This window comes from Tenrec ecaudatus, chromosome 16 (assembly GCF_050624435.1).
Source record: "Tenrec ecaudatus isolate mTenEca1 chromosome 16, mTenEca1.hap1, whole genome shotgun sequence".
NCBI lineage: Eukaryota > Metazoa > Chordata > Mammalia > Afrosoricida > Tenrecidae > Tenrec > Tenrec ecaudatus.
The window spans coordinates 59,863,593-60,007,771 of record NC_134545.1 but is presented as its reverse complement, the minus strand read 5'-3'; the positions used below and the strand labels follow the sequence as shown (position 1 = coordinate 60,007,771).

Below are 144,179 nucleotides of genomic sequence, written 5' to 3'. Positions count from 1 at the left end.
CGAACTTTATGTACAGAGGTGCCCAAATCATTCAAACACAAAAATGAATGGGAAAATCAGAGTGATGGACCATAAAGGTAGGGAAGGCGATAACATTAGGGAGGACGTCATTTGGTGGTGACTGAAATAGAATGAAGAGGAATGTAGGGGTGTAGTGAAGGGTCGGATTGGCCAGGATACAAAGGGGTTGAAGCTTGGTGCAGGCAGGTGTATGCACACACCCTGCACACTTAATAAAGTAGTAACTCAGAATGCAGGAGATGCCTTTCCATACGCATCGCATAGAGGGACTTCGATTACTCTGTTCTCCTGGGACAAAGTGAGGAGGAGGGGTTGTGGAGCAGGGACTCACCATGAAGTGCTAGAGTAAACACTTCAGAATTTAATTCTGGGGAGAAAGCATCTCCCGGCAGGAGAGCTTACAAAACGTGCACAGTGAGTGGCGGGTCAACCAGGGCCTGTCTGTGGCTCCATCAGGGTCCCCATTTCCTGGCTCATATATTGGAGCCGTAAAAACGTGCTTCTGACTGACGGCTGGTGTGCAAGGTGACAGGGAAAAAGTGGTTTCCTTTGGGTGCATATATGCATCCCAATGCACAGCTCCTTTGGAATTAGCAAAGGCAGATGATGCCACGGCTATTTGGTAACTATAAACTCCTAATGGCTTATTTGTGGAGAAGAATATTTGATTTCCAGAAGAATATTGTGGTAAATTCCATTTTAAAAGCCCTGCTCTTTTTTATTGTTATTTTTGAATAATAATAACATTGTTTCTGGGAAATTCAATGGAATTTCTACCCAGATTTGCATGTGCAAATGTCACTTGGGACACGCCCACAGGATGTGAACATTTTAGGCCAGAGTTTCATCTCTTGCCAACCATGTTGTCTTGTCGCATCCTGACATTACCAGCAGATGGAAAAATGGAGACTTAGTCAAGGTCATATCCCTTTTACAAGGCCTTCTAGTTGCTTAAGTTCTTTAAATGAGACAATAGCCACTAAAAGAAACCCTGGCAATGCAACATTTAAGTGCACAGCTGCTAACTGAAAGGTTGGTAGTTCGAACCCCAATGGCTCTGCAAGAAGAAGACCTGGCCTCCTGCTTTCATGAAGATTTCAGCCAAGAAAATCCGACGGGGCAGTTGCGCTCTGCTCCATAGAGCCTCTACGCATCCAATTTGGCTCTACAACACCCTATAGCAATGGCGAAACAACAGCTAGCCCAGTGCCTGGCCCTGGGAGCAGTTATTTTCCTACCTCTTGCTGGCCTTTCCCCTACATTTCTACTAAAAGAGACCCCCGTGGTTTGAAGGATCCGATTGCAGTTGCTTACATGTTCCGAAGCTGCAATTTTACTGTTTCCAATTATCTACTTGTCCAAGGCCCATGGAATTTCTCTAACCGTCTCACCTTCATAAAGTGTCCCATAATTAACTTGGATCATGGTGGATTGTTTCAGCCTCAAATCTACATAGCTTGTGTTAGACACTCCTCTTAGCTTTCTGATCTAGGTTTGGTACTGACTCTAACTCCCGATCATGCCCCTCTCTTCTGCACAGCACTCCCATTGTGTGAGCGCTCACATCTGAATGGAGGCAATCTCCAGGGCTGTCAGACAAGATGGAGTGTCCACAAGAAGAACAGAGATGGAGGATGCAGCCACGCATACAGACCATACCCTTCAAATCCTGGTGGGAATATTAGGGAAGAATGAAATGCATAAATTCTCCGACAATCAGATCAAGGAAACAATTTCTTCATATGGCAATAAAGGGCGTTGAATTTATTAGTATGTTTATAGTAGATTTGGGTGTGTACCCTTTTTGAGCTTAGATTGGGATTCATCTCTATTTCCTTTCTTGAGGCCTATCATTTAGAAATCATTTGTAGGGTTGAAAAGACATTTTGATTTAAAAAAACACACACACACACACACGCATACATATATACATACTTGAGGGGATACCCTCCTCCCCGAAAAAGACAGAAAAGCTCCACTGGGTGGAGCTTTTGTAGTACATATTTTTCCCACTAAGTGAGCATCAAGCAACTCACTCTGAGTTAGTGCACTCAGTGCCATCACCTGGGAAGGTTCTCTCTGGTCACAGTGAGTATTTTGTAAAAGTAGCTTCCCTCAAACCTCACTTTTTGTGATGACCAATTTAAGAGAACAGCATGTAACTGTGAAATTTTGTTTCCTGTTTGGGGAAAAATGGCACAGAAAGTGCTGTGATGTTGAACACAGCTTACAAAGATAGCACTATGGTAAAAACTCAAGTGTATGAGTGGCTTTTTCCTTTCAAGATAGGTGAAATGTCAACTGATAATAAACCTTGTTCTGGACGTATATCAATGGAGGAAAATGTTGACAAAATTTGTGTACTTGTGCTTGGAGACCAATGGTGGACCACTAAAGAGATGGAGGAGTGATCTGGACTATCTTGGAGCTCTGTTCAGTGAATTTTAACAGAAGATTTTGGAATAAGAAGGGTCGCTGTGAAATTTGTGCCTCGGGTTCTGAATGACTGGGAAAAAAGAGCTTCAAGTGGACACATGCCATGCTTTGAAAGAACAGCTCCAAAGTGACTCAGACTTTTTCCAAGGTCATTACTGGTGAGGAGGCATGGTGCTATTCTTACAACCCCAAAAGCAAACATCAATCAAGCCAGTGGAGGACACCATCGTCACCTCACCCAAAAAAACGCTCAACAAATGAAATCAAAGATCAAGACAATACTCATTTATTTTTTTATATGAGTGGGATAGTGCATTTTGAGTTCTTTCCACCAGGCCAGACTGTTAAGCCATCTTTCTGTTTAGAGGTTCTGAAAAGAATGCTTAGCAGTGTTCAACAAAAAAGGCCTGATTTGTGCCAGCTGGGGCACTGTTTTTGCCACGATGGCAATGCACCTGCTCATGCAGTTATCCCGGTCTGCCAGTTTGGGGCAAAAAACATGCCCCACCCACGCACGTGACTCACCAGACCCTACTCCATGTGACTTTTTTTTGTTATTGAGAATGAAGAGGAACATGAAAGGACAGTGATTGGATGACATAGAAGAGGTGAAGAAAAAACTAGGGAGGTGCTGTCAGTCATCCAAATAGATGAGTTTAAAAAATGATTTCAAGAATGGAATCACAGATTTGGTAAATGTACTATGTATAATGGAAAGTACTTGGAAGGTGATAAGGTTGTTTTGTAAAAACATTTAAATGTCTATCTTTGAAAAAAAAGTGTTTAGGTGGGGTACCTCCTTGTGTGTGTATCATTTTTACCAACGGTGTCAATTTAGCATACTCTGATCATTTGCCCATTGCTGTAATATTAGAAGCCATGCCTCTGGTATTTGAAATGCTAGTAGAGTTCTCTATTGTGGCCAGGATTTAATGAACCTTCCAGCCAAAATCAGACAGGAAATAAAGGCCTGGCAGTGAAGTTCCAAAAATTAGTCAATGAAAACCCCATGGAATATTGTACAAGACTACAACTCCTTTACTTTGGATGCAGCACCAGGAAGGACTAACTATCCATGTTCGGTCATTCAGAGGCCCAGTGAAGGCGAAGGAATCCCTCAATGGAATGGATTGACCTAATAGGCCCAAGAATGGGTTCAGACACACCAAGCATCATGATGGCATAGGACCCAGCAATGTTTTGAGCTATGATCCATGGGTAATCATGAGTTGTAACTTACGTCACAGCAACTAATAACAAAAGATCCATTTGTTTTAGGTGTTATTTGTAGGGGAAATGGAATGCACACATTTGCCACCACTGATTCTATTGAGGGTATTTCTCTAAGCAAATGTCTCTGTTGAATAGGCAGGTCCACCTGTTGAATAGACAGGCATTGCTCAGGAGAGTTGCCTGGTGCTATGGATGACATATATTTATAGTTATTCCTTGTAGCAGAAGGAAGATATAAATTATCTATAGGGTACTTCAAGACAAACAGCAGGGAGAAATAAATGCAAATTGATCAGTGCTCCAAGTGCAAGATACTTTTCAAAGACAATAAGCATCAAGGATTGGAACAAAGAAAGCTTGGTCTTACAGCAACCAGAACATTCTAGTCACCAGATTAGGCATTGCCTGACATTTCCCTAGTTGTAGCGTCTGGTGTCTAAGTCTTCATTCAGCCAGCAAATTCCCCATCTATGATTACCTCCAATACATGAGCTCATTTCTCTGCACTTACTCCCAAATGGTCGACATCGATTTGCAATGTTAATGAAGTAAGGGCCCAACTAGCCTTGTTCATGAGCTATTACCTCGGCATTGATTGTAGCCTTAATTGACAATTACTTGAATGGACCCAGCTACACTGAGCTTTTATTAATTTTCCATTGTGATGCTCATTACTAAACTTCATCACAGTTGTGTAACAATGTAGACTCCCCACTGTGGCAACATTAAATGGAAAATTCCACTGGCCGTTTCCCAAACCTATTTATCCTAGAAAATAAAGAATTTGGTCTTATTCATTTGATATCAAGATTCTAGGCCATGATTCCTGTGAAAAGAGAATAGTGACTTTGGTTGTGAAAATAAGAGAATTTGCTAAATTATTTTTTCTTCGCTATGATTTCAGAGGAAGTTTGTTAAGCAAACACTTGACTGGCCCCTACCCTGCTTAGAGAAACAGTAAATTTCATGCTACTAGAAAATTCTATCCTTTCTTCTAGCTCATTTTTTTTTTACTTTTTAAATTAAGGACGAGGAAGAAGCAGTATTAGAAAAGGAGATTATGTGGTTTCAGAAACTTGCATTTCCTTCAGCTGAACCCTGTAAATATGTTTTATTTTCCCCACTCTCTTGAACAAAAACCCCTCAGATTTCATACCTTCCTCAAATACTAATCAAAACACAACTAGTGGAAATGAACGTGAGAGCTTCATCACAGAAGTGCTATTAAGAAAGAGGGGGACATGCTCCATTGACTGTTCTCTGGGGGCCACCTTTGGATATGGACCTTACAAATCAGAAGCAACTGGAGCATCCTCTCTTAGAGAGCCTCAGAGGGACCTCCCTTCACCACCCAACTATGCTCTTGATGGTTTCCAATGATGTAGTGGCTGTAACCACGCATGTTGGGTTGGATTACAACCATACTTGGAAAATGGGAAAATATAATGGTAGGGACAATTCTTTCTGGCCTGTGTGGTTGTGACCAGATGAGTTTGGAGGACATGATGGGAGAAGGTAAATTGGAAATGTGACTTAGGATATGTGGATGGGCCACAGCAATGGCTTTAACATGACATTCACACTGACTAGAGGTGGATTGCACTTTGATACTTTCTGTTAAAGTGGAGCCGCTCCCATGGACTTCTGGGAAAACTACTGCTAGAGCAGCAAGCCAGAAAATTCAAAAGCCTATCTATAAAAGCCTTTGAAGTTTTGCTGCTCCAGAAATATAACCAGTGGAATTATTCCTTGGAACCAAATGAATTCAGCTTTTATTTAAACAGATGGATAGTGTTTTTATTTATTTTATTCATTCTTATACACCCATCAGAAGTCAATGATTTTTTTTTAATGGGATCCTACTAGAGAAGATGCAACAAAGAAACAAAGCCAAACAAACAGGATAAGGTGACTTTAAGCATAGTCATCTGTCTCTTGTCTGGAAGTTAAAGTAATGGAGTAGAAAATGCTCTGAACTGAGAACCCCAAACCTCCACTTCTGATAGTTTAATGTCTCCACCCCTCATTGTTGTCATTTGGAAAACGAGAAGTTTGGGCCAAACAGCCTCCTAGGGACTTCATGTGCTCTAAAGTGCTCTGATTTTGTTCCCTAGGCATTGAAATGCTCAAACATACAATAGTGGAACGAAGGCTGCGCAGGGCTGCAGTTTGTTGTACTGTCGTGGCTTGGATATTGCTATGATGCTCAAAGCTAGGCCAGAAGTATTCCAAATACCAGCAGGGTTGCAACTATAGCTTTTAGCCGAGCTTCCAGACTAAGATGAACTAGGAAAAACGCCTGGCCATCTAATTGCAAAATTATCCCATGAAAATTCTATGGACGACAACAGAATAGTGTTCAATAAAGTAGATAAGACAATCCCTTACATTGAGAGGCATTCAAAATACATATTGGCCACACAGTGGACATTATACCAGACATCATGAAAACAGACTGGCAATGTTTCTTTCTGTTTTACCACGGGTCGCTATGAGTCAGAGCCAACTCAACATTAACTAGCAACAGCACTGTGGTGGGGGGTCCAAGCGTGACAATGGAATGTTTGCTCCCTGACAGCTGGGTGACCTTAGATAAAGCACTTGGCTTCACTGGCCCTCACTGTCCTCTGTATCCTAGGGAGGCAGGAAGCCGACGAATCCGCAAGATACCTTCCACTCAATGTGTTGAGTCGTGGATCTTAAGGTGAGAGGGCAAGGACTGAGGTCACCAAAAGGAGATGACTGATGTTTCTTCTACTCCAGCAGGAGTGGGGATGGGGGCCTTTTAAAGCAAGGGCATTAGGTCAGTGACGATAATCAGTCCCTGCACACATTTTACTTGGGCTACACAATTTGTTTTTAATTAGCCAATGACATTTAAAACTAAGGAGATAGCACTAAACGTGTGAATTTCCACTCCTCTTAAATAATTGGAGATCTAGCAACCCGAGGCCTGTATTCCTGCAAAGAAACAATCAGCTTGAATTGAATCTTCAAACTGGGTTACTTATAAGCCTGCAGGTATTCAAAGGCTTTCCAAGGAGTATCAATTTCCAGACCCTCAGCTTCCATATGCTCGCTTTTCTGAAGCAGTGTACCTGCCAACCTACTGCCCTCTGTGCCTCCCGTTTGCCCTCCTCTCTTGGGACCCATCTACTATCACCCTTTTCCTACTTTGTAAAATATGGTGCGTACGGATGTGGGTGACCTAGACAGGACTTGCTGCCTACATTGAGTCCATCCTAGAAGATACACCCACCTAGAGTGTCAAAAGGTTACTTTATTTGGAATAAGGGTCAGTGCTGATATAATTAAGGTAGGGATCTCAAGATGCGATCATCCTGGATTTAAGTAGTATTAAATCTAATGATGTGCCTCCTTATTAGATAAAGAAGAAAATACGCAGACATATTGAGAAGACCATGTGAAGATGGAAAGAGTTTGGAATGATGGGTCTATAAGCTAAGAAATACCTAGAACTCCACTGAATGGCATGATAAGCTCAAAGAAAAGCATGTAATAAATTCTCCTTTAGAGCACCTTCCAAGGAAGAAACCTGCTTGCACATTGATTGCTTCAGACTTCTAGCTATTACAATGGTGAGAGAATAAAGTTCTGTTAGCTGAAGTCACCAAGTCTGTGGTAATCTATTATAGCAGCTGCAGGAGATTAATACACTCAGGATACAATGGCAAGCAGATAGCCTCCAATGGTCCTTCAGGGTCTACCTCAACTTCAATGACCCACCCGGTCTATGGTCACACTTTTCCAGACCAAGGGATTGAGAGGGTGGGTATATAAAGGTCTGCCATTGCAAACTGTCATGGTGCAAACCTAGTGGGCCATAGTAACTCCAGAGCTCCTGGCTGGTTCGCCAGTCAATTCCTGTGGAGTTGATATTGACTCATGGCAGCCTCAGATGTTTCTGAGTAAAACTGTGGATCAAAGAAATCTGGCGACTGTGACCTTTTGGAAGCAGATTGCCAGACCTTTCTCTAAGACACTTCTGGGCAAGTTGAACCAAAAACCTTCTGGTTAGGAGTCAGCACTTACTGTCTTGCGCCCTCGGGGACTCCAATTTCTTCTCTACATAGGTTGGCTTCCTCCCCTTTGATAGACGATCCACAAGAAACATTTCACACACCCCTCTGAGGAAATGGTGTGGGGCCATGTAGGGGTAAGGAGAATCCAACTCTATACCTGCTTACTCTATTGTAATAACCACAAAGAACTCACAAACAACACTGTCAATTATGGAGCTCTATTAGGAAAATGATAAGTCAGCTCAGCACCATTAAATGTTGTTTTGTCTGCAGTGCATGTCTTGCCTGCTATGCCTTTTGGGACATTTCTCCCTGGTCCTCTGCATCAGCCACTAGGCTGCTGATAAATGCCCAAGGAAACTCCATTCTGCAAGCCAAACTCCTCTGCAGAAGCACTCAGCTTTATTCAATCTGTGGGCTAGGAAGTCCATTGCTCTGTCCGGGGGTCTCAGTGCTGCCGCCTCAGCTGCCACTGCTGCTTCTCCACACAGGGATCTCAGATACACTCAGGGAGAGCAGATGCACTCTACTCGTGGCTCTTTTTTGATGGCCATGGGGTTTCTGCCCTTATTTCTGAGATGACTCAGTTTTATACCCAGCACAATAGCAAAACTGCCCATTCCCCATAATGAAGTTTTACACACCCTATTTGCATGCTCTCACATTGTCCTTTGGTGGAGGTGATAAAGACTGAACAGGAGAGCTATATCAAGTAATTTAATTTATCTGCAACCCCATTCGGTCTCTACTACTATCTTGAAAAAGAAACACACACTTTTCATCCATCTCATATCTTACTATGGGGCATTTCTCAGATGTTACAATGTTCTAGGGAATGAGACCATTCAAAATGTTGATGCTGACATTGCTTTATCAAAACTGTTTCTATTTCCATTTACTTCTCCTTTTAAGCCAGTTTCTCAGTCTTTATATGTATGTGTCCACATATAAACTGGGAACAGATTTGGAGCTGGACTCTTTCATTCTCATGTTCAATAATATTTGCTTGTGCACAAATTGGAAAAAAAAATAAAACCCTGTCCATATTATTCAGGTATGTGTTTTTAATTAAACGTCAGTTTTGTGTTTAATAATTACTCATCAAAATGTGTACAATCTATCTAGGTTGTTTCGATCCACTATATGATCACTGAAGACAAACGCATGCATAAGCAAATGTAGTGAAGTAAGCTGATGGTGCCCAGCTATCAAAAGATATAGCATCTGGGGTCTTAAAGACTTGCAGGCAAACAAGCAGCCATCTAGTTCAGAAGAAACAAAGCCCACATGGAAGAAGTACACCAGCCTGTGTGACCACGAGGTGTCAAAGGGATCAGGTACTAGGCATCAAAGACAAAAATCATATCATTGTAAATGCGGGTGAGTGCAGAATGGAGACCCAAAGCCCTTCTGTAGGCAACTGGACATCCCCTTACAGAAAAGTCACAGGGAGGAGATGAGCCAGTCAGGGTGCAGTGTAGCAATGATGAAACATACAACTTTTCTATAGTTCTTAAATATTTACTCCTCCCACTATCACAATCCCAATTCTACCTTACAATTTCTGGCTAGACCAGAGGATGTCCATTGGTACAGATAGAAACTGGAAACACGGGAAATTTGGGGTGGATGATCCCTTCAGGGCCGTGGTGAGAGTGGTGATACCTGGAGGGCGGAGGGAAGGTGGGTTAGAAAGAGGGAACAGATTACAAGGATCTACATATAACCTCCTCCCTGGGAGATGGACAATAGAAAAGTGGGTGAAGGGAGATGTCATACAGTGTAAGATATGACAAAATAATAATAATTTATATATTATCAAGGGTTCATGAGGGAGGGGAAATTAGGAGCTGATATTAAGGGCTTAAGTAGAAAACAAATGTTATGAGAATGATGATGGCAACAAATGTACAAATGTGCTTGACACAATGGATGGATGGATAGATGGGTTGTGATAAGAATTGTACTAGCCCCCAATAAAATGCTTTTTTTAAAAGAATTTTTAAAAAGAAGAACATTTTGAGCACTTAGGGTAACAGCAAAATAAGAGCTGTCTGTGTATTTTTATGGTTGATGGCAGTATCAAACTGTTATAGGATTTAAATTCTATTGGAGTGTGTGTGTTAATCTGGGTAGACTAGAGAAACAAATTCACAGACACTCATATGTGCATAAGAAAGTTTTATATACAAGAGCAATTGAATATTGAGAAAACACTCCAGCCCAGTCCAGATCAAGTCCATAAGTCCGATATTAGCCCATACGTCCAATACCAATCTGTAAATTCCTCTTCAGACTCACAAAACACATAACATGACACCGAAGGCAGGAAGATCACAGGCCAGTGGGTGGAAAGTCTTGTGGATCCAGTGGCAGTAGAAGCATCTCAGTGCTGGTGTGGGTCTCCACGTGGCACCTTCAGCTGCTTCAGCTTAGCTCCATCAGGCTCACCACAGGATGTGCCTGTCAGTAATGTCTCACAGGGAGTGAGTGTATGTCTAGCGAGCTATTTATCTCCTTTTCGCCTCCAAATGAGATCATCCACTGGTGACCTGATTGACAGGCTGAACTCCACCCCTTCACTCATAAGTCTCAAATTGACAACAGATTATGTAACTACCACAGAGTGATAAAAATTTATTTTAAAAGATCACTCTTCACAGTGATATTTTATACGTAGTAAATGGATGATTACAAATTTTAGATATGATCCCTTCAGGACCAGTTGTGAGAGTAGTGATACTGGGAGGAGGGAGGGAGGGTGGGGTGGAAAGGGGGACCAATTACAAGGATCTACTTATAACCTCCTCCCTGGGGGGCAGAAAACAAAAAATTGGGCGAAGGAAGACGCCAGACAGTGCAAGATATGACAAAATAGTAATTTATAAATTATCAAGGGTTCAGGAGGGAGGAGAGAGAGGGGAGGGAGGGGAAAATCAGGAGCTGATGCCAGGGGCTTAGGTGGAGAACAAATGTTATGAGAATGATGAGGACAATGAATGTACAAATGTGCTTTACAAAATTGAAATATATATGGATTGTGATAAGAGTTGTATAGCGACTAATAAAACAATATTAAAAAGAAAGAAAGAAAAACTCAAAAAAATTTAGACAGTGATGTTAAAATATACTTTAGGAGGTTTGTAAGCGAAAGGTTTGATGAGCACCGTTTGCATTGCTGTTGGCCTAAATCTTTGACCTTGAATTCATTATTATCTGGACAACCAGTACCTGGGTTTTGTACTTGCATAAAGAATTACAATCTCTAAACTCCCAGAGGCAGTTCTACCCAGTCCTGTATGGTTGCGATGAATTGGCAATAATTCAATGGCAATGAATGTGATCTTGGTTTTGGCTGCTAACAGAAAGGTTGGAGGTTTGAATCTACTAAAAACAAATAATAGTTTATCTTCTGTAGTAACAAATGCCTGCAGCATTATGCTCTTTGGGGCACTATGAATATGAGAGCAAGTTGACAACAGCAACTTGGAAGATTAAATAGGAGCCGTGGAGGGTGGGGGAATAAGAATAACCCAGAGAAGGAGAGTGAGGATGGTTGGACAACTGCAAGAGCGTAGTCAGTGGCACTGAGTTGTTCGTGCAGAAACTGTTGAACAGGTGTATGTTTGCTGGCACACTCTCAGCAACAATCCCCCAATAAGTAAAGTGGCAAGAAAGAAAGACAACCTCTGGAGCACAGCTATATTCTGCCACTCATGGGGTCACCATGAGTCGGACTCAACCCCACAACGCCAGTTCCTGAAGAAAGCAGTTCAGTTGCCCCTATGTATTTCCAGGGAGCATTGTCTTCCTCTAATCTCTAGGCATCATCAAACCTGACCCGGGGAGACGGGGGAGGGTGGGGTGCACGAAAGACAAAGTCGATTTTTCTAGTTTCCATCACAACTCTAACAAAGGTAAGAGCCAGAGGAGGCTGCAGGGAGGGCAAGAGAGATGTGAAAATGACCTTTAACGTTCTTCTAAAGACCTTAGAGAAATAGCGTCATCCTACTCTATCCCCTTGCCTTTCCTCTTTCTTCTCACTCCACGGTTTGAGGCCCTGATAGAGATGGAGGACATTGGGGAAGAAGGTATTAACTTTATATGCTTGTCGCTCTTTCAGAAAGAATTATTATGACTATGATGATGACTGCCGGTTGTTGAGCACCTACTCCTGCCAGGAGCTACCTGTCAGGGGATAAAGGATCCGCTTAACAGCTGGCGTCACAAAACCTCATAGGAAGGGACCTGTCTATGAGGACTCCCTTGATAAACCCTCTCAAAGACAAATTCTCTCATTCACCCAGAGGAGGTGAGAGGAAAGCAAGCAGTTTGGAGGAGGGGAACATTGCTACCAAAAATAGCAACCAACACCTTTTTAGGTGCTGACCAGCAGGCAACATTTTAAGCGCTTAACCTAGGTGGTGGATGGGCAGTCCAAGGTTTGAACTGTGCGTCTCAGCACTAGCCTCTGCAAGCGTTGCCTGGCTTCGGTGTCTGTGCTTATTTCTACGCTGCATGTACGCCTCACTCTATTGGGACTTTCCATACAATGAGAGTAATTTAACCAGTGTGGTGCCATAGCACAGAGTAAGGAAACAGAACCGAGTCCAGAAACAGGCTCATGTAGTCAAAATTAGCATATGATAATCCAGGCATTTCGAACCAATGGCAAAAATAAAACTAAATCTCTCCTTCACACCTAAACTGAAATATAGCCCAGATGGATTGAAAATGTAAATATGTCAAAAATTTAAATTCTTAAGGGAAATATTGAGATCTTTTTATAATCTTGGAAAAGCTTTTCATTTTAGGCACTTAGAGTGCACATTTATATGTTGATTTTAAAAAATATATACCCCCTTCCCTGCGAAAACTTTCATGTGGAAAAAATGCACGATAATTCAAGACAGAAGATGACCGATAGGCTGAGGCAGTGGGACTGACTGACAAGTAGATGATCAACAAAGAGACCCATTCACTTCCACTGAGTCTGTCTCACGCTTAGAACCCTCTGTAGGCTTTTCAGAACTGTCCATCTTTAAGGAGCAGACAGCCCCATCTTTCTTCCACGGGGCAGCTGGTGGTTCCATAAGTTAGCAAGAAAAACCCTCCAACTATCCACTAGGCTAAGACAACAAAGAGGTAACTCCCAAAGAGCCTCACTGCCCTCCAGTCAATCCGAGTTCTCTGGACCCTGCAGGACAATGTACTGTGCCACTGGGTCTCCAATGGTGTAATGTTTATACAAGTGCAAACTCACTGCCACTGAGTCATTTCTGACTCACAGGGACCTTCGAAGGGCAAGGTAGATCTAACTGCCCTCGAGGCTTTCCAAGGATGTAACGTTTTTCCAGAGTAGAAAGTCTCATCTTTCTCCCGAGGAGACGCAGGTGGTTTCGAAGTGGAACCCTCCTAGCTAGTAGCCCAACACTGTACCCACTACCCACCCTCCCAGCAGCGGTCCTCTGCACGAAGAGGCCAACCACACCTTTTTCTGGTGGTGCAGCCGATGAGTTCTCAGTCTATTAGCAACCAAGTGATTTAACGACTGCGCCACCAGGAGTCCTTAAAGAGATAGAAATAGGCAATCCACACAAAAAGGAATACAAATGAGCTAGAAACATACAAATCGATGCACAATCATACAAAAAACAAAAGTCATGTAAATTTTAAACTTTTAAAAGTATGAACAAATATTAAAATGTTTCAAACAGTGCCCGGCGTGCATTTTTCTTCATCTTCTTGTTTGTTCTCTTAATTTCGTTTACAATTATATTTATTTTACAACTTGCATTCCCACCTCAGCCTTTTGTTTGTTTTCCAAATTGGATTGCAGTGTATTTTTTCCACATGAAAGTTTTAGTAGCTAAAGGTATACAAATTAAAAAAAAAACTCAGTTCAAACTCAAATTCTGCCATCAAATCCTTTCTGACTTCTAGTAACCTTGGATGGGACCTGGCATAGCTGTCCTGTGAGTTCCCGAAACTGTAACTCTTTATGGGAGTAGAAAATCTCTTCTCTCGCCTATTGAGTGTCTGGTGGCTTTGAACTGCTGACCACTACACCACCCGCCAAAGAATCTATCTTGATTCAGATTCTAGGAAACCTTGTCTTTCAGAGCAGAAATTAAGAATCCGCTACTCCATGGTAGAGTCTAGGCTTTAAAAGGCTTTTCTCTAAACAAGCAGCCCCCTAAGTGAGAGGTCAGCGAAGTCCACATGGAAGAAGCACACCAGCATCCGTCACCGAAGGATTGTAAACCAGATTGTCTGAAGTCGAAGGAGGTATCAGAGTATCAGAGACTAAATTATAAGAATATAATTTGCAGAGACTCTGGATGGCAGTGGGAGTCCAAGATACATTAGTGGGAACTACATAGGAAATAAACCTCCTGGGATCTCCCTCTCTCCGTAACTGAGGGATGGGGGCAAGTGGTTAAAAAACATAGTGCATTGGAGAGATGACGGTGCAGGATCAAAATGATAGACCTGACTTGAACGGATACAACCACGTCAACTGATCCCCACTCTCTTCCACGTTAGGCCTGCTTTGGTTTTCAGCATTTTCTGTTATTTTTGTTTTAGTTTGTTCATATTGGGGTTTATATTGGATGTGTTATATCATTGGGGGTCATCATCTTTAATGTTTTATATATATATTTCTGTTTTTCAATATATGAAACCCAGGATAGGGACATCAAGTGGAATAAGGGTTTCTGGGGGTACAGAGTGGTGGGGTGTATATAAAAGGGAGCTGGTGTCAAGGAGTTCAGGAGGGAAAAGAATGTTTGAAATGGATTGTGGTAGCGATTGTACAATACGGCTTGATGTGATTGCGCTATGGAATTACATGATATCGGTATTAACTCCCAATAAAATGTTTTTGGAAAAACAGAAAAGTAAATTAAAGTATTAAATTACCAACAACAACAAAACCCCACAAAAAACCTTCTCAATACTAGAAAGAGCATGAATTTCAGCAAATGACTTCCTAAGAGATATTGATTCATGCCAAAAACATTTAAATAATATGGAAAACAAGAGGATTTTTATGTGGAAGTCCTATCTTGACAGTGAAGTAGATGTGCACTTAAGAAAAAACATATTTATACAGAAAACCTATATCCTATTCAAGAGAGAAAATAGATTCTGATGTAGTCACAAGACCACGTATGTAGTGATTCTCACGGGCTGTTGCATAAGTAACGATTGCTGAACTGTGTGGATGTTATCATGTGAAAACCGCCTTTGTGAACTTTCGTAAGAATTTGGCTTTGTGATTCCATCAACGGCTGCATTTGTGCTTGCAAACGAGGCATTGGGAAGACATTTCCCAATGTAAGCATTATAAGGAGAAGCACATTTTCTCAGAAGATGTGCTTGGGAGATGTTTGAATGTCTTAATGGCCTGAATCTCTTGCAAAGGGTTTTCTTGTCCAGCATCTGGCCTCCCAAGGACTCTCGGACATCAGCAACAGGGGGAGGGACGCCAACCCCCCTGTGACATATTTGTGCGACAACTTTTGGCTGCCTTCACTGCCTAAAGCAAATGTTTGTTTGCTGCAGTACACGAATCAAATGCCTTTGTGTGAAAACACTTGCTAGAGAAACAAATGTTTGTTTTGGTAATCGACATTTGGACTGTTGGAACATTACCGCATAAGATATTGGTTTTAGAAATATACATTTCATTTGGAAAGCACAAGTGAGGATCAAGCACATGACACAGTGGAGGTTGTAAAGAAACGAGCTTGAGACAGGACGCCAGCTTTTCATGTCCCTGTCACATCTGACTAGGGGAAAAAAGGCCCCTTATTTTACATGCTGCCTCATAAAGTTACTGAGCAACTGCGTTAAAAAAAAAAGTGATTTACTTCCTCCAAGAAGGGTATGGCTTATAAATTATCAAGGATAGAAGCAAGACTGTATTTATCTAGTATTAATATTTAAATGCCATTTTCCTATTGAATGTACCACATGCTCCGTATTCATCTTTTAGATTAGATTTAGTGCAAACTGATGTTTCCTAAATGGAAGCGTTCTCCTTGCAGTTCACTTTGATTACCAATGTGAACTGGCAAGAGGAAAAGTACAGAGACTACAAAGCAGCAGGTGATACAGAAATAAGCTTTGGCTTTGGAAAGTATTACATGTTTTAGCAACTGAAAGAAGCTAATTATATTGTAAGAGAGAAAAATGTTCAGAAGGGTGCTTGGGTGGCCAGGGAGTATTAAGCATGTTGTTTGGTCATGGCTAACCCATAATTAGAACCTTGTACTATATTGTACTGAGGTGAAACTGAAGGCTATTGCAAAAACAATAATAATTTTTCAATTTTGTTACTTTTTTTTGTAAAATTACAATGATATATTTTTTTATTAAAGCCAGGGGTAAATATAGATGCATCTGAATTTTACTCATCATGTTCAAGTTTTTCTGTTTTGTGTGTGAAAATAAATCACAGAGACCTACATTCATCTAAAAATTTATGAGCTGAAACCCATAATCAAATCAATATGTCCTTAATAAGAGAATAACTATAGCCCAAGTTCTTTGCTGTTGGCCTGAGCTCGATTTGATTGTTAGCTGAAAAAGAAATCTATTTTGAAACAGAACGCGAAGCCAGCGTCAGCTCAGAAGAGCCAAATGGAAGGATTATTCATCAGAACGCCGAGAAGCATGACTTCATATCCTGAGCCCACCCTTTACTGTTTCCATTGGTAAATCTCATCCTACTGTTGAAAAAGATAAGTGATATAATGCATGCGGATTTGAAATTCTTTGAGCTCCCCAGAACTTAATAATTCAGAGTATTACCGTAAATTCCCATTTATTCCGAATCCAAACTCCCAGAAAGCTGAAATAATGAGAATATTTTTTGTGTGCAATTTAAAGGATACGAATGCCCCTGGAGCATCACAAGACCCTGGCTTCTTTGGAATCATCATAGAAAGATTAAATTTTGTTCAGCATAATTTGTGTTAAGAATGTCTGATAGAGTTCTAATTCTTTGAAGATAGTAATTAATCCATGTGTCGCCTATGGTAATTCTTCTTAACTTCAGTATAGAAATAGCATCTTGGCATTTCCAGGAAGCTCTGGCTCTGTAGGACTAGCATAATCACGCCCTCAAAATGTATAGCACATCATAAACTGTACCAAGTCTGACAACAGATCTCCTGTGTCCTACTTTATTAGGCATGAATGATTCATGTGGTTGCGAGAAAGAGCAATCCACTCAAGCTAGCGAAAGGAAAATATGATAGGCGCGCTATGATACTAAGCTCTTTCGTGGATCTCCAGCCCAGACTCAGCTATAAACTGGAACCAAGGAAAACAGTCTGTGGGCAAGTCTGGGTATCTATGCATCTCTAAATCTCCTTTTACATCGACCTCAATCTCTCCTCAGTCTGTGCCCTTTTTCTCCCCACCAGATAGAAAGCTGGGAGCATCGTGGTGACAAACACCACATATTGTTGGGTCAGGCCTTGGAAATTCACTGAACATTGTTTGGGTCCTATTTAAATGATTGGTTCCTAGAAGAGGAGAGAAATCCATGATCACGATATTCTGTTTCTCTGTGGATTTTTTGAAGCTCCCTCATATATTAAAATCAATGGCATGTTAAATTGAAAACAACTTTTTAATTTTCCTCAACAAAAAGAACTTCGTGAGAAAAAAGGCATTGTTATACATTTTTTGCAAATCTCTTTAAGATCTAGCTTAATAAAAGACATCTGGATTTTCATATTTGCTCTTGTATTTCATGTGCTATACTTTTTGGAGAGAGTATAAATAGAAAATATGGACTCCCCGAGATATGTATTTCAGAAAGGAAGAAATATTTTAGTACCTTTTTTATACAGTAAAATGAATATTCCTTCCTGATGGTATTTCAAAATTTGTCAAGTGATAGTTGTAATGGGGAATCTGAAAGCATATGAATGACCATTTTGTATTCAGTCACAATAGTATTCATTGGTTTTTCTCACAGTTTTAGTCATATCTGATTTTGCAATATCATGCAGTGGCCTCTTGGAACATACTCATTCACAGAATGAGCCATGCCGAGTTTCCAAATGTTGCTACATTTCATTATCTAATATAAAATGTTCAAGCACACTTTCTAATATCACTACTAGTCTCACCAGAAATGCTTATTTAAGCCTTGGGAAGCTGTCATGTTTAGCTTAACAGATAACAGTTTTCCAGAATTCTAGTTTTCCCTCAAAAGTTACATCCTAAAGCATTCCCCAATAACACTGTTAATTGTATTTTGTGTATTAACAGGTTGACATTGTTCATTTTTTTAAATGTCTGCCAAATAGCCACATAAAAACAACCCTCATCTGTCTATCTGTCCCTTTTTTTTTCTTTTTGAGTGAAAATAATGTTCCACTTAAAACTAGAAGAAGGGGAGGTTAGTGCACAACCCAAGGATCACACAAGTGTTGTTCCTTGAGACTACCATCGCAGTTCGGTATGCGGAAGAAGTGCTCGGTACTTAACTTCCCATTTCATCCGACAGAACATTGAAAACACATGGAATCAAGGGTCAATGTTTAATTAAATTAATATGTGTTTAACTGCTCCATCAAGGACATTACATTAAACTGTCTTTTTGTTTCTTTGGTGAATTCCTGGCAATAGAGAATACAATGACTGTTACTGTAGCCTGGTGCATCTGCTTCGGTTCATGCAGTGTGCCAGCAATTTTATTCATCATTGCTTTTTTATTAGTGCAATGTCAACCAAGTGAAGAAAGCAAATATTCTCTTTGTGTTACTGTGAAAATAGTTTTAGCTTATTTTGCCAAAGGGATCTCAGAGACACACCCTCTCACCACCCCTCTCACCAGCGAGCTATAGATCATATTTTTATAAGTACTGTTATAGTTTAACATTTCCTGGAATCACCCAACGCCCTCTGCCTCGTAACTACCCGGAGCCCCGATAGTGTAGTGGATTACACAATGGGTTGCTAACGGAAACACTAGCAGTATGAAACTCCCCACGGCTTCTTGGGAGAAAGATGAGGCTTTCTAATCCTATAGAGTATCTGAATCAAAGAACAAACAACAACAAAAACCCCATCATTGTGTGCTCACCTCCCTGATACAACCTCTAAAGACAAATGGGTGCATAAGCAAATGTGGCAAAGAAAGCTGATGGTGCCCGGCTATCAAAAAGTATAGCATCTGGGGTCTTAAAGGGTTGAAGGTAAACAAGCGGCCATCTAGCTCAGAAACAACAAAGCCCACATGGAAGCACACCAGCCTGTGCGATCACAAGGTGTCAAGGGATCAGGTAGCAGGCATCATCAGAACAAAAAAATCTTACCATAGTGAATGAGTGGGGAAGTGCGGAGTGGAGACCCAAAACCCATTTGTAGGCCACTGGACATCCCCTTAGAGAAGGGTCTTGGGGAGGAGACAAGACAGTCAGGGTGTGATGTAGCAACGATGAAAAATACAACTTTCCTCTAGATTCTAAAAACTTCCTCCCGCCCCCCCCCACCCTAGTGTCATGATCCGAATCCTAGCTTGCAAGTCTGGCTAGACCAGAGGATGTACACTGGTACAAATGGGAACTGGAAACACAGGGGATCCAGGGCGGATGATGCCCTCAGGACCAGTGGTGTGAGTGATGATACTGGGAGGGAATAGTGAGGGTGAGTTGGAAAGGGAGAACCAATTTCAAGGATCCACATGTGACCTCCTCCCTGGGGGACATACAACAGAAAAGTGGGGGAAGGGAGAGGTGGGACAGAGCAAGATATGACAAAATAATAATTTATAAATTATCAAGGGTTCATGAGGGAGGAGGGAGTGGGGAGGGAGGGGAACAAAAGAGGACCTGATGCCAGGGGCTTGGGTGGAGAGCAAAAGTTTTGAGAATGATGAGGGCAACGAATGCACAAATGTGCTTTATACAATTGATGTATGTATGTATTTTGATAGGAGTTGTATGAGCCCCGAATGAAATGATTTTTTTAAAATGAGGAGCTGGTACCAAGGGCTCAAGTAGAAAGCAAATGTTTTGAGAATGATGATGGCAACAAATGTGCTTGATACATGGATGTATAAGTTGATTGTATAAGAGTTGTACGAGTCCCCAGTAAAATGATTGAAAAAAAAAGAGAGAGAGAGTATCAGAAGCCCACAATTCTCCTCTGCCCTCTCGGGTTGCTATGTGTTGGAATCGACTCAATGGCAAAAGTGTGTTTCTGTTCTTTTGAGTAATCCAAACAATAGGCACCATGTTTCCACAGAGGTTCCAAGCCAACCAGAATGACGGCCGAACACGATGGTGGGACAAGAGGAAAGTCAGAGGAAATAGAGGAAAGAACTCGGAGGCAAAGGACATTGATAGAGGTCTAAATACAGGCATGCACATATGTAAATATATTGATATATAACAATAGGGAAATCAATCTATGTATTTATATTTATATGTTAAGTATTAAGGTAGCAGATGGACATTGGGCCTCAACTCAAGCACAACACAATAAGACTTTGTACCAATAATCCGGCATTCTGTGATATTCACCTTCCCGACATGATCTCTGAAGACAAAATGAATGCATAAGCAAATGTGGTGAAGAAAGCTGATGGTGCCTGGCTATGCAAAGATATAGCATCTGGGGTTTTAAAGGCTTGAAGATCAACAAGCAGCCATCTAGCTGAGAAGCAAGAAAACCCACATGGAAGAAGCACACCAGCCTGTGTGATCACAAGGTGTCGATGGGATCAGTTATCAGGCATCAAAGACCCAGAACAAAAATCATACCAATGTGATTGGGGGTTGGTGGATGGCACGGAGTGGAGACCCAAAGCCCATCTGTAGACAAGAAGGTATCCACTTACAGAAGGGTCACAAGGATGAGATGAGCCACTCAGGGTGCAGTACAGTATGGATGAAACATACAACTCTCCTCTAGTTCTTTAATGCTTTCTCTCCCCTCCCCCACGCTGTCATGACCTCAATTCTACCTTACACATTTGATTAGACCAGAGCATGTACACTGATACAGATAAGAGCCCGAAACATAGGGAATCCAGAACAGATAAACCCCTCAAGACCAATAATGAGAATAGAGATACCAGGAGTGGAATGGGAAGGTGGGGGAAAGCAAGGGGAATCAAATAGAAGGATCAGTATATAACCCCCTCCCAGGGGGACGAAGAACAGAAAAGTGGGCTAAGGGAGACAGCAGACGATGTAAGAGATGAAAATAACAATTTATAATTTATGAAGGATTTATGAGAGGGGGTAGGGAAAAAATAAGGAGCTGATATCAAGGGCTCAAGTAGAAATAAATTGCTTTGAAAATGATGATGGCAACATGTGTACAAATGTGTTTAACACAATGGATGAATGTATGGATTGTGATTAGAGCTCTATGAGTCTCCAATAAGATGCTTTTTTTTAAGTGGGGAAAAAAGAGCTGTAAGAGCCCTCAATAAAAGTATTTAATAAAAATAAATAAATGAATAAATGTTCCATTCATGTATCTTTTTTTTAAAAAAAGGATTCCAGCCAAGAAAATGCTAGGGTGCTTTCTATTTTGCAGCGCATGGGGTCACTGCAGGTCAGAATTGACTTAATGACAATGTATTTAGTTGGGTTTCTTGGGGAGGAGGGGCTCACACTTCAGTCTGCTAAACTGGGATTCATATTAACTGGAAAATTAAATCTTTTTCACAGAATAACTTTTAATAAGAAGAAAAAAATGTCTATCCTTGTTGAATTGGAAAATTCCATCTTAGAACTAATTTAAACTTTTTATCTCCATTCTGGAAAGATTTTTAAAACTTGGGCTGGTGAAGTTGGTAAAGATGATGGAGTTCCGCATAGCACTCAGTGGGAGACTCTGCAGAACCACAAATGCTGTGTTTTTTAGTTGATGGATTGCTTTCCAAAACTAACAGGGCCACACCAGGAGGAGTCATGTGCATGGCACCGTTCCAAATCACACGAAAGGAAAAATACAAGGAAATGCTTAATGCTTAAGCTACCACAAACCAGTGTGTGAATTAAAACAACAATGAAAGTAAACAGTCAAAGGAGGTAGTCACACACATAGATCACCACTGTTACTTTACTAAGCCTCCCATCCAAAGCTAAGGAAAGAGTAAGTGAATCCATGCTCGACACTCAACTCGCTGTTACAACATTTTGTAGGGTTCATTTTTCACATGGGTAAAGTGGCAATAAGAGTTCATACCCCACAGTATTATTCTATCAAGTGAGCTAATATATTCAAAGTGCTGAACAGTGCCTGGCACGTACTAGCTCAAAGAAACAAGGGAGACTCACTGCCTTTGAGGTGATTCTGACCTGTCGCAACCCCACAGGACAGAGGAGAGCGCCCCTTTGTGTTTCCAAGACTTAATCTTTACCGGAGCAGACAGCCTCGTCTTTCCCCCTCACAGCAACTGGTGGGTTCAAGGAAACGATGAGCTCCTTTTTTGCTGTTCTGTTTAAGCTGTTGACCATGTTTCTGTACTGCTTTATGCTTGAAAACACAAATGTGATGCTAAAAGATTGATTGAAAGTCTCAAATTTTTAAAAAATGGAAATTGTGCCCGTGTAACTGCTTTTGCTGTCTCAATGCTCGCACCTTTTGCATCCTGGCCAGCCCAGGACGCCAGCCCGCCAGGAGCTTGTTCATGCCAGCAGTCTCTTTTCACAGTGCCACATAGCCTATCCTCCATGACATTGAAAAGAAGCATGGGACCACCAGTAAAGTCCTCTTCATTAGGGTCTGTCTCTCTTTCCTTCTACAGTCAGTCATTCACTCAAAGGTGGTTCCCCAAAGTCCACCTGTGCCAGGCACTACCCTAGGCCCTGGGGATATATCAGTGACCCAAACCCACATCATTCCTTGTCCTTGTAGCGTTTCCTTTCTAGTGCGACAATATTTCAATTATCGCTTGCTGCTTAACAAACTACTTCAAAACAGAGTGTCGTCAAATAGCAAATCTATTTCCTCACAAGTCTATCGACCAGGATTTCAAGGAGGGTCTGGCAGGAAATGTATCTGTTTCGTACAGTGTGACGTGGATTAGTTGCTTGAGTCCATTCAGGTAGGGGCGGGGATGGACTGCAAAGCTCAAGAAAACGTTCCATGTCAGGAGCCTTGCGTTGGAACCATCATCTGCAGGAACACTTTCCACCTGCAGAGCTGGCCTCCCTTGTAGCTCTCATCTAGCCTCCCTTGTAGTCTGTTTCCGTTGCGCTGGCTTCCGCGGGGCAGCGCTCAAAGCACTAAAAGCAGCAGGTGCATCTCTTAAGGCACATACTTGGAAGTCACTCGGCCCCACTCTCTCAGGTCAAAACCATATGCAAGTGCAGAAGAACAACGCTCTAACTCAAGGTGATATTAGAACAGAACATGTGGGCTAAGAGCCGTCTTTATAGCCAACACTGGAAAGAAAATGTGTCCCAGAAATGCAGATAAAAAATAAAACGAAAAGTGAACATGAATTGTGAAGACAAAAGTGTTCTGAACTAAGGAGGAAAATTAAATCAGAGGAGGATATAACAAACATGAAGTTTGGAATGGCGTTATGGTTTAAAGTAGAGAGAGCAGGGAAGAGTTTACGGAGAAAATTATTTAAGACTTAAAGAGTTAAGCTTGGGAAGGAATTAATAAATTAAAGCATAACCTCAAATAATATTAATACACTTTCTCACCAAAATAGAAAAGAAGACTATTAAGATCAAATACATCCTAAAACAACATCATATTTAAAAATCCATAAAGAACTCAATGCAGAAAATTACGTGGAACAAAGAAGTCAGCAGCACCACACACGCAAACACACATAGCAAAATGACAGGAATAAATTCATGCCTATCAATAATTGTACTAAAAGTAAATTGATTGAATGTACCACTCAGGACACAGAGAGTAGAACTGTAGAGGAAACAGGAAACATAAATATGCTGTCTATAAGAGACACACCTGACACACTAAGACAAAAATAAAACTGAAAATCACAGAATGCAAAAAGATATCAAGCTAATGTCAATCACAAAAACAGGAATGGTGGTACTGATTTTTATTAGAAGAGACTTTAAGCCAAAACTTAGCTAAAGAGACAGGGAAAAACATTATATATGATTAAAGGCTCAAGTAAACAAGAGGACATAGACATAATAATTATCAATGCACCCAATGAATAGATAACTATTGTGTCAATCTGGGTGTACTAGAGAAACAAATTCATAGACACTCATATGTGTATAAGAAAGAGCCTTATAAACAAGAGTAATTGTATATTAAGAAACTATCCCAGCTTAGTCCAGATCAAGTCCATAAGTCTGATATTAACCTATATGTCCAATAACACTCTAAATTCCTCTTCAGGCTCACACAATACATGTAATGACACTGAGTGCAGGAAGATCACAGGTCAGTGGGTGGAAAGTCTTGTGGTTCCAGTGGCAACAGAAGCATCTTAGCACTGGCGTGGGTCTCCGTGTGGCTCCTCCCACTCCAAGGCTCTGGCTGCCATCAGAATAGCCCCTTGTGGCTTGTCAACAGGAATGTCTCATGGGGAGCAAGTGAGTTTCTGGCCTCCAGTAAGCTATTTATCTCCATAGTGCCTCCGAATGAGGTCTTCAAGGTGCGACCTGATCGACAGGCTACACCCCATCCCTTCATCTTAATAGTCTGAAGTTGACACCAGATTATGTAACTACCACACTATGCAATAATTGTAGGAAACTTTAATACAAGACTTCCAATAAAAGGTGAAACAATGTAGAAGAAACGCAGCAAAGGCGCAGAAGAACTGAACACTATCAACCCACTTGACCTCATAGATATATAGAACACTCCCCCTAATAACAATACACTGTACATATTTTCCAGCATACACGAGGGATTTTAAAAAGTAGACCAGATGCTTCTTGGGGATATGGCAGAGGAGACTGGAGGGAAAATGGGGAGCAAGTAATAATGAGTACAAGAGGGAAGAATATGTTTTAAAATTGATTGTGGTGATGATTGTATACCCTCAATGAGATTGAATCATTGAACTGTATGATATGTGAATTATATGCCAATAAAACTGTTGGGGGGAAAAATAAAGAAAATAGACCATATGCTAGGCCACAAAACATGCCTCAATAAGTGTAAAACACCGAGATATTACAAAGCATCTTCTCAAGTCTCAATGCTGTAAATTAGAAATCAACAAGAGGAAGGTTGGGAAAAAAACTCAAATACATGGAAACTGAATAAGTATCTGCTTTAAAACTACTGGGTAACAGGAGAAATAAAAATTAATTAAAAAATAACTAACTCAAACAAGAATAAGACCACAACATAACAAAACGTTTTGAGATACAGCAAAAGCAGTGTTCAGAAGACAATTTTATAGCAAAACAACCCACCAATCAAAAGAAAGAGAGCATGCAAGTTAAAATTGTAAGTCAATACTTTCAGTAATTAGAAAAAGGGCAGCAAAATAAGTTTATAGTCACCAGAAAAAAAGAGTTGTGTAGAAACAGCAGGACAAGAAATTAGTTCTTTGAAAAGATCAATAAAAATAACAAACACTAGAAGACCTAACAAAGTAAAAGAAGGAAAAAATGCAAAGAACACAAATAAACAAAATAGGTCACAGCACATCAGAACTAACTAAAGTAAAAATGGTCATAACAGAATACTGTTAAAAAGCTGTACTCCAACCAATCTGAAAACCTAGAAACACACTATCTTAGTTACTTACACATTATCTATCTTATTAAGTTACTATCTAACTTACTCAGATTGAAGTAGAATTTTTGAACAGATTCCTAACAAAAGAAGAAATTGATTAGGTCATTTAAAAAGTCCCAACAGAAAAAAAAAACCTGGGATCAGAGGGCTTCACTGGTGAATTTTACCAAAACCAGGCAAAAACAACACTAAAAAGGGAAAATTATAAACCAATATCCCTCACAAACATAGGCAAAAAATATTCAACAAAAGTCTAGCCAATAGAATTCAATGGCATACATAGTGGGATTCATACCAGGTATGCAAAGATGGTTCAACATAAGGAAAACAATCCATGCAATCTTTTATACAAATAAAACAAAGGATCATATTAATTTATCCAACAAAGGCATTTGGCAAATCCATTACCTATATCTGATAAAAATAGTTAATAAAATTGGAAGAGAAGGGAATTCTTCAACATACTAAAAAGCCAAAGGCTAACAGTCTCAATGGGAAAGTGAAAGCACTCCTCTTGTGGATAAAAGCAGACAAAGATGCCCCTTTCACCACTTCTATTCAGTAGTGTGTTGGAAATCTTCATCAGAGTTATATGGCAAGGAAGGAAAATTCAAGGTGTCCAAATTAGCAGCCAAGAATTTGTTTGCAGATGACATGACCCTATACAGAGAAAATTTAAAAGACTCAGCATGGAAATTATTGGAACTAACTGCAAGATTCAGCAAATTGTCCTGGCATAAGATCAACATAGAAAAATCAATTGTATTCCTTTACACTGAGAAAGGGAATGCTGCAAAGGAAATCAGGAGGTGGATGGGGAGGGGAGCAGGGATACACAATGGCCACCCAAATGATGAAATACTTAGAAAGAAATATTACCAGAGATAGGTCTATACAAAGCAAATTACACATGATGACGACTGCTACAAGAAACTAGGATACCTACAGACATTTTATACTCATGGATAGGAATATCTATACATAATATAAGTCAAAAACAACTCAATGACAGTGAGTTTTGAGAGTGCTCAAAGTGATGTACAGATATAACGTAATTCCCATCAAGATTCCAGCATAATTCTTTAAAGAAATCAAAATTAATCACCCACTATATATGGAAAGGAAAAGGACCTTGGATAGGGGACCATTACTAAAGAGTAAAATTGAAGGCCTCTCACTTCCTACTCTCCAAAGCTCCTGTACTACAGCCATCGCAATGAAAACAGCTAGACACTGGTACAAGAAATGGTAACATAGACCAATGTATCAGAATTGAGAACCTGAAATCAAATTCACCCACCTATGGACAGCTGTTGTTAGCAAAGGGCCAAAACACGTTGGATGGGGAAAAAGAACATCTCTTTAACTAATGGTTCTGGGCAAAAAAGAAAAATGGATACTTATTTGCAAAGAAGTGGAAAAGATACCCATGTCTCATACCATACACCGAAACAAATTCAAGATAGATCACGGATCTAATTGTGAAAACTAGCATTATAAAAGTAATCAATGAAAAAATAGACACATTTAGGGGGTTCTAATCCAACATAACTGAAAGCACTCCAACAAAAATATAAACTAGATGACTAATTCCCAAATATTAGATATTTATGTGCATAACGATTTTTCCAAAAGAGTAAAAGGAGATCCCCATACCAGCTACAAGGACAACTGCCCCTCCCCCCAGAAGAATTCACTTCAGAGGACAGCACTGAAGCTGCAGCTAGCGGGAGAGGGGAATGTCTGATCAGAGCACATAGGAGCAAATGAAGGGGGAGGAAAAGAGAGTGGCGCACACCCTGGCCCGTCAGGCCTGGAGGATGATGTCCCCACTCTGAACAGCCAATGCAGAGTGGACCATATGGCTGATCCCACTACGAGACACGCCGTCCCTTGCTGGCCCAGGGCCCTAAGGGGGACAACACTGGAGACTCAGTGTCGGGACTAGCCTGGACTGACCCTGTGACACCGAGGCAAACCACTAAAGGCGTGCTGCAGAGCAACTGTGGGAGCAGAGCACGGAGCCCCCCCCCCCCAAGGGAGTACAAAGGACAGACTCTGGGGCCAGAGTGTGGCACCCATCAGACCTGACTGAAGGACACGCTTAGAGGTCAAAAACAGACCTTGATCTATTTACAGGTTTTTCTTTCTTTAAAAAATTTTTTTCTTTTAATTAATCTATTCTTTTGTGGGTCATTGGTTTTGTTGTTGTTGTTGTTGTCATCACTGTGTTCTCATTCGTTGCCTATCTTGCTATGGGTTTTTGGTGCATATTATTATCTCTACAAATTTATCTAGATAAAATAGGCTGGATGAATAATCTGGAGGAGAAAACAACGGGACCAATGGTTCTGGGAGGACACGGGCGAGAGGGAGGAGAGGGTAAAGAAGTGGTGCTGACCAGCCCAGGGACATGGGAGCAACAGATGATCCAAAATTAGTGGCAAGGAGAGTGAGAGAGGCCTGGTAGGGATTCAGCAAGGGCAATGTAACCGAGAGAAATTCCTGAACCCCAAATGAAGGCTGAGCATGACAGTGGGACAAGAGGAAAGTAAAAGGAAAGAACTAGATGACAAAGGACATTTATAGAGGTCTAAAGACTGGAATGCACATATGTAAATGTACTTATATAGGAGGGCGGGGAAATAGATCTATGTGCACATATTTATAGGTTTAGTATTAAGGCAGCAGATGGAAATTGGACCTCCACTCAAGTACTTACTCAATGCAAGAACATGTTGTTCTATTAAATTGACATTCCAGGATGCACACCTTCCTGACACGATTGCTGAAGAAAAATGTGTGCATAAGCAAATGTGGTGAAGAAAGCTGATGGTGCCCACTTATCAAAAGATACAGCATCTGGGGTCTTAAAGGCTTGAAGATAAACAAGCGGCCATCTAGCTCAGAAGCAACAAAGCCCACATGGAAGACACACACCAGCCTGTGTGACCACAAGCTGTCAAAGGGATCAGGTACCAAGCATGAAAGAACAAAAAAATCATATAATTGTAAATGAGGGGGTATGCAGAGTGGAGACCCAAAGTCCATTGGTAGGCAACTGGACACTGCCTTACTGAAGGGTTGTGGGGAGAAGATGAGCCAGTCAGGCTGCAGGGTAGCAACAATGAAGCATATAACTTTCATCTAGTTCTTAATTGCTTCTCCCCCCCCCCCCCCGCCCACTATCATGATCCCAGTTCTACCTTACAAATCTGGCTAGACCAGAGGATGTACATTGGTACAGATAGCAATTAGAAAAACAGGGAATCCAGGACAGATGACCCCTTCAGGACCAGTGGTTCTGGAGACTGGCAGGAATGCCTGGAGACTGGCAGGAATGTGGGGTGGAAAGGGAAACCGATTACAAGAATCTACATATAGCCTCCTCCCTGGGGCATGGACAGCAGAGGAAGGTGGGGGGAGATGTCAGACAGTTTAACATATGACAAAAAATAATAATTTGTGAATTATGAAGGGTTCATGAGGGAGGAGGGGAAGGAGGAAGGGAGGGAGGGGGAAATATGAGGAGCCGATATTAAGGGCTAAAGTAGAAGGCAAATGTTTTGAGAATGATGGTGGAATCAAATGTGCTTGACACAATGGATGGATGTATGGATTGTGATCAGAATTGTACGAGCCCCCAATAAAATTATTTAAAAAATAAATTTAAAAAAAGACTAAAAAGAGAATCCACAGAGTTGGAAACAATTTTTTGGCAATGACATATTGGACAAGGGACTAATTGCTAGAATTTATAGGAAATTTCAGCACACCAATTAAAAGGCAAATAATCTAATCAAGTAATGAGTAAGGGACATGAACAGACACTTCACCAAAGAACGCATTCAGGTGATCAAGAAACATACAATGAAATGATTGTAAACTTTATTCATTAGAGAGATCAAAGTAAAACAATGAACTATCACCTCACCCCAGCGTTAATAGCAAAATTAAAATCTAGAAAACAACAAATGCTAGAGAAATTGTGGAGTGACTAGAATATTTATAAGCTGCTGGTGTGACGATAAAATGGTTCTTCTTTAAAAAGTTGTCAATAAAAATATCATATGACCCAGTAATTTCTCTATTTGGTATAGATCCTAGAAAAGTGAGCAGTGGTCTGTAGACAATATGCATACCCATGTTCACCTCAGCACAATTAACCACTGTAAAAAAGATGAAAGCAGTCCAAATGCCCATCAGTGCAAGAATGTATGATGAACGGTGGTACATACACATACTGGAATACTATACACCATTAAAGAATGATGAAGGATCAGCAAAACACTTCATAACATGGATGAACCTAGAGAATGTTATACTGAGTTACATTAATCAGCCACAAAGGACAAATATTGTATGTGATCACACAAAATTAAGAAATGGTTTTCTTACTAAAGGAAATATTCTTTTGGTGGAGGGGAAGGGACCATAAATCACTGACTAGAAAGTAGACCCGTGTTAAGGTAATAAGATGGAAGTTGAGGCAGAGAAGACACTGAGAGAACAGTATCGTCAGAGATTAATGTTGTTATGTACATAATCCTGCAATAACGGTGAGCTACAAGTAAATGCATGGATTGATATGAAGGCTTAATGGGTGCAGGAAGGTATGTATATCCTCAGGAATATATATAGGCTTGACAATATCTGTACATGCATCTTTAACTTTGCTGTAAATATATTCATAAATGTGGTGGAAGATACAGAGGGTAAAGGTATGAAAAATTTATAGACATAACTAAACCCCTGGATGGAAGGATTGACTGGACCTAGGGCTCAGGACCATGGTCTCAAGATACCAAGGTCATAAAATAGTTCCCAAAAGCAATGTTTCACATCCTATTTTGGTGACTGGGGTCTTTAAAAAGCTCATGAGTGGCCATCTAAAGGTGTCTAGAGGAAAGAAGAGTCAAGAAAATAGAAGACACATGGAAACAATTCATCCAACGAACAACTTGAACATCCATCTCCATCTGAAGCAAGAAGAACTAGTTGGTGCCCAACTATCCCGACCCACTACTCTGAAAAGGGGGGATCACATTAGAAGGTCTAGTCTAGATAAGAAGGGAAATGTGGAACGAAATGCAAAATCATAAAAATGACCAGACCTACTGGTTGGAGAGACACTGGTAAAACTTCCTATATTATGGCCCTCAACCAGGCTTCCGGTCTGGAAAGGAACAATAAGACCAGGGAGGAATTTATACTTTAGAATATACTCAACTGTGAGATCAAAGGGGTAGTCTTTACCCAAAGACAGCGTTCAGAAGAATCACAAAAGAAAGCGGAGCGTAAATAGAACACACAGAAGGAAGTGGTCTGAGTAAAGTGACATTGTGGGGAATGTAATCGATGACATGAAAGAAAGTGTGTCTGAACTGTTGAAAAGAAAACTGATCTGCTCTGTAAACCGTAGCCCAAGTCATAATAATAATAATAATAATAAATAATACATTAAAGGAGACTTTTAAGTGTGGACTTTTAATAGGAGGCAAAACCTAAAATGATCTCTGTGTGCACACTCATACATGCATTTTTACACAAGCAGAAAAGGTTTGGAAATATCCTTAAGAAACTGTTAACAGTGGATACCTCGGGGTTAGAAACCCAAAACATACTGCCTCCGCCCCCCCACCCCCCACCCCTGCCGCCCCTCCCAAAACTGTAACTCTTCCCAGCAACGGCCCAGTCTTTCTCCCTCGGACAGGCTGTTGAGTTTGAACTGGTTGAAATGCAGGTGGCAGCTAATTGCTTCCCCGCCAGGGCAACAAGGGCGCCTCCTCTGAGTAACAGAGCTCTTCAAAGAATGACATGGGGATGTGAAGAGACAGTTGTCTATTCTTTTTATAAGTACTTCTCTATACCATGTATTTATTTTAATGTGCCAATGTATTACTTTTATGATTTAAAATATAATCAAAGTTTGGATGGTTGGTAAAATGAATCCAGTTGCCAGAAATGAAAGTCTTTCAGAAAAGCCCACACAAGACAATGAATTTCACAATGTCCCTTCTAACTCTGACACTGATGTCTGTGACTGGAAGCTAACTGCTAATTCTGAATCTCCCTTCCTCCTTGGGCCCTTTGTTAAATTCTGAGTGTGTGGAGAGACTACTTCACTCACCTCATCTTGAAAACAGTACTCAGAGCTCTTAGCACTTACCTACCTCACAGGAAATTTGAGGTTGGAAGAGATAAGATGTTCATATATTTTGAGTTACCACAAAGACAGGTGCTCATGAAGGCAGAATATTATGAGTACTGGGATATTAAAAGACATAGTCAGAAGCGGTTGCTGCCTTTTTATCACATAAGTATTTTGATATTCTTGAACTGTTTCTCTTTCTTTAGTCTGCCAGGGACAAGGGGTTCTCCCCAAACAGCAATCATTTCAGCATGTTTGTTCATGCCTTCTGTCAAACAAGATTTCCCCAGCCTTTGATTTCTATCAAGATTTGCTTGACTCGACTCTTCAAAGCATTTAATTTAAAGTTCACTCTATCAGTGGGTGGATTAGTTGAGTAACTGAAATATCAGTCTGGAATGCCATAACAGTTTATTATAATATTTCTGTTCACGGGAGATAGTCTTACCCAAGTAATGCACTAATGAACAATGAAATGACTGTCCAAATAGCAGACATCTTTTAAAGAGAGCTACTGGTAAATGCAGAATTCAAAATGATACGTGACAGCTTCACAAACCATTCATTTAATGGCCCTTAAATATAATTATACGACCACCACTTGTTGGTATGTGCCAGGAACTGTATTAGATGCTAGTAATACAGGATGAAAACCAGTAACTTTTCCCTCATCTACCAGGGAGATGGCACAACATATTTCAGATATCTGCAGGACAAACAGTCTGCAGGACCATTCTAATGACGTATTTGAGATCCTATGTGAAGAATTTGAAAGTAGTTGGTAGTAACCATTTCAGGAAACCAGATAGTTGATTATTTTTGGAATAAACATCAATGAGAATCAAGGGACATTCAATGCAAAGTTAGCAAATTTCAAGAAAAAACAAACACACACACACAAGTCACGTCAATATGTAAGACTTTTCATAGAATGAGCATTTACAAGAAATCAGGTTGAACTTTCTTAAAAATAATAAAACAAAATTTTTTTAAAGGTCTGACCAAAATCCATGTCAAATAGAGATCTGAAATTAATTGAATGCGGATACCATGTGCCTTTAGTTGATCAGTTGCTGTCAAGTTACTTCTGACTCATGGCAACCCCATCATGCCAGAGCAGAACTGTGCTCCACAAGTCTTCCAGTGGTGATATGTTTGTGAGTAGATGGCCAGGCCTGACTTTGGAGGTCCTTCTGGGTAATTTGAACCTCCAGCCTTTCTGCCAAAAGCAGCTGTCAGTGTGACTAATTTGTATCACCCAGGGACTCCCCCTTTTTATCTCACGAGCTTGTAAATAATTACTGCAATTAAGAAATTATATTCTCTCTCGAGAAAAAATTCCCAATGCCCAAATACACCCAGTATTCTCTGTATGTATTTTATAATGATGAAACAAGGACCTCCAACATGAGATGGGTAACAAAAGCAAACGAGCCTTGTTAATAAGTGAAGAGATAAATAAAGTATATCTTTAACCAAATATGCTTCTGTCTGTGGTTCAATTAGAAAGTTTGCCATTTGCTGGTTAGAAAATACATTGAATCTGACAGGTAAACCAGCGATGGGTAAATGGCCACTCTGGTGCCACTGTCCACGCCCCCCGACCCCCCACTCCCCGCCAACTCTCCAGCCATCCTGTGGAAATGTTTCCCATTCCATTGCCTTCTTGCTCTGACTCTATTGCCACCCACATTCTTTGACAATACCAAGTTCCGACGACTCTCATTTCATCTTAGGGTAACATGAGTGGTCATAACCCACTTTTGTGATTTGCTATAAATAACCCGACCCCAGGAGCTTGACTACTAACCTAAAGGTTAATGACTCCAAAGGTGCCATTGAAGAAAGGCCTGGTGATGAGTTGTAGGAAGGTCTCATCCTTGACAACCTGATGGGTGTGGTTCTGTTCTGAACACATGGGTCCCCACGACTTGAAATCTGCTTGAAGGGAAATTGGCTTTATTTTTAACCCCCCCACAATGAAGAAAAATTTCGATCGAAGGTCTCTCCAAGTCGACTAGCTGTTCCTAAGGATCACTGGGGACATTTGTTCCTTGGACTCTGGTTTCAACAATGCTTTTGATAAAAGCATTGTAAGACAACAAAGAATGGAAGCTCTGGGATTTAGTTCCTTTAGGAAGAGAACAGGTTAGCCTAACACCAGAATTATGTGACCACTGACTCTCATCTTGAAGTCACCTTATATTAAACTCACGGTCACTATGATTCAGACTCGCAGTGACACTGTAGGGCAGGGTAGAACTTCCCCTGTGAGTTTCCAAGACTGTAGCTCTGGACAGGAGTAGAAAGTCTTGTTTTCTCCTGAGGAGTGGTTGGTGGTTTCAAACTGCTGACCCTGCGGCTAGCAACCCAACTTGTCACCACTGTGCCACCAGGACTCCCTCATCCTGTAATAAGGGCTCCTAAAAACCACATCTGCAGTTTCTTGTGCTTAAAACCACCTCTGGGGCTGGGACATAATAACATCCATTATATTGAAAAGGTGACCAAGTGCAGCCATAGGCTAAGTGTGGCATCGATAACCAAAAGGTTGGTGACTCAAACCCATCAGCTGCTTCCCAAGAGAAAGGTGGTGCTGTCTGCTTTCATACAAATTTGGTCTTGAACATCCTACAGAGCAGTTCCACTCTGCGCTGCAGGGTCAGGATGAGTTGGATTCCACTGATGGCATTGAGCATTGTAGCAAGCATTTTCTGAGCACTGGCTCCTTTGGAACGTCACAGACTGCTTTACACCATCACCCCGGACTGCTTTACACCATCTCCCCGAAGCCCTGCTGAGGTAGGCTATTCCATTTACAGGATCGGGGTGAAGTTGAGTTAGATTGACTGGCCTCTAGGGAACCCTGGCTGGGACGCAAACTCACATCTGCTATGGAAGGAGACTGAGCTACAGAAGTAAGAGCCTTGGGGGCAGAGTGGATTTGTTAGACGGCTCACCATAGGTCAGCAATTGGAAATCACCAACAACTTCGCAGGAGAAAGATGAAGTACAGTCACAGAAACCCACAGGGGCAGTTCTGCTTCCTCTGCCTGATAGCGTCACCGAGTTGAAGATGACTATAGGGCAATGGGTTTGGTTGTTTTGTATTGTTTTTGAGTCTGACCATAGGAAGAAGCTGGCCATTGCAATATTGCTTTATTGGAACTTGGAATATAGGTAAGATGAATGTCGAAAAATTGGAAGTTGACAAAACTTAAATGAAACCAATAATGGTCAATATCCTAAACATTACTGAGCTGAAATGGACTGGTATGGGCCATTTTGAATCAGAAAGTTATATGGTTCACTATGCTGGAGATAGCACCATCAAGAGGAAGGGCATTGTGTTCACTGTCAAAAGAGGACATTTCAAATTCTATCCTGAGGTAGAATGCCATCTGTGATAGAATTATATTTATTTGCCTTCAGGGAACTCCAATCAATACAACTATTATTCAAATTTGTATTAGTCTGGGGACTTTAGAGAAACAAATCCACAGAAACTCACGTATAAGAGAGAGTTCTATATAAAGGGTAAGTGCGCATCAAGAAAACATCCCAACCCAGTGCTGCCCAAGCCCACAAGTACAACATTAACCCATTAACCCATATGTCCGATACCAATCCACAAAGTCCTCCTCCATCTCATAAAACAGACGCAATGATGCCGGCTGCAGTAGGAAAACCGAATCAATGAGTGTGTAAGCATCTCACCGTTGGCATGGGTCTCTATATGGCTGCTCCAGCACCCAGGGCTGCATCAGGGTAGGTCCATGTGGCTTCTCCTCAGGGATGTCTTGCAGGATGTGAGCCTTGCCAGTTAAAGCAGGGAACTGGCTAAGGCAGCTGCACCCTGGTCCAACCATCACAAAGCAAGAGACCCGAGAACTAGAAAGGTGAGGCTCATCGAGCCATTTATCTCTCTGCCCTTCAATTAACCCCACATGTGTTTATCGGTCAGGTTGGCACAATAAACTTTAACTAACTCAAAATTTATGCACTAACCACAAAAGCTAGTGATGAAGAAATCGAAGAATTCTACCAATGTCTTCAGCTTGAAAGTGATCAAGCATATAATCAAGATAAATTCATAATTATTGGCTATTGGAATGCAAAAGGTGGAAACAAAGAGGAAGCGTAATCAAAAATTATATTCTTGGTGATAGAAATGAAGCTGAAAATCTCATAATTGAATTTTTCAAGACCAATGACTTCTTCATAACAAATACCTTTTCAGCAACACAAAAGGTGACTTTCCACATGTACTTCTCCAGATGGAATACACAGAAGTCAAATCGACTATATCTCTGGGAAGAGACAAAGGGGAAGCTCAATGTCAGCAGCTGAAACCAGGCCAGGGCCAACTCTGGAACAGACCATCAATTGCTTATAGAGCAATTCAGGTTAAAATGGAAGAAATTAAAACAAGTTCAGAAGAGCCAAAATAAAACCTTTAGAATAGCCCACCTGAATTTTGAGAACATATTTGACGCATTGAACACTAATGACAAAAGACCAGATGAGCTGTGGGAGGACATCAAGAACATCATTTATGTAGAAAGCAAAAGTCATTAAAAATACAGGAAAGAAATAAAACATAAAAGTAGATGTCAGAAGAGACTCTGAAGCTTGCTCTTAATAATAGAGTAGCTAAGACAAATGGAAGAAATTATTAAGTCAAACAACTGAAGAGAAAATTTCAAAGGGCAACTCAAGAAAATAAAGTTTTATATATTAATCATTTCATTGGGGGCTCTTATAGCTCCTATAACATTCCATATATCAATTGTATCGAGCATAGTTGATCATATCTTGCCATCACCATTTTCTAAACATTTCCTTTCTATTTGAGATCTTTAGTATCAGCTCCTTTTTCCCCTCCCTTGCCCCACTCCCACTCTTGTGACCCCTTAATAAATGATAAATTATTATTGTTTTCATATCTTACACTAACTGCTATCTCCCTTCACCCACTCTGGAGGGTGGATTCTGCATCGATCATTGTGATCGATTTCTCCTTCCTCCCCTCCTCCCCTCCTCTTTCCCGTGCCCTCCTGGTATCGTAACTCCCATTTCTGTTCTTGAGGGATTTATCTGACCTGGATTCCGCATGTCATGGGCTCTTATCTGTACCAGTGTACATGCTCTAGGCTAGCCAGAACTGAAAGGCAAGCCTGGGATCATGATAGTGGAGGTTGAGGAAGCCTTAAAGAACCAGAGGGATATTGTGTGTTTCATCAGTGCTGTACTACACCCTGGTTGACTCATCCCTTCCTGTGACCCTGCTGTGAGGGGATGTCCTATTGTCTACAGATGGGTTTGGGGTCTCTGCTCTGACCACCCCCCTTGTTCTTAACAATATATTTTTGTTTTGTTTTGGGTTTTCTGGTGCCTGTTTTCTGAGTCCGTCAAAACCTCATGATCGCACAGACTGGTGTGCTTCTTCCATGTGGGCTTTGTTGCTTCTCTGCTAAATGACTGCTTATTTAAGTTCAAGCCTTTAAGACCCCAAATGCTATATCTTTTGATAGCCAGGCACCATCAGGTGTCTTCATCCCATTTGCTTATGCACCCATTTGTCTTCAGAGAGCATGTCAGAATAGTGAGCATAACAGAATGCCAAATTGTTAGAACAAAGTGTTCTTGTGTTGAGGGAGGGCTTGAGCAGAGGCCCAAAGTCTGTCCACTCCCTCAATGTATTGTCATGTTAATATATGTACATAGGCCAGTACCTCTCGTTTTATGAATTTTCATGAGTGCACTTCTGTATGTATACCTCTAACCAAAACTTTGTTTCCTAGACCTTTCCTCTGTTTCCTTTTACCTTCTTCCTGTCCCACCACCACGTTCATCCTCCTTCTGCCTCTTAATAATTCCTCTCAGCTAGATTGCTGTTGCTACAACACCACCAGGACCTCTACATCCTCTTCATTATTGCTTTCAATTCTCTAGTTGTTTCTCTGTCCATGGCACTGTTTGCTCACCACTCCTTTCCCCTCTCCCAAGGGCCCTCCAGGAACTGTTGGTCCACTTGCTTTCTCCTCAAGCTTCCTTCCCATGCCTATCTTATATTGGTAGGCACAACAACAATAACAGAGACAAAACAAAAGGAAACAAAAGATTGAATAAAAGGAGAAAAAAAAATAAAACAAAAATTAAAAAGCATACCCAATCCCAGGTCTGTCTGCTGATCCTCACCAATCCTGGGGGTTTCTGGGAACTGCCCCTCCTAGACTGAAGTCTATTTTGGGGGCTCCATAGGGGTTTTGTGGCTTTGGTTTGCTCCCGTTGCTGATCTGTTATGTTCCCTTCTTGGTTCGCCCCATTGTGGGGGTGGTCAGACTGGACTCACTCCCCACTGTGTGTCCCCAGTATTGTTTTCTGTTGGGGTGTGCTCCAGTGAGGGGACATCATGTTATGAACTGTTGTCGGTCCTCTCTGTGCCTTGGCAGCTCCATGCAGGGACATTGTCCTCAGGGCTTGGTGTGCCAGTATGGGGCCTAGGTCCTCGCTCTCTTTTTCCTCCTTGGTCTGCTTCTGTGTGGGTGTGGAAGGCTGGCCCTTCTGCCCAGGCTGTAGGTTTAGTGTTGTGCCCTGTAGCACAGGCTTCAAGGGCGGGAGGGGCAGTTTGTCTCTGACTGGGGCTGGCCTTGTAGACCTCTCTGTTCATGAGTTGCTCCATGTGGTTCCGTTGCCCTCCAGGTTTGGCGCACCATGATGGGGTCTCCCATTTCTCTGGAGACAGAAAGAACACTCTCCCCCAGGGTGAATTAGTGCCCTGCTCCCCCAGTGCCATCATCTCCCTCTTCCCACCCCTTCCCCCTCTTTTGTGTTGGAATGACATGTACGTCCTTGGGTTTGTTCTGTCCCCACCCAATAGCCTGTACCTCAGCCCGTAAAGTGTGAGATAATTGGCTTTTCTTCTATACCTACTGTGTACTCAGCATACCTTCAACTGAAGAACTGAAGAAAAATTCAAAGCTTGAGTTGCAGTATTGAAAGAGTCTGTGGGCAAAATACTGAAGGATGCAGGAAGCATCCAAAGAAGAGGGAAGGTACACACAGAGTCACGGCGCCAAAAGAACGAGTCAGCACCCACAACTTCACATAAGACTTGTCAGAGCAAGAATCAGTGATGCTGAAGGAAGAAGTTCAAGCTATACTAAACTATTAGCCACAAACAAGGCTCCAGGAATTGATGGACTACCAATTAACATGTTTCAACAGGCCAATGAAGAACTGGAAGCATTTCCTCATCTATGCCAGGAAATTTGAAAGACAGTGTGGTAGTCACCTCATCTGGTGTAAATTTAAGGATTAAGAGTGTCAGGGTGGAGTCTAGACTGTCAATCTGGAGATATCCAATGAGACTTCTGGGTGGGCATGGCCTTCTCCTGAGAATTCTGAGAAATCTGGTACCTCCTCCTTGGAGGCGGAAGACACTTTTTCTCTCTTCCACTCCCTGGACATTGCAGAAGACAAGCCACATGGATGCAACCAGACCTTGGAAGCTGGCGAAGCCACAGAGAGACCCCTGCCAGCGCTGAGATGCTTACAGTGCCACTGGCCCCAAAGACTTTCTACCCACTGGCTTGTGATTGTCCTGCATTTGGCTCCATTGCCTATGTTTTGTGAGTCTGAAGAGAACTTTATAGATTGGTATCAGCCATACGGGCTAATATCAGACTTATGGCCTTGGACTGAACTGGTTTGGGATGTTTTCTCAATGTTCAATTACTCTTGAATATAAATCTCTCCCTTATATACATTTGCGTGTTTATGAATTTGTTTCTCTAGTCTACCCAGACTGACACAGACAGTTACTTGGCCAATTGACTGAAAGTGATCTATCTTTGTGCCCATTCCAAAGAAAGGTGACCCAACAGGATGCTCAGACACCAAAATAACATCATTGAGATAATATGCAACTAAAATTTTGCTGAAGGTCACCCTACAGTGTTTGCAGCAGGACATTGACAGGGAACTGCCAGAGGTTCAGGCTGAATTCCAAATATTCTAAAACCGAGTGGGGCGAATGATTGTAGAACTCTTCTTCAGGTGATTGAGCTATTGAATTGTATGTGACTTATTTGCCAATAAAATTGTTGGGGAGAGAAGTCTCCATAAGATTCTGCTTGGAACTGGGTGTTTGTTGTCGTGCAAATAAACCAACCACCACCACCACCCACCCCCCCCCCAAAAAGTTAAAACATCATCGTAATGTTAATTACTGGAAACGAAACCTTTGTATCTTTTTCTGAGAGTAGGACCCCCTGAATCAATACAATCAATTTATAATCTTTTTGAGGAGAGATTTTGCTTCATAAAGTATACACTTTTCTACCACCTCCCTGGAAGTTCATATCAGAAAATTAAACAACTTTTGCCGATAAGACGTGTACATTGAGAATGATGTGTTCCCAGTTCTCCACTCTAAGTATTTCATTTTAGTAATTGATTTGGGTTGAAATAAATCTAAAGGGGCATCTTATCTCCAAAGTCTCAATGAATTTAATTTCTTGGGAACCTTGTTGCATGAAATGCCAGAGAGAGTCAGTGAAGTACAATGGTTATTCTAATTTCTCAACGAAATTTTGAGGTCCTGATGTGGGGGTGATGGCAGCTTTGTTTTTGTGATTGATTGGTTATGAAACATTTTAGATTTCACAAATTATCAGGAGAAAAAAAGATGTACAGTTGAATTCTGCTCAGAGGGGAGTAGAACTGTCACTCCATTCAAAGCCCTAGGTGAAGATGTATGTAAATGATGTTTGCCCCAGGCACCTGACCGGTCCACCCCCCCTCTTCCACCCCCCGCCCCACACAAGCTGTTCCCCTCTCTGTGTCGTCTACCCCAGGCCGCTCCTTCCCCTTGCAGCTGAAAGGAGAATCAGATGGACTCAGTCATGCCAAGATGTCGCAGGTGCATGCAATTCAACGTCACCCTCCCCTTTCAAAAAGCTGGCAGATCAGAAAACGCAAGCCGTTGGTTTCACATTAGTGACCTGAATTCTAGTAAGAAGGTTAAAACAAAACAAAACATTTTTCTTATAAGCCAGACAAAGCTTGAGCTCCCCCATACCTTCCTATTGACAAAGCATGTCTAAAATGATGTCACCTGTTTTCCATGTACTTAATGGCAATTACAGGGCATTTAAAAAAATCAGTTAGCGACAATGTAATGGTGAGTGTGTTCCCTGACGCTTTTTGTAGCTGTCTTTTCCTTTCCCAGGATTGCTGGAAGAGCAGTGGGTAAGAATCGGGCTGCTGACTGCCAGGCCTGCGGTTCATACCCCCCCCACACCACTCCTGTCACGGAGGGAGGAAGCTGCAGGCGGCAGTGGGGCTCTAGAGTCGATATGCGTTGGCCTTGACTTGGTGGTTTCGGTGGTCCTTACTACCCGCTCAAACCAAACTGCCATCAAGTTGATTCTGCTTTTAATGACTCTAGGCAGAGTTGAACTGCCCCTGTGGCATTCTGTGGCTGTAAATCTGTATCTCTGTCCAACTGAGCAGGTAATGGTTTCAAACTGCTGGTCTTGTGGCGAGCAGCTCAGCTCGTAAGCCATGAAGCCACCCAGCTTCCTTCCTTTGTCCATAGTAGGGAAGTAGTCAAAGACGTGAGCTGGCTGTACTAGGTCTGCATAGCCAATGCAGTAGGCTGATATTCAAGCCTTTTGTATTCTGACAGCCCTGCCTCACACCTTATTTCTCAATAATCGCCTGCATAACAAGTGAAGCTGTCTCATGTTTTTGGTATATCCTATCTTCCCCCACCCCCTCAGAGCACAGAGGGTTAAGTGCCTGGCAGCTGATTGGAATTTTGAAATTAGCCAGAGGCACCTAGGAAAAAAGGCCTGGCAATCTACTCCCTCCTGCCTAAAAAAACAAAACCAGCCATTGAAAACCATATGAAGCACAGTTCTGTATTGATACACACGAGAGCACCAGGAGTCAAGAACAGATGTGACCTCAACTAGTTGTGTAGTTATTTATCGCCACGAAGCAAAGAATCTCAAAACCTAGTGATTTTCCATGAACATATTTTATTCCCACCATTCTGTGGGTAGAATTCAAGTTTGCTTGGATGAGCCACCTTGGCCTTTTTGGGAGGCTGCAGGCATGACTAAGGTTGAGTTGGTCTGGTCGCAAAGTCGTTCGCTCACAAGGTGGAGCTGGCTCTGGTGGGGAGACCTCAATCCTTGCATGGGGCTATTTCCTCGGGCTCTTTGAGCATCGCCGCTGGTTTCCTCAGTGCTTGTGATGAGAGAGAACGAGCCTGCTCAAGGCAGAGTGAGCGATGGAGAATGAGCAAGGTCTAAGCAGGGAAGGATTGCCTCATGAGCAAGGTAAGCACATATTTAGGGCATTATCAAAACAGGATCACGAGTTGTCCGAATCAGACACGCACAGATGCTAGGCAGATAGAGCACAAGGAAAAGCAAGTGCAGCCGGGGTAGAAAACCAGCAAGACACTACACATTGGATTGCTGACCAAAAGGTGAGCAGTTCAAAACCACTCACCATTCCATGGGAGAAAGATGAACTTTTCTACTTCAACAAGTGACAGCGTTGGAAGCCCACAGGAGCAGCTCTACTCTGTTGTGATTGGTTGGAATCCACTTGATGGCAGGGAGTCCGAGATGAGTTTGAGTCAGTGTGTGAGGGTATGTTGGCAGAAATAAAGTTCACGCAGGATCGCAAGTACAGCCACATGGAAGGTTGTTTAAACTATACGGCCCCTCGCACTTCGGCGCCTTCATCGACACGGGTCTCCTCTGGCTGCCTCGGCTGTCACTGACTTCACTTATCTCAGCAGGTCTCTCGGGAGTATGCCCTTTTCTGGAGCCTAAGCCTTGCCGCATTCACCCAATATGTAAGTGGACTTAGCATGAGCAGATACTCAGCAAGGATGCCGTGCTTGTTGTCAGGTGCCGCTGCGCAGGTTCCCATCCCTCGCAAGCCCGTGCCCAGCAGGATGAAACCCACCGTGGTCCTGCGCCGTCCTCCCCGTTGTTTCTGTAGCGGAGCCTCCTCTTGCAGACACAATGTGGGTCCACCTCCTGAGGGCTTTGCTCGTTCCCAGTGCCCGCCCACTCTCTCAAGCAGGATGCCCTTTTCCAGGGCCCGGGGTCTCCTGACAACATGTCCAAAGTCTGTAGGAGAAAGTCTTACTTCTTCCAAGACGGATTTGTGTGTCCTTTTAGAAATCAGCCCCTCCACAGTCACCCTTCGAGTGCACTCCGCCCAGAGAAGCCCTCCTCAATGTTCTGCTTCCGTTCATTAGGCCTTCAGTATTGGGTTCGAAGCTATCCATAAAGTGAGTAGCAGCTCCTTCCTCGGAAGCCACGTCCTTCTTTGTTGTCTGTTCTTAGTCTGGAAGCTCCGTTCAGTTTGGGCGACCCTGCTGGCATTTGAAATGCCAGCAACACACAAGCCACCAGAGTATGGCGAACTGACAGACAAGTGTTGGCCAGCAACGACAGACTTTATTCATCAGTCCTAAGTCTCTGATCCCTTTGGAGAGGACTGTGTTGCACATCCATGTCTGCTGATGCAACACCTCCAGGCAGGACAAGCAATGCCCTACGTCCTCCTGATACACACACAAGCGTACGCTCCTGCACACGTCCCCATGAGCAACCAGTGGGAACGCCAGTCCCTGAAACCACGGGAAAGTGAGGCTATTGGAATATGTCCACCGTGGCAGTAAATTCCATCCAGTTAAATCTTAACTGTACAGCATTTACCTACAGAATGAAGTCCTAAGTTTTTGAAAGGATAATAGTTATCAGTTTAACTTTAAAATATGGTTGGCGTACGCATAGATCCACTCTCCCAAGTCTTGCTTCTGTCGAGGCCAATCTGACTCTCAGCAACCCCACAGCACAGCACAGCATAGAACCGCTCCCTAGGGGCTCCCCTGCCGCGACTTTGTGCAGGAGCAGACAGCTAATGTTTCTATTGAAAATGCAACCTCGGGTACATTTAATAAAACACTAACATAGCCAACATAAAAAATATATGAAAATATTAATATTTATCAAACACAGAATTTTCAATTTGTATTGAACATGTTTTGTTTTTCCATCGTCTGTTGTGCAGAACACAAGAGCTTGCTATTGCTCTCCTCGTGCTAAGTGAGAAAGTAGGCCCCTTAAAGGGACCCAAAGTTCAATATTTTATTTATCATGCAAAATATGTTTCTGTTTTGCAACCATGCGTAGTAGATTTCTAAATTTGTCTTGCAAGAAAGCAACACAAGATGTTTATCAGAACATTACATTTATACTTTATCTAATGTTTACATGTCTCTGTGTAAGGGAACTGAACAATCCCTAGAGGAGTAAATTAAATGAATATTTAGATCACAAACGTTCTATAAATGTATTTTATTTTCCATTTCCCTTCAGACTGAGTTTCTTTTAAGAAATTGATTGATCGTGTTATGACTTGCAATACAAACTTGCTTGTCAAGAAGTGGTGCTATTGTCCCATCAATTATGCACGTTTCTCTCAATACCGGAGCTGCACATTGCACTAAGAAATAAAAAGGTACATTTTGTCCATTTAGTATATGGTGACAATTATATCTTCCTTTTCATTTGGAACTAATCAGGTCTAGCCTCAGGTCTCGTTTTCTCTCACAGACACATGACGAAGCACCACATACTACAATCGCGGGGTTTGTGATGCATCTGGTACAGATCTTCACAGGAGCACACCTGGCATCGGTATCATGCTCTTTGCGATGGTGGCTCCACCCCCGCCCCCAATTAGGTATCAGTACTGGATTAATAGACTGAAGAGGCAAAGTCAAAAGATAGAGAGTGAGTGTATCAATTAAATAAAAAATTCAGTACAAAAAATACTCGTCGCCAAAGCAGGCTGGAACATTGTCTTGGCTCCTCTTTCTCAGGAGAAATCTGTGTGGTGTGGAGAGAGAACAACTCACATGAAGAGTCTGTATGTTAAAGGATGCGATGTTGCCAATATTGGAGTGTTTAGACCTACAAAATCGGCAGTTTCATCGGATTCAGATTGATGTTTCCATTTACTGAGTTTCCATCTAAACACTACTTCAGGGACAGGATGCCATCACGAGGTTGCTGGCATCAAGCTGTCAATCTTCATGGCAACGTAATACTCAGAACGCAACGTCAAGCACTCAGAATCTGCTTCCCGACTACAGCCAAGTCTTCCCCTCCATTAAGTGCTGTTCAAATGCCCGTTGCTTTCTTGCAGACTCTGATTCCGCCTGGTTCCCAGATGGCTCTTCAGCTTCCCTTAGTAAACGTCGCCAGAGGCTGCAAGAGAGGTACGCTGCTTGCGGACAGCAGTCCTTCGGACATCCTGCAAGGCAGGCGAGCTAAGCACGCGCCCCTCTTCATCAGAAAAGATTGCCCAAACCATTTCATGTATGTTCAATTATTCGAATGTATTTGCTGCACTATAGCCCAACTTCTTAAAGTGACATAATTTTATACCCAGGTAAATTTAAATAGCAACAACTAAAAAAGAGTGCAGAACCAAAAGCTCATGGAAGAAAGGATTTATGAATCCCTAAAAAGGTTGAACGGTGCAAGAAGCTGTTTCACAAGATGATGGAGGAGATACACAAAGTCACTATACAAAAGAACTGGTCAACATCCAACCTTCAGAAGAAGCACTAAATAGCAGCATATGACCAACAGGTGATGGTGTTAAAGGAAGAAGGCCAGGGTGAAAAAACCAAGCCTCCAAGAACTGACAGAATATCAACCGAAATGTTTCAAAAACCTGGTGCAGCCCGGGAAACACTCACTAGTTTAGGTCAGGGAATTTGGAAGACAGCTACCTGGAAAATTGATTGAAAGAGATCAATAGTTTTGCTCATTCCCAAGAAAGATAGACCCAACCAATGGAATGCAGAAATTATCTAACAATATCGTTAATATCACATGCAAGTAAAATTTTGCTGAAGATCATCCAGCAAAGGTTTCAGCAGAATATCAATAGGGAACTGCCAGAAAATCAGGCCCGATTCACCAGAGGAAATGGAATAAAGGATATCATTCTGGATAAAGGATATCATTCTGGATAAAGGATATCCTTCTGGATAAAGGATATCATTCTGGATAAAGGATATCATTCTGGATAAAGGATATCATTCTGGATAAAGGATATCATTCTGGATAAAGGATATCATTCTGGATAAAGGATATCCTTCTGGAATAAAGGATATCCTTCTGGAATAAAGGATATCCTTCTGGATAAAGGATATCCTTCTGGATAAAGGATATCATTCTGGATAAAGGATATCATTCTGGAATAAAGGATATCATTCTGGATAAAGGATATCATTCTGGATAAAGGATATCATTCTGGATAAAGGATATCATTCTGGATAAAGGATATCATTCTGGAATAAAGGATATCATTCTGGATAAAGGATATCATTCTGGATAAAGGATATCATTCTGGATAAAGGATATCATTCTGGAATAAAGGATATCATTCTGGATAAAGGATATCATTCTGGATAAAGGATATCATTCTGGATAAAGGATATCATTCTGGATAAAGGATATCATTCTGGATAAAGGATATCATTCTGGATAAAGGATATCATTCTGGATAAAGGATATCATTCTGGATAAAGGATATCATTCTGGATAAAGGATATCATTCTGGATAAAGGATATCATTCTGGATAAAGGATATCATTCTGGATAAAGGATATCATTCTGGATAAAGGATATCATTCTGGATAAAGGATATCATTCTGGATAAAGGATATCATTCTGGAATAAAGGATATCATTCTGGATAAAGGATATCATTCTGGATAAAGGATATCATTCTGGATAAAGGATATCATTCTGGATAAAGGATATCATTCTGGATAAAGGATATCATTCTGGATAAAGGATATCATTCTGGATAAAGGATATCATTCTGGATAAAGGATATCATTCTGGATAAAGGATATCATTCTGGATAAAGGATATCATTCTGGATAAAGGATATCATTCTGGATAAAGGATATCATTCTGGATAAAGGATATCATTCTGGATAAAGGATATCATTCTGGATAAAGGATATCATTCTGGATAAAGGATATCATTCTGGATAAAGGATATCATTCTGGATAAAGGATATCATTCTGGATAAAGGATATCATTCTGGATAAAGGATATCATTCTGGATAAAGGATATCATTCTGGATAAAGGATATCATTCTGGATAAAGGATATCATTCTGGATAAAGGATATCATTCTGGATAAAGGATATCATTCTGGATAAAGGATATCATTCTGGAATAAAGGATATCATTCTGGAATAAAGGATATCATTCTGGATAAAGGATATCATTCTGGATAAAGGATATCATTCTGGATAAAGGATATCATTCTGGATAAAGGATATCATTCTGGATAAAGGATATCATTCTGGATAAAGGATATCATTCTGGATAAAGGATATCATTCTGGATAAAGGATATCATTCTGGATAAAGGATATCATTCTGGATAAAGGATATCATTCTGGATAAAGGATATCATTCTGGATAAAGGATATCATTCTGGATAAAGGATATCATTCTGGATAAAGGATATCATTCTGGATAAAGGATATCATTCTGGATAAAGGATATCATTCTGGATAAAGGATATCATTCTGGATAAAGGATATCATTCTGGATAAAGGATATCATTCTGGATAAAGGATATCATTCTGGATAAAGGATATCATTCTGGATAAAGGATATCATTCTGGATAAAGGATATCATTCTGGATAAAGGATATCATTCTGGATAAAGGATATCATTCTGGATAAAGGATATCATTCTGGATAAAGGATATCATTCTGGATAAAGGATATCATTCTGGATAAAGGATATCATTCTGGATAAAGGATATCATTCTGGATAAAGGATATCATTCTGGATAAAGGATATCATTCTGGATAAAGGATATCATTCTGGATAAAGGATATCATTCTGGATAAAGGATATCATTCTGGATAAAGGATATCATTCTGGATAAAGGATATCATTCTGGATAAAGGATATCATTCTGGATAAAGGATATCATTCTGGAATAAAGGATATCATTCCTGAGGTAAGATGGCTTTTGGCCCAAAGCAGAGAATATTAAAAATGTTTATTAAGTTTTATTGACTATGAAAAAGCATTGAAATCTGTGGACCATAATAAACTATGGATAACCTTTCTAAGAGTAGGAAGTCCAGAATATTTAATTATGCTCATATGGAACATAGATCAGGAGCTGTTGCTTGAACATAAATAGGAGATATTACATAGTTTCAAATCAGGAAGCTGTACATCAGGGTTGTATATTTTCATCATACTTAATCAAACTACATTTTGAGCAAATAATTTCCGAAGCTAGACTATGAAGTAGAATGTAGCATCGGGGTTGAAGGAAAGATCATTAACAAACTTTGATATACCGATAACAGAACCTTACTTTGTGAAACTGAAGAGGTCTTGAAATACTTAATAATGAAGATCAAAGACTATAACCTTCAATATGGATTATCAATCAATGTCAAGGAAAAAATCTTCATAACTGGCACAATAGATAACCATGATAATGGGAAAAACTGAAGTTGTCAAGGATTTCATTTTACTTCAATTCACAATCAACATTCTTGGAAGCAGCAGTCAAGAAATCAAGTGATGAATTTGCATTGGGCAACTCTGATGCAAAGTGTCTCTTCAACGTGTTAACGAGCAATACCACTCTGGGGACTGAGGTGCACCTGACCCCAGCAGCCGGAGTGCCTGCCATCCCCTCATATGCATGTGAAAGCTGGACAATGGGTACGGCAGACCGAAGATGAATTTATATATTTGAATTATGATCTTTGGTGAAGAATACTAGAAGTTCCATGTACTGCCAGAAGAATAGTGAAATCAGTTGTGGAGCCAGAATGTTTCTTAAAAGTGAAGATGGCGTGCTCTGGACATGTTATCTGAGGAGACCAGTCTCTGGAAAAGGCCATCAGACTTGCTAAAGTAGAGCGTGGGCAAAAACGAAGTCCGTCCACAGGAGGAACCGACATAGTGGCTGCAACAGTGGGCTAAAGCATAACAGCAGCTGGAGAATGGGGCAGGACCGGGCTAGGGTTCTTTCTGTCGTACATATATTGTGATCAGTCAGAACCAACTGAAGAGCTCCTGACCACAACACAGACAGTTCCAGAATTAGCATCCTTTTAAAAACATAACAGATCAGAAGAGACTTCTTCCACCGAGCACGTCAGTGTATTGGGTACAAAGAGTTGCACTAGCACCCCTCGTGTTGAGATCAAGCATAGCACTACTGATAGAACAAAGTGTGCTCCAAATTCGGCATCCATGCTTCGCTGTAGTGAAAAATTAATACTGTCATCGAGAGTGCAATTATTTTGCATTCCCAAATGGTCACATCAGCAAACCCTATAAATAATAGAAAATACTGTCCTTGCTTTATGGACTCAAATCATGGTACCAAAAAGAGGGCTAAGTGATTGTCAACATCACTGTGGACCGTTTTAAAATTCATGTTAAATATTTCTGATGGTAATCCAGAATACATTTCCAGGGTACGAAGCTAATAGTGTAAATTACAAGGAGGGGCTGGCGTATTCACCGTTTAAAACTTTTTTTGTACATGACCCTTAAATAATTTTGTTTGCAGATTATTCAGTCCTAAATCATTTATAGATCTGCTACAGACAGATTGCACAATCGATGCAACTTGAATATAATTATCGACCATGACAATGATTCCATTCACAGATTGTATGTCGGCACATTGAAACTGAAGACATGCTTGTGGCTCACTCGCAATGTGGCAACAAACAGCAGAGAAGAACACCACCATCGGAAAGCCATTTTGCAATATGTTGCTACTGTCATTATAACAACTACAGAAGGTGTGCTTTCTTTTTTGTAATTCATTCTATTGGGGCCTCTTACAGATCTTAGAATATTTCATGCATCAATTATATCAAGCATATTTGTGCATAGGTTGCCATCATCCTTTTCTAAACATTTCCTTTCTATTTGAGACCTTGGTAGCAGCCTCTTTTTTCCCCTCGTCCCTCCGCCTCTTGTGACCACTTGATAAATTATACATTATCATTGCTTTCATATCTTACACTGACTGCTGTCTCCTTCCACCCACATTTTTGTTGTTCATCCACCTGGGATGGGAATTATGTGTAAATCATTGCAATCAGTTCCCCTTGCCTCCCCTCCTCCCACCACCTCCCTCCACCTTCCTGGTATCTCTACTCCCATTTCTGTTCATGAGGGGGTTATCTGACCTGAATTCCATGTGTCGTGAGCTCTTATCAGTACCAGTGCATATGCTCCTGTCTAGCCAGAACTTAAAGGCAAGACTGGGGTCATGAAAGTGTAGGGTGAGGAGGCCTCAAAGAATCAGAGGAATATTGTGGTTGGTTGGTTGGTTTTTTTATAGATATTGTGTTTCATTGGTGTTATACTGTACCCTAGTTGACCCAAACCTTCCTTGTGACCCTTCTGTGGGGAAACACCCTATTGTCTATAGATGGGTTTGAGGTCTCTGTGACCCCCCCTTGCTTTCAACAATATGTTTTTGTTTTGGGTCTTCTGATGCCTGTTACCTGATTCCTATTGACACCTCATGATCGCACAGGCTGGTGTGCTTCCATGTGGGCTGTTGCTTCTCTACTAGATGGCCACTTGTTTATCTTCAAGTCTTTAAGACCCCAGATGCTACATCTTTAAAAAAAATCATTTTATTAGGTGCTCATACAATTCTTATCACAATCCATACGTACATCCATTGTGTCAAGCACATTTGTACATTTGTTGCCATCATCATTCTCAAAATATTTGCTTTCTACTTGAGCCCTTAATATCAGCTCCTCATTTTCCCCCTCCCTCCCCACGGCCCCTCCCTCATGAACCCTCTACATATAACCTCCTCCCTGGGGGGTGGACAACAGAAAAGTGGGTGAAGGGAGATGTTGGAAAGTTCAAGATATGACAGATGCTATATCTTTTGATAGCTGGGCACTATCAGCTTTCTTCACCACATTTGCTTATGCACATGTTTGTCTTCAGAGGTCATGCTGGGACAATGAGCATCACAGAACGCCAAGTTGTTAGAACAAAATGTTCTTGCATTGAGGAAGAGTCCAAAGTCCATCCACTCCCTAAATGTATTGCAATGTAAATAAATGTACATAGGCCAATACCTCTTTTTTATGAATTAATGTATTTACATGAGTGCACACCTATGTTTATACCTCTAGCTATAGCTTTGCTTCCTAGATCTTTCCTGTTTCCTTTTACCTTTCTCCTGTCCCAGCATCACACTCACCCTTCTTCTGCCTCTTGGTAATTCCTCTCAGCTAGATTGCTGCTGCTCCAACACCCCCAGGATCTCTACGTCCCCCTCATTGTTGCTTTTAATTCCCTAGTTGTTCCCCTATCGATGGTGTTCTTTGCTCACCACTCCTTTCCCCCACCTCCTCCTCCCTCAAATCCCCTCCAGAACCTTCGATCCAGTTGCTTTCTCCTCGGGTTTTCAACTCATGCCTATCTTATGTAGGTGGGCAAAACAATAACAGAGACAAAACAAAAAGAAAAAGCATATATAATTTCAGGTCTGTCCTTTGACCTTTCTGACCATCTCCCTACAGGTCCTGGGGCTGTCCAGGAATGGCCCCTCCTAGCCTGAAGTATCTTTTGGGGCTCCTAGGGGCTTCTGTGATTTGGCTTTGCTCCTGTTGCTGATGTGTTATATTCCCTCCTTGGGTCAGTCCACCGGACTCACTCCCCTCTGTGTGTCCCCAGTATTGTCCTTTGTTGCAATGTGCTCCAGCAAGGGCACAGCATGTCTGGAGCTGTTGTTGTTGGCCCTACAATCCTCTCTGTGCCTTAGCAGCTCCGTGCAGGGATGTCATCCTCATGCACTATCTTTTCAAGGAAGAGATGAAGTCTTTAGCTCCATACAAAATGGAATTTCATGGTACCCGAAAGTGCTCCCTTGGACAGGTTTCAAAATCAGTTAACATGGGAAAGGGAAGCCCATAATATATATCTAAGGTGACTCTTGGAATAATAACAGTGTGATAAATAACAACTTAGTAAGTGATAAAGTTTGAACAACTATTTTTGGTGAAATAAGTATAGCTTGCTATTTCAGCTTCTTTAGATTCTACTCCCAACCGGATTTCATACAGGTCAGCTAAGTATCTTCAATAGATAGAAAACCCATGGAATAACATATCACATTTACTAGTTTAAAAAGTCATACCAGTAAAGATATTGCAAATCAAGTACTTCACTATTAATGTGAAGTTTTCTAAGTGGACTTTTCTAAAAACCGAGGCCAGCTGTGCGACAATGCTGCCAGTGTGTCGGTGCGTCTACAGGAACGCAGCAGAACCTCTAGAGTACATTTTCACGCTGTAGGCTACCCGGGCCCTCCGTGTTGCAGGATGCACTGACGTAGATGGCTCTCCAGAAGCAGCCGTAGTTTTGTTATTTTTCAGGGGGTAAGCAGTGGACTTTTAGCTGCAAGTTCAGTGGTTCAAACCCACCAGTCACACAGCAGGAGAAAAGATGATGCTATGTGCTTTGATTCACACCAGCTGAAACTCGATACAGGGCCACTGAGTCACAATCAACTCAATGACACTGGGTCTTGTTGGAACGTTGGTTCAGCTATGTTTTTTGCTGATTTTATTCACCAGGAGTCAGTCTTCAAACATATTTAGGCAATGACTGAGCACGAAATGCCTTTCTACTACATGTTGGAAAATGCATGCTACACGGGTGTTCTTGGCATCACATACCCATATTCTAGATGCTTTAGAAATATTGCTGGAAAACAGACACAAAAGAGGAGATAAGAAAAGGAGCTGAAAACAAATAGTGCCAAATACGGTTTATCAAGCAATTTACCATCATAGAAGCATTAGAAAAACATGAGCAAATGATGAAAGTAGTCCAGAAGTATTGAGGACTGGTGTTTTTGTGTAACACATGATACCATCACTGACACACCTGAATGTTGCACAGATAGAAGACTGAAAATATCTGAAGTTCATTCAGATAGATGAAGAAAATCTTAATATAGCTATAATTGATGAAGACTGAATGAAGGCAGGCAAAAACGTCGCGGGGCTTACTCTGAGGACAAAAACACACACCTTTATGGAGAAGTGAAACAATTTTATTCTTAGAACAGGAGAGCCAACATTTAGGAGAGGCAAGTTCTGTTTCTATAGACATGCAAAATTTCATAATAAGAAACAAAATAGGATGCATATTTCCCAATGTTGAAATTGCTTTATGCACATACAGAACATTAATGATCAAAAACAGCACAACAGAACACTAGTTTTCACACCTAAAGAGATGAAAAAATCCTGTGTATGACAATGATTAAAAATAGACTTCATATATTATTGTTAAAATGTACAAAAGTAGATACTGCTTGCCAGTTTGTTATGAAATCTTTGAAGAATATGTAAGGCACCCAAATAGTAATGTTTTTAATTATCCTATGCTAGAGTTAAAAGATCCACCCTAAAATAAAACATAGTAATTTGTGGTATTATCTGTTTTTTGATCATTGAATCTTCTTTTATGGTGTATTTTCATTTGTTTATTTATAATTACAGCATTTGTTATGCAATAAGCATTGAAATTTATGTATGAGATATTTAAAGCAAAATTAGTGAAAGACAATTTTTCATTGTGGAAGATTGTTGACATTTTATTTGTTGTAGAATATGCAAAATACACATTTTGCAGCAAAAATAATATACAGTAAAAATCTTAGTGTCCTGCATGCACTAAAACATTTTATAACGAACTTCATCTCACATTGCTAAAATGCGTATGGTCACATTTCTGTTCAATCAATAATACAGTTGCTTCAAAAACCAATGACACTCAATAGCGGTGTGTGTGTGTGTGTGTGTGTGTGTTTAGGTACCCTCTAGTCAGTTAATGCTGCCTGGTACTGCATCACTCTTACAATGATGGTTATGCTTGAGCTCATTGCTGTGGCCACTGTGTCAATCCACCTTCTCCCAAGCATCATGTCCCTTTCTAGGGACCGGTCTCTCCTGCTTTAATGCCTGCGGTGGTAGGTCATCTGGTTTCTTCACCACACTTTGCGATAACACCCACATTTCCAGTAATCTCTTCATGAGGACAAGCATCAGGAAGGGCCATGTCATAAGAAGCCAATGGTTCTTAGGTTAGAGCTCAAACTAACTGCGAGTACAAAGTCCATTCCTGTATTTTTGGTTTGTATGTCTCTGGTTCGCTTGAGAGACATATGATTTTATAATAGAGAACATTATAAATCATCCCTCTGGGGCATAAGGTGATTCTATTGATAGTGTCATTAGGCTAGCCAATGGCATAGAATTTAAAAACACTGTTGAGAAAGGAAATTGTACAAGTGTACGCTGGCTGCAAACTCCAACACATGAATTGTTGACTTGTACAGATTAAACTCTTAAATAACTGGAAACTGATTACACAATCAGTGGAGGTTGGTGATAGGGCAAATGTTTCAAGATTAACAAAAAGATCATTCCATTCTTCCCCAATATCCTATTCAATCTATTCCCTTAGAATCTAAGATGAATGTCTATGAGTATCCGTTTTCATGCACCTAGGGAGTGTATTAGTCTTGGTACTTTAGAGAGACAAATCCACAGAAACTCATGTATAAGAGTTTCATGCAAAGGTTAAATGCACATCAAGAAAACATCCCAACCCAGTGCTGCCCAAGCCCACAAGTCCAACATTAACCCTTATGTGCGACACCAATCCACAAAGTCCTCCTCCATCTCACAAAAAACACTATGATGCCGACGTGCAGGAGGAAAGCTGAATCAGTGAATGTGTAAACATCTCAGCACTGGCAGAGGTCTCCACATGGCTGCTCCAGCACCCAGGGATGCATCAGGGTAGGTCCACATGGCTTCTCCTCAGGATGTCTTGCAGGAAGTGAACCTTGCCAGCTGAAGCAGGGAACCGGCTAAAGCAGCTGCACCCTGGTCTAACCATCAGAAAGCAAGAGACCCAAGAACTAGAAAGGTGAAGCTCACAGAGCCATTTATCTCTCCGCCCTTCAATTAACCCCACATGTTTATCTGCCAGGTTGGCACAATAAACTAACTCCCTCAGCTGCTAACCACGGTCAGCTGCTCTATACTGTGGGGAGAGGAGGCTTTCTATTCCTGGGAATAGTTGCAGTCTTGGATACCCACAGGGGCAGTCTCCACCCAACTTATAGGGTCATGATGAGTCAGAATCAACTCAATGGCGCCGAGTTTGGTTTGGTATTTAAAGTCCTCCAAGAACCTCTTGGGTGAATTGAGCATTTTATTCGTTTCTTCTCCATTTTAAAGATTTTCCTAATATGACTTGTCCTGACAAGATATTCACAGTACATCACTTTGCACTACCTGCCCCACTATCTTAGTAATAAAAAGATCCAAGGCCTTTTACAGTTGTGAATTGCTTTGTAAACATTCTTATCTCCTTCATGGATCCCTCATTGCATTTAAAATTGAATGCTTACCTTCTCTTTTTATTTCACCCACTGTTTTATGCGTTATTTAATCTTTTCAACGAGATTGTTAAGTTCCCTGATTGTAGGTATTGTTTTAAATATTTATATCCAGATGAATTTACCTTGGATTATAGGAAGCAGGTCAAGCAACCATTTATCACAGTATATTTTAATATCATTGGTCTCACTAACTGGAGTGTCAGCTTCCCCTAAATAAATATTCCTTTAATTTTAATAGGCAGACAAACTGAGTGTGTAAATATATATAATTTTTGTATTGTTAACTCTATATTCATAAAAATTTAAGTCATTCTACCTATACCATCTATATCTTCTCACTCACTATGATATGCTATAAACAATGTAGGCATTCCATTATCTTTTAATTCCATTTCCCCACAAACTTCTGCAAGCCCCTTCATATATATTCCAGGTGCTGCATGATGTGTAACAGAAATTGTATTGAATGACTGTTAAGTGTACTATAAAATAAATACTATTTTAATCATAAAGGTAAAAACTTAGATGAGATCTTAAATCATCCCAAATCACACAACTGAGTTACAGCACAGCTGAATATTTACCAAGTCCAATCCTGGAATTGATGCCCTTAACTACCATGCAATGTTCATTAAACTCAAGCTTTTACATGTATTAAGTGTAGCTACAGAAATGAGAGGTAATGGGTGATATAGTAAATTGCTAACTGTGGTACATTATTCAACCAGGGATAAATGCACAAAACTAATATACACAAGGGAATATAGATATGTAAACCACGGATTTAACATATAAATCTAAGCGGCCTTCAAAAAATTCATTGAAAAGTGGAAATTGAAAGATAATGGATTTGTTTTAAAACTTAAATGCACAAACTCTACCCAGGTGGTGAAACCAAGCAGAGTGAAAAAATTGGAAAATTTAGAGAGATTCCCATTTTGAAGAAATACAGCCCAAATAATACCAAAACGAGGATAGGCAAGGCTTTGTCTCATGTACTTTATTTTTTCTACTTTCTGTTGTGAACTCAGTGAAGGTTTGCAAGGCAGCTCATGAGTTTCACCTCTGCTAGTACGTACTGTAAATATTCTGTCCCAACTGAGCCAAGGCCCTCCCTCAGGCTTCTTCATTTATCTCACTTCTTCCCTAATTTTCCTGTGTCCAGTCCTTCTTTCCTACCCTCTGTGCTTTATGTTTAGGTAAAAACACATTCTTTCTGCTCTGAAATGGTTGATTATTGTAATGGGGGTGGGGGGAAGGGTGTTAATTCCACACCTGAAGGATGACTAAAGGCCATCATCTTGGGGCTCCACCAGTCTCTGTCCAACTCGTAAGCCTGGCTTCTTTTATGACTTTGGATTTGGGTTTTGTTTTAAACAGTATCATTGACACATAATTCATGTACCACACAATTCAATATTGACACATAATTCATGTACCAATTATAAAACATTGTTCTTCACTTTTGCATTTATTAGTTGTTATGCCCCGCCCCCACCCCAGCTTTCCGTAATAACTCAAAGAAACCTTCATTCTAGTTACTGTTTCTATAGATTTGCCTATCCTGAATTTCCTATGAAGAAAATCATACATTAAAACCTCCAATAACACTAACAAAATTAAAAATAGAAAAGAATCAATCCAAAAGAAAAAAATTAAAAGTAAGAATGGGCTAAAACATATATACAAATGTGCTCGACACAATGGGTGTATTATGGACAGTGATAAGAGCTGTACAAGCCCCAAATCAAATGATTTAAATTTTAAAAATGGACTGAAAGGAAAACCAAATGACGGTTCACTTGCTGGAGCAGTCTGCGCAAGGGCAGGGCTGTTCACATCACTGGCCGGTGCTCTGAGGATGGTCAATGAGGCTTATTTCCCGTGGATTCGGGACTTTCATACCCTTCCGTCTACTGGGTGCTCAGAATTTAAGCTCCAACACATTTCTCACCTTTGATCTTAGATTTTGTGGCTCATGAACTATGGATCTGTTGCTAGAAGAGCACATTTGGCTTGTATGAACTAAGTGAAAACAAGGTGAAGGAGCAACAAACTAGCCACCATGGAGTCAAACCAACCAGTTTCACTGTTACAGGGAAGGTCGTCAACAGGTGGAGCAGGCGGTGCCAATAAACAAGCCAGTGGAAGAATGAGCAAAGGTTGGTGGCTCTGCGTTCGAGGGAAGTCGCACGAGGAGAGGAAAGGCATTCTAGGAAAACAGGATCGCATAAGAACATGACGGAAAGCTGAAACAATACATTGACACAGGTAAAAAGCTCAGAACAGCAGGTGGGAAAAGTGTCTGGTAATGTATGGCAGGTTGGATCTGGGTTGCAATAAGTTCTGTATGGAAAGAGGTTTGGACTTTTATTCTGCTAGCAATGGCTGTATATGTTTAAACAGTAACAAAATAGAAAATATCTGACTTAGAAATTCAACACTGTGTGCGCAGGCATGTGCCATCTACTGTCCATTTCAGTAACATTCAACTGAACACACATCCATTAATTCCAACCCCCTAAAGCCTATTAAAAATTCAAGGTACAAACAATGATGTGTGATAACAGGTGCTACTTTGTGATTTCCATCAAACATTGTTAGATGTTTTCATGTATCTTGAAGTGTTTAATATTTTTATGCATAGAAAGGTAAGCTATAAACACATATAATCATTTAGCTGACTAGTATTAGGGAAAGTAGTGCTTAGCTGTTCCTAGGAAAGAGTTGACTTACAGATTGAGGACTGGAACCCATTTGTAATCTGGGGACTATTGCATATAATATGGTTTCTATGACATCCACATCACATAATGTCCGATTTCACAGAATACATCATGAATTTTAACTGTTTTAATATTTGAGGCAATAGAGGAATTCCTCTTAATATTTCCATCACAATATAAAACTGCACAATTATCATAATTAATCAAAATTAATTTATTAAGACGGTCAAGTTCAACAAAATGGGTTCATTCATCAGCTACAAATTTTTCTTTTGATAAACAAAAATATTGACACATTTTCAATAAAACAATTTAGGTATCTTGACACATGCTTATAACAGTATAATTCATATTCAAGATCTTTCCATTTACTTATTTTAGTAGTTACAGCAAGAGACTACCATATCTTTCAAAGCAAATAGCTATAATTTAAAAATTGTATTTGTTGTGAATATGTCCAGCAAAGATATGCCAACTCATTTCCTTACGTACAAGACTGTGGCATTGATTATATTCAACCATTTTCCCTCTTTTTCTGAATTGTTCCTCCACCTACATAAATCCTTTGACTTCTGGGGTTCCCATCTATTCTTTTGAGCTACTGGTGCCAATCGGAACCCACAAAGATAGTTCTTAAAAGAGCATTATTACTCAAAGCATACTTTTAAAATTTCCTTTTTAAAGTAGGTAAGGCAAACCATTGATTTTAGGGACCTCAAGGAATAATTTTGGCTTAAAAATTACTTTAGGGCAATCATTTCTTGGGTTCATCAAGGTTCAGTGACTTCATAAATCCTGTATTCCATTATAATTTGAAAATTTTCCCCTTTTGAAAGAGATGCAATTTAAAGTGTAATTAAAAATTTTTTTAATGATCTAGCCTACCAATCTAATTTTCAAACATGCCAGGATTGCTCCTTTTCTACTGATAAACATGTTTGTTACTATTTCTGTAGTGTTTTGTTTTTTTCTTTTGCTAAATAAACCTTAAGGAATTGTTTACCTGACTGCACCAAATAGGCCACTGTACTTATAGAAAATCAAGTTCTCCCCTAAAATATGTTAAATATTTTGGGTCATAATACAGATTTCGAGATAAAATGATCAGGCACTATCACTGAGGCAGACTCGCTCATTTCTTTCCCCCTCCCCTGAGGTGTTCCTCAGGGGTAAATTAAGTACTGAGAAAGGCACATTAAAATAGAGTCTCCTTGTGGCTAATGGTGACTGGCTATTTTAGGTGCCTAATTTATTATCAGTGATGTAGGCTCTGGGGAAATTCCAGATCATTAACTAAAAGAAAGGCTCCATCAATGGGCTTTTAAAAGAGTACGCCAAAAGAATGATTGTATTTTATTAATTAGACTAAAGATATCACGATGTTATTCTTATATAACTCTACCAGTCATTAGGTACATCATTTCTGATTAAAGTGATACCAATACACTCTTTTCTTCTAACAGAGGGCTGTCATAGGTCTGTTCTAAGAGGCTATACAATGTCTCTATAAATCAGCTCTTTCAATGTATAGACATTGTCATCACACATCTTAGGCTTCTTACCAAATATTTCTGGTGCTGTAAAAGAATGTGCATCCATGTTGTAATGGTGTTAATACTTTTTAATCCAGAAGTTTGATCATATTTAATAAAAAATAAACACAATGCAAATAAATCACACTAGCTAGTCGTATAAAACAATCCTCTAAATGTATATTCAAATGAACTCTTGTAATTTAGTTATCCAAAGGGAACATCCTACCAAGGTTAAATAAAAATATACAAGATCCAGTCAATGGTTTTCCTATAAACTATTAGCAAGGAAAAGAAGCAATTACCCATAAACATGCAAACATTTAAAAAAAGAGCAATGCCCCTGAAATTAAGTACAAAAGTCAACTCTATCTACATTGTAGTATAAAGCTAATAGAAAACTGAAGATAACTACTACAATACAAATGGCCATCAGTTAAATTTTAATTACTGTTCAATAATTCATTCTTCAAAAAGACAATGCATCCTGATAAATTCTCCCAAGGGATAGGCATTTTTCCTGCAAAAGCACTTCTCTTCTGGTTCCTGGTGCTGTGTCCCTTATCTAGCACCCGTCCGCCTTCATGGCAACCCAGGTGATTACATTCCAGTGGCATTTAACATAAATTGCACCAAAACGCCCTATAATTCCATTTTAGATGGAATTAATTAACTTCTCGGTAGGTGGCTGAGGTCCTGAAGAAATACTTGATTGCATCACCTACTTTTACATGGGATGTCCCTAATCACAGCAACTTCCATTTTTATTAAATAATCCCAGGTAAAATACATTTAGAACCCTAAAGGGTATAGATAAGACATTTCTAATAAATGGATTTTGTTTTCCACATACATTCACATCTATTTAAAAGAGGTCATAGAGCTCTGCAGACAGGGAAGGGGGATTTAACAAAACTCAGCAAGAATTGGCATGCCTGATCTTTTTGAGACACTATCTTAGGAGGATATACTAACAAAATGCCTTCTTTGTCCTTGCAAGATGTCTAAACAAACGGCTTGCCACTTTGTGGCAGTGAAAAGATATCATAATGCTGTTCTAAGTAATTTATATCCCCGTGCTTGAAATGTAAATGTAATTGTCTAAAACATTATCTTCAGATCATTAGAATTACCATGTTATCATGAAACAGCTATTGTTTCTACTATGTTTCTCCAATTACAATATTACCATGATCTGACTGCGAACTCTTTGTTTCAAGGTTATAGTCTTCATCTATCAAGAAACAAATTAAAAGGGCAACACAGAATGTGAAAAGTCAGCTCATAAAAGAACTGAAACATCTTTTCCTACATGCCATTCATTTTCTCTGCCATAAACTTCTGGTTTAGGAAATGAGAAAATACTTATGACCAATTCATTGACAAAACGTTTAATTCAATATATACGTTTGTGAATGAAGAGAAAAAACCCAATTTTGCTTTAGAAATACCCTGGTGCCTTTGTGCTGGTCTTGTATGATAAAATCACTAAGTTCACATATGTTATTTCCTAGCAGGCTTGCCCCTGTGAATAGGCATGTTGCATTAGATAACGTAGCTCAAGCATTCTTGGCAGACGGTTGGCTGTAGAGATCAATGGCCACTACCTACTGGTTGAAACTGTGAAGCAGTAATGTGCATCTGATCAGTTTTCTCTTAAAGCCATTTCCACGATGATCACGAGGATGATGGGACAAATCTATTTTTTTAATTTTAGTCACTACTAATAAATAAATTTGAAGAAATAAAAAATATCTGAAACGCAAAGAAAGAAAGAAATCCCCGTTGCAGGGGAGTAAACTAGCATTTACCATCATAGTTGGTAAAGCATTGGAGCATCAAAGAGGTGGGAGACCTTCCGTAAGACGGCTCCACATAGTGGCTGCAACAAGGGGCTCAAACATTGCAACATCTGTGACAGGATGGTGGGGACTGGTTGCACTTCCTTCTGTTGTACGTGAGGTCGCTAAGTATGAAACTACTTGAGGGCACTTAACAAGGGCAAAAGGGAGTCACGGGGGCTTGGGTGTGTGTGTGTGTGCTGACAGTTAACCACTCCACTAACATGGGCTGGCCGCCATGTATCGGACTTGACGGATCAACAGCTTTTCTGGGTTTGATTAATGGTCAGAGGATATGGAGCCCTGGTGGCATTGTGGTTACGCGTTGGACTGCGACCCAGAAGGTCCGCAGTTTCGGCCTTTCTACTCCCCTAAAGAGTCAGTTTCGGAACCGCTCACGGGCAGTTGTATCGCGTCCTATATAGGGTCGCCATGAGTCAGAACTGACTCGATGGCAGTGGGTTTAGTTAAGAACTTGCAGCAAAGAGCTTGGGGATGATTTCATAGACTTTGTAGCTTGTGGAGAAATAGGCGTTTCAGGAACAAAACTAGCAAAACATCCGTTCCAGGGGCGGGGTGGGGAGCCCTTGGCACCCCTAGGAGGGTCTGCAGGAAGTACTTCAATCGTGTCTGTGAACTTCCACATGGGGCACAGCTGCTAAGCAAGTTTGCTGTGGAGAAATGTTCTTCCCTGCATAACTTGGATCCTTTCTGCTAAACTCTGTATGAGGGAAAAGGGCAAGGATAGACTGAACGTCTTAATACCATTTTGTTACAGAAGAAGTCACCAACTCTGAATAAAAGGAATTCCTCCGACACCAGCAGCTCCCAGCTCCATAATTTCGTGGTAGCAACAGTCACAAAAGCTGTCTAAAACAGAACTGAGATTTAGAAAAAAGGAAAAACCCCCCAAAACCAAACTTCTTCCTTTTGATTTTCAATGTCATTTATGAAAACAGTCATCACATTAGAATTCTACGAGCCCTTCCGACTTGGAAAATAAATTACCCTTACTTCCCCAAGCTGTCATACATGTTCTACTGTCTCTGAGCTACGCTGGGGCTCTTCTGGGCAAGTCTACCCAGTGCTGCCAGCCCTCAGACCTCCCGCATGCTTAGGCTCTCAGGGCGCAATTCTTACGAGGAGTCCTGGACCAATACGAAAGTAACGAGGCAGTTATGTCATTCTGCGGGAGGAGGGAGGCGGGGAGGACTGCTATCTAAAAATAATAAAAGGTCCCATTTAAATTAGTAAGTTATCTTGACAAGTGTTCATTTTACTTTATAATAATGTAGTTCTGACCCAAATAGAGCTCGTGTGAGCTTTCACGAGATTGCAGCTCACACACGAAGGGCAGTAATTCAGATATTTTTCTTTCTTCCAGTGTGATCGTTGTGCCAATACCCTATGGAAATGATTTTATTTGGAAATTCTGATGAAATTTTCAAAACTGTTAAGCTCTTATTTACATTTATTGCAAGAAACATAATATTTGTCCTTTTAAAGTATTCATCTTCTTGCCATTTATTCTTCATTTGATGTCATCATCCTGTTTGGGTCACTCTGATTAGTTGCTATGGAAATGACCTCCTATGCCACTATTCTAAGAAGATGACTTCAACTGAAGAATATCAATAGCAGACATCAAAACTTACTAGAAAAAGGAAATCTAATTAGGAGAGGGGGCAGGAATCCTAAAAATCATTACCATGGCCAAATTTTGTAACATTTTTACAATCTGCCATCTGCTTTTAAAATAACTATTAAATGAATTTTAAGGTGTTAATCAGCTATCTACTTCCTCAAATTCCAAAGTCACAATGGAAATTAACACCACGCATAGTATAAAGAGATGAAAATCTATCATTTTCCTAAATTCAGAAATGTTCTGCTTCACTAATAAGATTAATGTCAACAGGATTTTGGGGCTCATCAAAGAAACAAACTTTGAAAAACATATTAAAAATTCTCTTTAAAGATGGAAGAATTTAATATTCCAAAATGTTTCTCAGGAATTTAAAAGGTCAAGCCTATAAACTAGCAAGTTGAACAATAGACGAGAGCCAGGGAACCATTAGATGAGAATTCCAGAATGCTAAGAAGAAAATTTTCTTGGGTGGACTCTATAATTTGTGGCTTGAATAAAACTTTTGAAACATTCCGTTACTATTAAAATTCTCACCATGAGAATATGGCTCATATTTAACACATTTTAAAGGCCTACAGAGTCTCTCCCCAAAAGAAATGTGAACACTTTCTTCTGTCGCGAGCTTGTTTATTGCCTGGAAGTATTTTAAGAATAAACGAACAGGCCCAACAAGTAGGATATAAACTCGAAACTGACTCTGACACTCTGCTGGGGGGGTCACTGACACATTTTCTACACCAGCTTGTTAATTACTGATGTAAATCATGGTCACATTTGCCTACATATTGTCATATCAGTACAGCTATAGGGCCTCTGAATTAAAACCTCGGAGCTGTAGATGTCGACAAATGTGTTACACATTAAGTGTCTTCTATACTTGTGCCTGCAACCATGATCTAGGGTCCAAGATGTTTTTGGTGGATTTCTGCCTTGGCGCTGGCAATGGCTTGGCTTCAACCCTGGTTTCAGGGTCTGTGCGCGCCACATCAGCTGCACCGTGTTTCCTGGGAGGCGGGAATTTTCGAAGAGCCGCCCTTGGTTTCTGCAGGTGCGGCACGAGGGTGGCCAATCTGGCATCCGAAGGTGAGGTCCGAGGTAGATTTGTTTTCTCCATCTTGTCGTTGGCCACCTGTTCGCTGTGGGACTGCGTTTTTGAGCTAAACGGAGGCTTATCAGAAGGCGGTGGGGGAGCTCGCCTCTTTTTCCCTTTCCCGTCCTCTAACTGCTCCCTTGGGGGAGACAACACCTTCTTCTGAACCGCCAGGTGATGACTACCATCAAAGAGTAAGGCCCATGGAGGGGGTGAGGAGTCCTCATGCTGACCAATCCGGAACTGCCCGTTTGTTTCTTCAATTTTCTTTTGTATTATATCAGTTAAGCCTTCAAGTTTCATTGGAGAATCAATGCCTGCGATAATTTAAGGTACAAATATAAGGGAAAATTTCAAAAATAGCATACCTCGGTAAATTCTTATTTTTGAAACAAATATGCTAATAAAAAATGGTTATCAAAATTTTAGACTAGTATAAGTGATGAAACGTTTACTTTAAAAAATAAACCTAATTAGTTGAGAGCCTACCTGCTCCACCTACACACACACTGAACAAAATGAGTGCAATCCAGACTTCAAAGGAGTGAGGTTGTTTGAGTCTGCAGTCCCGGTAGCCTATGGGGCTGCTAACCACAGGTCAGCAGTCTCAGAAATCCACAGACAGTCTATCCTCTATCAAGTCACTCTGAGTCAGAATTGATTCGACGGAAATGAGTGAGTATAGATTCAGTATTTGTTAGACATTTTTTCTTAGATTTTAAAACTTATTCTGACTTCCAGGCAAGCCTGACATAAAAACTAGGACTACCAGTAATTGGATTAGTACTGTTCTTCTAAATCAGCACTCTCTGTTAAAAGGTACCATTCCCTCAAAACAACCAAAACCCAAACCCCAATACCAGGGAAGTAAGAGTGAAACAAACAAAAACACACCAAAACAAACAAACACACACCATGAAAATAGATAAAGCTCTTAGACCACGGAGATGATAAGGGTGTAAGTTGAAATTTTCCTTGGGAAAACTAAGACATCTTTCTTTTTAAGCAAATCATTGGTATATTTTTAATGTGTAAAACAACCAAATTCATCATTTTTTACCTAACATTTTCAAGCATATGTAACTACAGGTACCTGGGAGGTAAATTAGACTAGAATTTATCAGTGACTTGTGCTTGTTCACAACACTGAGGCAATCCTGCAAAGATAAATAAATATCCTTCAACGTGTGAAACAATGTAATATTAATGAGTCTAGAAATTTAAAATTTTCTTAAGTATTAAACTTAACCACTTTTATTTGGACAGAGATGAAAGCTTCCATTCATTAATATTCATTTACCAAGTCTACTTACAGAAACAAATGTAATAACATACAGAAAAGTGAACACGACTTTATTTTAGAATTTATAAGCTTACATTTTCCGAACTTTCATCAGCTCCTCAGCTAATATTTATTTCCACTGCACCTTTATTCACTGTGAAGCCTTAAAAAATGTGTTTGATCTTAAGCATTCAAACTATGAAAAATGTGTATTCATTAATTTTGTATTAATTCATCTATTAAACATGAATTCCTCAGTCTATAATCACAGTCTTTTTTCATTCATTTTGACTGTGCCCTGGAAATGTTAGCATTTTAATGTCATTAGAATAAGCTGCTTGAGTATGGACAATGTTGTTTTTGTTACCCTGCAGCTTAGAAAGACAAACCCCACTTACTCATATCATGGTAGACTGAGGTCGCCTCTTTTGTCAAGAACAAAGGCGGTTTCCGTGGCGACAGAATCTCAATTTTCATAAGTTCTTCACAACAGTGCTTCCATTGGCCTAGGAAAGACAGAAAAAGCAGGCTAATTTAAAAAATAAATGTGAAGACAGACATTTTATTTTCAGTTGAGAAACATTTTTTGTGGGGGGGGATAAGAAAGGTAACTGAGGCAATCCTCAAAGATAAATAAATACCCTTCAACGTGTGAAACATTATAATATTAATGAGTCTAGAAATTTTGCTTTAGCAAATTAAACACAATCTAGTCCTACCTCTAATTTCAAAGTCCAAGACAAGGCATAAGGGTACTCTATTTCAAAAATAAAGTTCTATGTACAAAAGTTAAAGATCTCCAGGCTATAAAGTATCCTATATTACTAAACAGTCAATAATTACTTAAAATGTCAATTTATGGTGTTTTTAACAGTTCTTTTCTTTCTTTCTTTTTTAATAGTTAAGATAACATCTAGTATTTAAGAGTTGAAGGGTAAAAATCCCCTAAAATAAAATCACATATAAAAGAAGTGGGAAAAAATGAATGGTGGCTTTTAAAAATGGCTTTAACTATAAAAATTTTAATTAAGAAATACTGCTTATTTAACAATGATTTTCTTTAGGATGGGCATAAAACGCTTTTCATAATTACCTAATTCTAGAAAAATTCTGTATTATCACTTACAGGTAGGTTTCCCAGATCTACCACTATTGATACAATTCTTTCTAATTTATTTTAGGAAGGCTATTTTAAAGTCATTACAAATTTAGGATAAGGGGAAAAAAAGCTCTTAAATAATTAATTTCAAATAGTAATTTAAATAAACATGGGAAATATTAATTTTCTTGTAAATTATTTACTGCTTTCATTTTAAAACAAAACTTTTATTTTTCTCCTGATTGGATGCCCCAAATTTTAATCTTTAACACTTATTATGACCCTGCATGAGAGAGAGCCACTAGAGTAGCTGCTTCTATCTATGGATTACATAGCACAGAACTCGGTTATTCGGGTTCCCCATTCTTATACCTTATTATACATATCCTACTACATTATATCTATGGGTAGAATAGTAAATGTAATCCATGGGTGCCTTTTTAGACTGATTTATGACCGATGATTTTATTATGTTCTCAGTAGTCATATTTAATATCCAATGTAACGAGGTTTCCACGGCTAAAAATTAGATATTTCATTTTTCTTTAAGTGATCGATCCATTTGTGCTGTTTTTGGTCTACCAATGAGTCATAGTAACATATATATGAATGTGAAATTCAGCACCTTACACAATTAAGAAAGAATAAACAAAAATCCCTTCCAGTGTGTTTTGTTACAATGCTAAATATGGACCACACATTTATTTATTTATAAGTAAGAATTTCAAATAGCCCATGCAGCAACTCATAAAGAGAATAAAACCTTCAATACAAGTCTTCAAATGTTGCTCTCTAGAATTAAAATCTAGGAGAATCTGAAATCTGATCTTACTCCTGGCCCTTTACTTCCTGTTAAAGATAAATATATAAGAGCTAGATTTTGCTTCTTGGAAGCATAAAACAAAACAAACAACCATTATCTAGTGGGAAAATAATAAAGTATTTTACATTAACAAACATCTCTCTGTCGTCTTAGACAAATTATTAAGTACGGTATTTTCTCTGCATTGATAGATGAAAGCTTTTCATTGTTAAACTGGTAGCAGAATACTAATCATGTTGAAAATTGGGATATAATGCCACATTATCCTGTGTGCTACTGAAGTCAGAGGTGCAAACGAAGCATGTTCTCTGGTAAAAGCTGTACAATGGAAACATTTATTTTTGCCACTGAATAAATTAGTATGCATGGTTAGACGTGATAGTATGCTAACATGAAAACAAAGGCTCAATATGAAATATTAAATGGCTATATTTTACTCACAAAACAATGTATACATTGAGGATGTTGCCTACAATACTAGTTATTGTTACAGTGTTCCCAGTCAAAATGAGCCATTATGCTAAGCTGATAACGGGACTCTCTCTCATTAAATTTGGGGGAGTTCATGTTCAAATTCTATTTCGAGTTGCTGTGTCTTGGACCCATCACTCCCAAAACCATTGCTTTTGAGCACGCCGAGCAAACGTCATTCTTCTTAGGTGTTTGTTAGCTCTCGCTCTCAAATACGAAGAATTGCTCTTCATTGCCTTCTTCCTCGCCCTCCCTTAGTCCTTCTGTCCTTCCCTAGGCTAACTAAACCTGATTCTCTCAATGTTTCCTCATGAGGCTATTTATCCCGTCTTCCTGGTTTTTCATTCTTCAAGTGAAACCAAACAATTGAACACTGGTCCAAATATTAATTACTCTTTGGTTTGCTCTTTCTTCGATTTGAAAGGTACTCTGGTGGCACTGTCAGGTAAGCACTGGATTGAAAACCACAAGGTTGGTGGTTCAAACCTAGCAGCTGCTCCAGGGGAGAATTACAGGCTCAGATACCCTGCAGACAAGGTTGTTATGGGTTGGACTCAACTTGATGGCAGTGGAAGTGGTTTGGGATATCTTTGATTTTGGTTGGCACACTGTACCTGGAACCAAGATTATGGATTTACACCTACCTACCAGTAGAAGGGCAAAAGATTTTAAAACACAAGTCAATTTTTAGTTTAAATGCTTCCTTCTTGGCTCCATCTCTTCAAACACACTGAATGCTGAAGTGTAAGAACACTTTAGATAGAATTTGTACTTTGAAAATTAAATAGGAGGATTTTATCCAAGAAGCATTAAATACTAAAGAAATAACCAGACTTGAGAACCCAGTTGTCATCACTTTCTTATTACTTTGACAGTACAAAAATGTCATGAGATGCTTACCCCTCTACCCCTCTCTCAAGCATGGCAAATGGTCTCACATATCTACAGAACGCAAACAGGAGATCGCAATCCAGTTGTAGCTGAGATCCAGACTACGTTGCTTCTATGTTTCTCCCGTCATGTACCCCCGTCCTTCCTGCTTTTATGCACAGAGAAATTATAAAATACCAGAACAATCTCTCGAAATCCGAGCATTTAGTCAACCAGTTAGCAATTTTGCTGGGATCAACAAAAGTTATGGGCAGCTGCTGCGTAGTGAATTATATGCTTTAAGAGCTACTGAAATTTCAAAGTAAAGAAGTAGAGTCCATGAGCATTTTCTGCACGTCTACGGAGAGTGGTTCAGAAAAGAGGGGCCTAAAGAATTCAAGAGTGCCAGGATTGGAGGGAGTTCTCGGATTGCCTGCAGCGAACCGGCAATCACCTCAGGCCTCAGGTTTCTCATCTCTACAGCAGAGGAAAAGAATGGCTGCCCCACACGGGTGTTAGGAGAGAGAAGAATCCATTCAGTACACGGGAGTAAGCAATACATCTGGCTCCCTGGCTTGCCCCTCTCCTCAACCTATTATGTGACCAGGACAAATGTCAGAGGATACTTGCAGGAGCTGCAGAAATAATTTTTAACTGTTTGGAAATGGCTGCATTGGAGAACAAACAAACAAACCCCTCCAAACAAAGTATTTCTCTACTTTGTGATTGAGTCTAAAGGAAAGCATTTCAAAGACCTGAATGTTGGACATAATAGTAGGCTCCCTTTGGTCAGAAATAACCTTCGTTATTACTTTACATTTCCAATATAAAGTTGTAGCTAACAAATCAGGTCTTCAGTTTATTAGCAAGAAAGTAAAATAACTGCTAAAATTTTAATATTTGCTTGGTGAAATATTTCCTTGAAAAATAAAATTAGAACCCCACATACTTTATACACTAGAACATGATTATCACATTGTTTTTATAATCCACACCACTGGATTGATTGTATTATTGCGACTGAAAAACCATATGTGCAGTTAAAGAAAATCTCTTTGGATGAGGTCCAGGATGATATTCTAATGAGTCTGCAGCTAACAGAAGGTTACATAAAAACGAGGCTTCTCTGAATATTTCAAGATTCAGCATCCTGGAGAAGTTTTTTTACTTCTTAAATGGCTCCTTATCCCTGGATAAAACACATTTCTTAGAGCTGTTAAAAGCTAGTATTTTGAGAAAATGTCGCTTGATTGTTTTAGGGGCTTCTACAACTTAAATGATAAACAGAGATGCTAGGCACTCACAGGGCTACTAAAGCATGTCTCTGGGGAGCAGTTGAGAGGAAAAAGAGCACAGAGACAGGGATGGTGGCCGGCCATCTTGTTAAAAAGCACCCAAGAAAGCCATCTTTATCCAACAGTCAGACTGTAATTTTAATATTCAGATCGCTGTGTGCCTCTCTTCATGCTTACTAAAATATACTGCTTACTAATCCAAACATCTACTTACAAAGATCAAAGAAATGCTGCCAGAAGGCTTCCATCCACTTCTGCAGATCTTCTCTACTATCTGCTGAAAAAGTCTGAGTTATGCCCTGTCCAGCCCCAGGGTTGATGACAGAGAAAATATGGATTCTTTTCTTGGCATCCTTGTTCATTGCCCGAATTCTAGTTTCCTACAAATTAGGACAAAATTGGGGTTTTACAAGAGAATTATTTCTCTAATGATCAAACAAATGTTTTATTGCTTAGCAACCGTATTTATACCAGAGGTAATTATAAACCTTATTGCTGATCATTTGAAATTTAAAATATGTAATTTTGAGAATTTTTAATATTCAAACTCAAATGTAGACGGTTTTTAAAAGCGTTCTTTTATTAAAAAAGCCGAAGTAATGTTTCACCGCACGCTACATATCGCAGTTATGCAAATCACATGAGATTAAAACATAACCTCTGTTTTGAGCTCAGTTCAAGCGGGAGTTTGCTGTCTTTTATATACATCTTAAAATTTGTAATAAAACAAGTACAGCAATGTCAAAATTGTAAAGTGGATGATACGTTAACTATATTTCCAACAGCAATAAAAAATATCAGTAAAAGCATATTTCTTATTTTCATATTCATGTACGAAATACCGTATTATCAGTTCAGGCAGTAAAACCATAACTTAGTGTTTACTGCAGCACAACAGTTAGGCGTCCTCACTAACATTTATTTTGTATGTAGTACTCATTTACGAAGCTCATAAGTAAAGATCCATAAAGCGCTATTAACTCTGGCAATGGCAGAATTCACGATTCTTTCAAATGACACAACAAAGACCAAGGTTTCATTCCTGCTGACTCAGCCATATTAACTGAGGGGCACGATGTACACGGCGTTGTGATCACACTTAAATATGTCCGCGTGTAGGAGACAGATGTCTATTTCCAAGTTATATACAAAGGACGCTCCACTGCCATGTCGTTTAGGCTAAGGAATATTGGGAGAGTGGGAAGTTTGGAATAGAAATAGATGCCATGTGCAAATAGATTGGGTTGCCTGATTTACTTCACAGTTTAGAACAGCACTCTCCAACTGAATATCACGCAAGGTTCCTACTCAACAGAACATTTTCTAGTAGTGGTAGTTATTAAAGTAAAAAGAAATAGATGAATTTTTCAGATTGTATTTAATTCGGCATATCCAAAATAGTATTTCGTTAGGACTAGTATTTGGTTGTGTTTGGGTGAAGGACTGACGCAACAGCTCGGTATGCTGCACAAAGTTGCAATAGAAGTGCGATCCCTTGGAGTATCACACAACGTAAGGATGGCAGCGATCTTACGAGCTAATTAGCCTGTCCTGTCACTCTAGACATGCAGGAGTGTGAGTTGTCAGTGGATGATAATGGGGCTTATGGCCAGCATTTTAATTTTACCACAATAGGGTCTTTTTACATTCCTACGACTTGGTAATAAACCTTGTGAATTAACTCTTGTAAGTAATTATTTATACAATATAAAAATGCTGCCTTAAATGGTATCCTTGGAGCCTGAAACATGTAATCACCTCTTTAAATATACAGCTTGTTATCACTAGCAGAAAATGACTTAGGCTCCAAAAAAATCATTGATATGCTGCCCTATCTAATTAACGGCTGAATCACAGAGGGGGTAAGGGTGGGGATGGGGAGGCCACCCTTTATTGCTGGTTTTTTAAAAAAATCTTATTGCTTAAATTGTATTCTCCTCCCCAAACCATTTTAATACACATTTCTAATGACTTTTCTACATAGGATTAAAATGAATTTGACATTTATGAAAATGTGACTTTTACACATGGAAATGCGTATTTAGCATACTGCAGAGGTATCATTTAAAATGAAAACAGCTACACAGAAAATCTGATTAAGTGAATCATTCATATCCTTCCAAGAAAACGCAATGCAACAATATACCACATCTACTTGAGTATAAGCCGACCCACATATCAGCAGAGGCACCTAATTTTACCACAAAAACGGCATTACAAATGTGCTGATAAACCGGGCTTATACACAAGTATATACGGTACTCATAAACACTGCGTGCTCCATTAACTCTGATAACCATATCCAATTAAAATTTTAAAATGTGAAAGTTATTAAAAAAGTATAAGTGAAATATAAAACATTTACACTTTATATTTTATCTCATATAATTTAATTAATGGGAAACTTAATTAAGAGATTATGTGACAAAGAAGATATCAATAAAACATAACAAATGATAAATTCAAATTAAAGTCTCTTTTAGGCTATTAAGTATTCTTTTTTTAGGTTATTAATTAGTCCAAGTTAAAACTCTATATCACCTCTCCATTTCTGTGGACAATGGAAAATTACTAGGCCAGAAGTAGATTTATGAATTTTAAAAAATTGTATTTTTGATATGATTTACCAACAACAACAAAAATCCACTGCGGAATGAACCCTCCTAACTGTCAGATAGGGATTCTCTGTGTGGTACAGCTGGTTTATGTGCTTGGAAGCAAACTGAGAGGTTCGAGGGTCAGAGGCACACAGAGCTGCCTCCAAAGGCCTGGTGCCAACACTGGAAGCCCTGCGGCGCACAGGTCTATTCTGACCCACATGGGTCACTGTGAGGCAGGATCAATGAATTCCATGGCAACTGATACTGTTTTTAGCCTTAGCACCCAGACTAGGAGTATTATTTCTTTCTAAAGAAATTCTAGATCCTTGGAAAAATGCCTAATTCCCAGCCTGGGTTAGTCAATGTGTAAGATGATCCCAGGACAGCTTGTCCTGCCCGAAATCAACGATTTGGAGGGTGTGTCAAAGGGATTCAGGACTCAGGTTGAGCCTTCACGAACCTGCATCTTTGCCAAGAACTGAGAAGAACTTCATGGTAAGAATGAACATTTCTGAAAGTTTCATTCAAAGATCCCGTGGAAGAATTCTGATCAAACGGGGAAAATATGGAACAGAATTTCTAATCCTCATGGAGCCGAGACTTTCTGGAGCCATGGAAGGCGGATGAATTCCTGAAACTATTGCCAGAGATCATCTTTCATACACTTTCCACCAAAATATTCACGGAAGTCTTCCTACGATCGAGTAACAGCTTTGCTTAATGAGGGGAATGGTCTGCCTTCAGCATCATGCTCTTTCAACAACTGACCATCTAGGGTCAGATTAACAACAGGGGTTATATCAGAACTTTGCGGGCAGAGAATGTAAGTTAATGAGGGAGGTAAACATCAGAGGGAGGAGGAGGAGGAGGAGGAGGAGGAAGAGAATGGTTGCTGTCAGGTGTTAGAGCCAGTCGGCTCTAACTCACAGTGACCCTGTGCACCGTCCTCACAACTGTTCTATGTCTGAGCTCGCTGTTACCGCCACTGCGTCTGTCCACCTTGCTGCGGGCCTTCCTGTTAGGCTTCCACTCCCTCTATTTTCCCAAGCACGACGTCCTTCTCCAGGGACTGGTCTCTCCTGACATCATGTCCAAAGTAGGTGCCACAAAATCTCGCCATGTGTAACTAATGCCACTTAGCTGTACGTATACAAACCAAGTATTTTTGCTTTACATGTTCTCAAAAATAAAATTTAAAGAAAAAGAAATCATTTTGAGAAGCTTCCACTAGCAAAGGTGAGACCACCTGAGCATCAATAAGGACAACGATAGCAATATGTTTTTACACAAAATGCATTTCGATTCATAAATTCATAATGTTATTTGAACAACAACTCATTGGTCATTTTTAAAGGATTCTGGGGAAGCACCTGATTGCTAGAAAAGCTGTGAGTTAATGCCAAAGAACCAAGCATTTGTCCTGTCTCTCCCACAAAGCAGGATCACAGTACCTCAGCATGACCAACTAGGTGGGGAAGCACAAGTACACCTGCTAATCAATCAATTAATTATTCACGGCGAAATAGCATCATTCTGAAGTTCCTCGTGAGAGAAAGGCTCTCACCTATGTTAACATCAACAGAAAGTGCACAATACTTTCAACGACGTGTTCTTACAAACCAACCTAAAGCTGATTTTTAAAAATTAATAAAACAACAATCTTCAGCAAAATGTAGACTCTAGAACACCCTGTAAGATAAATGGCCCAGCGCAAGATATGACAAAATAACAATCTATAAATAATCAAGGGCTCATGAGGGAGGGGGTAGCGGGGACGGAGGGGGAAAAGAGAGGACCTGATGCAAAGGGCTTAAGTGGAGAGCAAATGCTTTGAGAATGATTGGGGCAGGGAATGTATGGATGTGCTTTATACAATTGATGTATGTATATGTATGGATTGTGATAAGAGTTGTATGAGCCCCTAATGAAATGTAAAAAAAAGAGAATTTCATATACTTAACAATATATGTTAAGCATGAATTTTCAAATGTAAAAAAAAAAGATAAATGGCCCAGTTCCTTAACAAGCAAATGGGAGGGAGGACGAGAAGCAGATAAAGAAGGGCAGGGAGAGAAGGGACACCCCTTACTTAGAGCCTGATTGCAAAACAAACAAAACCTAGTTTAAAAAATGATGAGCTTGGGGGAAAATGGTATGGTCTCTAGAATTTCCTTCAAAATGATTCTGGTGGGGCAGCATGGATGTGCACACATGGGTTCATTTACATTCTTCTATTCATTATCTTGAAATTTCCTATGAAACAATTTAAAAATAAAACACAAGTATGAAAAAAGGTGTAAGTCCACAAGTGCCTGCTTTCTGATCTATAATGCGGAGATGTTACTTATTTCACACTCCACTCACAAGCACGTCATAAGAATAACTAAGATAGCACCTGTGGAAACATGTCAAGTTGTTTGAAAGCTACTCTGTCTAAAGTCCTGCTTAATCAGAGGTGAAGACAATTAAAGTGATGACTGAAAGCAAGCTTCAGATCGTATTTACTTTAATAACAAAGATTGCTTTCATAATTATTTAACACAATTGTTTGAAATGTATAAAATAGGAACATAAATTAAACCAGCATTAGGTACGATGTATAGAGTTATTTTTATTTTCTGTCAATATAACCAGGGGCATGCTCCCAAGAGAAAGGGTGTTTAAAGAAGTTTATTTTTGCTGTCTTTTGCGATCTGAATAGTTGCTATGTATCAGATGTTAAGTAGACAAAAATAACTACAAGAAAACCCTGGGTGCTACATAATCATTTTGTTTTCCAGGTCCAAGATAAGCATAATGGCTAAAAGGAATTTTGAGGCAATTTCATACAGGGTCATAATATAAGGTAGTGTTTATTGACTTCCTTAGTATACATTTCATTATTAATTAAAATGCAGCAGGGTATAGTTATCTAAGTCAAGAAAAGACTACTGATATCAAAGGCCCACACTTCTCTTTCTCACCCTCAGCCCCCACTGACTAAAGCTTTGGCTAATAAAATGCTTTCTACAATGTAGAGGCAGTTCTGTGGCTCCAGTTAAGTACCCATTATTGAGCATGTCTTGCTCAACAACATTCATGTGAAGTTTTTTGAAGTTGAAGCAGTCACTTTGAAGTAAATCACCCTTTCAAATTTGGATTGAAAAGGGGAGGCAGATACCATTTAGGTTTTTCTTCTCTTAATGTGACTGCTTCCACAGATGGCTCCTATGAAAATTAATGAAGTGACTTAGCTTTACAGGAACTGCTATTTAGAAGGACGGAATTAGAGTTAGAGAACAGATCCTGTGATCAAAACAAACAAACAAAACACTGCAGAACGATTATTGCTGTGCTTTAGAAACTGCAAAAGGTATACTTTCACATAATTATTCAAGTAGCATTAAGCAACACTGCTATTGTCTAAACCATAAGCAAGAAAGATACCCCAAAATGAAGAACCTCTGATTTCAGTGTTTAACACTATTATGCATCAAAGAGATCTTAGAGTCCCACCAGCAATGGAAAAGTACTAAAATCTGAAATAATAACAAGACAGTTTTACTTGTAGAGTTTAGCTTACTAGTGTTGAATATTCTTAAGTAAGCAAGGAAGTCCTCACTGCATTTATCACTGGCTTCCTTGCGATTATATAACACGAGTTCTTACCCTGAAAATCAGTAATTAAAGAATCAAGCATTTATCCTGATTGTTAACAAGGGGTTATAGTTCTTCTCTACTGGCCAAGAGAAAAAGTGCTTCTTCACAAAAGAATACCAGCTATTACATGTGACAAAAAAGTACCATGAGAAAAACATATGTAATTTTTAATGTAATAACCAAAATACAAAATGGTAACTGTTGAATCTAGGCGATGGGTGACTGCTGTAATATTTCTTTCAACTCTTCTGTATAGTGAAGTAATTTTACAAGCTGAGAACAAAATTGAGGGTACTGTAATGGACAAGACAGCTTTTATTAGTCATGCTTTACGGTGTCCAAAATATTTGAATAAAGAGACAGCATTTATTTACTGTTTTGTTGGAAGTGAGTGGAAGGGTTCAAAGAAAACTGAGGTTGGGATAGGTGCTGCAAAAAGAGGGGTTTCTATAGAGAAAAAGAGCAAAATAAATATTCATATTTCATATGGAAATATCACTAAGGTGGAGAATGGAAGAATTTTGGCATCCGTTCCCCCTTCGAGATCAGCAATCGTTCCCAACATTAACTCTTGCCTTATGTTTTCATCTCAAAAACCTTCTTCTGTACTTTAAACAATAGTCAAGTAAGATGGAAGAGGGAATTCTATTATCAGCCCTCAGGGTCAAGTACAGCCAGCCTACTTTGTCCCCAAGTTGAGCCCGAGTCTATACAACTTACTAGTTTAATCATTTCGCTGTAAATGTGTAGTGGTCAATTGTGGGGCAGCCATGGGGACTTCTAACTGTGCTGATCTCAGTCATCTTCATAGTGGAACTGACTGGCTCCAGAAGATCTTCAACTGCCTGGCCATCTGCCATAATTACCACAGGAAAAAGGGATCAATTGGAAAAAGGCCAGTTCAGGCGCTGATAAACACTGTTGCTGCTTCTGCTGGCAGGAGGGCTGATCATTAGACAGAGAAACACAGATGTTCCGGTTACAATCACGCAGGCGTCTCCTGCCTAAGTCGTTGTCTATAGGTTGATTGTAGTTTCAGGCTCAGAATCTCAAAGTAAGGAAACAGACCAGGAAAAAAAAAAAAGCCAAATTTTGGCCTAAAAGACAGTCTAGAAATAGGTCTGTGAGAAAACGGGAAAACAGCGCTGAATTTTTATCTATTTTCCCCCCTTACCTATTAGGACAAGAGTGAGTTGTGTAATTTTCCTGACTGACTAGGCAAGTTCAATCTGATCTCTGAGTCTGTTTCTTCACTTATAAAACAGTTATCAACAGCCCTGGGCCGGCTCACCAAAAATGGCTAGGAGAATCATTTGTGTCGATTACATTTTATTTGGCTTAGGGCTTCCCATTTCCCCCGGTACACACATAAGGAGGAACACGACAATACTGGTGGGCTTCTCTTCTTACATTGTTTAGCTCTCCAGTAAAAATCATCTGTGTGGAACTCTTGCCAGCAGTCTTTAACCTGAACTCCGTGACAGCATTACTCACGTCGAAGTTTGGGAGCACGCAAAGAAGATACATGGCCTAGACTTCACGGAAATGCCCATGTAATGGAAAAAGGCGTCTTTCCCACAAAACATAGTGTGTGCATGTGTCTGACGGGCCCGGTTAGATGAAAAGGAATCGAAAAACGTGACTCTAGATGGAGTTCTACATCAAGGAATAAAGATAAATGTCAAAGAATATTTTGGAAACAACCCAAACAATTTTGTTTTGTATGTTAGATAATATGGTTATGAAGGAAAGTGATGCTGTTTTTAGGAGAAAGTGGAAAAAACAGAGAAGAAATGTCACCTCCTTATTCACTCTCAAGAAGAGATCCCAGAAGACACGGTGCTATCGTAAAGTGTGACAAAGAACACACCAGCCTGTGTGATCCAAGGATTATAAATAGCGCAGTCCAAATCCACAGGACGGAATGGTGTCAGAGCACAAACTGTGAGCACCTGGTTTGCAGAAGGCCGAGGACGACAGTGGAACCCCGAGTCCTTCTGCAGGGTCCACACATCGATGAAGCCCCCCACGAATTCCCTCTGACCGTAGTCAAGGGGCGCCCACAGCTTTGTTAGCAGCCAGAGCGAGCACTGCAAAGCAGGTTATGGTAGGTATCGTTAAGTTAAAATGCCACATCTTATTTGTTCTCCCTTTTGACCCATTTAAAAAGTATGCCAATTAAAAAACAAGTAAGGGAACATGTATGCAGGTGATGCTTTTAGTGACTCCCCTCTGACTACAGACCAGGGATGTGAATATCCTCGGTACCATGAAGAACACCTTGGCAGGTGGATTATGGTAGATGCGGCTAAATTTAAAACCTTAGCATTTGATTACCATTTTCAGCCATTTTAAAGCTGGTCTAGCAGTTACATTTTTACTTTCTGTTCCATTGAGCTTTCCCTCTACTTTCCTTTATCGTATTGGGGTCAGTTTTTGTTTTTGCTGTAGGTCTCTTCCCTATGGCATCCAGGAGAGGGGATGCTACGGAGACAGAGCTAGATGAATGGTTTCTTGGGGCTGCACAGGGGAGGGGCGGGACCTGGGAACCTAATAGTGACGAGTACAAGAAGAGAGCGCCTGGAATCACTGTGCTAAGGACTGCACAGCTCTCCTGAAAACGACACACCTGTTGAATTGGGTGATTTGTGGCTTCTGTGCCAATAAGACTGTTTAAAAAAAGAGACGCCACTCTCTTGTAGTTTATGTCCAATTAATTCAAAACCTATTTTAAGCCACCTAGACAAAACTGTGGCAAGATGCTGACAACAGCTAAAGAATCTCGGCACCAGGTAGAGAGGTATTTGCCATCTAGTCTTTCAACTTTATGAACACCTAAAATTCTTCAAAGGAAAACTAAGGCAGAGAAAATGGAAGATAAAAAAGGAGAAATTATTACAAAGTCAAGATAAAATTAAAAATCAGGTAAGAACATTTTAAACAAATGTCCATTTTCCAATAGTAAAAATTTGCATGATAAAAACCCAAGTTTTCCAAACCCAGATAAATTCATGAGGTTATGATTTCAGCTATAAATTTATGCTATTTAAGAGCAACACGAATTTTTATGATACACAAAACAGACAAATTATGGAACTTGATTATATAATAAAAGCTCTTCACTTGAAGATTACTTTCAAGAGGAATTTAAACGGTGGGATTTCTAAAAGCAGAATAGTAATGGACAACATGGTAGTGCTGGAAAACATCACAGAAACCAACTGAAACCTTCAAAGATGAGCAGACAGGCACCTGCACATTCTCAAGAATACAGCTATCATCTAAAAGAATGTACAGCTTTGCCCTTCTTTAAACTTCCAAATGCAGTTGAACACACACAGTTAACTGTTGATAACCAACAGGTTTAAATGTGATCATACATGAGGGCTTCAAAACGTTTGTGGAAAAGTTCTAGTGTGTTTTAATTCCATTTCCCCACAAACTTTTGAAGCCCCTGTACCCTTTAATTTACCGAGGGCAAAGTAAGCACTGTAAAACAGCGACAAACCGTATGTGCAGTCCACTGGCAGAAAGCAGAGTATTCATTTCTAGACAGGCCATGGAAACATCCTATAGTAGGAATGCTAGATAAAAACAACGATGGGTTGGAGGAGAGATCGTCTCAGAAACACAAGAGTAGGATGACAGATGAGGAGAAATTAGATAGTGGGATACAAGAAAATAAGTTTGCTTTAGATTGACAAGATTTCCTTCAGACTTTTGAGTGAAGAATTTTAACTAACTCTTAGTAGCCTCTTTTGAATCAAACTTGTATCTATAGACTTGATAAGATTGTATCAGAGAGAAAGTACTGCTTTTCAAAAGCAGTGTAAACACGCAACTATTCAACAGAAACAGACTGTCTGGCTTCCTAGTCTTGACAGGAAGTTGTACAATTGCCCCCCCCAATCTCATAAGAAACCAGCGAGCACAGCCAGAACATCCTACTGAGGGGCCACTTGGATATTAAGTAAAAAGAGCATCACTGTAATGCAAACTAACAATTTATATAATCTTGGTAAAGTAACCCATAGAAGTGTAAAACATCCAGTTAATACAGAGTTACATTCTTGGGTTTGAGAACTACTTATTGGTGTATGCTGGCCAATGCTGCGTATTCATGGAACACATGCAGCCTTTCCTTTGATAGACAAGCTTTGCAATGTGAAGAAAACGGAGTCAGAGCAGGTATAATTTTCCTTTTGAACGAACCCTTATCTAGCAGTCATCCCCTCTTATTTACAAGGTACAACGAATGCATATTGTAAAGAAAAGGACACATTTTAAACTTTTACTTTGGAAACAACATTTCATTTACCTTGTTAATGGTCACCACCAAGGCTGGCTCCACTTTAGCTTCAATTTCTTCTTGGGTATAAAAACAATAGAGTTTGCCCCCTCTTAAAACACAATATAATCTTCTCCAACTGACTAGACCTTCTTCCATTTGCTGAAAAAGCAAAGACAGAAAGACAAGCAATAAACTATCAATGTCATTATGACGTGTCATTTTTAGCACTAAATTCAACAAAACACTAAGTGTTAAACTCATTTCTAGAATTTCTAAAGGGTGGCAGAATTACCTATGAATTCATAATGTAATACAGAGAGTGAGTTGCCCAAACTCAAAGAGAAAAGTTACTATCACAGAAGGTTGGAATTCTCTAAAGCATTAAGCGAAATGAAGGTAATAATTATCAAATAACTTTCACACACATAAAATCATAAATCACTGCAATTTTAGAAAAGAGAGTCTATTAAAAATTAGTGCTTAGAATTCCAAGGCAATTTATCAAGTGACTCAGGAAAATTACAAAAATAACTCTCTCACCATCCAAGATACCGCTTTCCCCTATTGTCCTTAGAACCTGGGAAAAGGTTGACTTCTCAAGTAAGAATACAAGTTTCCTATCCTCCTAATGGAATCTTTAGAAAAAGCTATTGATTCATTGATGCTCATAATCAATTATTTATGAGAGATAAATAACTCTAGTTATAAATAAATCAGAAGTAGGTGGCACAGAGGCAGGTCTGGAAGTCCAGAGACAGACATCGTGCCAAAAGCGGTCTGCCAAAAAGGCCTTGATGTGGAAGGTGTTGTGCAGCCCCATCAGTCTCCACAAGGAGTCCTCTGGCCCGTTACTGCTGTTCAGGACGCTGGCCAACGCAGAGCTAAGTCCTCCGCCATCAAATTGCTCCAGAGCCCCTCACCTGGTAACATTCCGGCCGACCGCCACAGCCCTCATGGTCTATGTGTGATAATATTAGAAAACTGGTATTTAAAAACAGACTTTAAGAACGACTTCTCAGTATTAGAAGGCCAAACAGTTGCTACTCTCTTAAGATTTAAATGGGAGTGTAACTATTGTTAGCGGTTATTAAAACGTCTAACCTGCTGATTAAGAAATCCTGTAAATGCATCCTCGGCCATGCAAGCGGGCTGGGCCACGAATCGACAGCACACGTTGCCGTATAAGGGAAGCCAAAACGAAGACTCCTCTATTTACAGGGGAGAGAGAGCACACCAAGTTATAAATGTAAGTTTATTTATGGTCAGTATACATTTTAATTGCTTTTTATGATTTTTTTTGGTACAAAGACATTTTTTCAATTCTCTTTATGTAAAGATTCATCCTACTCAAATCCCAGCACCATATTTAATGAGAAGATAAAAAAAGGGAAAGTAGAAAGAACAAAGAACAGGATACTATCGAACTGATACTTTATGGCATGTGATCACCTGGAATGACATAACATTTTTAGTCTCATAATCTCTCTCTTGACCTTTAATGAAGTAATTCATCAGTTATACATATCTTTACAAGATTTATTCTATAGACCTGTTTGGCCCTTCTTCTGCCCTTACTGAAGCTCTGCCATCCGTGATGGGCAGTCACAGAAAGGCCTGGAGCAAGGGAAGGACAGACAAGCATTTTATACCAAGGTGGCTCTGTAGCAAGTTACCCACCAGGCAACAGTTCAAGTGAGGGAAGAGGACCTTCTACATTAAAGTGGTGGTAGAACCACAAATGAAGGAAACAAGGAGGCATTTGGAAGGTATTTAAAGAGCAAAATAGCTAGGCCTTACTTTAGATAAAATACAGCAAATGAGAGGGAGAGCGGAATTAAGGATGGAAGGAAGCAGCAGGAAGAATTTGGTAGGCGCCCTGGTGGTGTAGTGGTTACGCATAGGGCTGTTATCCAGAGTTGGCAGTTCAAAATCACCAGCAGCAGCTCTGCGGGAGAAAGACTGGGCTTTCTGCTCCTGTAAACAATTAGAGGGTCGGAAATCCACAGGGGGCCACTGTGAGTCAGTATCGACTCTATAGCAGTGAGCTTGTTTGGTTTGGATAGAAAGAGGCTCGATTTTGGTAAGCTGAGTTTGAGTGAGTGAGTCTTCGGCCATCAGGGGGAGCCCACTGCAATAGGCACTTGTGATGTGGCGGGCGGGGACACTAGTGTTGGCACAGCTGCCAGTGTAAGCTGGCACGATGAGGAGAATGGGCAAGGGGCTGCTCTGCATGAGGCGTCAGAGCCTGAAGGGGCTGAGGTGGATGAATTTACAGCAAAGTGGGGGTCTGCCCTGAGTAGGGTAAGGCGAAGTGTCACCATGTGGAAGGGCAGCCAGAGGCAAGACATCACAGCTCAAAGCGGGTGTCCTATGGTGGGGAGTCAGGTCCAAAATTGGGTGCGAGGGGTATTTACCTAGACTAGCTGCTCCATGTGAGATGTCAGAACCCGAACAAAGTAGGGAGAGCTCTACGTGGGGGGCTAGTTCAGCCACGGGGTAGGGAGGCCATCCTCACATGGGTGACCCAGCCAGTGCATTATGTCAGAACCTGAGTCACGCAAGCAGAGGGGCAGTCTGAGGAGGGTGGCCACACAAGACGAGAGTGCGAGCAGGCCGGCCCAGGAGGCAGAAGCTAAGCAAGGTGAGGAGGGCAGTCCTGTGGAACGCGTGATCCTGAATGGGGGTGGGCGGGGGAGGTAGTGGTGGTCAGAGTTGTAGCAGGGAGATGGAAGACATGCAAAGACATGCATGTGCAGGCGATGAGTAATTGGATGCTCTGAGGAAGACTGATCACAAAGAAAATGTATCAAGGATACTGGAAGACAGGTTTCCCATCTTTGAAGAAGGGAGTTACAAATCATTCATGTGAACTTAGCTGTGTTGGTTTAGAACTGGATATATTGAAGGAATCTCGTGGTTTTCCATGGATAAACCTACTGATTTCAAGATAACCTGACAGGGTTCTGAGGCTGTACATCTTTACCGGAGCAGAGAGCCGTAACAGTCTCCCAGAGTGGCTGGAGAATCTGGACCACCAAACCTGTGAGCTGCAGTCCAGTGCTTACTCAGTAGCACCACCAGGGTCATAGGGTGTGTGCGTGTGTGTGTGTGTGTGTGTGTGTGTGTGTTTAGTTCTGTCTACTGAGATAATCTAGGTATAGGAGCAATGAGTGGGGGCATTGATGGTTGAGTGGTAGGATTTTATCTTTTCCTGTGGGGCCCTGAGTTCAATTCTTGGCCAATGAACTTCAGGTGTAACCGCCATCTGTTAGAGGAGACTATGATGCTGAACAGAGTTCAGTGGAGTTTTCAGACTAGACGGATAAGGAAGAAACAACCAGAAATCTTCAAAACTCAGCCAAAGAAACCCTTATAGACTATGAAAGTCTCACCATAGTTGGGGACCATGCAGACAAAGACAGAGTTTCCTTCTTTTGTGCACAAGATTGCCATGAATTGGGGTGGCTTGAGGACAGCTAGGGACAACAGCAACAAATACACTGAAACCAAGATGTCATCTTAATTCTAGTCTCCCTCAAAATAACCAGGATTCCCCAGAGAAGTGGTTGATTTCAGAGCATGACACAATGAACCTGGACACTCTTTCTATGACATAAAGCAAGGAAGCGCTCAAAGACACATGTCAAAAGGGCACAGAAGCCATCTTCCAGGTGCCTCCACTGGGCAAAGGGGGACAATACGAACCTCAAAATATGTACAGAGTACGGTCTCCTGACTACACACAGAAAAGCAGGGGCCCATTCTGATATAAATAAATCAGTAAATACACTAAACGTCTACTAAGGGATGGGGACATTTACACCATGCCACTCCAAAACACACATGTTCCGCATTAATCACAAAGGGAAAAAGTAACTACACTCGAGAAGCCTGGCGGACACCATCTTAGTTACGTGGTCCAAGTGCACGTAATCAATAATAGAGCAAGTAACAATTACGTGCCACCTGAGAGGCGCAAAATTTCTGAAGTCTGGCAAAAGATATATTCTGACTCTCTTAATGAGAAAATGTAGGACAAGCCCCCAAAGAGGGGCCTTCCAGCAAACAACTGTCTGTAATCTGGAAATCGCCATGGCAGTGAGCGTCAAGGCAAGGCCGTTTCAGATAAAAAGGAAACTGAAGAATGACCCTGCCCTAGATCCTTCTGCCATCAAGGACATTATGGGGGCGATGGAGCAACACTTGGATAGAATGTGAGGGTTAGGTCACAGTCATGTATCAGTAGGAGTCCTGCTGGTATAGTGGGTGGAGTTGGGCTGCTACAGACAAGGTCAGCAGTTCAAAACCACCAGCAGTTCCTTCGGAGGAAGATGAGCCTTTCTACTCCCATTAAGAGTTATAGTCTGGAGGACCTGATGCAGAGGGCTTAAGTGGAGAGCAAATGCTTTGAGAGTGATTAGGGCAAAGAATGTACAGATGTGCTTTATACAATTGATGTATGTATATGTGTGGATTGTGATAAGAGTTGTATGAGTCCCTAATAAAATGTAAAAAAAAAAAAAGAGGGAAAAAAAAAGGAAATGATTAGGGCAAAGAATGTACAGATGTGCTTTATACAATTGATGTATATGTATGTCTGGATTGTGATAAGAGTTTTATGAGCCCCTAATAAAATGTTTAAAAAAAGAGTTATAGTCTGAAAATAATAATAATTTATGAATTATGAAGGGTTCATGAGGTAAGGAGGAGAAGGGAGGGAAGGGGAAAATGAGCAACCAATATTAAGGGCTCAAGTGGAAGGCAAATGTTTTGAGAATGATGATGGCAACAAATTTACATATGTGCTTGACACAATGGATGTATGTATGGATACTGATAAGAATTGTATGAGCCCCCAATAAAATGATTAAAAAAAAAGAGTTATAGTCTGAATCACAAGGGGTTTGTTCTACCCTGTCTAATAGGGCAGCTATGGGTCAGAATCGACTTAATGTTGTTTATTTTCACTTTTTTTTAAACTCAATGTTCTTAAACGTAACATCATCTCTTTGGATAGCAGGACTGTGTGATGGGGCCAAATGTCATACTAACATATCTGGAGGTTATGCATCAACATGCAAGCAACTGGATCTCCTATTTTGAGGGGGAACAAACAGATTGATACTCATCTTGCAACTTTTCGGTAAAGTTCAAATTGGTTTTAAAAATTCAAAGAACATTATCTAAGTCCTTTAAGGTAATCGCCGGTAAGTTATTGCCTTTCTATCTGTGTGGAAGGGAAGCATTTCATATAATGTGCTCTGTATAACAGAGGGTATAAATAAATAATGAACACATGGCCCTTAGTTCACAATGGAACTTTTTTTTAGAGCTTCTGCTACATCACTGGTGGGAGCCAAACCCCCCAAAGCTACCGCCCTTGTGTGGAATGTGACTCAGTAGGACAGAGTCGAACTGGGCCTTAGGGTTCCCGAGACTGCTCGTCTGAAGGGAGTAGATAGCTTCGTCTTTCCCATGAAGTGCCTCGTGGGTTTGAACCACAAACCTTATAAGTAGCGGCCCACAGTGCCACCAGGGTAGTTAGTGCCTATAAAGGATTAGCCAATCCCTGTTGGTACTGTTACCAAAAAAAAAAAAAAAATCTTAGTATTAGCAGGGGAAACATTTTCAGTAAAAATTAGTTATTTGCTATACGGACGCACGGAAGCAAGGTTTGGGATAATATCTAAAGGCAAAAATACAGCAGTGTAAATGAATAGAACTAAGTAAAACAAAAGGTTTTGTTATTTTTTTAAATCAACTTACATACCCAATGTTCTACTATTGAAAAGCACAGAGATTTTCTTAAGACTATCCAAATACACACACACAGAAGTATAAATATACGCATATATATTTCTATTATGTAGTTGATCCTAAGAACAATGGAGAACAACCTCCCACGCAGCTGGAAATCCATGTATAATTTACACTTGACCCTTTGACAACATGTGGGTCTCCCCACCGCTCATGCGGAGTCGACTGTGGTCACATACATGGATCCTGCAACACTTCTGCTCAACTCAATAGCAACAGGGGAAAGAAAGAACCCTTGTGTTGTTGAAGAGGCAACTCTATTTTGCTGGTTGTCAGTTTTGAAAAAGTGAGGGCTCGACCTGGCAGAATAACATTCATCAATATACAATACTGGCAATCATTTTGTTTCCTAAGATAGGTAGGATACAAAGAAAAATTCTATAAAAGTACAATTTTTTTTTAGAAAAAGGGTTTCAAAAAGTTCTTGGAAAAATAGAATTAAAAGCAAATGTCATTTCCTCCACACATTTTGAAGCCCCCTTGTCCATATGAAATCAATTTTCTGATATATAAGTTTAAAAGCAAAATTCTTTATAGAGACATCCTGAATTATGACCAGCTTACATTCTATATATCTGTAAGCTAGGTGCTTATGGCTGCCTAAGAACAGTTGTGAGGATGGTGTGGGACTGGCCAGCACTTTATTCTGTTGTGCATTAGGTTGCTGTGAGTCAGAATGACGGCGGCACCTGGTGGTGTAGTCATTATGCGTTGGGCTGGGTGGGATCCACAGGTCAGCAGTTTGAAATCACCAGCAGCTCTCAGGACGAAGTCTGGGCTTTCTACAGTTAAAGTCTCATAAACCCACAGAAGGTTGCACTGAGTCAGCACTGACTCAATGACAGCACATTTGGGTTTTTTTGGTTTATGTTTTTGGTTTGGTTTTAACAAGACCTGCTTCTTAAGTTATAATTAACTTCCTAAAGAAATAAGATTGTTACATGATGATTAAATTCTCAGGACAGCTCATACAGATTGTGCAAACAGGAACGTATCTGAAACCTAAATACCATGTGTAACAATTTATTTCACTGGTAAAACAAGTTCAGATTTCACGGCACACCAAGAAATATAATCACTTCCTGATTGTAATTCCTAAATAGGGACGTTGGCCTTAGAATTCCTAGGGCCTCGGTTCTCTTGACACACCCTTGTAATCACCTGTTTCTTCTAACCTCGGTCTCTATGTAGTCAGGACCCAATGAAGGCAGATTCTTCTCTATAATCCAAGCCACAATGGCTGCTACCCCAAAGGTCGGCAGTTTAAATCCATCAGCTGCGCCAAAGAAGAAAGATGAGTTTATTTGCTTCAGGTTTCCGAGGCTGTAAGTCCATAGGGGAGCAGATAGCCTGGTGTTCTCCCTTGGAGCACCTGGTGGGTTTGAACCAAGGATCTTGCACTTAGGGATCCAATGTTTGCCCAAAGGCTCCTTGAATGGTTTACTGCCTCAGGAGGTCGCTATAAATTGTAACCAACTAGAAGACAGTAAGTGAATGAAAGGGTCGTCACTAAACTTATTTGGGTTGCGATTCTTCATTTTCAAATTACCACTCTTAATTAGGGAGATTGATGTGAAAACCACATAGGATAATGTATCTAGGACATCTAGCATTATGTCTGGGACATAAGAGGTGCTTTTCATAATTTCAAACCCAGGGTGGTCTCCCCAAACCATATCCTTCATTTTTTCAAGGTGGCCTTTAAGTCCTTGTTCAACACATTAATCAAGACACTTTATTTTCTAACCTGGGAAGGAGTTACGGCAAGATGAAATGAAACAGGAAGAGAAAATGAAGTTTGACTTTCATTACTTGATGATTTTCTCCATCACAAATGGGGAACAAGAGATTTGAAAAAAAGAAAAAATGCCAACAATGAGAACAAAACCAAACCAAAAATCAGGCAGGAAAAGACAGCTAGATAACATCTGAGTGAGTTCCTTGTGAATCAATTCTTCATAATATGGTTTCATCACATTATAAAAAGTACAGGCAAAACTTCAGGTAAAAAAAAATCTGACTTATGGACAACACCTGCTTGCCTCTGGTGTTATGTAAATTTGCCTTCACGTTGAAAGACTGAACCACGCCTATTTGGAACAAGTCTTCATGCGCTTACCTCTATCTGCTCCAGGTGTCACTTGTAATCCCACTGAAAAGGCTTTGGGCCTTTTCTTGCACTGAAAACCAAAAAACCAAACCCACTACCATTGAGTTCATTCTGCCTCAAGAAACTTTCAAGGACAAAGTATAATTTGCTCCACAGAGTTTCCAAGGTGGCGTATCTCTAAAGGAGCGGACTGCCTCGTCTCTCTCCCAGAGAACAGATGATGGATTCAAACCACTGGCATTTTGGTTCAAAGCCTAATGCTAAACCCACTATGCCATCAAAGCTACTTTCATTCTGACTCATCCCAACCTCACAAAGAATATCTGAGGGTGCAAATCTTTATAGGAGCAGAGAGCCTCGACTTTTTCCTGCAGAGTGGCTGGTGGGTTTGAACTACTGGCCTTGTAGTTAGCAGTCTAATATTTACCTGACACTAACGCTAAACTAGAAACACAAACTCACTGACGTTCCAATTCTTAAAGACAGGAGCCAATCTTGATTGTAATTCGAGGAGTGAGTGTCTAAAATGAGTTCCTGATACACCAAATACAGATTTTAAGATATTTTGGTTGTTGCTTTCAATTAGTGAGAACACTAAAATTGAGTTCTAATTTTCACAATGCTTGTATTTCATCATGATCCCACTATATTTAGTAGACATGTTACAATATAAATTTATAGTGAAAAAAGTTAAAAATATTAGTGTTTTTCTTTATAACATTTTACTGATAATAATTGGTTTATAAGACATCAATTTACACAGGCTTCCAGTAGTAAGTCTATTACATAAATGGAGTTTGGTTTATGGTTTGGTGCTTCTTAAAATTTGTTCTGTGGCATATATAAGTTCCAATTTCAAATGAGTTGGGTAACAACTTTAAGCTTTATTGTTTAAACACAAGTGTGAAAAAAAGGTAAAACCATCTTTTCACTGTAGTATTCAGTATGAGTATGATCAATGAAATTTTAAGAGTAGTTCTTAAAGATGAGAAATATGTGTAACTTCAATTAAAACAAAGAGAATTTAAAACAATAAAAGTAATTAATGCTTGAAAAGCAAAGTTGGAATTGGGGAAAAAAAACAGTACAGGGAATGCTGGTAGACTTAAACCCAAATACCTGTTTGACATCAAAGACCAAAAAGTTACATGCTATCCTAATAAGGAAAGGAGGAGGGAGACTGTCAAAGAGGAGAAAGACAGAAGTTCAACACAATGTTATTGGACCAGGCATGTTTATAACATAAAAATAAAGGTTAGCATAAATGAATGGGAGAAAATTACACAATTGAAGTTTTTGATCATCAAATAGCAAAGACTCAAATTATATAAATGAAAAAATGACAGAACAATGAGAATTAGAAAAAGCCCAGAATCACAGTAGGATACTTAATCACACCCCTTTCAGCAGTGCAGAGTGTTTACACTACAATCATCAAAAACATAGGAAAGTGGAACAAAATTTCCCACAATATTGGGCGGGACCAGTCCCTGCAAAAGGCTGCCGTCACCTTTGGGAAAGGATCATGAAAGGAGAGGAGGAACCTCACCGAGACAGACTGACACTGTGGCTGCGACCCTGGGCTCAAGCCAGGGCCAAGTGTGACGATGGTGTGACCTGCCGGGCATCAGGACCCTGGGCTCAAGCCAGGGCCAAGTGTGACGATGGTGTGACCTGCCGGGCGTCAGGACGCAGCAGCTCCTCACAAATAATTACCACGCACAGAACACCTGCTGAGTAACGTCACAACACGCGTCCCTTTCAAAGACGATTGAAGCATTTACAAAAACTGCATATATACTGGGAAACAGTACAAGTATGTGCAGCTGTTGAAGGTCTGAAATAATAAAAGTATTTGATCCTAATGCTTAAATTCAACTAGAAAACTTGATCCTGCATTTTGTAAATTAGGAAATACATGAAAATAGTTCATGATTTCAGTCATGATGGAAATTAGAAAATATTCTAAAGAAAAAAATTACTTTGTCTAGTGATTTATGGGACACAGAAATATTTATGGGTTAAAGAGAATAGTATATCTAGAAAACTGTATACATTTAAATACAAATGTTTATATTAGATAAAGATGAAAATCAACAGGCTAAGCATCCAGTTCAAGAAGTTAGAAAAAGCACCAGAAGACTAAACCTCAAGTAAATAAAAGGATAGAAATAATAAATTAATTAAAATTTAAAATGTTAATGGAACAGTAAAAACATTATATAGAGAATTTTTTGAAGTCCTAGGAAGATTCATTGAAATGATTAATAAAATCAACATGCAACTGGCAAGACTGATGGAAAATACTAACAACAATAAAATAATCACAAAAGGCACAAAAAAATCAATACCAAGAAATGGAGTGGGGTGGCTAGTGGGCAATACATCACTGCAGAAATTCACAGGCTATGGACGTATCCTGGAGAACTGAATTTCAAATTGTGGATCAAATAGTCACAGACATATCTAGAAAAAAATATAACTCACTGAAATGGACTCAAGAAGAGAGAGAAAACATGAAGATTCTGATACTGTTTTTTAAACAATAGAATCAGAATAAAATTAATCATTCCGTGAGATGTAAACTCATCAGATGAACAGAAAAGGCAAGTCACTAAGAAGGCACGCAAAGTGATACCATCTACATGAAGTTCAAACAGGGTAAAATTAAACTTTGCTATTTCGGGAAGCTACCTAGGTAAAACCACGAAGAGGAAGCAAGGATGCAAATACCACAATTGAGTTTCTGGTGGAACTGTGATTCTGCAGTTGGTTGTTAAGTAAAAGGTTAGCAGTTTGTACCCAGCAGGTGCTCCATGGGAGACACACGCGACAGTTTGTTTCTGTATAGATTACAGTCATGGAAACCCGACAAAGCAGCTATATTCCATCCTGCACAATGCCTATAGGGTCACGATGTGTCAGAGTCAACTGGACATGACAGGATCTTGTACTGATTTTAGTGTAGGCCACGATGCACACCTACTCCTGACTTAGAGACTTTTAAGTTCCAAAGACAAGGTTATCATGTGAAAATGGAAGATGACCTCATTCAATCACAAAATGGGATTTAACTACATCATTGTAAAACTGCTAAATTTCATCATTATATAACTGTCAAATTATATCATCATATAACTGCTACACCAGGTTTTACTGCCAAGCTTACCTTGTTAATGCAATAAACACTTGAAAATAAAGTTTTTACTATTGTTCTAAATGTGAAATGTCAGATAATGAGGTAGTGATAAATGGGGAAAAGGAGATATTATTTTTTTAGATCATAACTATTTGTTCTCATAATTCTTTGTTAAACTGCATTTACATTTCATGTACTTCTATTTTTAACTTTGAATTAGCAAATATTGCTGTAAAATCCTCAATCTCATCACTACCGAGCTGCTAACTAATCTTTACCAAAAGGAGTATAAGTATGTGAATGCACTTATTATATAATTTATGTAGCCAGAAAAAAACAAAAACAAGAAAAGACAATCCATACTCAGTTTCTAAGGCCTTTGGCCTGTCTTTCATCATAGAAAAGTATGTTCTGGGAGAGAGGAGAGAGTTCAGGACAAGTTGGCCAACCTTCCTAATCACCCAACCCCTTTCTTTATGTCCTATGCATTTCTCTTGGATAGACTGCACCTATCACTAACTTCAAAGAGAAAACTGGTCATGACCAATGTATCCCTATCTTCTTTCCTACCAACAGAAGGGGTTAAGGTTGCTCAATTTCAAATTTACAAGTTAATCGGGTCTGGTTTCCAGCAAGAAAGGTGGCGAGGCCATCAATTTCAAATCAAAGCAAATATTCAGAACATACCAAAGCTTTCTAAAGCCATTAATAAGCTAGCCTCACACGCTAATCTTTAGCAAAGGGCATACAGGAAAACAAACTTTTCTCCTTGGGAAAAAGAACATAGACATGCTTCAAAGAATCCACAGCACCATGCATACATAACTTTTTGTTTCAGGAGTACATATTACAATTAGAAAAGATTGATACCACTTATGTATATGTGGGATATGTGGAATAAGAAAAATATATAATATACTTACCACTTCCACTAACAGACAGATTATGGGTCTTGAAGCTATCCTCAATACTTTCCAAGGTCAGGGTAGTGTGAGCTAGTAAATGATACCTTGCACCACTAATATAAGAAACAAGACAGGTTTTAAAATATTTTCATGTTTTCTATTACATAAAACATTTGGATATTATAGATAACAGCTTTTAGTCACTATATCTCTGTGATGCTTTGGCTTAATAAAATCTGCAATTTGCCTTAATGCATACACAAATGTTTCTCAGAAGGGCTTACAGCCACCAGTCAGTCAGTACATTTCACAGCAAACCCAATCTGTGCCAGGTGATGCGGCATCTAATAGACAAGACCCCAGTATTATGTTCTGGTAAGAGAAAAACAAGTAAAAGTTGTACTGTAACTGGTTTGCTTGTTTGAATGAAGAAAACAAACAAGGGAACAAGAAAGCCCTGTTAGGGAGAGGAAGCAGGGAAAGGAGGGGACAGTGATGCAGTCGGAAGAGGAGCGAGCCAAGCAAAGAATGGAGACACCATTCTGCGTTGAGGGAACAGCATGTGCAAAGGGAAGGCAAGAGAAGACCAGTGGGCTGCAGCATTCCAAGGGGCAACAGGAGGCTGGGTTGCCAAGAGCCTGGGGCACCTGGGAGCAGGGCGGATTGATGCTCCTGTCCTCCAGGGTTCCTAGGAAAGGGAGGAACCAGGAGTGATCCCCGACCCCTCCTGAGAGTGAGAATTAATCTCCTTCCTTTGTATTACCTATTTCAAACATTTAGGGTTTCCCCACCCACCCCCAATCTAAAGTGTGGAGAAATCTACACTTCCCTCCTAATAATCTCTCTCCCCCCCTCTCTCTCCTCTCTCTCACACACACCCTCCAATTTCATTATAATCCCTTTAAACTACTTTTATTAATCTACATTATAATCCCTTTAAACATTATTGCCAAAGTACTAAGAAAATCTAGGAATAAACGTCATATCTTGGCACTTTGTGGTGATAAAAAGGTGAATTTTTATTTAACAATGCTTGTATTTTGTGTATAAGTAATCTTCATTTTATTTTATAATCTTACTTGCTTTTGTTATTTCTTTTTGCAAAACTCAAAATATCCAAGTTGCTGCTATTAGGTGACATTGAACGAATGCCAAATGACAGTGATCCAATGTGACAAGACTATAAACATGATAGTCATCGGTTGCTCTTAAATAGGCTTTGTGGTGTTATATTTTAGAAAAGGAGATGAGGGCTAGACATGGCATTACAATTTTCCCCACTTAAAATAGTGAAAAAATTCCGATCCTTGTCAGCATTCTTGTGCATAATGTGTTGTTTTCAGGAAGACCACTGACAATAGGTGAGAGTTGCCTGCATTATTACCCTGGCACTCATCCGTGGCAGCTAACAACAATAACAATGGCTAGGTGATGAGACAACAGTGCTCAACCATATAGGGCATGCGTAGTGTGTGTGTGTGTGTGTGTGTGTGTGTGTGTATGTGTGTGGTGGTGGGGGGAGAGAGAAGGCCTCTCTTGAAGACAGATAACTAAATATATAATCGTACCAGGCATTTGAGGACAAGTGAAACCAAGTCAGAGGACGAAGGGGTTGGGGATGTTATTTCAGATAGACCAGGGGAGAAAACCTATCTGAGAAAGTAACAAATGAGGAGACACCTGAAAGAAATGAACTATGGCAGAGCATGTAGGCAAAGGAAAATAGTGACAAAGACTATAGATAGAGAGCACTGCTCGGTGTGGCTGAATAACAACAAAGCCAGGATTGCTAGAGGACAGTGGAGAGGGAATGAGAAGCCGAGATGGTAGGACAGCGGCAAATGCTCTACACTGCAGTGCCTTGCAGACTGGGATAAGGTCGCTTCATTTTATTGAAAGAGATTAGAAGCAAATTAAGGTTTTGAGCAGAGAACTCTCCCATAACCTGCCTTATTTTTTTAAATGATCCCTCCAGCTGCTGTTAATGGTAGCTAGGCAAAACCCAGGGGTCAAGAGTAAAACCAGCGAAGGCAATTACAAGCCTACTGCAGTTGACCAAGCAAGAGCTTAAGGCGGCCTCGAATAAGGTGGCAGCGCTAAACCCACTGCTCAGGAGTCAATTCTAACTCAAGGAGAGTGTACAGGACACAGAACTTCCCCGGAGAATTTACACAGACCATTCTGTGTGTGATAGGACTGTATCTATCCGCTTTCAAGAAAATACAATCAATACAACTATCATTCAAATTTATACACCAACCACAAGATCTAGTGATGAAGAAATTGAGGGATTCTACCAAGAGCTTCCGTTGGAAAGTGACCAAACCTGCAGTCAAGCTGCACTGATAATTCCTGGCGACTGGAATGCAAAGGCTGCAAGCAGAGAAGAAGGAATGGTAGCTGGAAAATATGGTCACGGTAATAGGAACAATGATGGAGATCTCACGACAGAACTTTGCATGACCGAGAACTGCTTCATCCGAAACACCTGCTTTTAAAACAACACAAACGGTGAATTAAATAAGTATGGTGAGAGGATACAACACCAATGCACACCTATCTTGGTTTTAAATTATGCACTATTTTCCCTTGTTTCACTGCGTCTCGTACAAGCTCCATATGAGCACAGTGTTCTGGAATTCCCATTCTTCCAAAGGCTATCCATAGTTTGTTATAATCCACAGAGTCAAATGCCTTTTCATAGTCAAGGAAACATCTTTCTGGTATACTCTACTTTCAGCCGAGATCCATCTGACATCAGCAATGATACGCGTGGTTTGACATCCTCTTCTGAATTCAGCCAGAACCTCCAGAAGTTCTCTGTCAATGTACTGCTGCAACTGTTGGTGTGTTATCTTCAGCAGAACTTTACTTACGTGTGATAACAACGATGCTGTTCAGAATTTGAACATTCTATTGGGCAATCTTTCTTTGGAATGGGTGCAAATGTGGATCTCTTTCATTCAGTTGGCCACGGAGCTGTCCTCCAAATTTCTTGGAGCAATTCGTCAAGAAGTTGCTTGTTGAAACGTTTCAATTGCTCATCAAGTCCTAGAGCTCTGTCTCTGACGAATCCTTTCAGTGCAGTCTGGACTTCTTCCTTCAGTCCCCTTGTTTCTTGCTACCTGTTTCTTGAAATGGTTGAATGAACGTCAACCTGTTCTTTTTGGTACAGTGACTGTTTACTCTTTCACTCTTCTTTTGATGCTATCTGCTGCATCAAATATTTTGCCCAGAGAATCTTTCAGAATTGCAACTTGAGGCTGGAATTTTCTATTTTGTTCTTCGAGTTTAAGCAGTGTTGAGGAGTGAAAAAAGAAATGCCGAGAAGTGGTCTTCCTTTTTGGTTTCCTAACTCTAGGTCTCTGCACATTTCATTATATTTTCCCTTGCCTTCTTGAGTTATCCTTTGAAATTTTCTGTTCAGCTCTGAGTTCATCATTTCTTCTACTTGCCTCAGTGACTACAGTGAAGAACAAGTTTCAAAGCCTCTTCTGACATGCACCTTGATCTTCTCTTTCCTTTATGTCTTTTGACTTTTGGCTCTCTTCATGACTGATGGTCTTGATGTCTTCCCACAGCTCATCAGGACTTCTGTCATTAGTGTTTAATGTATCAGTTGTTGACATATTCAGGAAGCTCAAGGAAGATAGACTCACGGACGTATGTTAGCTCTCATGGACTTGTTTTAATTTTCTTCTGCTTCAAATTTACATATGAGCAATTGACGGTCAGCTCCACAGTCGGCCCCTGGCCTGGTTTTAGCTGCTGATACTGAGCTTTTCCATTCTCTTCCTACACATGCAGTCCATTTGATTTCTAGTTATTTTATCTGGAAAATCCACGTGCTCATGGAAGCAGCAGACAAGAGATTAAAAGACATGCTGCATCAGGTAAATCTGCGGTACAAGACCTCTTTAAAATGTTGAAAAGCAAGGATGTTACTTTGAGAACTAAGGTGTGCTTGACCCAAGCCATGGTACTTTCAATCACTTGAAACGCATGTGAAAGATGGACATCGAATAAAGAAGACCAAAGAACAATTGATGGAGTTTAACTATGGTGTTGACAAAGAAGACAAAGTACCATGGACTGCCAACAGAACAAACTGATTTTTCTTGGAAGCAGTACAGTCAAAATGTTTCTTCGAGGCAAAGATGGCGAGACTTTTCTTACATACTTTGGGGCATGTTGTCAGGAGAGCCCAGTCCTTGGAGAACAAGCTCATGCTTGGTAGAGTGGACGGATGGCAGGGAAGAGAAATGCCTTTCAGGAGATGAATCGACACAGTGGCTGCAACAACAGGCTCACACATAAAACAACTGCGAGGACGCCGCAGAACGAGGTGGTATTTTGCTTTGTTGTTCATAGGGTTGCTATTTAGTCAGAGTTGACTTCAAGGCCCTTAATAACAACAACCTTTAAGGAAGCCAATTGCCGCATCACTCCGCTGGGAAATGACTGGTAGTTAGAACTGCTGATCTTCCTGCGAACAGCCAAGCACGTGACCACTGCCTAAGCCCGGCTCCTGTGGTAGCAGCAGATGGGGAGAAAAGAAGTGAGATTTGAGTGTATTTCTCAAGTGGAGCCAATGTGGGAGATGGGAGTAGTCATGAAAAATACCAAGATTTTGACTTAAACAGCTAGAAAAATGGAATTGTTCACTGAAATATGAGACTTCAAAAAGGACTGATCTGAGATGTATTAGTTTAGTTTGAAGATGCTAAGTCTAAGATTGTTTTACATATGTGAGATGCATTATAGAGCATCTTAAAGGTAGGTGGAAATGAGCCTGGAGTTGGGGAAGAGTATACACAGGAGATATGAATTTGAATGTTATCAGTACATAGAAGAAATTTAAAGGAAAAGTAATAAAGGAGAGTACCTAGAAAAACAAATATTTTCATCAAGTAAATAAATAATCACTGTCAAATTAATTAGTTTACATGAAATAATTGTTGAAGGTTATGCAGCTACAATGAAGGATAATGTACTAAACAGTTCTCAAGGGGCAAAAAAACAGTTAACTCAGCTACTAGAGACACTGGGAAAATGTGGTTACAGGAATTTCAGTGCACAGAATTCCACAAATAAAATGGATAAATGAATCACAACAGGGAGCATTCTAAAAATGACCAAAAATGTTCACTGTCTTCTTTCAGATCAAACAATACTTTATGATTATATTGCAAGTTACTTCATTTTTAAACCATGACTAATTACAATGCCAATGCTTCCAAAACCAACACTGACCTCACTTTTAAAACACTCTTGTCAGGATAATATTTTCTTTCTAAAACATTGCACTCATTCCTTTGAGCCAACCGTAATATTGAGTTCCCAAAAGTTTAATCAGCTACATTTTTTCTGTCAAATAGGCCAATTGTTACAAAATTTGAGGGAGGAATTAAAAAAGGTTATTTGAAAAATAACGACTTTAAGGGGAAGCCTGAGGGGCTGGGAGTGGGGAGCAGCACTCCCCTCCCTCAGGGTCCCCCACTAAGAGCCACTCTATTTGTTCTATGCCTTATTCCTAGGGAAGATACAAATTGCCCGATTTGGATATTTTATGCTGACTCTGGTTATGACTACACACTGTCTGAAAATGTTCTAATTGAACTAGATCACTATGAAAGAAACACATTTGATTCCCTCATTCTAATTCTTTGTGCCTCCTAAGCTCCTGGGAGGCTGAAGTGATCAACAATGGGAGAATCTCAGGAGAAGGTTAACACTGCTACTATTAGGAGAACATGATTGAAATGCAAAGAGATTTGCATTACCTTTCACCAAAGCTTAGTAGAATAAAATATGCAAATGAAATGTGTATTTTATACAAAATATTCATAAAGAAAATTAGCGTTTGGATTCGTGGAGAAACCAAAGAGAATGGCAAATGAAAATAGGAGAGTGGCTACTTCAAGACCAATATGCTAGCTCCTATTTAAAAGATCTTAATGCTGTATATAAGGTAATTACCAACAAATAATCTAAGCTTTAAAGAGGAATATGGGTTAAACATAAACTCTATCATCAATTACATTATTTTCATGTTCCTATGTAATCAGGAATAATGGTTTGATAGAAAAACAACAACACAAAACTACATTTAATGTCAAGTTTCTAAACTGCAATGATTCAGATAGGGTTAAAAAATTAGAGAAAGCACCGGCTTGAGAAGCGTAAGAATCATAGCAATGGCCGTCAGAGCCATCACAGCAGCTCACTGGTAGCTCTGTGAATTACCTTCCTGCCGCTCAGTGAGCCAGTGCAGTTAGATGCTACTGCACTATCATCAGCATTTCACAGAGCAACCCACAATACCAAGAGAGCACAACAATTAGCCCCAGGTCACATGTGTCTGAGTAACCATCCCAGTAGCATCTCCAGTTCACTACCTTAAGCCTTGGGAGTGTTCCATTGCTCCCTGGGTCTCACAGTGCTTATACAAAAGGGCAGGATGCTGAGCCACGCCTTTCACTTTCTTTTTTTGCGTGTGAAGGCTCTTTAGAGATGTTTCTAGAGTTTTATAAAAAATTAAGTATTCACTGCCAACCAATGAAGCTTTAAACTGCTTCAGGTGTCCACACAATGCTTCCAGTGCTTTAAAGGATTCTGTTCAGATTTTCTTTTTAGTATGAAGGTTCAAATGTTTACGAAGCTTAGAAAGTTCTAAAACTAAGGGATAGTAACTAAGGTAGCTTTCAATTCTAAAATTTTGGTTCTAGCTGGAAATACTGTTTATCTAATCATTAAAAACAAATAGTTCCATTACCTTCAGTTGAATGAAAGTAACTACTAGCAAACCATTGGCACAACCTTAACCTAAGAGTATTTAGGATGAAGAGTCCTCTCCTCCTTATTAAGGATTCATTAGGAAAGGCTTGATTTCTATGACTTTTCCCCAGATTGTAGGAATGGATTCACTAGTGGATCATAAAAACATAATGGTTTGCCAAAGATCGAAAACAAATGGAATGAAAAACATCAAATAACTTTATTGCAAATATTAAGGTCAAGTGTTCCTTTATGAAATCTATCTGATTAGGTAGCTGTATATTCAGCCATGCTGTAAAAGATATTTCTTAATATAGGACTCAACCAAATATCAAATAAGTCACTCGACTAGAGTTCTAAGGTACAGTTCTGATCTTTGGCTAAGTGACCTTTCTAGGAGCCACACCTAAAGCATTTGTTGGTTTGCATTCATGCTGACAACACCGATATGCTGACGAGCCAATCCTACTACTAAACACACACACACACACACACACACACACACAATATTCTAACAATGTAGTCTGACGAGTGGTTTTACAAAGATACATAAACAGAAAACTTGTCAGGCAGCAAATACAATTTAAGACAAAAGCTGGGCTCCTTGGAGAAACTAATTCTGAGTCTGGGAATAAATTTACAAGATGAGATTGGAACATTTTGTTCAATCAGAAAGCAAAGAAAAACTATAGGAGCAAACCTACGGGCCCCAATTTGTGGCATAAATAGTGTAACTAAAATGGGACAAACAGCATAATATAAACTAGATCACAGTGGCCTCCTAAAAATTAAATATGCATGCTTATCAAAAGATTGCCCCAAAGGAATAAAAAGAGAGCCTGCAGCCCAGGGGGCAGGGGAGGGGGGTATTGAGAGCAATGATGTGTCTAATCTCTAAAATATACAGAGAACTTCAACACCTCAACAACAAAGAGAGAAAAAATCCAATCACTTAAATGGGCAAAGGACAAGAACAAATGCTTCAGCAAAGAAGGCAGTTAGATAGCTAACACAGGAAAAGATGCTCATGAACACTGACCATGAGAGAGATGTAAATAAAAATGATGAGATAGATACCCTGGCAAGAATGGTGAAGAAAAGTCCAGAGAACTACAATCCTGAGAACAACAACTGCGAGGAGCGCTATTGAGAAGTCTGGAACTCTCATCAGCTCCTGAGTGGGGCTGCAAAACGGTACAACCACTGTGGACAATGATATGGCACTTCCTTAAAAAGCTAGAAATTACCACATGATCTAGCAACACCACTCCTGGTATGTATCACAGAAAAATAAGAGCATTCACATGAATAGGAAGATGAACAACCATGTTCAATCACAGCATTAGTCACAACAGCAAAAAGATGGAAACAACCTCCGGTAAGTTATCTACATCATGGTCTGATGATCAGCGTCGGAGGTCTTAAAAGCATGCAAGCAGCATCTAAGAAACTATGGGTCTCTTCTAGCTTAGAGCAAAGGAGAACAAACCACCCAAGGGCTCAAGGAAGCAATTAACTGAATGGACTAAGGGTTTCACGTGAATCACTGCTTCCTCTAGCCTGAGACCAGAAGAATTAGATGGTGCCAAGCTACCTCTCTGATCAGGACAATAACGGGTCCTGGTTTGAATAGTTAAATAAATGTAAACCCAAAAACAAAGAAATAAAGATCAGACTTAATTGATCTACAGAGACTAGAAGAACATCAATGTCCATTGCCTGAAGGTAATTCATTTTTAAACTTAAAACCAAAGATACTAAAAGAGGTTACCTTTTAACCATATAAAAGATGAGGTAAAATAAACAAGGACATCCATGAAAAATGTGCTTCTTAGAACAATCAACTATACAAACACAAAAAGGCAACATGTACCCACACCAAAGATGAGAAGACAGAGAGGGACACAAAAACCTGATCAATGGAAACCAAAAATTCAGGTTGAAATTCAGGGGAGAGGTGATCACACACTGTGGAGATGATAACCAATCATGAAGCAATTTGTGTTGGAATTATTGGTTGGAAAATTCAATCACTGCGTGCTCTTTCACCTACGACACAATAAAATTTTACGTAGCAAAAAAAGGGTAAAGAAGATATTAAAGAATTAGGGTTGTGTCAAAAGGACAAAGGTGGAAACCTGAAGGCCAACAAATGACCAAAAACGGGACAACTGGGGCACCCATTAGAATAGACTGAGACAACATACACTGATAAAAGAGTAGATCACAGGAAACAACACAGTGACCGACTCCTAGGGCTTACTAAGGCAGCAACTTATTTTCAAAGTTGATACATAATAGTGAAGAACCCAGCATGCTTTTCTTTTATCTCTCTAACAATTATGGAAGCTCTGTCTAGAGACTTTGTGAAGGCAAATTCTTCTTTACAGAATTCTAGGTTTAAAAAAATGCAGTACAAAGGAAGACATTACAGGTAACCCAATTGGGTAAATAATCAGATTAACAAATTTCTATTCGTGGTTTCTTTTTTCACATTTTACAGTTAAAATGTAAACCTATAAATCAAAATACTTTAAAATGACACCAGTATCTAGCCCTATTCTCTAACAAAAATCTTTTATCAGAAACTTACAAAATGGCTGAACTGAAGAACAAGTTCTTTTCCTGATCTTCTTGAAGCACTGAATTTATTTTCTTTCCGGTTGCTTTACTTATAGATGTCTTAAGTTTCTTGGCTAGTTTTTTTGGTGTGTTGACCACAGAAGATTCTTCTGTACAGCTACTATATACTTCTACCTTTATCTGGAAGTCTGGCCCTGCTTCATTACTGAAAACAAGGGCATGCATAATGTTAGACATTTAACTCAGCAGAAAATAAAATTGTAACACTCTGATGTTTCCATAACATTTAAAATCAGTATCTGAAGTTTAGTTCATTCATAAACACAGTAATTAAACAGAATCTCCTGGTGTTTATTTTATATCTAAATGGCCTGTAGTTAACAACTTTCAGAGCTATCAGTTTCCAAAACTAGGGCACTCTTGATTCAACCTAATACAGAAAGGCATATATTAATTAAAGAAGAATAAAATGCCCTGGCCATCTTGTAATTTCTTTACTTGTCCCTACAATTCTTTAACTATTGCCACCTTTAAGGAATTTACATTATATTATGATTTCCTGAAATGACTCATTTTCTAAAGCTGTATCTGCTGAAATCTTTAGTTTTCATTTCTCCTTCATAAAGATTCATGGATAATCTACTCATAGCTAGATGCTCCTCAACACCCACCACACTTTTGTACCAAAGAACTATATAGAACATTTCACTAATTGGTATGGAGGTGGGGGGGTTGTTGATGAGGGGCTTCAAAAAGCCCATGGGAAATTTTTGAGTGTATTGGAATTCCACGTTCCAGAAACGTTTGGAAGCTCCCTTGTACTCAAGCCATGAGCTCTTTGCAGACAGAGGCTGTCTCGGTGGTCTGTATTCTTCATCTAGCACGGGGCCCGCGAGATAAAAGGTAATCGATACACCTGCAATCGGCAATCAGAACTTCTGCCGCTTTCACAGAGACGAACATCAGCTTTGTCTCTTTCCAGAAACGGTGAGCTACCTTCACCATAAAAGATGGTGGTCATGTTACTGATAATATCACATATTTAAAACCATGAGCGATCCCTCAGCGGCAGCAGATGTTGCCTATAGACACAAGACCCATCAGCTTCAGAGATTCTAAAATGCAGCACAGGCTGTGCGAGCTTTAAATGGCCAATCCATACTTTGGACAACTCCAAGAAATAACTTCCAGATATTTTTATAGTTTACTATTTGGCAACTTCTAAACCTCCAGTATTCCTGGTAATGACTACCAAATGTCAATATTTAGAGGAAAACCGGGGATTCATAAATATTGAATACTCATTAAAAGAAACAATCATAATAACAAAAAGCATATTTTTAAACATTTAAAACATTTGTCAGCAGTTATTTTTGAAACAATTAAAAATATTTACAGAATATTTTTAAAAGTATAAATCGTATGCTATCTTGCCAAGTAATCTTTATTGTTCTTCCCTGCAAAAAAACAAAATACACAAAAAAACCCTGATTTTCATCTTTGTGTTAAAGACAAAAAATACCAAAGTAAGCGGGGGTGGGGTGGGGGAGAAAACCTCATTTACAGAGTGATCTGGTGGGAAAAAAATGCACTACTAATGATTAATAATGGGAATAAATATGTTCAGATATTAAGGCAATTCATTTTTTAGTCTTAATTACCTAAACATTGGGGGATACTTTGGGAAACTTAAACAAATTCCTTTGGTGCAATGTAACTGGTATATAAGAAGGTCGATATTATTGTTAATCAGCCAGAACAATGCATTTTATTTTCTGTGCTATAGAGTTACTCTGGGACACTAGACAGAGCCATAAAATAGGGTTTCACTGCTTTGTTGTTGTTCTTATGTGAGCAAAACGAGTCCTATCGAATCAAAACTGTAGCGTCCCATAGCCAAATATAGAACAAAAAAAACCCCCACATGTTTAATGATTTTATCTTAACAGTTCAGCAACCATTAACATTTCTACAAGAAGATTTTGACGTTCAAACTCTGAAAGATATACAAATCACAAACTGATTTCAGTCTAATAGAGCCTTTGAAGAAGGCCAAGAAGAACTCATGTTAGTTAAAAATGATGTCTATGGCTATCTGAGGAGTTCTTCCTGGTACTGTATTATGACCACAATAAAACAAGCCTGTAAAAGAGCAGGGCAATAAAGATAGTCCTGAGGATCACCCAATTTTTTATTGTTTTGGAGTACATGAAAGAAGTGCACTAAACAAAATAAAGGACATATTGAAATTTTACTAAACCGCTTTGCCTATGGTACATATTTCATTCCTGCCTTGTAAATGAAGATGTTATATGATTTTAGCATTTTTATAACTAAACCGCCTATATGAGACAAAAACACATTTTATGTCCAAATTCACTTTCTATTAAGTGGTGTTACTGTGAGGCTCCAGGATATTTGTAGCTTGGAGAAGAATGAACTACAAATCTTTCTAAAGTTTATAAACATTTATTAAACAAAACCAGTCAAATATTTACTACTCATTTAGTTGCCCTTTTATTTAACATAGAACAATTTCAAGTGTAGAAATGGGTTTCTTTTAAATACAATAATTTTCAAATACCACTTTAACCATGTAAGATCTGTATGCTTCCAAAATCCAAAACCTAATAATTGTGCTTCCACTTAAAAAAAAAAAGATAGAATTTTAGATTACTATCAGTCTCTGAAGATTAAAAAAATAGTACTTACAATATGGTTACATTTTCGAAGCATATATCTGTGATTGTTTTATCCACAATCACCATGTCAGTGGCACAAACTTCAGCTCCCATTGTGAATAAACAAAAAATGGCATAGCGCTGTGACCCTAGAGGAAGAAATCATTTAAACAAAGATCCATGTGATAAATCGTGTCTACACCATGGTAAGCCTGCTTGACCAAGAAAAAAAATTAGCTTAAATGTTTAATAAATGCATAACTTTTACATTTTTTATCTTGAAACTCAACTTTTTATACCGAGAGTTCAATCAATAGATAGTACTTTGGAAGAACAACAGAAAACATGGGAGAAGGGAGATAGCAGTCAGTGTGAGATGTGAAAATAATAATAATTTACAATCTATCTAGGGGCCATGAGAGTAGAGTGGGGAGGGAGGGATAAAAAGAGGAGCTGATTATCAAGGGTTCAGTAGAAGTCAAATGTCTAGAAAAGAATGAAGGCAAACATTGTACAAACATGACTGATATAATCGATGCATGGATTGCAAGGAGAGTTGTAAGAGTCCCCAATAAAATGGCCTTTTAATTTTAAAAAATTACCTATTCAAAATCCCTGGAGGAATTTATAATTAAACATACTGTGTGCAACTCAAAAAAAATAGTACTTTATTTAACTAGTACCCAACAATTAAATTAGTGTACCAATAAATACAAGAGAACTTCAAAAGTTCATGGAAAAATAAAATTCAAATAATAAAAATATAAACTTAATTTCTAAATGTAAGCTCCACCAAGATCAAGCTATACCAGCCAGTTAGTCCATCCTTATAGAACTGAGGGTTCCGGAATTTAACCACATCAATGCAATTGTCTTACATTTCCTGAAGGAAAATGGGTACCCTTTAAAGATTTTTTTTTTAAGATTAGGAAACAGAATAAACAAAAAAAACCAAACGTCATTGCCATCAAGTCAATTTTGACTCATAGCAACCAAATAAGGACTGAAAGGTCCTGGTGATTTCCCATCAAAACCCTAGCAAAATTTTCCTTTTGATCAGAGGAAGAAGCAGGTGCCTTGTTGTGGTGGAGAAAGATACTCTGGTGAAACTTTGCTGAGTATTTTCTGCTAAACTTTCTGAAAAGCATCCCATAATAAGCAGATGTTATTGTCCCTTGGCTCTTGAGAAAGTGCACGGGCACAATGCCTTGAGCATTCCAAAAAAACATTGCCATGACTTTTGCTCATGATCTTAGCTTCTGCTTTGACTGGATCGCCCTGACCTCTTGGTAGCCACTGCTTCATGTTTCGTCTTCAGGATTCTACTGGTAAAAAGCCACGTTTCATTACTTGTTACCACTCTTCAAAGAAATGCTTCAGGATCTTGATCCCACTTTTTGAAAATGCCCACTGAAAGCTTTGCTCATGTCCGCAGCTGATCTGGGTGCAAACATTTTGGTTCACATTCAGTGGAAAGTTTGCTCAACTTTAATTTTCCAGTAAGAATTGTGTAAGCTGAACCAATTGAGATAGATGTCTATGGGTATTGGTTATTTTCTGCTGTCAATCGTTAGTCAGACCTCTTCAGTTAAGGCACGAACAAAATTGTTCCACTGCCAACTGATGCAGATGGTGTGTCATTGAGGGCTTTGAGGGCTTCATCTTAACAACTGTTTCCTCCCTTCATAATATGAGTTACCCATTTGTAAACTGCTGTCTTCTTTGAGGCATCCTGCCCATCAACTTCTCGTAAAGTATCAATGATTTCACCAGTCTTCCATCCAAGGTTTGCCATAAATTTGATGTTCATTCTTGCTTCAGTTGTAGTAAAATTCATACTGCTCTGATAGCTCTCTTTTCAATACTGATGCCCTAGACTTCTTCCACCCTGTTATAACAAACTAGTTTCTCAGATTGCATATTTTCCAGGAACTCTTTGAAGATCTCTTGCATACAGACCTCGGCACCAAATGCATCATTCCTAAAAAAATTAAGCTTTAACTAATAGCAAGTGTATTATTATAGACATACCATTACCTTTGTTGTTTTGGTTTCTAAGTCTCCTTAAGAAATTAGATTTTTATTAGAAGCTAAGAGAAGTCCCACTAACAACAGCAAAATAATTTCCAAATTATTTTGGAAGAGGAAACCACAAAAACCAATAAAAAGTAAACATGGGAACACAGAAAACATAGCTGCTGGTGGTGTTTTTAAAAAATAATAGGTAATTAAAGAGCTAAATCTGCATTATTAAGAAAATGCCACTCCAGAAAAACTTATTCTCTATAGTAATCAGAAAGATTTATTTTATTCCCACTTGCATTTCTTTTTAAAACAAATTATATTGCCTAATTGAATAACAAACATACTAAATTGATTTTGTATTCTTCATATAAAACTAATTATGCTGAATGATTCAGTTTTTTAAAGTAAGAGGAACAAAGCTATCGTAATACACAAGAAAGATAAAGGATTCTCCTCTAACAGCTAGAAATAATTTAGGTTAATTTTTATGACCTAAACAACAGATGGATTTGCAATGATTATGGTAAAACCAGAAAATGCTGGGGAATTTTTTTAAAAAACAGCTTTCCTTTGTACATCTGTTAAATAATCAGAAGCCATAAAATAGGGGAAAACCTGATCTCCCAGGTTCTGGTCAAATTAAAGAAAAACTGTCTCTACTTTGACTCCTTAAACTTTCTGTTGTTCTACCCCTGCACACTGCCAGTTATCCTGCTTGCCTAGTTTTGTATTAACATTAAAAGTATCCTTAAAAGGTTGTTGAGTGGATTCTGACTTCCTGCAACCCTGAAGGGAAGGGTAGAGCTGCCCCAAACGGTTTCCAAGGCTGTCCACCTTTGTGCGAGCTGATGGCCACATCTATTTCTCTGCAGAGCAGCTAGTGGAGTCTGACTCATTGGCCTTTGGGGTACCATCCAGGTGCTTAATCATTGTGCCACCAGGGCTCCAAAAGTATTCTAGATACATATTATCTTAATTAGTATCAAAGAACTACAACACATTTACATTAAACATCAGAAGATCCAGTTTGCCAAGATTCTCCTTATTCAGTCAAGTGGTATCAATTACCATCTACCCTCAAAAATCACAAATTCACTATTGCTAAAGCAAACATTTCAATTGCAAATTAAAGTCATACATACGTTCTTTATTGCTGAAGTGATCAGTGTCTTTCCACATTAGTGGTATCCGGATATCTGTAGAAGAGGGAAAAAGAAATGACTGTAGAATTTTTTCTAAGTTTCCTTAAAGAAAACTGACATGAATTAAGGATTCCATAACTAATTTGAGAATGAATTCCTATAATTCTACAAATTCAATCACATTAATTTAAAAAGCACTAAGCCCCTTCTTCCCCAATTACCAACTATTACAGAAATAATTAATTTATTAAGTGGTCTGTATACTGTAATTTCATTTTGTGATCTACATTTTGAGAATAGGTGAGTTGTGGGCAAATCAATTTGCTGAATTTCTATTTGGTAAGGAGTGATGGCAACTGTAGTTAAATATATTTTAAAGCCAAGAGTCGAAGAAATAGAGGCGTTGACAGCGTTTATCCAATGTGAAAATGTCAAAGAAAATAAGTGATTTGTCTAATTTCACTGGTTTTTGCCAGAGACCTAATTCTTGACAAAGAGATTTAAGATTTTTCCAAGAAAATTTGTCTACAAGAGAACTTCAGGATCTTTATATATTCATATGGACACAACTATATTTTCCTTAAGAAATAAAACTAGAAAGAAGTACACACTACTTTTTTCAGGTCAAGAAATGGACATATTCTCTAAAAGTAATTTAAGTACATCTACTTATCCACATATTCCTTAAACACTAAAGTATTTATGCTCCATAGTCCGTTTCCCAGAAATCATCTAGTCTTGACATATTCTAAATTTGCACTTTCCAGTGTATCCATTACTCCTCTTGCTTTTGTTTTAAACTATGATAAAATGGGGAAAAGGAAATTTGCCCTTTAAACCAATTACAAATGAAGAGTTGAGTGATGTTCATTCCATTCACCAGGTTGTGCAACCACCACGACCCATCGACACCAGTTTTCCAGGCCCTGGGTAGAAAGGTCGCTTCCCTTAGGTAATAAACAACTGCTCCCAACCCCTGGTAGTCACCACTGAGCTTCAGCATCTCCGCACATTTGCTTACTCTAGATATCTTATATCAATGGGATCCAACTTATACGTTGGCTTTTTGTGTCTTAGTTCACTCAGCAAATGTTTTCATGGTTCATCTATGTTGTTGTCACATGTATTAGAACTTAATTTCTTTCCAGATGGTTGAATAATATCTCATTATACATATATGTCACATTTTATTTATCCAGTCATCTGCGAAAGAAAAGTTGGCCTGTGTGACTAATGCTTTCCCTTTCATACTAAGCAACAGTGGTAACAATTTTCATAGGATATTCTTTTGTTACTGTCATGGGCTGAACTGCATCCCTCCCAGAAATAAATTGATGATTATAATCCCATTAGGGAATGGGCTGTCTTTGTCATGCTTAATAATTTTAAAATATGTTTTTACCAATTTAACAGCCAAGTGATGGGATTTAATTGCTTAGATTTCCATTTTCTTGATTTAAATAAATTGTAAGAGTTCTTTTTGTAGTGAAGATATTCTTGCAGAATTTCTGGTTGTTGGTTCCTTTTAATTTTACCAAAATGAAATAAACCAATCTTTCATTATTTTCCCATTATTTTATGTTTCAAAGCCCTCTTGGAGACACCAATAAGTGACTACATACCTACATTTATTTCTAAGTATTATTTATGGTCTGTACTTTCAAAGAGTCTATGTGGGATTTTGGGGCACATCAAGTGAGAATATAAATGTTCTTAAAAAAATTGTTCCAGCGCCAGTTATATATCCAATAGGTCTTCTCTGCCTCTGACTTACGATGCTATCTTTATCACATGACATTCTTAGTGTCAGCTTCTCCACTACATGCTTTACGGATCCCATTAAATCATTTATTGTAACACTAAGGCCAAAATTATCATACCTATGTAATCTACTTTAATACCTATTGGAAAATATATTCCCTTTCAAAACCACCTATTCTCATTATATGAAATTTGGATTTTTTGGGTCACAATCTCTCCCTCCCAAACGTTTCATTTCAAAATAAAACAAAATGAAAAACCCCTAAATCCACTGCCATGAATTTGATTCTGACTCAACCAAGTTTTCTTAGAAAAACAGATTGCCAGGTCTTTATTCTATGACACCACTGGGTGAATTTAAAACCAACTTTTAGGTTAGTGGATAAATGCAAATCATTCACAGCAACCAATACCCATCATTTCATTAGAATTCTATTATACACATGACTTTGGCACCTGATACCTTTATAGTTATCTGTTTTGACAGCTTCGTATGGTACTAGACTAAAACACCAAACTCACTGCTATCGAGTTGATTCTGACTCACAGTGACCCTATAGGACCGGGCAGAACTGCCCTGTGAGTTTCTGAGCCTCGAACTCTTCAGTAGAAAGCCCGTCTTGCTCCCATGGAATGGCTGGTAGTTTCAAACTGCTGACCTTGCAAAAGTACTACTCACTAGGGTTACGCTGATATTTTTGTTACGGTGATTCTGGGTTTGTTGGGGTTTTTTTTTTTTACATTGTATTTTCTACATAGTTATTGCTGGTTTTAAAAGGAGATACTGGATTTTTTTGTTTTGTTTGTATGTTTAGAATCTAGCCACCTTTATTAAATTTTTTATTAACTCAAATAGTGATTCAGAAAATTCCTTCAACTTTCCATGTCTTCTCTTCAAATGGCATTCAAAGTCTATTTCTTTGAGTAGTTTCTTCTTTGATTCTTATTATTTTTGCTAGACTTACGGGGAAAACCATCATTTTGTTCTTAAATTTAATGAAAATGCCTTTTAAAAATATATCATTATGACTGGCCATTGCCTTGTTAAATGAACCCATTTCCTCTGCTTGTCCATAGTTGCTGACGCCCTTCACAACTGTCCTTGTTCAGCTAGTTCCATGGTCGTTAAAGGAACACGGGCTCTGGCTTTGGTTGTGGAGCACCCTGGCTGTTAGTCAGCTTTGCCCTCTCCTGTGCCTAGGCAAGCCAGAGTCCTAAGAAGAAAAAGTGGCTGTTTCTTATCATTTCTCAGGTCATCAGATATTGTTCAGGCAGCAAAAGACCCTGAAACCCACTAACTACAGTTCTCCATTCAGCCTCCAAAGGTAGGAATTCTTTGCAGAATCTTGTAAATGGAAGCCTTAGTTTTACTTTACAGGATTCTTGACTTTGTCTCTTTTGATATCTTCCCTGATATTCAACAGATGGTTTGATGTCCCGTGACATAAAAATCTATCATTTCAAAAAGTGAAAACTGAGATAGTTGGTGAATTAATGTGGCTGCAGTCATAGGGTTAGTAATTAATGAATAAGCTGAGACAAAATGGTAATACAATTTGTTGGTGTTCGGCAGAAATAACCAGGATAAGTGTTCTGCTTATTGTTGCACTTTTCCAAACAACCTGCAGTGAGTGGTAGAGCTGGAAATGAAAATTCTAGGAATCTCATGGCTACCAATGTAATCGCAGAAAAATCATGAGATTATGTAATCTCAGAAAAATTACTTTGTTATAAATATTCATCTTGACCAAAACAAAGCACACTCCCATGCCAATGTCAAAACAAAATGGAATTATAAAGGTGAATATTTTCTTTAAAAAAATCAATATAGAGATACAAGTAAGGTTAGATGAAAACTGAAAAGAAATTATAAACATAATACATTTTCTGAGACTTTTAGATCCTTAGCTTCATTTGAAATGATCTTTTGGAAAGAAGGAATACATGTAGAAATAAGTTCAAATTTTCCACTTGGAATACTCTTGATCAGGAAAATATTTTAAAATTTTATTTAAAATGGGGAAATGAAAATTTTACTTTAGAAAATTTCACCCTAGCAGACTTCTAAATATAGAGTTAATCCCAAGATTATGAATTGTTACCATCAATAAACTTGTTATTACCATTGACATTTAAGTCTTCAAGAGAAATTTAACCAATCTTATTTGTCTACTCTAAGTATCTTTGGAAATACTCTTTAAAGAATTATGTTTTACTTACTCAAGTTAAAATGTACTAAATATAGTGAACACCTAACATCTACTATATTAAAACTGCTATTGAGTCGATTCTGACTCATAGTGACCAAGGAGGTAGAAAACATGTTTTATTCCACTCCTATAACCGGAATGATGAAAGCATGCATATAAATAACTATAAAACAAGCAGCAGATTTTTATGTAGCTATTTTTTCTGAAGAATTATTGACTTAGCTGAGGGCAATTCCTTTGATTTGGGCTAATTTTAGCCTACAGAAAATTCAGATCTATTCTTCCTGAGTAAGAATTTTTGTTTCTTCATGAAAATTTTCTAAAAATAGCTCTTTGATGATAGGGCCTGAAATGCAACAGCAGGCTCCCTGCCCAGAGACCGAGGCTTTTGGCCAATGAAATAACCTAGTTAGTACTTAAGGACCCATGACGGCAGATACTGATGTTTCCAAATATATACTGTTGAAATAATGCTTATAGAAGGTTCGTTATCTAACGATCACACACACGAGTGAGCCATGTGTTCACTTCAATCTGTGACACAGTCAAGCCACTTTGTCTTGAGCTTTGGAGACTGCACAGCATAACTGCCATCTAGTGGTAGAGTCTCCTGACTACTGGGAAGTGAGAAAGGCAAGCAGCCCAGGAGTAAAACCAGGAATGGATTTGTGGATGAGCAAGTTGGTCCAGAAGGAAATACTGTGATTTCAAGAGCTAACTGGATATCAGAATCATGGGTTGTCTTCACAGGACAAAGAGACGTATCTGGCTAACCTAGACGGCTGTGTCTGGAAAATAGCTGTGTCAGAATGGAAAACTCTGGGGATGGGAAAGTTTGGTCCCTCATTCTGCACTCAATCAATAGCAATCATCCATCCAACCAGCAAATATTAACTGAGCAATTATTTTGTGCCAAGCACTATGTTCGCTTCTGGGTATATAGTGATGATCAAAACAAACACTATTCCAACCTTCACAAAGTTTTATATACCCAAAGCTTAAAACGCGCGGCAGCTCCTGGGCTTTAGTCAAAAGACGCGCCGGGCCACACAGCTCAGCTGGTCATTGCGCGTGACTGCACCTGAGTGAGGAGATAAATGAACTGCCCTACTTAGCTCATAAGGCTGCGTTCAGGATAAAACTGTGACGCACATAACATCATGCATGTCATATGCATGGAAGCGTTCCTCAACTATAAAGTACTGTAAGGTTGTAGAGCGCAATGACAAAACCCGTGTTTTGGGACAAAATGACAGATGAGTAAAGTAAAACTGAAGAGAAACAAGGAATTTTAAAAAATGATAAAAACTTAAGGAAATCACTTTTTAGAATTGATGAAGCCATATACAGACAATCCATCTATCACATACCTGAGATGGCAATCTTTGCTTTACAGGCTGTTCGTTCTTTGTCTTCAATTTTCACATCACTGTCAAAAACAAAGAAGCTTATGAAAAAAAAAAAACACTTTTTCAATACACAAATATCTTAACAGTCTCTCAGAAGGGAATATATTTTAAAACTGCCTACCTATAAATAATAATGACTTGCAATTAATGTAAACGAGTTGACACAAACTTTAATAAATGGTGAGTCAATGCTAACTGGTTTGAACAGAAACAGACAAAGCCATTGTCTCTCATTTCTCATATAAATTGGAGAGTCTCTGGTGACTACCTACTGGCTTACTCTACAATGAAAGCCCCTTTCCAGGAAGCATATCTTTGATCACCATTTATTGAATTGTTTCCAGTTTACAGTGACGTGAAAAAGTTGATGAACACCCCAATCCTGTAACTTCCAGACCAAGAATAACTGATACTTACAGTTTGACACTTTTTTTATCGGAAAATTGGCTATATATTTATATTTTTCACTATAAAAAGTCCCTAGGTGGTGCAAGCAATTAAGCAATTGGCTACTACCTGAAAGGCTGATGGCTTGAGCCCATCTAGCTCTGTAAGTGAGGCCTGCTGATCTGCTGCTAAAACATCACAGCCCTGAAAACTCTCCAAGGAGTTCTGTTCTTCCACGTGGGGCCATCAGACACTGGAAGCGACTAAATGGCTACTGACACTGTATGCATGTGCACTTACTACGCCATCTCTCCCAAGTTGCCAAGAACTACTGTATACTAAATGACAAATGAACTAACAGGTAAGAAAAGAAGGGATCCGCTCTGTAGAGAAAATAAGTCACAGAACTGTGCACGTATAATGGGGAAAACAGCCGATTTTGTTTTTATTTTTACCACAATTAGAAAAATCATTTTTAATGGTATTTCCTCCCAGCCAAGTTCAATCTTATTCTTAAAACAGCTCCCGAATATCCTATACTCCCTAGCCATCTACATTTATGGATTAGCATTCTAGCACTGTGGCAGTATTTCTAAGAGTATTTTTATACCCTCTGCGAGGAGGTGGGAAGTAGAGTCTTTTTGGTTAGTTACTTAAATGCCAGCTAAGTAGATACTTCAAATATGTGATAAGATGGAAACTTCATTATAATTATCTTGGTTCTGAGAGGGCTTTTAGAAAAAGACCAGGTGGGAGTATGGAGTGGAGAGTTACCTCCCTAAATTCTAAGCTATCTCAAAACACATCTATATTTTTATCATGCTTCTAAAATTAAAAGATAATTTAGCCCCTGCCTGGATTAGTCATGAAGTATTATATGTGGAAGTATATTTCAAATGAGCGAAAACATTTACTGAAGTACTTAAGTTGATATTGATAGAACCACAAAGTCCCAAAAACCAAACTCACTGCCATCAAGTCAATTTTAACTCATAGGGTCCCTGTAGGGCCGGGTAGAACTGCCCCTGTGCGGTTTCTGAGACCGCAACTCTTTACAGGAGTTGAAAATCTCATATTTCTCCTGTGGAGTGGCTGGTAGCTTTGAACTCCTGACCTCGCAGTTAGCAACCCAGTGCATAACCAAAGCCATATATTCTCAGAAGCCTATCTAATTACTTTATGATCACACCAGAGATCTAAGTTAATATAGAATACACTAAATAGAAATACAAACACTGATTATAATATTCCAGTGAATGGAATATGTCACAGATTAACTTGCTTAATTCGTCACAGTGATACTTTCAACTGAATTATCTATTTTATATTTTAGAGAATGTAATATATTAAAAGGCCCATTAAAATATAAATATAAATTTTTTTCTGTTACAAGAAATACAATAAAAACACACATATATTCTAGACCAGTGGTTCTTTGTGTATGTGTGTGTTTGGGATGCCATTTTTTTTAAAATCATTTTATTGGGGGCTCATACAACTCTTATCACAATCATAGATACATCAATTGTATAAAGCACATTTGTACATTCGTTGCCCTCATCATTCTCAAAACATATGCTCTCCACTTAAGTCATTGGCATCAGCTCATTTTCCCCCTCCCTTCTCGCTCCCCGCTGGCTCATGAACCCTTGATAATTTATAAATTATTATTTTGTCATATTTTACACTGTCCAAAGTCTCCCTTGACTCACTTTTCTGTTGTCCATCCCCTAGGGAAGAGGTTATCCTTGTAATCAGTTCCCCTTTCCACCCTACCCTCCTTCCACGCTTCTGGTATCACCACTCTCAGCACTGGTCCTGAAGGAATCATCTGTCCAGGATTCCCTGTGTTTCCAGTTCCTATCTGTACCAGTGTACATCCTCTGGTCTAGCCAGATTTGTAAGGTAGAATTGGAATCATGATAGTAGGGCGGTGGGGGAGAAAGCATTTAGAAACTAGTGGAAAGTTGTATGTTTCATCGTTGCTACATTGCACCCTGACTGATTCGTCTTCTCCCCACGACCCTTCTGTAAGGGGATGTCCAGTTGCCTACAGATGGGTTTTGGGTTCTCACTCCACTCCCCCTCATTCACAATGATATGATTTTTTGTTCTTTGATACCTGATACCCCATTCCTTCCACAACTCATGATCACACAGGTTGGTGTGCTTCTTCCATGTGGGCTTTGTTGCTTCTGAGCTAGATGACCACCTGTTTACTTTTAAGCCTTTAAGACCCCAGACGCTATATCTTTTGATAGCCGGGCACCATCAGCTTTCTTCACCACATTTGTTTATGCATTCATTCATCTTCAGCGATTGTACTGGGAGGTGAGCACACATTGATATGATTTTTTGTCCTTTAATGCCTGATAACTGATCCCTTCGGCACCTTGTAATCACACAGGCTGGTGTTCTTCTTCCATGTGGGCTTTGTTGCTTTTGAGCTAGATGGCCACTTGTTTACCTTCAAGTCTTTAACACCCCAGACTGTATCTTTTGATAGCCGGGCACCATCAGCTATCTTCCCCACATTTGCTTATGCACCTGCTTTGTCTTCAGTGATCGTGTCAGGAAGATGATGAGCATCATGGAATTCCAGTTTAATAGAACAAAGTATTCTTGCATTGAGGGAGTACTTGAGTGGAGGCCAAATGTCCCTCTGCTACCTTAATACTAAACCTATAAATATATGCATATAGTTCTATTTCCTCATCCTCAGAAATATATTTACATATGTACATGCCTTTATTTAGGCCTCTATAAATGCCCTTTGCCTCTTAGCTCTTTCCTCTATTTTCTTTTACTTTCCTCTTGTCCCACTATCATGGTCAGCCTTCATTAGGGTTTCAGTAATTCCTTTCGGTTATATTACCCTTGATCATGTCCTACCAGGCCTCCTACACTCTCCTAACCACCGATTTGGATCACTTTTTGTTCCCTTGTCCCTGGGTTTATTAACACCACTTCCTTTCCTCCCACTTTCCCCTCTCCCATGTCCCCCTGGAACCATCGGTCCCGTTGTTTTCTCCTCCAGCTTGTTCTTCCAGCCTATCTTATTTAGACAGACCTGCAGAAATAATAACATGCACAAAAAGACAGCAAAACAAAGAAACAAAAGAAAACAAAACAACAACAAAAGCCAATAAAAAAAGACGACAAAGAAAAAGCTTCTAGTTAGTTCAAGGACTGCTTGTTGGCCTTTAGGAGAGTTTTCTGGTGAAGTCTGATGGGGTGCCAAGCCCTGGTCTCAAAGTCTATTTTTAGTATTCCCTGGGGACTTCATTGCTGTTCTCCTTGCTGTTGTTGCAGGCTCTTAGTGGTTTGCCTTGGTGTGGTGGGATCAGATTGGGCGCAATTCCCACACTGTGTCTCCAATGTTGTCCCTTGTAGGGCTATGGGTCAGTGACGGATGTCGTGTCTCATAATGGGGCCGGCCATATGGTCTTCTCTGTGGATTGGCTGCTCTGTGGATCAGAGCGAGAATATCGTCCACAAGGATGTGCTCCACTCTCTCTTCCACCCTCTTCACTTGCTCCCATGTGCTCTGATCAGACATGTCCCTCTCCCTCAGCCTCAGTGCTGTCCTCTGAAATAAATTTTTCTAGGGGGAGGGGCAGGTGTCCACATAGTTGGGATTGGGGCTGGCCCCTGAGACCTCTCTACTTAGACCAGTGGTTTTCAACCTTCCTAATTCCGTGACCCTTTAATATAGTTCCTCATGTTGTGGTGAACCCCCAACCATAAAATTATTTTTGTTGCTACTTCATAACTGTAATTTTGCTACTGTTATGAATCGAGCAATCCCTGTGAAAGGGTTGTTGGATCCACAGGTTGAGAACCGCTGTTCTAGACCTTTGTAAGTACATTTGAAAATGACTTCTATACGAGTAATGTATAATGTAAATTCTTATAGTACTTATTTTTGTGAAAAAAGATAAAGAACCTCTAACAGAATGAAGTAGGAGCTCAGGAAATGATGTATTTGAGGGATGGGGTTGCTAATTCCAAGGCCGGTAGTTCAAACCCACTAGCAGCTACATGGGAGAAAGATGAGGCTGTCTGCTCCCATAGAGATGTACATAGGGTTGCTGTAAGTCATATTAAACATGATAGAAGTGGGTTTTCCCAGAATTAATATGGTATATAAATTGCATATTACATAATAGATCTTAAGCTGTGGTAAAGTTAACATCCATGAGGTATTATTAAATTGAATTAAACTTGAAGACTTGGTAGACAATTAAAATGATGAAATGCTAGAATCGACAAAAGTAACTTATTGAATATTAACCCCCAAAAAGCAATTTTTACCCATTTTAAACTATTCAACCACATGGCAAAGCACAGCTTTCTAGCATGCAATTAAAATTATGTGCAAAAGGTATCTCTAAGGTCAGTCAGAAATTTTATTATACACAAACATTATCAAAATAAAATACTAATCCAATTAACTATATAATCATACAAAACAATTAAGGTTATATTTTTAAAAATGGGTAAATGAACAGAAGTAATTCAGCTACAACTTTCTGAAGCTTATTTTCAATTTAAATATCCCCCCAAACTGTTATTTTTAGAGTTAAATTATGCTGTTTTTCTAATTAATCCAAACGACAATAAAATTGCTAAACATTATCTGTTTAATAAGTGTACTATTATAGTTAATAGTCTGGTAACGTTAAAAAATATTTGTTTGAAAATCTGCAATGTCAATGCCAATTCTGAATGCACCAGTTAGCCAGCCAGCCTGGGGAAAAGGCAACAGCTAACCACCACATCACAGCACTAACACGCACGTGCGCAGCAGCCGAGCAGCGTGGTCCTGCTTCTGAGGACCCTGTGGAGAGTTATCTGGGTCAGGCTAGTAAATGCTAACTGTAAAAGGCAGGGATAAGTAACATTCATATAAAACACAAACAACTTTGCTTACTAATCTTAAGATATTTTGTCCTGTAGGTAAATAAAATGACCAAAAGAGGGTGCCAATTACCCACTTTGTTATATAAGAACTATTTTAATATCGACTGAGTAAATATGCTATCCTAATTTAGACTAGTCTGTATGGTAATGTGAAAACAGCATTTCTTTCGTAAATTAATAAGCTATGATTAGAAATAATGATTAAGATATTTTATATTTTCTAAATGAAGTTCTAAAATAATTTTAAATAGAATACTATTATTTGTAAGCCAGTTACAAAATCTCTCACTGCTTATGAAAATAAGTAAAAAATAAAACGCTCAAAATGATGAACATGAAGTCTTCAATTTTCCTATAACTTTGTCGCATAACATTATGAGCTTCATAAATACTTTAAATGAGAAAAATGAGCTTTCTACTTCAAATCTTGGCAGAACAAATTCTTTGGAACAAACACTAAACTTTCTAAAGTTGAAAAAATAAAGTCAGAAGTGCTACTAGATATCTAATGTTTTATTATAAAATATACCAAGAATAAATAATCTTCATTTCCAAAATGTTTTCTTTTAAGTTCTAGTACATAAGCAAATAAACTAAGGAACCGGAGTAAAAGAAACAATTCAGCAATCACATAAAATTTTGAAGTGTTTTTGGTACTATTAAATCACAATTATATTGAGTCATATGCACAGTTAGACCCTATAAATGACTTTGATTAGTGTTATTTTTACAAAGTCAAGTGAAGAGAAAAGGGAAGAGAATGTTATTGCTAAAATATAAACTCTAAGAGCACAGAGATTTTTGTTTAATCCATTCAGTGCCGTAATAACAGTATCTTGAATATAAACGACAATGTTTTAAACACTGAATAAATGTTTAGTGTATGTTGAGTCAAGTAAAGTGAGGACATGGCCATTTTAATAAAAAAAGGCATTAGATGTAGACTTTTTAGACTTCAAAATCTTGGATTTGGATCTTATATATCAATAATGAATTAACAGCTAGTGAGTTGTAGTTAACCTTATATCCTCTATAGTCTGACCTGTAAAATAGCAAATATCTAGCCTCCCAAAGCTACAGGGTTTTTTGTTTTGTTTCATTTTAAAATGTATTATATGGCATTAAAAGTTACACAAAACCAAAGATGACTTTTGAGTATTTATATTTTTGACCCAGTCAGCTTGGGGCTTATACTGAAGAGTCCTGGATAAAGTGATTAAGAGTGTAATTACCCAGTTCCTGTAAGATAATGGTAGACACCCAAACCAGAAACTCTTCACACATCCTTCAAAAGACTTCACAGCAGCAATGAAACCAAATAAAATCCATCGATAGGTGGTGCTACCAGGAAATCACTGGTCTGTAGCTAGCTGTAAGGTTGGCAGTTCAAACCCATCAGCTGCCCCATGGGAGAAAGATGAGGCTATCTGCTCCAGTAAATTTTTACCGCCTCAGAAATTAGTGTTGCTACGAGTTAGAATCTACTCAATGGCAGTGGGTACAGCAGAACTAGAACACTGAGACTACCACAAACGTGAACATTCGTGCTCATGGAAAAACTGAATCGGAAACCACCAGAGCCCGCTCTTGGAGGCCTGTCCCAGTAGTCAGGTGGGCTTTGCAAAACACAAATAATCATCAACCTAGTGTCTCCTCGTGGAAGAGCGTGAACGGTTCTAATCCAACAGGTTCCTGGGAAATTGAAAAGGAACTCCAAGAGCACTCTGCAAGAACCTCCTGCAGAAGAGAAAGACACAGCAGAGAAGACATTTTTGGAGGCTTGGAAACTAAAATGAAGGAAGAAAGTGCCCAAAGTTTAAGACAGTAAGAAATAAAGTATCAGCAAAGGATCAGAAACATAACCAATTAGCATCTCAAAAGGCACCACTGGTTGAGTAAAATGTTCTTTGACCCTCTAACAGAAAGCACTCTTAAACCAAGAAATCAAGTAAGCCTTCCACCATGGATCATTTGGCCCAGAAAAATTGAGAATCCAGGAAAGCTTTGTTTAAAGTAATTGAATATGAATATTTAAAAGGCCCTAAATAAGTCACAATATCGACTTTAAAAACATATCCCACTAAAATTATCTGACTTTAAAATAAAGAAAACTTGCATATCCAGGCAAAAAGGCAATGTCATTTACAAAGGAAAAAAATCCAGTATCTTAAGTTATATATGGTTAATTGCAGATCAAAGATTAAAACAAAGGTGGAGGAATACATGCAATTTATTATATAAATATTACTCACCCAATCCCCTCCATAAAAACAGAGTGGAAAAGAGGAGAAACTCATTGATTTCTACATAAATACAGCTGGGAACAAAATGCTATCATTTAGAGCAGAAAATGAAAACAGTAGAGAAGTAGGTTAGACAATCATAGTGGTTACACATTAGGCTGCTAAGTGCAAGGTCAGCAGTTCAAAACCACCAGCTGCTTTGCAAACAAAGATGGGACACTTTCTACTCCCATAAAGAGTTACAATCCAGGAAACTCTCAAAGCAATTCTACCCTGTCCTATAGGATTTCTGGGAGTCAGCATCCACTAAGTGACCGTGAGCCTGGTATTTTGTTTTGCATTATTGGTTAGAATAAATAAGGCCATCAGTATATAATTTTTTACATAAAGCCCTACTTAATAACTACTACTATGATAAAGAGCCTTTGAAAATTAAAAAAGGAAGCAAACAGCACCGTAAAGGCATATCATAACTAAAAGTATACACAAACAGCAACGGGAGCATGGTTCCGGGAGGGTCCGGGAAGAGAGGGGGAGGCGAGGACGGGAGCTGACAGCAATGAAGATGGCATAACCCCATTCGAAGGGGCCTGGATAACAGAAGTGCAGGTCAATGGGTCCATTGGATGGTGTCAGATATGGCAATAGGCATCAATAATAATATAATAATAAGGGTTCCTGGGGGTAATGGTAGGGGTGAGAGGTGATAGAGGAGAGCTGAGAACAAAGAGTTTAAGAATAAAAAATGTTTTGAAACTGATGGTGATAGCAATTGTGTAATTATGCTTAATCGAATAGATTTTATTGACTGTTATAATATCTATAAGAGCTCCCAATAAAGTGATAAAAAGTATACACACATATAGTTAATATGACATAAAATATAACAAAGCTAAAACCAAATTTATCACTCAAATCATTAAATGCACATAAGTTTAGTTCATCTATTAAAAGAACTTTCAGACGGACTCATAATGTAAAACCCAACTCTAGGATGAAGTCAAGAAATAAACCTTCAACAAACCGTTTCAGAAAGGTCCAGCTTAACCAAGAAATACAAGCAAACAAGAAGAAAGCAGGGAATGTGATCTGGTTGTCAGTCATGGTAAATGGTAAAACACAGGGCCAAACAAACATAAGACGAGAAATAAGGAAAAACAAAAGGATCCTAAAATGCTAAAGGCGCTAATTAACAATGAATATATAACGAGGACTAGTAGACGAAGCATTGTAGCAGCACATTAGTGAAGTAAAGGAGATGGATGAATAAAGACAGAAAATGACGGCGACCAAAAAATCTTATCTTTTAGTCCAGCGGTTCTCAACCTGTGGGTCGAAACCCCTTTGGGGGTCGCCTGACTCATCACAGTAGCAAAATTAGTGATGAAGTAGCAATGAAAATAATTTTATGGTTGGGGTCACCACACCATGAGGAACTGTATTAAAAAGGTCGCAGCATTAGGAATGTTGAGAACCACTGTTTTAGTCCAAAATAAGTCAAGGAATTAAAAAAATACAGGTATGGAAGGCCTTAAAAACATAATAAGCAACCTGGAGGGTGGGGTGGAAAGGGGGAACCCATTAAAAGGATCCACATATAACCTCCTCCCTGGGGGATGGGCAACAGAAAAGTGGGTGAAGGGGGTGGGTAAGATATGACAAAATAATAATAATTTATAAATTATCAAGGGTTCGTGAGGGAGGGGGAGCGGGGAGGGAGGGGAAAAATGAGGAGCTGATACCAAGGGCTCAAGTAGAAAGCACATGTTTTCAGAATGATGATGGAAACAAATGTACAAATGTGCTTGACACAATGGACGTACGTATGGATTGTGATAAGAGTTGCATGAGCCCCCAATAAAATGATTATAAATAAATAAACAAACAAAAAGCATGATAATCAACAAAGATATTTGGATGTGCATACACGTACAATATTAGATTAGGCATTATCATTTTATCTTATATAGTCTATATCATAATTATTTCTATTAATTATACACCTACATTCTAATTATTTATATAACATATTTATATATTTGATACATTATGGTACAGATTATATAATGTTATGTTAATATAGTATATCATTAAAGAGCATTTTATTGGGGGCTCTTACAGCTCTTATAACAATCTATATATCAATTGTATCAAGCATATTTGTACATATGCTACCATCATCATTTTCTAAACATTTACTTTCTATTTGAGCCATTGGGGGGGAAAAGCATTTTTAGGTAGATGAAGTAGTCTTGAAAGTAGACCCCATTAAATCACAGGCAAAATCTAAGAACATTTTATACAGTGTGAAAAATTAAAGTTTGACCAAGAAGCCAAAAAGAAAAAAAAATCTTCTTTGGTAAACAGAGCAAATTTTCTTAAGCAGAGAAAAATTTCCATAGAAAACAATATAAAATCTGGACTAATTGCCTTAAAACCAAACTATCTGAAAGAACTTGGCAAGTGAACAAAAAGTCGTCAGAAACTGGAAAGCAGTCAACACTGAAATGCCAGTGTGGTATATTCACACAGTGAAATTGTTATTCTTCATCAAGTGAGAGCAACCTGCTACCACACAATGAATATCAAATGCATTAGCTGAAGGACGGAAGCACAACATCCTTACTGAAAACTATCAGCTAATAAATGCAGAAGGAACAATAGAAGATGCTCTATAAAGGATTTAGGCAAAGATGATAGATAGATGACAAAATCAGTCAGTGAAATATTATACAGTAACAGAACATTTGTCCAGTTCCAACAGATTGCCTATAAATCGCAAAGGAAGAGCATTTTTATAAAAAACTTGACAACCAACTTTAGCATTATTGATAAAATGGTAAAATTAGATTCCACAGTGCTTCAAATTGGGAAATCTTTCAAATTCTGAAGAAATGATTAAGCCCAAGTGTGAGGAAGTTTCTAAAAACACAGTTTCCAGGGCCAGGAGAAACGCTGCATCAAGTGCATGCTCACCCATAGTGGCCCTGTCAGGTCAGGGCGGAGGCGCCCCTGCAGGTGTCGGGCACTGCAACTCTTTACGGCCGTTGGTGGGGGCAGAACCCACTACCTCACCAGTGTGCCACAGGAAAAGCAGGAGGAATGCAAAAAGGTTCAACGATACCATCAGGAGCAATTAGACAAATGCAGAAAGTGGGATCGTTTTTTTTACGGTCTGGATTCTTCAGAGCGTTAGTAGCATGAGGATTTCTGGAAAAGGTACAACGATCAAGAGAGACTAAAGAAAGACCAGGCTCTCTAATCCTGTAAAGATGTACAATCTCAGAGACCCACAGGTACAGCTCTACCCTTTACTATAGGGTCGCTGTCAGGGGGGAAAGGATGCAGCCATGTACTCCTGCAGACTTACAAGCTCAGAAACCATGCGAGCCTTTCCCACATCCTCTCTGAGTCCAGCCTGGATCGCTGGCAGCTCTCTCATGCATGCACTGCTGTGACCATTGTTAAATGATCTCCAACAAAATGTCACTTGCATGAGTTATCGATGATATTGTTCTACAATCGAACATTCTCTGGAGTCACCTTTCTTTGGGTTGGGTACAAATATGGCTCTCTTCCAGGCAGCTGTCCAAGCAATTGTCTTCCAAACTTCCTAGCACAGACCAGTGAATGCTTCCAGCGCTTTTCATCAGCTTGTTGAACGTCTCAATTGATAGCCCATCAATCGCAGAATCCTTGGTTTTGGCTAAGGCTTTCAGTGCCGTCTGAAGTGTTTCCTTCGGCACCATTGGAATGGCGGAATGGCGACTAATTGTTTTGGTGCAATGACTGTGTGTTCTTTCCATCCTCTTTTGATGCTTTCTGTAGCATTCAACAGTTTGCCAATATGCAGCTGGAGGCTTGAATTTTTTCTTCAGGTCTTTTTCGGGGTTAAGATATGCTGAGCTTGATCTCCATTTGGTTTGCTCTCTCTAGGTCAGTGATTCTGTCTGTGGGTTGTGACCCCTTTGGGGGTCCAATGACCCTTTCACAGGGGTCACCTGATTCATAGCAGTAGCAAAATTAAAGTTATGAGGTAGCAAAGAAAATAATTTTATAGCTGGGGGGTCACCACCACATGAGGACCTGTATGAAAGGGTCATGGCATTAGGAAGGTTGAGAACCACTGCTCAAGGTCTTTATACATTTCATTATCATATGTTACTGTTTTCTTGAGCTGCCCTTTGAAATTTTCTGTTCAGCCATGCTGTTCTACCATTTCCTATTTTCTTAGACAAATCTACACTTAAAATAGTTTCTTGCAATAGTTTTTCTAAAAGGCAGATTGGTGCTCTCATGAAATAGCTATTTATTCAAGTAATTCACTAATGTTGCTGCGGCTAGGTTCTGTTGAGTCAAGTTCCAGCTCACAGTGACTCTGTGGACAGCGGATTGAAACACTGCCAGGTCTGCGCCAACTCACAATTATTCTTCTGTTTGAACTAAGGGTCACGGCTACTATCTTCCTCCATCTCCTTGAGGTTCTCTCTTTTTCGCTGACCCTTTTCTTCAATAAGCATAGTAGCCTTTCCGAGAGACTGATTCGTCTTGAGAACATGTCCTACAAAGGAGAGGGACATCCTCGCCATCTTTAATTCCAGTGAGCATGCGGGCTCTCCGTCTTCCAAGACAGATTTACGTTGCTCTTCTAGGCGTCCTTGGTATACTTAATATTCTTCAAAGACAGCAATAGTCCTTGGTCTTCCATACTCTCTGTCCAGGTTTCCTGGGCATATGAAGTGGCTGAAACATCCACGGCCCGACTGAGGCACACGTTTGCACAAAGTGACATCTTTGCTTTTTAAAACTTGAGAGAGGTCGTTTGCAGCAGATTTGCCAATGCTATACACCATTTGATTCCCTGATGGCTGCTTCTAGGGCCACTGTTTGTGGATCCCCCAAAATTCAATCCTTGACTTCAATCTTTTTCTCCTCTTTTTGGTTTATTTTGATGTTGCTTATTTGTCAACTGTGAGGAATTTCTTTTTCTTTACACTCAAGTGTGAATCATATTGAAAGTTATAGTCTTATATCTTCATCAGTAAGTACTTCAAGTCCCGTTCACTTTTAGCAAGCAAGGTTGTGTCCTCTGTACATTGTTAAATATGTCTTCCACAAATCTTGATGCTGCATCCTTCTTCACATAAAAGGGGGTTTAAAAATGCTATGTCATGGAAAAATTCTATTTTATTTCCACTTTTCTACAAATTTCTGAAGCCTCTGTGATAGTCTAGCTTCTTATTTGCTCAGCATAAGGACAGAGTAAGTATGGTGAAAGGATACAAACCTAGTGCCCAGCATTCCCGACTGTTAAACCATGTAGTATCTCCTTGCTCTATTCGAATGACTATCTTTCGGTCTATGACTAGGCTCTGCATGAACACAATGACTTGCTCTGGAATTCCCGTTCCTCTCAGTATTATCCATAATTACTTGATTCACAGTCAAATGCCAATGCATAGTCAATAAAACCCAAAGTAAACACCTTGCTGGTATTGTTTTCAGCTCAGGTTCATCTGACATCAGCAATGATAGCTCTTGTTCCACATTCTTTGGAATTCAGCTTGAATTTGTAGCAATTCCTCATCAATGTACCACTGAAATCATTTGAAAATTATCTTTAGCAAAATTTTATTTTCATATATTAAGTGCATTGTTAGATAATTTCTGCATTCCACTGGTTCCCCTTTGGAATGGATGTGTCTCTTCCAGTTGGTTGGCCAGACAGCAGTTTTCTAAATTTGTTTAGCAAAATATGACTTTTTACAGGTGTTATAAGTTAAATAAATGAAGATCTACTCGCCTGGGGTGGGTTTTAACCTTAATCCCATCTGGGTTGTGCTTTATAAGAGCCACAAAAGTAGCATCACACATAAAGGCAGACAGCATGAAAAGGCCTGTCTACAAACCAAGGGATTCCAAGAGATGCCCACAGTATAGAAGCTAAAAGATAAAAGATAGGCCCTTGGTTAAAAGAGAAAGGGTGCGGGTTTCTGATGCCACCATTTCATACTTCAACTTCCAACACTGGGAGAAATCAAATTTGTCCTTAGGTTGTATTAGGTGCCATCGAGTTGATTCCGACTCATGTACATCAGAATGAAATACTCCCCGATTGTGCAACATGCTCCCAATTGTTATATTTAACAAGTCCGTTGTTGTAGACATTGTATCAATTCATCTCATTGAAGGTCTTCCTCTTTTTCATTTCCTTCCACTTTATCAAGCATGATGTTCTCTCCTGCTAACATGTCCAAAGTATGTGACATGATGTCTCACCATCCTCCACCAGAAGCATTCTGTGCTTCTTCCAAGACAGATTGGGTTGTTCTGCTGACAGACCATGGCACTTTCAATATTTTTCACCAACACCGTATTTCAAATGCATCAACTGTTCATCGGTCAACATTACATACTGTCCAACTTTTACATGCATGTGAGATGACTGAAGATACCATGGCTTGGGCCAGGTGCACCTTAGTCCTCAAGTGACATCCACCTTAACGAGGTCTTAGGACAGCAGTTCTGCCTAATGTAATACATCGTTTGATTTCTTGACGGCTGTTTTCATAATTACTGATTGTGGATCCAAGTAAAGTCAAATCCCTGACCACATCGATCTTCTCTTCACATATCATGATATTGTCCTCTGGTCTAGTTTGTCTGCTCACATCGAGCTGCAACCCACACTGCAGGCTGTCGTCTCTGCTGTTCGGCAGCAAGCACTTCACGTCTTCTCCGCTTCCTGCGAGCAAGGCGATATCATCTGAGTGTCACAAGTTGTTCATAAGCCTTCCTCCAATCCTGCTGCCAAGTTCGCCTTCATATAGTTCAGCTTCTTGGACTGCCTGTTCGGCATGCAGATTGAGAGAATAAATACAGTGAAAGGATATAACCCTTTCACACACCTTTCCTGACTTTAAACCAGGTAGTTCTGTAGAGATACCAATACTTGAGGTATTTTTTTACTGAAGTCTTAGAAAACTTATACACATATATTCTCATAATTTGACAGATTCTGTTCTTTAAATTTGGATACCATAGTGCCTTACTTACAAAGTGTCCTGAAAGCTGCAGAGATCTGATAATATTTGACTAACTGAATGGCATAATTTATATCACTTCTTCAAGAAATTAAAAAAGCATCATAAGACTCAAACATCTTCAGATAATGTTTCTGTGATATGGAAGTCAAGTACTAAAATCTCCAGTTAAACTTCACCGGTTTATACAGATATAAATGAAGGAAACTATACAGAATATTCAAGATTTTAAAATATAATCCAATAATTAAAGGAAGCAAAGTTTTACATGAATGATACCCACATCCCAAACCTATCGCCAGTTATTCAATTCCAACTCAGAGTGAGCTTCCAGGGAAGAACACACCGCTCCTTAGGGTTTCCAAGACTACACATCTAGAGGGTAGACAGGCATTAACTTGAATGAAGAAAAAGATAAAATACTTCAATGAGCAAAAAACAGAGGTCAGATTAGTTGTTCATGTTGCGAACACAATATGATGATCTGAAATGTAAACTCCTACCTAATTCACAATAAAACACTTAAATATAGAAAAACAAAGACGAACGTGATCTTAGACTATGGGCTATTTGGCAATAATTCATTATAAATACCTAGAGAATATTTCATATGGGGGACAAGTGGTTATTAAAAGAACTTTCCAAACTGTCAAGTGGAACACAGCCTTCTTGGCAAAACATCCTGCTGAAGTCTGAGAAGAGCATACATCCTGGGAATGGGAACGCAGCACCCGAAACGATGCCACCATTGTAACCCCCCGTGGTGCATTCAGCATGAACACTGACGCTCTGGGAAAGACGTGCCACATGGACCACTGTGTGACGCAGCTTTCCCTGAGCTCTCGCCAGTGACAGATGTGACCCACTTTGAGAGGCACTGACTACAACTAATAAACGTCTATCTAAAAATTATCTTCCTAGATTATGACATGAGAGCAATTTGATTGTACAACGCTCAGGGCACATAATAATCAATACTTGACATTTGTTGAGTATTAAGTTTGAAAAAGGCATTTTGTTGGCCTGCTATGTATGTCACTTCAACCTCAAAATGTCTATGTGACCATCTCCACTGTACTGGTGAAAGAACTGAAACACGGCATGATTTCATTTCTATCCCAAGGCAATAGCTATTGATCACTTTTTACCCGGGTCTCTTATCACAACTCCATCAATTTTGTTTTTACTGAAATCTCTTCTTCTGCCCACATGTGTGCTCCCTTTTCCGCAGTCTCATGGTGAGCTGCAGGCACTCCCCCGGCAGCGCCACCTAAGAAATGTCTCACTGGTGCCAGAGCAATTGCTAAAGAATCATGTTTTGTTTTTTTAATTTAAATTTCTGTATACGCAATTAGGAGTCTGACGAGTCCTTCTGTCCTAACATATTTTCCCCATTCTTTGTTTCTTGATGACTTGCATTTTACAATACAGACTACTGAATACCACAAAACAACCCGGAACCAACGTTACTCCACGTGCCACTGTCAAAGACTGTTCACCGTCTCTGTGACTCTGTGGAGGCTCATTTTTAAAGAGCTTGGGTGATCTGACATTTGTATGCAAGGGTAAATTATATTGTGATTTTAACTGAACGTCTTCAGTCCATCAGAACCCATAGATAAACCAGGTTACTAACCATGCTCCAGTGTGATTTACAATCTGTTCTTCTAATTTATGTAGCTTGGCTGTGTACGCCTTTATTCGAGCATTGCAGACCATGAGGTTCTTAACTGCATGCAAAACCTGCTCTTTCTGAGTGCTCAAAGAAAGGAGTTTCCATATTCCTTCTCTCATTCGAATTTCTAAGTCGATTTTTTCTTGAATGCTGCAGTCCTAAACAAAAAGGAGAAAAACAAACAATTTAATCTTATAAGGTAGCTAATATATAAACATGTATAGCACTTTCCCCCTAGTAGAAGGTAGCTTATAACCCCATTTGGCAAAGAACAAAGTTTTCATAGATAATAGTATCAAAGCATGTTATAAAATCTTATTTCTAAAGTTACTAGGACTCTTTGTAATCCATTAGTTAAACAAACAGAAACAATGATGTCAAAGGTTACCTGTTCTAACCATAACTATTGTTGTTATTCCAAAAAAACCAACTCACTGCCATCAAGTTGATTCCAACTTATTGAGATTCTGTAGGGCAGGGTAGGACTGCCTCTGTGGGTTTCTGACACTGTCATTCTTCACAGGAGTAGAAAGCCTTGTCTTTGTTGCACTGAACGGCTCCTGGTTTCCAACTGCCGACCTTGTCCTTAGCAGCCCAACGTGTAAACCCACTATGCCACCAGGGTTGTTACTAGGTGCCGTTAAATTTATCTTAAATCTATTTCAAGTCGTAGTGCCGACATGCGACCGTGCAGAACTGCTCCGTGGGGATTTCTAGGCTGTGGGTGTAAGGGAACTGAGCACCAGGCCTTTTTCCATGGAGACGCTGGGTAAGCACTTAACTATTGCTCTTCCCATACCGTCTCTGCCATCCGCACCCTAGGCTGGAGCACAGTGGTGCCGAGCTGGGCTGCTGGTTCAAACCTACTAAATGACTCACGGGAGGAACAGGCGACAGTCACCTTCTACAAAGACTGCCAGCCGGAGAAACTTTATGGGGCAGTTCTACACTCTCCTAGAGAATTGAAACGGACTCAACAACAACGGTGGAGTCTTTTCTTTTTGACACTGTGCTGAATTAAAAATAAAACTAAATTTAAAAACTCAAACCCATAGCCGAAGAGTCAATTCTGAAACCTTAATGACCTAATTAGGCAGAGCAGAATCCATCGGGCTTCTAAGGTTGTAAATCTTTTCAGAATCAGCCTGCAACATGGTTCTCCCACCGGGTGGCCAGTCTGTCAGTCGGTAGGTGTGTACAAACCACCAACCGCTGGGCTGGCAGCTGGGTACTCTAACCACTCTGCCCCTGGGGTCCTCTTCGGCTTGCGTAACACTGTCCCCGCCCCCACCCCCTCCAGTCATGTCTACTGGAAGTGTGCATGTGTGACTTTACGTGGAAAGAGAGTCTTCGCAAATGTCATTAGGATGAGGTCATACGGCATTGGCACGGGCCCTAAATCAATGACTGGTACCTATGTGAGTCATGTGCAAAGCAAAAGACACATACAGACCGAAAATGACCTATGAGGATGGGAAGAGCGGTGAGAGGGATGGACCTACAAGCCAAGGACAGCTAAGGTCTAAGGAAGGCAGCAGAGGCTGGAAGTCTGCACCTGCACGCTGCACTTGGAGCTGCAGGAAAATGCATTTCTATTGTGTCAAGTGGCCCTGATTATGGTGTTCTGTTATGGTCTGTTGACTAATACCAACAATACCGCATAAGTAGACAGTCTATAAACTGAATTAAGGGACCACAAGATGCAGTTGGTGACCCTGTGTTAACAAAGGCAATGTCTGAAAAAACAGATACTGAAACATGAGCCAAAGTTTAGCAGCGAAGCAGTGACAGGCTATTTTTCATGGTATGAAGTATAAGTAAAATCTCCGAAGCAGGAGAGTGAAAGCCCTGAGCTAAGAAAAAGTCAGAGAGCCTGGCAATCTGGAACAGAGATTTGGAATGTCATTCTAGAGATATTTAATTTTATGAGTCACTATGGAACTACAAAAACATTTTATTTCTGAGAGTCTTTTATTCTACATCATTTTTACAATAGCTTGATTTAATATACAAGTTTTATATGTAGCAAGGAAATTTTGCAAACTGAACATTCTGCCCTGATTTAATTCACAGTGGCATTTAAAAAAATTATAAGCCACAGGAAACTGCTCACAATATTATAAACATGTCAGGTTGCTTCTGCTCTGTCAATGTCTCACTGTAAAATGGCCATCCTGAGCCCTGGTGGCAGAGTAGACTATGCATTGGGCTGGGAACTGCAAGGTCCACAGTCTTAAACCACTGGCTACTCCATGGGAGAAAGATGAGCCTTTCTACTCCCAAACAGAGTGACAGTCTCAGAAACCCACAGAGACAGGTCTACCCTGGCCTACAGACTAGCTTTGGAGTTGGAGTCGATTTGATAGTAGTGAGGTTGTTTGCTGGTTTGTTGGTTTCACTTCTGTGGTAGTTACGTAATCTGCTGTTGATTTGATGATTAACAGTGCAGGAGTAGAGTCTAGCCAGGACGTAGCCAATGAGGTCTCTGTGCGAATATGGCCTTCTCCCAAGGATTCTGGGAAGTCCTGATTTTCCTCCTTGGAGGTGGCAGAGTTGGAGTCTCTCTCTCTCTCTCTCTCTCTCTCTCTCTCTCTCTCTCTCTCTCTCTCTTTCTCTCTCCTCACTCCCTTGGAGACTCTCTACTGGCAAGACACTTGGCACTACGCTGATAGACCCCGTGCCCTCAGAGCTGGAGGAGCCATGTGGAGACTGCTGCCAGGTCTGAAATGCTTACAACATCATTGGATCCAAAGACTTTCTACCCACTTGTCTGATCATCCTGCATTCAGCGTCATTGCATGTGTTTCATGAGTCTGAAGAGGACTTTCTAGATTGGTATTGGACATATGGGCTAATATGGGACTTTTGGACTTTGACTGGACTGGATTGGGATGCTTTCTTAATGTACAATTACCCTTTATATAAAACTCTGTCTTATACACATGAGTTACTATGGACTTGTTTCTCTTGTCTACCTGGACTAGCACGCTTTCATGATGGAAAAAAATGACAGCACCATCATTAAAATGTAAGTGGATTACAATACAAAGAGTTGAAGATACTAAAAAGAGAGAAGCTGAACGTTAGGGGAGCTAAGATTTCTATGATGACCATCTAAAAAGAGAGAAACTTCCATAAATGATTTAACTCGACTGCATCCATCAGCTGTGCTAATCACATGCCCCAAACAGATAGGTTTAAATATCTTCTGTAAGTACATCATGTAATCAGCACATCAAAACCATCTCATGTAGCACTGTAACTCAAAACTGATACAACTATATAAATGGAGTCGCTTGCTGGTTTTCCCCTTCTTTACACATCAGTGGATTTAAATAAACTCCAGTTCATCTTACGCCTCGTCAGCCCCAAAGTAAATTCGTCTTTAATGTAATTAGCAATTAATTATAAGAATGATCTATGTGACCCATATGTCTAAGGAAATAAACTCTGGCAGGCTGGTTAGTATTGGAGAGTGCACACAGGGAACAACTTGAAGCTGGAATGAATAGCTTCACCCCAACTCAAATGTAAACAAATACCATCTGGCGCGACTCAATTCAATTTTACTTTTTAAGCGCTGCAGAGAAGCAGCCAGTGGAATTAGCACAGTGGTTTTCAAAGCTGGCTGCATATTAAATTGCCTGGGGCAGAGAAGGACCTTAGATACAAGTACCTAAGCTTGTGATCTACCCCAAACCAAATGGAGTCTCTGGTAGTGGGGACTGAGATGTCTGCTCATCCATCCATCCATCCATCCATCCATCCAAGTAAGTTCCTGGTATGATTCAATGTGCAGCCAGGGTAGAAAACCACTACTGGACTATCGTAAATTCATTGGCCATCTTTTTTCAGAGTTGCAATGACCTTTAAGGACCAGCAGGTGGCCACAGCCACACTGAAGAATCAGTTTGAGCTGCTTGGGTTTCTTCTAATCCTGTGCAGGAACTGTGTTCTTTCCATCACTTCTCGAAAACTCAACCAAACCAAACTCAATGCCTGCCACTAAGTTGATTCTGCATCAGTGGCTCAATACGACAGGGTAGAACTGCTCCCCTCTGAAACTGTAACTCAGTATGGGAGTAGAAAGCCGTGTCTTGCCTTGTCTCTCTCCCGTGGAGAACTGCACAAGACGACAGAGGCGTAGGTGAAGAACATGTAACGTTAGGGTGTTAAAGAACCACATCTTATTTGTAAGAGTAAGTATATAATCATAAGTAAACAGGCATGTCTCTCAAACATTTGTGAAAGAATGCTATCATTCAGAGCAGGGGCCCTGTTGACATAGTGGGTAGCATTGGGCCACGAACCACAGGGCCCATGGTTTGAACCCACTAGCCACTCTGAAGTAGGAAGATGTACAGGCCCGTCCTATGGGTATCACCTAGGAGTCAGAATCAACTAGCAACAGTGGGTTGGGTTTGGGTCACGAACAGCGGCTTGTCCTCAGCCGGGTAGTGCAACTAACGTATTGGAAGACATGCAAACTCGTGTGTAGGAAAAGCACGATGCTGCTAACTGCGGTTCCCACACGGCAGCCACGCAGATGGGGAGAGGACACTGGCTGCTCCTGAGGAGATGTGCAGCCTCGCACGCCCGAAGGGGCAGTGCCACTCTGTTCTACAGGGTGGCTCTGAGTGGGAATGGGCTCGACGCAGTGAGCTGGTCTTCCTTACAGGTACTGCTCAGCTCCCCTGGCTCAATGGAGTCACTTCAGCACAGAGACTAGAAGAGGCCTATCTGGGGTTCTTCACAGAAAGACTTTGCTGACCTCATAACCCAGCCAAATTACCATTCACAGTAAACTGTAGCTTCGTCGCCTTACAGGGGCAGATCTCAGACCCCTGTGAATGAAGTGCACCTGGAAGGGCTGGACACAAGTCTACAGTACAGTAGAGGGCGACACTTTGGAAGCCCCTCATATGTATAAATGGCTCTGAATGTATTCAGAACAAAAAATAAAAGGTTGATTTCATGTTTTCCATGCAAATTCTTTTAGTACATCTTTCTACTGCAAGCAGGAAAAGGCCCTTATTCTGGGAAATTCAGACTAGTCCTACTCGAGAAGGCTTTCAGATTCAAAGGGCGCTGTGGTTAGTTAATGGGGCTGCAAATGCTTCCGGGACAGGACAAGCTTGCGCGTGCTGTCCACGGTGAAGAGTGACGACGCACGAGGTTCATTGAAAGCCAAAACCAGCACTGCTGCTGCCTCAGCCACGCTGGCCTCACAGGACTGATTAGGACCCAGGACAAAAGCAAGTTTATTCAGTGTTCACAAGGGGGCTTGGTGGCACTTTCAGGTCAGCAGTGGGCTGCTAACCACAGGCTGACGGTCCACACCGACCAGCCCCTCTGCAGGAAAAGGCGAGGCTGTGTCACAGCTCCTGTAGATTCAGGCCCTCCTCCGAAGCACAAAGCACGATGCAGCACAGCAGGGAGGCAGACTCAAGCTGGTGGCAGTGGGTTTGGTTGGTGAGTTAGTTTGTGTGTGTGGTTTGTTTGTTTGTTTCCTGAAAAGTAGGCAGTAGGCCAAATGTCAGTGAACTTATGGTTTAGACACTCTCGGGGTATGTCTGAAATGAGTCTCTAAGAAGAGCCATTTACATGGAGAAGATGGAGAACGAACTGGCGTCTTGCTATGCTTCCCTTTGGATTTTCTAATGAAGGACTCGCTGCCAATAAAGTTGGGCAGAATCCTATGCCATTGTCCTGATTTTATAGGAAATGAAAGTCAGGCTGAAAAACATAAACAGACAGATCATCATTACTGAGCCCAAGGATCAGAAGTAAGTATCATGAACAATTCTTTGCCTATAAATCTCTTAAGTTAGATGAAATGGATGAATTCTTTAAAAGACATAATTTACCAAAATTTACACAAGGAAAAAAGAGATCATCTGATCAGGCCTATAATAAAGAAATTGAATCAACACTCAACTACCTTCCAAAATAGAAAGTAGGAGATCCAGATCGGCTCACTTGTGACCACTGCTACAACGAGGGTTTAAAGGAGAAATGATAACAGGTCTATAAAACCTTATTCGGAAAAAGAGAAGAGGTATTTTCTAATTTATTTTAGGAAGATATTACCCTAATATTAAGACCAAATGAAGACATCATAAGAAAGGAAAAGTATAAGGAAGCATCTAATGAACAAAAATGCAAAAATATTCAACAAAGTACTAACGAATCAAACCTAACCACGTACAGCACAGCTGTAAAGAAGGTGCAGGTGGTGTGCGGGCTACGCCATTAACTGCAGAGCTAGTAGTTTGAGACTACTGGAGAAAATAGGGCTTTCTACTCCTGTAAACAGTGAGTCTCGAAACTCATAGGGGACAGTTCTACCGTGTCCTCCAGGGTCACTATGGGTCAGCACAGACTTGATGGCAATGAGTTTCTGTTTTTAAACCCAGCAAGAGTGCCCAGTATCTTATTTGCATTATCAGCAAGCTATCCAATCCCTTTGGAGAACCCACCCAATGTGCATAGTCTCATCCAATCATTGTATAAGAGCAACAAAAATTACAGGTCCCACCATCACCCATCCACTGCCATCAAGTTGATTCCAACTCATAGCAACCCGATAGGCCCGAGTAGAACCATTATTTATGGTTCCTGAGACTAAATCTTTATGGCAGAGACAGTCTCATCTTTCTCCCACAGAGTGGGTGTTAGGTTTGAACTGCCGACCTTGTGGTTAGCAGCCAATGCTTATCCCCACAGCACCGCTCAGCTCCTCAGACTATATGGATAGAAGAACTACATTAAGTAATTCTCTGCATTAAAACAGTCCAGTGGGATTTATTTCAAATATCCAAAAGCCAATGCAACATTTGAAAATAAATTAATGTAATCCCCATCACATATCAATAGGCTAAAGAAAAATCATGATACTATCAATAAGTGGAGAAAAAGCATTTGATCAAATTCATTATCCATTCAAGATTTTAGAAAAATCATCAAACTAGGAATAGAGAAAAATCTTCAATTTGATAAAGAACATCTACTAAAAACCTACAGTTAACATCACACTTAAAAGAGTAATCTAGCTATTTCCCCCTAAGACTAGGAGACAAGGAGACCTGCCCTCACAGTGCCTATTCAACATCCAACTGGAGGTCCCAGCTAATGCCATTCAACAAGGACACTGGTAGAAGTCACACAGGGAATAAGGGGTGGGGGGGGGACCAAAAAAACTGCCTTTATTTGCAAATGATATCAATTGGCCATGTAGAAAATACCACCAAATTTCTGGAATTAATAAGTAATTATAACAAAGTTTGGAGATATAAGGTTAATAAACAAACTAAATATCTATAATTTAGTTATAATAAACTAATTGCATTTAAAAAATGTAGCATCATTTACATTAGAACAAAAAATGCTTAGCTATAAGTCTAACAAAATATGTACAAGATCAGTTATGAGGAAAACTACAAGCAGCTGATGAAAGAAATAAATATTATTCAACGTTCACGGACAACATGTTAATTTTTCCCAGTTGATTTAACATAGCCCCAATCAAAATGCCACTCCCAATCATAATCCCAAGCAAGTTGTTTTGTGGATATCAACAAACTGCCTCTAAAGTTTATGCAGAAAGGTCAATGATCCCGAATAGTCAACACATTACTGATGAAATACAATACGAGGGTAGAAGTCTGCCAGCACACTTAGCTGCTCACTATACAGCTATAAGGGGCGAAACAGTGTGATGTTGCTAAAAGAACAGACAAATAGCTCATTGGAAAGTCCAGAAATAGATCACAAACTATCGTCAACAATGATAAAGAATCTGACAATGGAGCAAAGATAAATCAGTGAAGTCAAGGTAGTTTTTTTTCGACAAAAGAACTGGAACTGAACATATACATACTAAAAAAAAAGCATCTCGATACAGACCTCACACTTTTTTCAAAAATGAACCCAGAATGCGTCACAGACACAAATGTACGACACAAAAGTGTAAAGCTTCTAGAAGACAACAAAAATCGAGGGGACTTTGACTTTGGCAATGTTTTTGGATACAACACCAAAAACTTGTTTAATGGGAGAAAAAAATGATCACCTGAATTTGTGAAAGACACTGACCAGAAAATTAAAAGACAACAGAACTTAGAGAAAATATTTGCAAAACATTGGCTTGAGTGCAGATTTTAATTCAAAATATACAAGGTACACTGAGATGCAAAGATGGTGAGACTTCATCTCACAAACGTTGTACATGTGCTCAGGAAAGACCAGACCCTGGAGAAGGACGTCATAGAGGGGCAGCGAAAGAGGGAGGCCTTGGCTGAGACGGACGGACAGAAGGGCTGCAGCAATGAGCTCAGTGGGAGAACAAGTGTGATAATGTGAACAGAAAATATAAAAGAATATATCACAAAAGAAAAGATATAAATGAATGGCAAATAAGCATAAGAAAAGATGTTCAACATCAGAAACCATAAATTGGGTTAACGCCACGCCCACTGATTCGATTTTGACTTACATAGGCTTTCCTAGGCTCTGCAGTTCCTTACAGGGACAGAAAGCCTCATGTTTCTCTGGTGCAGTGGCGGGGGGGATTTGAACCACGGATTGTGTGGTTAGCAGTCCAACTCTTACCTGACAGCACCACCAGGAAAATGCAAATTAAAATGACCAGTTAACACTGTACACTCTATTAGTCATTTTAGAATGGCCAAAATTAAACAAACAAAAAAGACAATATCAAATGTGGTTAAGGATGTAAAGTGACAGGAACTGTCATTCACTGCTGGTGCTGATGCAAAATGGTACAGCTACTTCGGAAGACAATTTGACAGTACCTTACAAAGTTAAGCATATGTTCACCATAAGAGCCAGAAGGATATTGCAAGGCATTTAACCCAAATTAGCTGAAAAGGTATGACCACGCAAAATCCTACACAGTAGTATTTATAGCAGCTCTCTTCATACTTCCAAATAGCGTGAAGCAAAAGGTGTCCTCTAACAGGTGAATGGATAAATGAACTACCCATAACCCAAGATGAAACATTATTCAATGATAAAATAAATGAGTAACCAAGCCACAAAAAGGAGGAAACTTTCCATGCACATCTACGTGAAAGAAGGCAGTCTAAAAAGGCTAACAATTATTTGATTACATTATAGGGAAGGGAAACCTCTGGAGACAACAAAGAAACAAAAATTCATGAGGAGGCAGAGGGATGAAAGGGCGGCACAGAGGGTCTTTTCTGAGGCAGTGTGAGGCTCCGGAACTAAATTGCAATGGTGGATATGCGTCGGTATGCACTGGTCAAAACACGAAGCGCGAACCCCAATGTGAACAATGGTCTTTAATGAATAAAAATATATACATTCGTACTGGGATATCATGGTAACGGCTGTACCAGACTAATGCAAATATTAATCCTGAGGTGTGGTAAAGTCAAGTTACTTGGTAGGGATCTTCTAGCTATAGTCTTGTGACCCACACCTAATGACTGGGTCAGGGTATGCAAGTAGGGTATATGGGGCTAATATGAGGGGATTGATCAGTGTATCATTGCCCTGGTAGGAAGTGCGCCATCTCTGAAGCAGGAACAAGAGCACCTCATGGCCATTAAAAAGGAAGAGCCACCCGCAGAGCACATCTGAGATCCCTGCACAGAGAAGCAACAGTGCTGCCTGGTCCACGGAGCAAGTAAGCTGACTGCCTTTGGACAGGAGGTAGGCTGGTACAGTGGGTGCCCCTGGGGGCCTCTATCAGTGAGAGAGGAACTTTGTGACACTTGCCTGAACAGGGCAGAAGCCCAAGTAAGGGCTACATAGCAGAGGGACCAAAGGCCCAGCTTGTGGATATAGCTGAGAAGCAGCACTACACACAAAAAGAACTGTACCCTTCACATTTCTGATTCTGACTTGTGACCTATTAACTTCTTTAACAAACCGCTATAATCTTGAGTATTGCCTGCAAGTGCCATGAGGCCATTACAGTGGGTTACCGTACCTAACAGACAAGAATGCCATGGCAGGGGTGGTTGGTGTCACAAGAAGCTAAGGAAGGTTGGCGGGTGGAGGCACGTCTGACCTCTGCCTCATAGGGCAGATGTGGGAATGAATTTTCCTTCCCCCTTGTACTGCCAGAAGAGGTCAGACGTGGCCTCCAGGCCATCTCCTCCTAAGGGAAACTATGGAGTAGAGAGGGGGTATTTTAAGAACTCTACTTTCTGCACAAATTTTGTATAAACCTAAGTGTCCCTGCGTCAGCACTGACTCTGCGGCAGTGAGTTTGGGTTTGTTTGGGTTTTTAAATTGGAATGTACAAAAGTGGATCATGCATTGGACTGCTCACTGGAATGTCAACTGAAGCCCAGCAGCCACTCTGCAGAAGGAAGATGATGTTTTCTACGCCAGGAAGACTTACAGTCCTAGACACCCACAGGTGCACTTCTACCCTGCCCTGAAGGCTACCTAAGGGGTCAGAATTACTGAGAAAGCTGTGCGTTTTTGTATAGACATAAAACTGCCCTTTAAACAAAAGTCTCTCTTAGAGAAAATTGAAGTTAGGTTGCTGATAAAACAACTGCAGTAATCCAGCAGGGAGGAACTGTCACTCACTTGGCTACGCCCAGTGTGGTTTTATTCACTCCCTGATAAACCCTGAAAATCTTGGGTATTGTCTGCAAATTCTTGTGTCCACTGCGATAATCAAATCCAACAGAGAAGGAGGAAACTAACCCAGATTGGCTGTGAGATCAAGATAAAGAAAAAGATTGCAGAAGAGGTTTAACAAATATGATCTCATTTTTCTAAAAAACAAACAACAAAACAACTGATTTTGACGAAGTGTTTACAAGAGGAGTTCTGGTGACACAGTGGCTACCTGCTCAGCTATTAACCAAACGGCAGGTGGGGAGATGTGGCCGTGTAGTCCTCTAAGATTTAGTCTTTGAGACCTGATGGAGCAGGCCTACTTTGTCAGAGCTGACTCAATGGCAGAGGAATTTGGGGTTTGAGCTGTGATAGAAAAAGACCTGGACACTGATAATAGGATTTATTCTGGCGGAATTCAATCAGAAAGGAAATTCTTAATTTCATATGCTTCTAAATTGGCTTTCTACAGAGATAGTATCACTTCTGAATTTTCCTTGAGATTTCAAATGCTTAACCATTTGTTCTAGGAAAGGAGACGGCTGTAGTTTCTCAGATGTGTAGGACAACACATAATAGGAAGGGTTACCTTTCGAAGCCTGACATGAGTGCTAGGTGTTATGCTAAGTCTGAGGTAGGCATTATGTCCCATTTTATCACCATGACATTCAACTTCAAAGCCAATAAGCTGCTCTATACGGCATCACAGAGCAAGGTTTGAGTCTTTGTTGTGAGGTGGCTTTGAGTCAATTTTGACTCCCAGTGACACCATGTGACACTGTAACCTTTCCAGAAGCAGGGCATCAGGAAGGGCTTTCTCTTGGAGAACACCTGAGTAGGCGCCAACCACCAGCCCTCTGGCTAGCACAAAACCACTGTGCAGCCAGGGTTCCTTAACCCATTCTGAGCATCCATCTCTATTTTCCTCCTCGGGGGCTTATTGAAGGGGTTCTGATGGTGCTATGAGTTAGGCAATGAGCTGCTGACCATAAAAAAAATCAGTGGTTCAAACCCAGCAGCTGCTACGTGGAAGAAAGGCAACGGAATCTGCACCTGCAAAGCTTGGCAGTCTCAGAAACGCTATCTACGGTCACTGTGCATGCACATCAACTCAAAAGGAGGGGGCTTCTTGGTTTTATCATACCTGAAAGGTTCCTTGGTGGCGCATGTGCTAAGCACTGGCCTGCTGACCTGAGCGCCAGTGGTTCAAACCTACTAGTTGCCTCAGGGAAGAACAATGAGGCTGTCTGCTCTCATAAAGGTTCACAGTCTAACAAAAGCTTCATACCAGTTCCACTCTACCCTGTGGAGTAGCTATGAGTCAGAATAAAATAAATGTGATGGCAGTGAGTTTTATTATACCTGAAATCTACAATCAGCATTCCCGGAAGCAGCAGTCAAAAGTTCAAATGACATATTGCACTGGGCAAATCTGCTGCAAAAGACCTCTTTGACGTGTTAAAGAGCAAAAGACCTCTTTAAAGTGTTAAAGAGCAAAGGTGTCATTTTGAGGATTAAGATGTGCCTGACCCAGACCCAGGCCAGGGTATTTTCAATTGCCTCACATGCATCTCAAAGTTAGGCAATGACTAAGGAAGACTGGAGAGAAATCAATGCATTTGAATTACGATGTCAGAGAGCAATATTCCAAGTGCCAAGACCTGCCAGAAGAATAGAAGAAAGAAGTCCAGGCAGAGCACTCCTTAGAAAGGAGATGGCCCGACCTTGTTTCAGGTACTTTGGGCAGGCTGTCAAGAGGCATCAGTCTCTAGAAAAGGGAATTGTGCTTAGGAAAGTAGAGGGTAGGCAAAAAAGGAGGGAGACTCTATAAGAGACAGTTCACACAACTGCTCTAACAATGGACGAAAACACAATGGTCAGCATGCCTCAGGACAGGGTAGTTCCTTCTGTTGCACTAAGGGTCTCTGTAAGTCTTTTGGTGGTGGGCCTGGTTTGGGGAAAGCTTATAGGGCAGACAACTTGTTTTTACAGGCTATTTTATGAGATGGTACTTCCTGGAGATGTAAATGTACACCTTTCTCTTTTGGCTTATTTTACTGGGAGATAAGGCTTGTATGTGTATTTCCAGGTTACTGTGAGTTATTTAGAAGTTACTTCTCCCAGGATCACACCAACACTGCATTTTTAGACACCCTAATTTGTACGCATCTGAATTAGAATCTAGAAGGCAATTCAGAGTCCAGTGGGGCATATGTGCCCCACATCATATGTTTCAAAGTTTCTATTTCATCACAAAATTTCAGAAAATTTCCTTGGTTCAGCATGCCTACCATCAACAAAAATATTCAAAGTGGAAAATAATTGGGTCAGAAAGGAGTTACGGCTTAAAGACCTCAAAGCCTTTGGTTCTAGCCTAATTGGATAGCAAGTTTACTAATATCAAAACAAATACAAAAGACAACTCAGTGTTAGTCAAGGCTAAAATTCCCTTATTGACCCTTACTTGTCCTGCTGGGTAGAAACCTATGATTATTTTTGGAATTTACTTCATGATCCAAACATGTCAATTATTTAAATTTCACGTTGCCCAAGAAATCACTAAGTGCTGTACTCCCCTACATGTAAATCATCCCACCTTTTAATGTATTGAATATTTAAACATTTCTTTAGTTCCATGCAGTTAAATTTCCTTCATGCCTTCATTTTCTTGTCGCTGTCGACTGGTCCCTTAATATTACTGCTCCATAGAACTAAATAAACAACATCTGAACCATTATGTCAGCACTCACCTATCTGATACACATAAAATCCTTAGTCTAGATCACCCCTTTACTAGCAATCTTTTCGGGGCTGCCAAAGTTCCTTAATCAGGCAGGGTATAAAGGGAGTGTATATCAAAATCTTTGAAATTTTTGAACTGTGAGCATCAACAGTCTAAATTACAGATGAAAAGCCTGGGCTATCCCCCCTCCCCGTGATGTTTAATGTTTTGCTGTTTTCCACAAAGTTACTGACGACTTCTAGGTGCCTGTTAGTACCAGGGTTAGCATTCTTGGCTGCTAATACAAAGTCTGAATTCACCAGCCACTCTGCATAACAAAGACGTGGTAGTCCACTCCCTCAAAGGCTGCAGTGCTGGGAATCCAATGGGACAGTTCTACTCTATCCTGCTGAGTGGCTATCAGTTGCAAAAGGGAGGAAGGCAGGGAATTTGGTTAAATAAATACATGAGGTTACACCATATGAAATTGCTGGATTTGTCTGGCACTACGGATGGGCTATTTAAGAATTTCAGAAACAGGTCTAAGAAGGTGGAGTTTAAAAAGGACATGAAGATTCAGTTTAATGGGTGAATTTGTTTTTGTCTTTTAAGACTCTGAAGTTAAGATGAGTGGAAAGTACAACAATGTGATATTTTAATAACCGATTCTGTCCAGAAATAATGTTAGGATATCTAACACATATTGTTCATGGCTAAAAAGCAAAAGGTGAAACTTCTCATATAAAATGCTGGATACACACACCTCCAGCCCCACCCCCGACTTCTTTTTGATTATTTAGGAAAGAATCCACCCCACTTGCAGCTTCTTTAGCTTCGAGTTTGGGTCTTTTTCCCCCTTAAATTGCATCACCCCGCCCACGGCAGGTGGGCGGACATTAGCCTGAGCGGGGCTTCTGGAAGATACTGGGCTCCGTCTTCGCACGCCCGGAAGAGACGCACGTGCAAGCCGTCGGGGGCGCGGCGGGCAGGTGCACCCGGCGGCGCGGCGAGACGCGGGCCGCGTGCCCCCAAAGAGGTCGGCAGTGGCAGGTGGGTGCACGGTCCGCGCGCAGCCACAGCGAAACACGAGACGACGAGACAAAGAGGCGTCGGGAGGCCTGGACGCCGGGACCCCTCGTGCCTTACCTGCTGCGCGGGAAGCCGCCCCAGACCACGCTCGGGGCCCCTCCAGGCCTGCCCGTCCATGACGGGCGCGCGCCGCCGCGGTACCTCCGAGGGAAGCTTTGAAAAGCCCGCCGCCGGCCGCGAGCTGCCCAGGCCGCCAACCGCCGGGCCGCACCAGGTCCGCGCCGCGGGGGCGGGGCTCGGGTGCGCGGCCGCGCGCGCATGCGCAGTGAGCCCGCCCCGCGCCCGCGGCTCCAGCCGCCGGGACCTTTTAGCCGCCGGGACCTTTTAGCCGCCGGTCGCTGTGCGTGTGGTCCAGACGGGCCCTGGCAGTGGGAGGAGGCGAGCCTATTTAAGGCGCTGCCTGGGAGGTGGGCGGGGCTGGAACAGGAGTGGGCGGGGCCGAGACAGGAGTGGGCGGGGCCGAAAGCCCAGCGTCCGCGACGCGGAGGGGACCTGACCCAGC

At 39.9% G+C, this 144,179-nt stretch overlaps 1 protein-coding gene across 1 annotated transcript; it reads right to left on the bottom strand.

The window, feature by feature from the left end:
• Positions 1–58,183: 58,183 nt before the first annotated feature.
• RTKN2 (rhotekin 2) lies at positions 58,184–130,550 on the bottom strand. Its single transcript, XM_075533434.1, has 12 exons — positions 130,485–130,550; positions 129,208–129,404; positions 112,937–112,995; positions 107,596–107,649; positions 104,460–104,577; positions 101,758–101,952; positions 92,406–92,500; positions 81,518–81,624; positions 80,444–80,575; positions 70,101–70,266; positions 65,727–65,834; positions 58,184–64,363 (listed from the first exon to the last, which is right to left on the bottom strand). Exons 1-12 carry the CDS (start codon positions 130,548–130,550, stop codon positions 63,828–63,830), a joined length of 1,833 nt encoding a protein of 610 aa, XP_075389549.1. The 3' UTR covers positions 58,184–63,827.
• Between the last annotated feature and the right edge of the window lie 13,629 nt (positions 130,551–144,179).

What these genes read in the sequence shown, in the direction of transcription:
- RTKN2 (XM_075533434.1), bottom strand. Translation starts at nt 130,550, where the DNA reads ATGACTGGAGGGGGTGGGGGCGGGGACAGTGTTACGCAAGCCGAAGAG. An exon ending in TCACTTCAGCAATAAAGAAC is followed by an intron (nt 104,578 to 107,595) that starts GTATGTATGACT and finishes TTCTTCCTCTAG; the next exon opens with GGTCACAGCGCTATGCCATT. An exon ending in CTCAGTCTACCATGATATGA is followed by an intron (nt 64,364 to 65,726) that starts GTAAGTGGGGTT and finishes AAATTATCGCAG; the next exon opens with GCATTGATTCTCCAATGAAA.